Source organism: Dipodomys spectabilis, unplaced genomic scaffold (assembly GCF_019054845.1).
Source record: "Dipodomys spectabilis isolate Male_0828 unplaced genomic scaffold, ASM1905484v1 ptg000004l, whole genome shotgun sequence".
In the NCBI taxonomy this organism is placed as follows: domain Eukaryota; kingdom Metazoa; phylum Chordata; class Mammalia; order Rodentia; family Heteromyidae; genus Dipodomys; species Dipodomys spectabilis.
Window position 1 is genome coordinate 15,320,373 of NW_024870681.1, and position 144,179 is coordinate 15,464,551.

Below are 144,179 nucleotides of genomic sequence, written 5' to 3' on the forward strand. Positions count from 1 at the left end.
TCAAGGGTGAGAAGCAAGACATGGGAAGCCAGGTATGTCTCTGCCCGGCGGCATCCCCATCTTGTCTGTGAACGTGTCTCATCTTTGATCATCTGTTTCATCCATCTTCCTTCAGAGCCTTCTTCCCCTAAAGAAAACACTCCTGGGGGAAAGTTAGATCTATTTGATCTGTGTGTCAGCCTCTACCTGAGGCAAAGACGCAATATTCCAATAGCATGTCTTAGAGCTGAGAGCACTTGTCCAGGGAGTCTTTCACAGGAAGCAAGCATCGTTAAGAGTGGTAGATGGGAACAGAGGAAAGAATTTAGGGCAGTGATTCGGGGCAGTGAGTGGCAACAGAAGGTACCTAAAAGTGGAGACAGTGTGTAGAGAGAAGTGGGAGGCAAAAGGAGACATCAGTCCATTTGCAATCCAGGCAAGACCTTCAGGGTTGCCGAACACGCTGGCTTTACAATAAACTGATACTCATAGAGACAGAGTGTCTGGACCACCGTTTGCCAACCTGTGGACTGTAGTGATAGTACAGGTTAGCACGGAACTAAAAATCAAGTCCACTCAAGTTTCACCCAGGAGAGCTAACAATGGACCAATTACATTCCCACCAAATGCTTAAAATAGATCCAAAACACCTCACCCAGACATCGGGGAAGAAGGACTCACCACAGATGATTGTCACCATGTCGTGTGACAATAATACGAAGAGAGTAAGCTGTGTGGCATATATCTATTGTCAGAATACCACATTGGAAATTAACTTTAAAAAAATAATCAGGTTATAGCCTGAAATAGATAATCATCTTCTAATACTCCACAGTGGATCCAGATATTAGAAGGCAATTTGTACTTTCCATTTTCTTTCCTCCTGGCGTAACAAAACTGTCATTTTATAACTGTGTATCATGTTATACTTGCCTCAGTTTCTCTAATGCATCCTTTCCAAGTTTCTGCTATGTAGCAAGCAGATTTATCATTCCCATTATCCAGGTCACTGAGAGTGAATACAGACCTGTTTGCAAGCTGATGAAGGTATTTCAGGGGACACCAATTCTCCAGTAACACTCATGCTTCTCTAGCTGGGCTTGAGGTGTGAGATTTAAAAGCCCCCCTCCTCAGCAAGGGCTGCAGGATTCTGCTTTATTTTTACATCGGGCTTTGCATTGGGCAGGTATTTCAATGACTTTCTCTATACTTGGGAATGATCACCTCCTCTCTTCCTTGATTGGCAAAACTTTGGTGCAAAGGTCTGGGGTTTCTAGGCTATGAGGAATCAGGAATATGCTTTTCCTGGCTATTTCTTAGCAACCCAGAGACACTGGTAACCAGAGTGCATCTGTGTGAACTTTGCTATTTCACAGAAAGGAGGATCTTTACTTCTCTCTCAGCATGTCGGAGTTGTCAGGTGATAAGAAATATTGTCATCTCCCTGTCATCCTGGCAAACGGAAACTACAAGATTTGAACGTGAAAGAGCTTTAAGAAATGTTTTATTGCAATGTTATTTTTTTTCCACCTGAAGCCGACTGATCCCACGCCACAGAAATGCAATTATCGGTGTGTTACAAGTTGCTCTTCTTATCTTCATTGTGAGCACGTCACTCGGTTCAGCTCCCTTAATGCCCCTCATGGCAAAGTATAACATTAAATGTTGATCTCTTCATTATGATTTCCAAGAAAAGAACTAGCGTGGCCGCCAAGATTCTTTGTGAAGCTGGCTTGGCACACACATGCTGTGTGACTAATTTGCTTCATTTCTAGCCAGGAACCTCAACAAAGACGGACACTTTGCTTGAGATGATTCTTTGTTGGGCGGGGGGGTCTCACGTGTGCCTTACGGGTGTTTAAGTAGTATTCCTGAGACACCAGTGGCAACTTTGAGGCAACTCTGTGACAAAAAGCCTCCCAATACTGTTCTGGGTACAAAAAAATCACCTTTTTGTTTAAAAAAGAAAACATGGTCTTTATCAGTTGCTAATACCTGTAATCCCTGCTACTGAAGGGACTTAGATGAAATGATTGTGGTTCCAAGCAAGCCCAGGTAGACGAATCCAAGAGAGTCTGATTTTCAGCTAACCAATACAGAGCTGGAAGTGCAGGTGTGGTTCAAGTGGTAGAGTACCACCTTGAGTGAAAAGGCTGAGTGAGAATGCAAGGCCCCGAGTTCAAGCCTCACTATCAGCAGGTGCACAAAAAAGAACCCATCTTAACCCTTGGTCTCAACTGTGTAGCTTCCCCTGTGAAAGTGGGGAACTACTGTTTTTTGTTTGTAGGGATTTTGGGGGGGTTGTGGGGAGGCTCAGTACTGGAGTTTAAACTCAAAGCCTTGTGCTTGCTAGGCAGGTCTCTTATCATCATGCCTCTGATGCCTCCAGTCTTCTTCGCATGGTTATTTCTAAGACAGGGTCTCCTCTTTAGGCCCATTTGGGTCTAGAATATGAGCCTCCTGTGTGTACTTCTCTTGGTTGCTAGGAGAACAGGAGACAGCTCTATGCCCAGCCATTCTGCTCCCTCCATAATTGAAGATGACACATGTGCACCACTGACCCACTCCTGGAGTCTCATCAACTCCCCTACATCTCAGGCTGGCCTGAACCCCCATACTTCATCTCTACCCTCTAAGTACCCAGGATTACAGGCTTGAGCTGCCCTGTCTGAGTAGAGCTAGTTTGTTTCAGATGAAATGATGCATCTGAAAGAGTGATCATCTATGTGCACCTAAGGTACTATATTATTCCATAGAGCTGTTGATTCCTGCAATGCATTGGGGATCTCTTTATGGCACTTGGCAGGTCTCAGCTGGCAGAACACGATGAGGGCATTTAGGAGAAATTTATCCTGCTCGCAACGGAAAACCCAGAAGTTAAGCACTTCAAAACACATTTATATGTTTTTAAAACCTGTGCTTGAGTGCCAAATGGGAAGTCAATCCACCCTCCTATTGTAGTCATTTGTTGTAACTTTGAAAGTCCTCAGAAAAGAAGACAATGAGAGTGGGCTTAATTCTACTAGAATAATCAATATCCATTAAGATTCGATATTCATATCAAGTTTATTTGCCTTGCAAGTGCGCATCTGGAGAAAGCGTATGCTGTAGCCACTACCTCAGAAGCAAAGGGCTTCTAAATGTTCTCCTCCAAAGACAAGGTTCTGCAGAAGGCAAGCATGCTTGGCAGGCACCTTTGGAGAAATCAGCTTAGAGGAAAGATATCTAAGTTGTTCTCTTCAATATAAAAACCTATTACTTGGTACAGCTAATTGAATTGACTCAGAGCCCACCAGGAATAAATGGCACACTGCAGACAGAACTGGACTGTTCCTGTTCTGGGCAAAACGTAGGGCATACCAAACCTAGATCTTTCTATAGTCTGCTGAGATCTATAACTTCAAGTGCTGTTGGGGATTGTTAGAAGTTTCAAGGTTTCCTGGGGGGTTCTGTAGTCATTCATTCTTCAGATGACAAGAACAAAAAATGCTGTGTGCAACAGATCTTTTGCACTCAATTTTGTTCTTTTATTTCTTCCACACAAAAAGAGGAAGGTTAACTGAATGCAATTGTTAGGTGCGATTGTTTCTTTGTGCCAGGCAACTTTTGCATAATGCTAAGCAACCAAGTTCTTACAAAAGATTCAGAGACACAAACAAAATGAGTTCCAAAATGGGGAGAGTTAAAATGAGTATCTTGTTGCTGCTGGTGATGAATCATGTAGAAGGAAGATAGTGTACAGAATTAGAAATTGAGGGCACAGAAGTAAAGGACAGCAACTGGAAAAGGCTGCCTGATTCAGGGTCTAACTGACCCCCCACAAATGGATACTAACAAGAAACCCAAAAGTTTGGAGCAATGACAAAATATCTAGGAACTCAAGAGCTTGTTTTCCTCACCCTTTCCTTCATTTCAATCCTGTGTTAGTCTTCTCCAGAAATATTTACATCCCCAATGTGGCATGCAATATAAATGTACAGTGACATTGCATATTTTAAACCAACTACAGTTTCTTTTGATTGACAGCATTGGAAAAGAAGCAGAATATCATATCGATGCAGTAGAGAGTCTGGTCCTTTAAGTTTTGGTAGATAAAGAAAGGTTCATGGAATAAGAAGAGACATTTTCCTTTTGGGTTTAAACCTGTAATAAAATGTTGCTGACAGACTAATTATAAATGTTTTATATATTTTGTGCAGATGGGTTCCTTGCTAAACCAATTTAATTCCCATTAATGCTAATCTCAGAGAGCAAAGGAACACTCTTAATAAACTATTGATTTATTTAGACCATTGAAATAGGGGGATGTGTGGGAGTTGATAGAAAAGGAAAAACCACCATTTTACCACCACTGTATGTCTTACAATATTTTCCAACTATTAATGAGTATTCAGTAGTTGATGTGAGTGAGGGATGGGAGGAGGGGAGGTGTAAAGTGGCAAGTGACCATGTTCTACCCATAAAAATGAAGGTATTTCAAGTGAGTTGTCAAGTGACAAGGTTTTAGTCCTAGCTGCAGACAAGTACAGTATTACAATCAATGTAGCCATTCTTTCTTCACAAAGAGGTTAAGGAAAAGTAAGGTGCACACTTGCAAACTAATTTATTGGGTTTCTCCTTACTCTATTTGTTGTGTCTATCCTGGGGCTTGAACTCAAGGCCTTGGGCTCTCACTTGGTTTTTTCATTTAAGTTATACACCTCCACTTCCGGCTTTTTGGTGCTTAATTGGAGGTAAGAGTGTCACAGACTTTTCTGTCCTAGCTAGCTTTTAACCACAATCCTCAGATCTCAACTTCCTGAGTAGCTAGGATTACAGATGTGAGCCACCAGCACCCAGTTGGGTTTTTCCTTAAAACACAAGAATAAAATAGTCATATCAACCAACATGTAATATTCCCACATTCTGAGTGTAGCTGTCTACTTTGCTCTCAGCAGAAGAATTCAGTAATTTTCTTTTAAGCTTAAATCAACCATCAGCCTGTTAAATTTCCCGTTCTCAGAGTAAATGGCTAAGAGCCAAGGTAGGCTCTTACAAGACACTATGTCCAGGTCTTAATGGTTTTCTTGAACACAATTATGGAATAAGAACTGGAGCTTAGACATTAGTCACCACCCTGTCTCTTCTCAGATACTGGATTCCGAAGCCCCTATCTTATTTCCCATCTTTCCTTGCAAAAAAGTATGAAATAAAATAGTGGAAGATGGGGGATTTTTGTCCAGGATCCACATCTTGCTTTAAGGTATGTCATGGAACTTCCCTGAGACTGTTATTTCCTCATCTGTGAAATGGAAATAATCATTTTTATGTACTCTGGTAGCATGTGTTAGCATAAGGATCAAAAACAGATCAGAAAGCAGTGTGAAAATGGGTGTGCAAATGTACAGGAGTAACTGGAAAATATGTTTAATTTAACGAAGTGACATGAGTCCAAGGGAAGGAGACATAAGAATAGACATGAGGATTGGATAGCTTGTCAAATAGAAAGAGAACAGAGCAATGTTTACCCTTAAGATTCTATCTGTTGTTTGTTGTTGTTTTGGGCCTATACTGGGTCTTGAACTAAGAATTTAGGTGTCCTCCTTTAACATTTTTGCTCAAGGCTGGCACTTGTGGCCATTCCTCTAATTCTGCCTTTTTTTGGTGGCTAAGTGGAGATAGGAACCACATGACTTTTCCTGCCAGGGCTGGCTTCAAACCTCTATCCTTAGATCTCAGTCTACTGAGCAGGTAGGATTACAGGTGTGAGCCAAGACACCTATTTGGCATTCTAAAATGCTTAATAATACTTATCCTTTATGACAGGGTATATGGAAAATAAAAATAAGAACTGACAGGTGAGCGTATTTAATTGAGTGCAGTTTTCTTGTTGTGTTCATCCCAAATGTGGTGCATTGGTTACACATGAAGATGGAACAGGGGGAGCCTTCATTCTTTGAAGGAAGAAAATACTGAAACAAATATTTCCAGCTCAAACATTACACTGCCTTTTCTGTACCGATTGATAAAAAAATATATTATATTTTAGATTTTTTTTTTTTAAATTATATTTGCTATCCATCCCAGCCAAAGTCCTGGCCGGTCATCTGGTAGAACTTGAGGTTGAAGGGCCGGTAGAAGTCGCGCAGCCTCTTCACCACGCCGGGGTCGATATCGGGGTGGGTCCTGCCTTTGGTCTTGCCCAGGCAGTGCGGCTTGCTGCTGCCCTCTGCCTTCTTGAGGCAGGGGAAGCCCTTGGTCTTGTTGAAGTAGAAATGCTTGTCGGTGATGATGCGCTTGAGGCCCAGGAAGTCCTGCACGCGGCCCAGCTCGCCCGCAGGGTCGCGGATGAGGCGCTCGCCGCTCACGAAGAGCATCTGGCCGAGCGGGAAGTGGCGCAGCCAGTGCTCCAGGTGCTTGGCGTAGATGCCGATCTGGATGGCGCTCCACGACGTGTCGATGAGCCCCGCGCTGCGGTTGCGGAACGTCAGGCTCTCGAAGCTGGGGATGTCGGGCCGCTTGGACAGCGTCTGCGTGTAGTCGGAGATGGCCCTGGTCACCGGGTCGCGCACCACCACGATCAGCTTCGTGTCCTTGGACATGGCCGAGATGCGCGCGGGCGCCTCCCGCGTCACGAAGTAGCTGGGCGTCTTCTCCATGGTGATCTGCCCGTCCAGGGTCCTGGGCATCAGCTCCCTGGAAAGACAGGCAGGAATAACAAGGCTTGTGAGAGTCGGAGGAGGGAGGAGGGCCTGGCCCTGAGGGGCACAGTCTGGTTCTGGGGCACAAAAGATCCAGGACCATGTCCTGCAGGGACATGCTGTGATGGTTACTATTAATATTTAATATAATTAATATAATATTATATAATTAATTATATATTAATTAATATAACTAATTATATTGTTTATATGTTAATTAATATAATATTAATGATATATACTTTTTTCTTTTTTTGGAAGGACTGGGATTTGAACTCAAGTGCTTCTTTGCCTGCATCCTTTGCTCAGCTGGTGCTATACCAGTTGAGCCATGCCTCCAGCTCAGCTTTTTTGCTAGTTATTTTGGAGATGGAATCTCACAGACTTTTCTATCCAGGCTGGCCTTGAAACACCATCTTTTCAATCCAAACCTCCCGCATAGCTACCAGCAGCTTGGAGATTATAGTTAACATAATATCATCATGCACAGTTGTCCTTCCTTAGCTCTGGTTTGACTTTGCCTGGTTTTAGTTACCTACCTTCAACTGTGGTCCAAAACTATTAAAGGGATATTCTAGAAATAAGCCATTTGTAAGTCTAAGATCATGTGCCATTTTGAGTAGATGAATTGTTTCACTATGTCAATTTATCCTGCTCAGTGTCAATCATTTTTCATCCAATGTATTCACATTGTATAATGTTACCCATCTCTTAGTCCTCTCCCCTCCAGTGACTACACTGAATACACTACCTGCCCGTTAAGACAGTGACTTGTCTTCATAATTCCTGAGGGAAGTTTTTGTGTGTGGGACCAACAGAATATTAAATAATCTATCTTTTATTTGATATTTGAAATGCCCTCATTATCATATTATAAATATCTTAGTTCCTTTTTCCACTAGCCTTCTTATAAATTATTATCACACTGCAATTTATTCTTTCTAATTCTGATGATTGATTTGTTTCAATAAACTCTGCAGTTAATTTTTCTTTTGAATTTGTAATAAAATACTTCGTTGAATGAGATTCCCTCTGTTGATATATTCAGTTTTGTCATTTATTCTGTTTGCGTATACATAGTGTCAAATATGAAAATAAATAAAATTGCAAAAATGAATCTTAAGTTCTCACATTCACCTTCAAAATCTCAGGCACTGGTACCTCACACCCTGTCATTGTAGTGATCCAAGGGGCTGTGATCTGAGAATCATGGTTCAAAACCAGCCTGGGCAGGAAAGTCCATAAGACTCTTATCTCCAATTAGCCACCAAAAATCTGTAAGTGGAGGTGTTGCTCAAGTGGTAAAGTGCCAGTCTTGAGCAAGAAAGCTAAGTGAGAATGTGACGGCTGAGTTCAAAATTCATAACTAATGACCAGTTTCATTCATAAATCCCTTCATCTGCACCCTCAACATGGCAAATAAATAAACTTACAGTTAATCACAGACATCATGTCTATTAGTTTGCAGGTTAAATATTCAACACCAATTCCTCACCCAACAAAGTATTTCTGTGGTATTGATGTATTCTAATTTAATGACAGAGGTTTTACCCTAGGTTTTGTTTTCTGTGATCATTTCAACAAAATGTTCTTCTGTTATTTTTTGAAGGGAGAATAAAAGTTATATATATATATATATATATATATATATATATATATATATACATACATATATATGATTTCTGTTGCTGATTTTTTTTTATTTTAAAAGAAATTTGTAATTTGTTTTTGAAAAGCATTTCTGATGTACCTCACTAAAACTGAGCCTTTACATATACTTTAAGTGCCAGCGATAGCCAGCCTAGCGAAGAGGAGATATCAAGGAGATGTGTATTGTTCCTCGCTATCCCTTCCAACTTCACAGTGTCAATTTCACAGTGCGACTCCCTTCAGAGAACTCAGAGGTGACCAGGCCAACAAGCTCTGGGAGGGAGCTCAGGTTAGTTACTTGTGTATGAGATAAGCTGGGAGATCTACTCAGAGATGGTTCGAATTTCTCAGTGAAAGAAATTTGATCAAATGTGTGGGAATGGTTCAGTCTGTAAAAGCAAACACCAAATGCACCACAGTGATAAGAAAAAGTATTTGTTGATTTAAATACAAAAGGTCAACATTCCTGTCTCCTTTCCTATAAGCTTTGGCTTTTAACTACTTTAAGTTTTGGCCTGCCTCTCACACACAGGTATCAGGCTTCGGTGGGGAGCTTCTGGTTTGGCTTGTGAAGGTCTGGGGGGCGGGGGAGGGAGATACCCAAGAGCTTTTCTCCAAGACTGAAGCTATAGACTGTGAAAACACTACTAACACAACTGAAGAAGAAACTGTTGTCTAAAATTACTTGAATAGAGTGGGGTAAAGAACTATCCAAACGAGGAGCTTAAAAAGGAAACTGCTGAAATAGGATTTTGAAAGAAAAGGACACATTAATTACAGACAGTTGTCGGCAGGATGAAAACTGACTGGGTGGTATGAAGGAAGGGTGTCAGGCTTAACCCATGTTTGCTTTTTGGGAAAAAAAAGAAACCCAAACCCAAAAAGTGGTAGCCTAAATAAATTCTAATTTAAGTTTGGATTGTAAAGAACAAGTTACTTTGTAAAAGGCCTCACCTGAGACATTAACTTGCACTACCCTTTTTAATTGTTTAAGTCATTTTCCTATTGCAGACTGGACTTGAATGTTTAAAATGGGGCTAACAGAAATGGTGGGACAAAGGGTGAACCGATTCACCAGTTAGAAATGAACTATACAATTTGGGTGGGGGGGAAGTTGGGAGGGAAAATACTGGGAGGGAATGAGGGAGAGGGTGACACTATTCAAAAGGAAATGTATTCATTACCTGAATCATGTAACTGCAACCCCTCTATACATCACCTTTCCAATAAAATTTAAAAACAAAAAATGGTGCTGAGGGAGGAGGTGGGGGAGGTGGGGAGGAAAGGAATGGTAGGGGGAAAACAAAGGAGGGGATAACAATGCTGGATTGGAAATGGACTCATGCATGACCTTACTCATCTAACTGTAACCCTTCTGTACAATATCTCTACAAACTTTAAAAGTTTCATGGAGTTTCCTGTCTGGGCTGGCTTTTGTTAGTCTATTCTTATATCCACCTGATATTTGATCCTAACTATATAACACATTTTAATAAATTCAGTATAAGTTTAAAAAATGGTGCTGATATTCTTATGAAATGAAATGTACCTGTAAGGCAGAATACTGGATTCCCAGGGTTTGAGAGGACCTGGGAATTATCCTTCCTTAACCCCTGTAAGGCATATGCTGGGTCTTTACTCTATGTAAGCAGATGGGCCATGTATGGACAGTGAAAGCCCTAACATCATGAAGGGTGTGAAGAAAACCCAGCCAGGTTCTGGGAAGCCCAGGGGATTTCCTTAAAGATGGAGCTGATAGAAGTGGGTCGGAAGACATTCGGTTGAATGGTGGGAGGGAAAGGTCCCAGAGGACTTTATACTTCCAGGCTGCATGGTATGCATGGCACCAACTTCATCTCTACATTGTGAAGAAGATTTGGAAACTTTTCTAGTAGGTGTTGAGAATGGGGTAGAGACCAAATGGTAAGAAGAAATTAAAGTGTCCTAAAGGATACAAAGGTGAGAAAGGTGTTCACAAGCCAGTTACTATTACCAGGTTCTTTCTCTAAAGGACTAGGTGAGAATTCACAATAACTAAAAAGTGGAAGCAGTTAAACTGCTCACCAATGAACTGGATGTGGTATAGACATGCAAAGCAATATTATGGGGCTATAGAAAGGAAAGAAATTCTGTCATGTGATAGAATATGACATTATGCTAAATTATATAATCCAAGCCCAAAAGAAAACTACTGCCTGATCCCATTTTAGTGAGGTTATCTCAAGTCGTTAAATCATAAAGACAGAAAGCAAACTGGTTTCTAAGACTTGTGGGGAAAAGGAATGGAGAGAGTAGTACATGCTGAGTTAGAGTTTTCCAAGATTAAGAGTTTTAAATACTGATTGCATAGCCATGTGTAACTATTTAACACTATACTAAACCTATAGACAGGTAAGAACATAAACTTGGTTATGTATATTTTACAATAATTCTTTTCTATAGAAGCATGCAGGAGAGAGCAAAGGCATGAATGGATAGAAGAGCATTTAGTGAAGACAAAGGAGTCAGTTGGCTTTGCAATTAATTAAGTATTGAAGCCAGGTATTGAAAGAGCTGTGGTTTTGTTTTCCTTCTGCTGGACCAAAGGGGCATGAAATAATTTATGACATTCTGAGGAGCTGATCTGAAAGCAGGAAAATGATCTCTTCTCACTGCTTGGCTGGGTGACCTCAAGCCACTCATTTAATTTCACTCAGCTCAGTTTCTTCATCTCACCACGAAAATCAGTCCCAACATTGAGGAAATCTGGACCACAATGGTTGTGGTCATCATTACCGGGCACCTACCAAGCATTGTTTGCAGTGGTTATTGCTTGTTTTGTTAGCAGTCCTGTGGTTTGAACTCAGTGGCTTGCACTTGCCCAGCAGGTGCTCTATTACTCGAGCTACAACTTTAGTCATGTTTGCTTTTGCTAACTGGTAGCTAGCATCTTACACTTTTTTCCCTAGGCTAGGCTCCAGCTATGATCTTCCTACTAACATGTCTCGTGTAGCTGGGATGACAGGCATTTCCCACCATGTCTGGCCTGCCAATGATTGATTTTAAGGAAGTGAAGCCCAAGGTTCTGTCTTCTCAACTTCCAAATGACCCTCATTTGGTCCAGGTAAGAGGGGTTCAGAGAAGACCAGAGGCAGGCCTCTCTGTCATGTTTCTCCTGTATCCAAGCATCTGACCACTTGATTCTGAGACAGTGAAGAGACGTACTCTGAAGACCATAAAAGGGCTGTTGTCTTTTGAAGAGCAGAAATTGACATGTTAGGGTATCAGAACTGAGCTTGGGGCTTAAGGGGATTCCCTCTTCTTCCATGGTATGTGAGGAATTATGACAAGAAAGAGCCGTTAGGCAATGCTTCCTCTCATCCAGATATTGTGCCACCTCATGGTGTTGGACATCTCAGGTTTGATCTGGTCAGTCTACCCTGGATAAACTCCGTCTGCTCACAGTGTGAATGTTTTCCTGCTGTCACACCAGCGATGGCTCAGATCTGCCTGTGTGGCTGGTTTCCATGACCATCAGAGAAGCAGGACTTCCTTGTGAGAAAACAGCCAGTTCCCTGGGTCTGCTCTGATCACAGCTCCATTCAGGGAGAGTCTGCCATGACACTGAGCACGCATGTAATGTGCACAAGGAAAGGCAAATGAGGAACCACCTCTCCTTTCTTCTCAGCTTGGGCCATTTCCTCTCAATTCTCAGAGTCTTTCTGTAGTCCTCACTTCCTTTAGTATTGCTACTGGAAGTAGCTCCTCCTAATAAATCTGTAACTACACCTGCCCCTGTATGTTTTGAATAGTTTTTGGTTAGTTATTTGTAAGGAAAGGTTAATCTTGCCTCTGACCTCTGACCCTACATAAAACCAATGACAGGTTGCTCGCAGATATAAACAGAAAGAGTAAAACAAATTAAACATTTTAAAGGAACCTTAGGAAAGCATTTTAATGGTTTTGAGGGAGGCCAAGATTGTGATATCGTATTAAGGAAATAATGATAAGAAAAGACTGAATTGGGCTGGGAAAGTGGCTCAGTGGTAGAGCACTTGCCTTGCATGCATGAGGCCCTGAGTTCGATTCCTCAGCACCACATAAGCAAAAAAAGCAGAAGTGGCATTGTGGCTCAAGTGGTAGAGGGCTAGCCTTGAGCTGAAGAGCTGAGGGACAGTGCCCAGGCCCAGAATTCAGGCCCCACAACTGACAAAAAAAAAGAAAGAAGAAAGGAAGGAGGGAAGGAAGGAAGAAAGGAAGGAAGGAAGGAGGACTGAATTAAACTACACTAACAAAAATAAGGATTTTTTTTTTATTGAATAACACCATTGAGTAAAAGGCAAACAGGAATGGAAGAAAATATTTAAAATAAAGGCATCTGACAAAAAAGTCATATCTATCATATATAAAGAGCCATTATGAATCAATAGATTCAAGAGAAACTAACAGTCTAAAAGAAAATGAGTCAAAAGCTTGGACAAACACAATATACTTAAGACAGTATTCAAGTACTTAATAAATTTATGAAAGTCATCAGAATTCTTTCATCTTCAGAAAAACAGTGATTTAAACCCAATATCAGCCAGGCATTGGTAGCTCACACCTGTAATTCTAGCAATTCAGGGGGTTGAGATCTGGAGGATTGAGGTTTGAAGCCATCCCAGGCAGAGGCATCTATAAGACTCCATCAAGCCAGGCTGTAGATATGAATCAAATGGTAAAGTGCCAACTGAGCAAGCAAGTTGAGCAAGTGACAGGCTATGAGTTAAACCCTGGTACTAGCAAAAGGAAGGAAGCAAAGAAGGAAGCAAGGAAGGAAGGAAGCAAGGAAGGAAGGAAGGAAGAGAGGAAGGAGGAAGGGAGGGAGGGAGGGAGGAAGGGAGGATGGGAGGGAGGGAGGGAGGGAGGAAGGGGAGGGAGGGAGAAGAAAGGAAAAGAAAAAATAAAACTTCAGTTTCATGCGATGACACGTGTAATTGCTTCCCTGATGACTGATTAATTAGTTCTACTAATGTTTTATGCATTTATAGACCAACTAGAATAAAAATCATTGAGAATTCTGGATGTGGGTGAGGATAAAGTATCTCTGGCACTTCCTGTATTGGAGAGCAAGCTGGCACAATGAAACTAGGAAACTGCTTTGCACTCTGCTAAAGCTGAGCATGTGCACACATGGTGCCCCTGAACTTCACTCTCAGTATTGCACTCAGTAGGTATCCCAGACCTGTTCTAAAAGGCATGATCAATGGAGATCATAGACAATCATCACGGTCCTGAACTCAAAGTACACAAATGTCACATAAATCAGAAGTGTGTATACACACACACACACACACACACACACACACACACACACACACACACACACACACATGTAATACCATGCAGCCATCAAACTGAGAGGTGCTGTCATTTGTGCCTGTTGGTACAGATTCATCTTGCAATGTTAACAAACATAGCTAGTGACAAGAATAGACATGCATTCATTTATAAAAAGGTCAAAGACAGATAAACTCACCTGTTGCCTCCTGCATTTGATATCCAACAGTGTTTTCCCTTAAGGGGAGTCAGTAATTAGGGAGGGGCATAAGAGGCTCTGGAAATGGGCGGAGCACACGGTTGCTGCTTGTTACATAAGTACATGCTCTTTGTGAAAGCTCATTGGGCTGTAATCTTGGATATGTGTCCTTTATTTGTAGACTAAAGTTATACATGAATAAATATTTTACTAGGCTTATAAAAAAACAGATGCCTCCCCCCTAAGAAAACATGAATTTTGTAAAACCCAAACAAAATAAGACAACCCCAAAAGGCATTTGCTAAACCAATTATATCTCTAGTCTATGGAAAAGCAATCACAAAGGAAGAGGCATGGAGCTGACACCCACACATAAGAATCAGGGTTCTGTCCGTGTCCTCCATCCCCAGGCAAATTTCCAGATCAGGAGCTGCTGAAACACCTGGTCACCCACCTTCCTGACCAACACACACCGCTCTATCATACAGAAGGGGGTCTCAGACTGTGGCACAAATAGGTAACCTGACAAGCAAGCTGTGTTTGCAAAACATTTCAGCAATTGCTTTCTGATGTAACCTTTTCATGGCTGTAAGAGAAATAAGGTGGGTAATATGATTGCCCTCAACTTCTTTCCTGATGAAGACACAGACATGCAAAGATGCCCAGGCAGCACGCTTCAGTTTTTTACAACAGGAAGGAAGTGGGGTGGTGTTTCCAATGCAACTATTTGGTAAGTCAGAAAAATCCATACTTAATCCCACCAACAAGTAGTACCAGAAAATTCAGAACAGCTAAACAACCTCCATCCTTTCATCTGGCAAGAAAAGAGTTTAGGCAAGACAGGAACATAAGTAAAAACAATAGGAGAGTTCATTAGAAGAGAAATATGACAGAGAAAGAAAGCAACAGTAGTATCTCAGCTTAACTCTCCCATCTTGGGTCATCTTCCTCCTTCCAGAGCTAGGCCTCTAGTTCAATGGTGAGGGGAAAAAAATGGCTTTCTGATTAGTGAATTGCTTTTCTGTTTCCTGTAAGGGTGAGATGTCAAAAATGTACTGTCCTGTCCTCGGCTCTTCCTCATTCCTTTATCCTTTTAACTTCCTCCTGCCCCCATTTGATTGTCTAGAAGGTGGTGGTTTACAAGTTTATCCTTCCATCTGTGAGCTGAAGTTCCCTGACTAACAGCTTTTCTATTAACCCCTTACCAATTCCTGGTTCCTTGCACAGCTTCAGATAAGAAGCAGCACAAGCCTCTAATCCTAGCTCCTTGAGAAGCTGAGATTCTAGGATCTAGGTTCAAAGCCAAGAAACCCCCTGGGATTCTTATCTCCAATTAACTACCTAAAAGCAGGAAATAGAGATGTGGTTCAAGGGGTAGAGCACTAGCCTTGAACAACAACAACAACAACAAAAACCTCAGAAATAGTGCTCAGGCCCTGAGTCCAAGCCTCAGGACCAACCAGTTCATGCGTGTGCGCACACGCCCGCGCACACATACACACATACAGTCATACTAATGAGATTGGTAAAAGAATATATCAACACCAGCTTGGTTAGAAACATTCAACAGATGTTAACTACAAGGCCCTGAAGCTATTCAGAAAGTATTTGGGAGATCCTAGAAGACAGGATTCTGAGTTGAATGTAGTCAAGATGAAGGGATTGGTCTGCTAGAATTGGGAGCTGGGTCTAGTCAGACTGAAATATGACAGTATGATTAATGTCATGGATGTAGGAAACTGAAGCCAGTGTGCAAGAAAACAATCAAAGTAGCTACATACTCTCAAGGGCTCTTTGAACATAATCCAAATTGGAGAAAATAAAACCCTCAATTAGATGCTGATAATGGCAACCTGAGATGGAGGGTAATATATTTAGGAGAGAGATATATCTAGGGGAGAACTGAGGATTCTAGACAGCTGTTTGTAAACTTTTCAAAGATCTCAGAGAGGACTGAGGTTCAAAGCCACTGTGGGAAGGAAAATCTGTGAGCCTCTGTCTCCAATTAGCAATGCTAGAGGTGTGGCTCAGGTAGTAGGGCACCAGCCAAGTATGAGTGAGGCCTTGGAACCAGCAAAAACGAAAATAAGAAGAAAAAAAAAAAGAAGTCCTTTCTGCACCGCCAGTTAGAAATAAGTATATAATTTTCACTTCATTGAAGTTGAAACAAACTGCTTTTTAAAAGTTAGTATTTATGCCTTAGAACAGAGACAGAATATTCTTGGTCTTACTCTAAAAGAGTCTTAGATGATTCCCACAGCCCCATGAGGGCAGTGTGGCTTTATGGAGAACTCAGAACTGGGGAAAGGAATGTGATTTCCATCTTTCCATTGCTGTGAATAAGCTGTGAGATTTCAGGTTCCTCAGTCCCATTCTCTGGGCCACAGTTTCTTCACAAGCAAAACAAAGCTATGGTTTTCAATGTCTCCATGACCTTTTATCTCAGAGATTCCATGTATGGCTTGGAGACTTTAATTCCTTATCAACTTGTCTTAATATAAAGCTTTGCCCGACTTTCTCTAAGACTCCCCCTATTCTGAAGTGTGACTGGGTCACCTGAATCAAGAGTTTTGTCTAACTAGGCCAAGCAATTCTGCATCAACAGGACTGATTTCAAAATCGATGAAGCCTCAAAGAATAGGATTCAAGTAACTGATGTGCAGAGAAGGTACTGAGGTTGGTCCTTAGGAAAGCTAAGCTTTTGTTTCTCTGTTGCTTTGGGGGCAGCAGAGAGACCTGAGAGTTCATAAGCCAACTGGTCTCATTGCATTGGATGGACTGTGACAATGGTGACCCATATCTGTTCCTTTCTTCCTTTGTGTCTGAAACATCAAAATAAAATGTCTCAACTAGAAAATGATTGAAGTTCAGGGATTGGGCTACATTAAAATAACAGATCAGATACCTTAGCAAGAATAAGACAGAAGAAAATGAACACTCAAGAGAGATTTACCATAGTCCAAGTCCTGATGCTTTGTTCCCCAAGTCTTGCAACAAGGAAAAGCTAGAATTATTATCCTAATTTCACAGATGAGAACATAGTCTCAGAGAGATAATGTGGCTTGTCCAAAGACAAATGGCTATGAATAAAAAGGACCGAATGAAATTCCAGCCTCTTTCTAGTTTTGAAGTATGTGTTCTTTCAAGTTTCCCAAACACAAGATCCGTCTCTGACATCCTGAAAAATATATGTGGATACAAATGCATTCCTTTCCTATTCATCTCAGAGTGCAACTCAAACCTTATCTAGCAGAGTTCAGATACACTGAATCTTGCAAATAGGCAATCTATATGACATGTTATTCAGAAGCCATCTTCTAGGATATTGTGCAACGGGAAGTCTCAGGTTGTCAAGAAAAGGCAATTTACCTTGAGGAATAAATAAATCTGGCCCATAGCTACACCGCTTATTTTTAGGTCTGTATAATCAAATAGGATCTGTTTTTGCAAGCCTCTAGCAGCAGAAAATTCTAGAAAGAACATGTCATTTTCATGGCCACAGTGTGAGAGGGTAGTTGTTCCTCCAGGTCCCTTCTGGCGTGTGTCTGGGAGCAGAGAAAACTGCTGTAAACTCAGGGCTGTCAACGGGCTGTCCCTCAGGCCAAGCCCAACTTACATGAATAATTCTTTCCCTGCTGCTGTTACAAGAAACTCCACTCAAAACGTGACTTGTACGCCTGGAAAGGAGACTCCCTTTAGATAATGTTTGAGTTGGCTTCTGAGCCAGAGCAAGACTGATGTTTCCGCTCTGCATCCCCCACTGACCCAATCTGGATATGTAATTCTGAGCAATCAAACCATCAGCAAGACATTGAAAATATCAGACTTTGAGGCTGGGATACGTACTAGTCTTTGTGAATCACAGACTCCTTCCTCCAGTCTCAGAATGATGAAGTCACGGAAGAGAGCCCAAACCATTCTGATGGTTTGTCCTGATCTCCCCAGAATTTATGATACAATATGCACCAATGTTTATTTCAAGGAAGCCTAACATGGCCATTCCTGAAGCTTCAGGGAAGGACAGAAAAGTCAAGGATTTTTGATTGCTAATGTGGGGAAACTTTGCCAACAGGACAGAAAATATATTTGTAATCAGATCAGATGGAAAAGCCATTCTGAAAGAGAAGGACGAGATTTTTCTTGGATCACAGATGCGAGGTGTGATTGTGTGTGTGTGTGTGTGTGTGTGTGTGTGTGTGTGTGTGTGTGTGTGTGTGTGTGTGTGTGTGTGTGTGTGTGTGTTGATTCTTGGCTTTCCCAAACAATACCTCACAATACTTCATTATCTCATTCACTGACTCTGAGGTATAAGTAATTACGGAGACATGAGTATTTTCCAAGGCTCAGAGTGTCACCTCCTCCCTCCCATCTAATTTTACATCATTGAGGAACTCAGTTATTTACAAATTTTAAATGGCATCTTAACTCATTTACATTTTCCTAAATTCCATTCAATATGATAGCTGAGTCATGAGAACTGACATTTTTCTGTCAATTGGTAAGGCAATCAGAGCCCAAGAAACCATTAGAAGGATAGGAACACTTCCTTAAGCTCTCCCCCAGCAGGAAGGTCTTTGGATTGATCCTTGTGTCCCAAATGAACACGAACAATGTTTTTGCTTTTGCCCCCTTGCCCAATTGTGAGAATTTCTCACATCTTTTTTCTTAAGCAAGTCTTCACTTACTTATTCAGATCACTGGCACTGATCCACACTGTAAAAGAGAAGTAAATGTTTCAGCATTTGAGAATAGAGAATTTCAAGGGCATACACAGAAAAGGGGAAACAAAATAACGCAACCAGTTTACAGAAGTAAAAAAGGGGAGGAATGTGGTCCTAGATTTCACTCTGAGTGCCAAAGGTAGCCAACATTTAAGTACGGGGTGGGGGGAGCCTTTATATGTAGCAAAGTTGGATTTGATATGAAGTAGTATCAGAATGGCATTTTCAGATATGCAAGTTAAAAGAAGAATAACACCTGTGTAAACTTTAGAACTGAACAAACACATTTGTGTGTCCATTTTTAGCTGATGAACAGGGGAATAAAAAAGTGCAAAGTTCCACCATGAAGGAAGTCTGTGTATTTAAAAGTAAAAGGAGGAGCCATCTAAAACCAGTAGGAGACTTTTAAAAAATCATTCTCAAGGTAGCTAGGAAACGACAATGAACAGTAGAAACAAAATCTAACTGTAATCTAGAATCCAAGGGCTGTAATTAATTAGCTCTTAGAAGTGTGTGTGTGTGTGTGTGTGTGTGTGTGTGTGCGTGCAGGTGTGGTGTAATGCTTCTAAACCCAGACAGTTAGATTACACAGGGATGCTCATTAAAGGGAGATGGGTTTTCTTCAGCCTATCTGTTACCTTCAACCATCTACCTTATAGTCAGTCAGCTAGAAGAGGAAGGTAGAATTCTTAATGTAAGTGCAGATACCACAGGTCAGTGGGGACGGGTGTACGTGCTTCAGGGATGGCTGCCACAGCAAACCACTCCCCACCCCCCTCCCCTCACCCCGTCTAGACTCATCATGGCTCCTGACAGGAGTTTATAAATGATGAGTTTGAGAGCCCTGCTATCAGCTGTTTGTGTTACTGTGGACAGCTGCTTCAGAACAGCGCTCTCTCATCAGCCCAGAATTATCAGGTCTTTGCATATGGGTGGTTGCAGATAAGAGGGGAGACGTGCTTGCTTGGCCTGGCTTAGAAATCAACAATCGAAGGACATCAGGGTTGGGAGGCTGAGAGAGGAACACCATGAAGACCCCGGGAGGATAAACATGCAATTTCAGAAACGGTCTTTGTTATACTTTGGCAATGGGGGCGGGGGACAGGAAGGGCTTTGATTTGTTCATTCCTCCTCTCCCATCACCTTCACCCCCTTTTTTTCTGTTTGTTTTAGATTCTAATTATTAAGTTCTGGATACTGAGCAGAGGGTAAATAAATAGATCTTTTTAGCATAGAACAGGAAAAGCAGCGGAGGCTCTGATGTTGGCAAACTACCTCAGGCTGAGAGACTGGCTGAATATTCTTTCAAAAGGAAGTCATCAACACCCTGAGCTAATGCCTTGCTTCCTCAATTCTGAATAAAGGAAACGGACATACCTTTTGTCACACTGGATCAGAACAGAACTTCTAGCATCACCCCACGGTACGATATAAAAGATACACACAAAATAATGATATCATGGTGTCAGAGAATGTAAGCTGACAGAGCAATAGGGCAAGCCCTATACCAACAGTCCATGTGACAACCATCCCAGAAGCCACTGCAAAGGTTCAAGCCATCTATTTGACGGCACACAAAAAGACAGGCTCTGGCTTTGAAAGATGCCACCCTCCACATACAATAGTCACAAATATGTGACATAAATTGTCTTAGAAAATGTGTGTGTGTGTGTGTGTGTGAGTGTGTGTGTGTGTGTGTGTGTGTGTGTGTGTGTGTGCACATGTTGTTATTTGAGCTTGAACTCAAGGACCAGGCGCTGTCCATTACTTTTTTGCTCAAGAGTAGCATTCTATCAGCTGAACTACAGCTCCACTTCTGGAATTAGCTCCCACTTCTGATAGTTAACTGTAGATATGAGTCTTATAGACTTTCCTGCCTGGGCTGACTCTGAACTAGGATCCTCAGATCTCAGGCTCCTAAGTAGCTAGAATTACAGGGCATGAGACACAATCTGTCACACACACACACACACACACACACACACACACACACACACACGCACGGACACCTGTAATTTATACCCCTGAACCATAAGGGCGCATGGGAGGGGTCACTGAAATATGACCCACAGGTTAAATCTAGCTCGTTTTCTTTCATTTTGTGATTCTATTTATATGAAATATTTAGCATAGGCCAGCCCTTACTGACAGTAAGCAGGTAGACTTGCCAGAGTCTGAGAAGAGGAAGGAGTATGGAGGGGCTGCTTAGCACCTGTAGGGTACTTTCTTTGGAAATGAGAAGAATGTTCTAGAATTAGGTAACGCTCATGATCAGCTATTTTTAGCAATAAAGTGTTATTGAAACAAAGTCATACTTATTTGTTTATGAATTATGTACATGGCTTTGGAACGGCAGCAGCCGCAGCAGCCAGGCTGAGGAGTCATGACAGAAAACATACGGCCTGTAGAGTCTAAAATATTTATTGTCTGAATCTATGCAGAAAAGAATTCTCTACCCTTAATGCAGACCATTACTGTCAAGCTTAAAATTAACATGAACGTCTTGACTGTCACATAATCGGTTATTTTGTTGAAACTAAGGAATGAAAAATAAATTGTATTGTATAAGTATATCATAGTTGATGATTTGTGTACATCTTGATGACTCATCCAAACATCTCTGGCCCATCACAAGATTACCCAAATGACCAATAATAATTAAATTGAGTCATCTTTGGGATTTTGCCAACCTCCAGACATACAAAAACAATACACATAAACCTTTTTTTTCTGTTTTGTGGTTACAAAAGAGTGTATGTCAAAAAAGGAGACTAAAACATATTTCACCGAATAGTTTATTAGCTTGATTTATAACTTTTTAAATGTTTAGACATATGGTATCCAAGCCCTCATTTGTATTCTTGTCTAGGGACTTGAAAATACTAAGGATGTGCCTGAAAAAGTGCACCACGATTCAGCAACATCATTATAAAGAAAAGCAAGGCAGACAGACAGGACTCTTGATTCCAAATAAGCCTGGGGCTGTCAAGATCTGAACCTTCCAGAGAAGCAATTCCCATATACTAGGTGTTTCTACCACAGTGGAGATGCTACTGCTGTCTCACATCTGTATGACTGAACAAGGGTCCCCTTCTTTCAACACAAGAAAATAAAGCAGTCTAGGTTCTAGGGGAGACCAGGGAGAACATAGCTGTTTGCCAGATGGGCTATCTATCTATCTATCTACCCATCCATCCATCCACTCATCCATCTGTTTTGCAATATTGGGGATTGAACTCAAGCTTGCTACTAGCTGGTGTTCTGCCACTAGAAACATGCCTGTAGCCCAGACTTTTGCTGGTTAATTAGCAATAGAGTCTTACAGTCTATTTCTGTCCAGGCTGGCTTTGAGCTCTGATTCTCCAGATCTCAGTATCTTGAGAAGCTAGAATTACAAGCATAGGCCATTAGCACCTGCCTAATTATCAAAAAAAAAAAAAAAAAAAAAAAAACATAAAAGCTTTGGTTGTTGCAATAGAAGAGGGTTGGAAATCCTCTTGTCCCCTCATGGGAAGATTGTGGGAAGCTATGTGGACAATCCTTTTGGAGGGTGAAAGACAGATGAAGCAAAAGTATCTCACTTCTGTCATCCCAGCAGAAGTGTCTGTAGACCTGCTTTCAGTAGCATATTCCCCAGACAATCAAGCAACCCAGCCAAGATCAGCAGAGACACCTGGTTGACCCACAGCTGCATACATGACTCAGAGCAGCCTATTTGAATTCAACCTTGCAGACTTGCAGAACAAGGCATTGTTGAATGTCTCTGAGGTTTTCTGATAATGTTATGAAGCATTCTTCTAGCCATCCATAACTGATATCCATATGATAAAAGCTTACCAAAATGTAGACAATTGCATACCAGGCTATTAACAACGGTTACCTATAGGGAATGGAATTACTACCCAACATTGACATGTACAAGGAAAGCATTGATGTACTCCAAGAAACAAAACCATTCCTTCTGATTTGATTCATTTTCTTTCCTTAACTTGTTTTTAAAATGCCAAAAAAAATAGATTCTATAAGAAAGGCATAATCCTGGTAGCTCCTTAGGGCTTTAAGATTGAATGAACAGAGTTCTGACATTGTCCACTGTTTTAGAATAATCAGCTTTTGTTTCTGTTTACAACACGGATAGATGGAACAGCAGTGCATGAGCCCGGTAAACTCTCTTTTTGCCCATTTTTCCTTTGTAAAGAGGAAAGTGGTTCCTACTGGGTATGGGGGGAGGTCACTGAATTCATGATTGTGTTTACCATGAATAGGAAAAGTCATGGGCAGAAAGAATTGAGAGAACCTGAAATGCTGTCAATTGTAGGGGACAATGAAAGTTCTTAGGAAAGTGATGGTGGTGATGGCAATGATGGAGAAGATGACTATACTCACAGCAGACAGCCCCATAATCTGTCAAATACCTCCAGGTTGACCAAATTGGGCCTTTAAATGGTGAAGATACCTGAATTATTCCACCCAAAACTAGATACCAGTGTTTACAGTAATTTTGTCCATTCATGCCAACTACATCAGAGGTGGCATGGGTACTGCCTAAACTTTACCAAACTTAGCAGAGAAAAAATGAATAGTTATGAAGCATTATTGATTTGATTGTTCTTTTCACCCTACATGAAATTTCAATAACTACTGTTAACTACCTAAAAGGCACTGAAAATAATGGTAGATGCTAAATACCAGAGAATCATCTCCTTGTGTGACTCATAGCATCCATGAGAGAGAGAGAGAGGGAGTGAGTGAGTGAGTGAGAGAGAGAGAGAGAGAGAGTAGAATGGGAAGATGGCATGGAAGTAGCTCTGCTTGACCTACATGGGGTAGGCAGAGAGTTGGAAAAACTGATGGCAGAAAGCTACGGCTTGGATGTTGATAAAGAATGGCATTCTGGACTGCTGACATTAACATTGTGTGGCTTGTGCCACACAACAAGTGTTGCTCACCCACAGTCCCTGGAGCCCATAGAAAATAAGAGTCCCAGTCTGACCATCTAAAGACAAAAACTCCCCCTGCCTGACCTGTGCTCACGTGTTATGACACATTGCATCTTCTCTGGAAGTTAATAATGCATATCCCCATTTTCTAGGACTACCCACCTCTATCTACATAGGGCCCAATAAAATCGTGAAGCACTGTGCTGCCGCTGGAATCTCTCACCCTCCCATTCAGAGGGTTCACTTTTCTTTGCATTCAGAAACATGCTCCTACTGAAGTCTTCTCTGTGTCTAGTCTGAAATTCTTTCTCCTAGAGATAAAATAAACAACTTCCTGGCCTTGGCACCTAGTAATCATACTCAGGGCTACATTTTGTCAAGACAAACCAAGGAGACAAGTACTCAGCCACAGGTGACTGATTCTCTGATTGTAATAAGACGGCTGAGCCCTTATTAATAAGGGTGACTTTTTCACTACTGCTCTCTCATTCTGGATTAGTATGCTGCAAGATGTGCATAGCACTCTTCTATGTCTGGAAAGACCCTCAGATTGCCTTTTGAATCTTACATTGTAACTATAGGGTTAACATGGAAAGATTGGGGTCTCTCTGTATTTAATTCTCTTCCCTTTTCTCCTTTACACTATGATAGTTTCGCTGTTCAAGGTCATTTGGCAATTTGATATATCTTAGCCAGCCCTACAATGTAACATTTTGTAACTTTTAAGTCTCAGGTGAGACAAAACGGGGGGGGGGGGGGACACTGTTTAAAAAGACCTTTTAGAAAATTCAAGCCATGATAAAGTTTGCATAATAAGTGCAGTTATTATGTAATCAGAGGGCAGGACAAAAAGGAACTAGTGAGCAGGAGAGGACAGATGTGAAAAAGAAAAATGGGACAAGAGCATTTTGGGAATAAAAATGGATTGTACATATAAATAAGGTTTTGTCTAAAAGCAAAGGATTATTACAAAATAAAACAAGCAGGTAAGAACAAAATTAAAAGGCTAAAAGTGAATCACAGAAGGTTAAAACTGCTAAGACTCAATGCTGTCTTGATAAACTGATGAAAGACTCTCTCAAATCTTCCTCTTAACACCCTGTAAAGCTGACACACAAAGATATGGGTGATGGGTCACTTCTCTAAGATGACCTGCTTTCCTCCATACAAGTTGTAACACTCCTAGTCTTAATAAACTTTGCTGTTGCTTTTATTATAACTTTTGTCTTGCTTCAAATCTCTCCAAGGAATGAAAGGACTGAGGATCTTAACCGAAACTCCTGGTCACAAGTTTTGAGGATCACAAATATCTCACTTAATAACTATATGACTCATAGTGTCTTAGTTTCTCTGTGTCTAACTCTCCTTAGTTATTCGATGAACATAAAAGAAAGCATTTTTGCTACACAAATCAAATTCAGTCATGTGCCTCCTCCTCCCTAACTCTGCACTCAAATTAGTTAATAATCTGGCAATAGACATTTGGTATTCAATTGCTATGAACACTGTATCTTTTGGACCCAAAAAGTTATGACCCACTATTAATTTCCTTCTCCTTAACTTGCTTTAGTTCTTTTCTAAAACCTGTCTAAGCAGTGATAGAAGATTTACTTCATTGGGAAATTCCATTATCAACCAGTCCTCTGAAATCTGTAATATGTTTGAAGGCCAACAAAATTTTAGCAATTATAACAGACCTACCACATACTTATAAAAAAGAAAAAACAACCCTCCAGGAAAATTGAAGTAACTTATCCTCAATGACACCCACAAAATAGGAACAAAAACATCTAAGACCCTTCATTCCAGGAAAGATTAATATCTAAAATTCTTTCCCAACCAGTACATGACAGAAAAGTCAAACCCTCCATGGTGAATTTGTCACACGATGCTGAAAAAAAATATGCAGGTATTTCCATTTGGAGTCTAAAGAAATACACACTGCCTTCTCATAAGAACACTAGAATTGCATTCCACCTTGTCAAGGCTGGTTTGCACTTTCTATGACAACTTCACACCTTTCCAACCACCAGACCTTTCATCTGTGCTATTCAAAGCTTCTCTTCCTTTATGAGGGTTCTATTGGGCTTCCTGGACCCGCTGTGGCCCTTCCTTCCTGGATGGCAGCAGCTGTCTCTGATGGCCCACATCCTACCTTCCTAACTTCCTGCTTTGGTCATCACTTGCTTCTTGGCTGGTGGTTGACAGGCCACATGAGTGAAGTCCCTTCACTTTGTGTTCTGCTTTTAGATTTTATTTTATTTTATTTTTTTGCTAACAACCCATTTCTTTGAAGGGACACAAAAACTGCCTGAACTTTGCTGCCCCAGTAAACAGGACGTCATTCTTTTCAAATGGCTCAGCCCTTCCCAATATAGTCTCGATCTTGGGAAAAGAAGTAATTAGCCTGATGGGGAATAAATGGCCATTTCAGCAGTTTTCTCACCACTGGGTTTTGAAGTCGCAGAGGCTCACGAGGTCAGAAAGAAGTTGAGTGCTCTCAAGTCTCAATGCCCCACTAAGCTCAAATACCAACTACTGGCACTGGAAGCTCATTAGCTCTAACCCAGCACAGCTAATCACCCAAGTGATAAATCAGCTTTCATGGACACTTAGAGAAGCATTCACTGATGTTTTAACCTCCAAGTGCCCTGGATGGCCTTGAAGACCTCAGCCTCACACGTTGACATAAACTAGAAGAAAATAAAACAATTCCCTGGAATAAGGGGGAAATGGACTTACCTGGTGAGATCCTCACAAAGACAGAAATAGCTCTAATGAGACACCTTGGAAGAACCTTGAAATACCATGATGGGTAATGTTCTCCTCCTTCTTGGTAAGTCTAGCCCTGAGGGAACTGTTTTAGGTCTATGCAACTCATCATTTATATCTGGGTTTCTCAACTTTAGCCCTGCTGGTATTATAGGATGGATCATTCTTGGTTGTGAGATTGTCGTAAGTACTATAGGATTTGCACATCCCTGGATTTGCTCAATAGATGCTAACAGTACTCTTGATCATCCTCCATTTGCCCTCAAAGAAAAAAAGAACCAGAAATGTCTCCAATCATAACTGAATGTCTCCTAGGGGAAGGGGAAATTATGCCTTTGGTTGACAAACACTACTTTAAAAGGTTGCAACAAACATTAAACATGGAACAAAACTGCTAGGTACCCAGTGGCTCATGCCTGTAATCCTAGCTACTTGGGAGGCTGAGATCTAAGGACTATGGTTCAAAGCTATCTGGGTTAGGAATGTTCCTGAGACTCTTATCTCAAATAATTGCCAAAAGCCAGACTTAGAGCATGGCTCAAGTGGTGAAATGCTAGCCTTGAATTAAAAAGCTTAGGGACAGCACCCAAACTCTAAATTGAAGTCCTCAGACTGGCACAAAAAGAACAATAGAATAAAACAAAATATGACAGGATAAAAATACTAGATGTATTGTACATAAAGAAAATAATCCTGGGGCTGGGAAGGTGGCTCAGTGGTAGAGTGCTTGCCTGGCATGCTCAAGGCCCTGGGTTCGATTCCTCAGCACCACATAAGCAAAAAGAAAAAAGCTGGAAGTGGCACTGTGGCTCAAAGTGGTAGAGCGCTAGCCTTAAGCTGAAGAGCTGAGGGACAGCGCCCAAGCCCAGAGTTCAGGCCCCAAGACTGGACCCAAAAAAAGTAAAAAGAGAAAAGAATCCTTCTAAACATGAATTTCATATCTTTTTGGATATACTTCCATGTAAATAATATGGATCATAGTAAAAATAAAGACCAAACTGCTGAAGAGAGTATCTTGAGTTCCCTGTGCTATTGCTCAGAGGCAGATTTTTCTGTCAGTCCTAGGGCTTGAACTCTGGGCCTGTGTGCAATCCCTGGGCTCCTTCTGCTAAGGCTAGCACTCTATCACTTGAGCCACAGCACTATTTCCAGCTTTTTCTGTGATTAATTAGAGGTAAGAGTCTCAGGGATATTCCTGCTGGGGCTGTAATCCTCAGATCACAACCTCCTGAGAAGCTAGGATTACAGGTGTGAGCCACTGGCACCCAGCTTAGGAGGTAGATTTTATTTTCCACTTCCAAATTTCTCTTTGCCCTCAGTAGTAACATATGGCATTTTATTTTTTTTGGTTGTTTGTAATTTAATATAATTTTCTTTTAATATGTCCAACAAATGGGCACTTTGTTGTTGTTGTTGTTGTTGTTTTTTAAAAAAAACCTCAGTAAGACAAGTTTAGAATTTATTTTTATCTTAATAATAAATTATCAGTGTAATAAGAGTAATTACTATTATCATCATCATAATAAAACAAGACATTGTGGGTCATGCAGGAAACTGGTTACTATTTACTATATGCTGAGAAGAAGAACAGAAATGTGTGAAGCCATACAACCTTCCATCTCTTAGGACTTACTATCTCCGAGACAGTAAGAGCCCATTAGACAATGTCTACTCAAATTTTATTTTGTGGACCAACGACACATTGCTAGTTGAATATCAATTATATGAGATATGGCATCTGCAATCAACTGGGCATATGTGACATGAGCTCATAAAAACTTAAATAGATGGCTGCAAAATAGTGAGTTAGTTTTCTATCGCTGTGACAAGTTACTTTTAGATAATAAGTTACTTTTAGCTCACCATTTCAGAGATGTCGATCTATCATTTCATCACTTTGTGGCCTAGGTCAAGGCAAACTAATCGTGGTGGTGCAGCCACACCAACTGCCTCATGGTGGCCAGGAAGTGAAAGAGAAAAAGAGGAAATACTGGGATCCCAAACTCCCCTTTAAGTCCATATCCCTAATAACCCAAGCCCCTCCCTCTTGGCCTACCTCCTAGAGTTTCCTTAGCCTTAGCACCATGTTGAACAAGATCAACATTATTTTAGATCACACTTTAAAACAAGCCAGGACAACAATCAAGAAGCAAGTGCAGAAGAAGAGGAGGCTCTTAGTTTTGGTCTACACTGCCCTAAGTTTGGGGCTACACATCTACTGCATGCTTGCTGGTGATCATGCACCATAATGTAGCTTCATAGGCTGTGGCAGATCAGATACTCAAGCTAAAACAGACAACCACAGTGAGTTAACTAGACATTCTAAATACTCTGAAATGAAATGAAAATGGGTCAATCAGACCAGGGGGGAATAATCAAAAGTGAGAAGTCATGTAAGCCAGAAAAGTTACAAAAGAGAGAGAGAGAAAAAAAAACAAGCTCTCAAGGAGTTCACTATCCAAAGCTCAAAAGTCCATCAGAAGATCAGGTGAAGTTGTGTTCATCATTGTCTTACCTATTTACTTTCTAGAAATAATGTAAAATAGGCAGACGATTTTCTCATGCCTTTGTGTGGAACATGGGTGAAATGGAAAAGAAGATAGAGAATGTGATGGGTAGGGTTTATTTCTTCTGAAAGAAACTGGATCAGTTAAGAGATGCAAAGGACACTACACTAGAAAGGGGAAAAAAAACCACATTCTTGGGAACCCTCGTAGGAGGGAAACTTGGGAAGAATAGGCAGAGAAGAAATAAGAGTACTGTGGCAATGACAAACAAAATGAATTCAGGAAAGGACTTCAAGAACTGCTAGAATTACAGGCATGAACCACTAAAGCCCAGTTGTTTTTCTTCTTTTAATTCATCCCCCTTTGGTCACCTAGCTAATTGTCAGGTTTGGAAGATTTTCTTGTTTGGGGTTTATTTTTATTTCCATATATATGAAATAAGGATACTTTTAGGCACTTTGTATCTTTTTTTTGCATGATACTCAGTGAACCTTTTAAAACTGTAGGGTGAAATCTTGAGGCAAACAATGTATTTTCTCAAATGGGGAAGGAGGGCATTCACTCTGTTTCATACAATTGGCTCTGTGTTCTCTTAAATATCTCAGACTTGTGCTTGACCATGTTTCTCCCTGACAACCTGATACACAACACCAGAGGTGAATGTCTATGTGTCCATATTTAGAACTGAAACAAATGTATTTGTTTCTGAACTTGTGGGGAAATCTATCAGCAATATGGAAGAGAAAAGAGAAATGCTACTTCTTTTTTTTCCCCTTCCTACTCTGATTCCCTTTGTCAAATTAGAAGTCAAATAAATATCCCATGGAAAGGATAGCAGGAGATGTACAGAGGGACGCTAAGCCCAGGTGAAGACTAGATGGAGCTGTCCTGATTCTCAGATTTCCCTCACATGAACCTCTGATGGAGAGGATGCTCAAGGTCAGACAACAGGCCCTGACCTTGCTATCTGTAGACTGGAATACCCTCATCCTGGCTCTTTCTGGCTCTCTAGGGAGGCCTCTGGCCCTGGTGTCTGAGCTTCTGCTGGGTCCTCCACCTTCTTCCTAACGGGTCTGTCTTGAGTACTCACCTCTCCAACCCACACTTCCCTTGCATCCTATCTCAGAGAAGCTTATCAATTTTTGAGCAGGTAAAGGGTGATTGTTCATAGCCTAATACCAAAGTGCTTTTCTTCTTGCTGTGACTATTTCTGTGACCATATACACAAAAATTCATATTACCAGATGGATCTATAATGCACCTTTATGTTTCTTAATTATCTTCTTTCCAGGTTGGCCTGTGTTGGGTTGGGAGGCAGTATGCTCAAAAGGGTGCAGGGGCTAGAGTCTTGGACCTCCAGGTGGTGGACTTATTTAAGAAGTGTGTAGTGAAAAAGTCATTAAAAGTCAGTGGATTAGGGCTGGTCACACAGAGTAGGCTAGCTCTTGCAGGAGTGAATCAATTCTCCCTAAGAGGAGTTATTACAACGCAAAGCCATATCACATACTTGGTTTCTTCAGCGTGGGGCAATTTCTCTTCCTACTTCCCTGCTGTGCTATGAAGGAGCCAGGCTGCCATGGGTCTCGACCATCAGACCACTAGAATCTCCAGCTTATATCCAGCCTGGGGGACTGGGTTATAGCAACACAAAATCATGCAACACAGCCCATGATTACTTTCTCTAGCTCTTTCCTTGAGGTAGAAAAAGAACACTGGGTTCTTCCTTCACTGCAAATACCACACAGTGGATGGGAGACAAAAAGGGCGGGAGAATCTTGCAGCAGACCCTGTCCTGGGAAGTGAACTACACAATACTTCAGCCTGCTTTCATTCTGGGAGTGGAAACCCTGTGCCAGAGACCCTAGGCCAGCCACTCCCCATGCCCAACTGGCAGGCACGGCCTCCTCACTGGCCCTCACCAGGTCTTAGGAGTTCAGACAATCAGAATGTCAGAAACAACAAGCCCCAGGATAGAAACCAGACAAGCTGAATCTGTGCTTACTTACCTTCCACTCCTCACATTCATCCATTCACATTGAATTTTCCCCCCCACTCTTTTCCTGCCTGGGCTTTAAAAAAACAGAACAGAGGCTTGCTGTATTCACCAAATATACTTTAGGGAAAGAGGAAGGAGGAGGTAGAGCATAAAGAAGAAAAAAGATATAGAAAGCTCAAGGGACGCAGAGTTGATTCTGTCTAATTATACTTTTTAAATTCCCCTAATTGCTCTGTTTAATTATTGATGTGGAAAGTGTTTCCTTTTAGGGAGGGGGTGGAGTAATCAAGAGCCCTCAGGAGCAAACAGACAGACATCACCTGCTTCGGGTTTGGTAATTAGGGCAGTGTCAGTTGGAGCTGCAGTGGCACAGACCCCTGCGGGGGGAGGGGAGGAGAGTCTACATCCATTCCAGCCACACCCCACCACCACCACCACACAGCCAGACAGAGATGGAGATGGCTCACCACACAGCACCCAGAAACAATGGCCAGCGTCTTCAGAAAGGTATCTAAAATGACCATGCAGCCAAGCTTCCTCTCTGAGGAACAGTTGATTCACATAAACACAAATTCGGCTGTGATGTACTTCCATTCTGCTTACTGACTTTCTTCCTTGTGTAAACAATACATTTGTCATTCTTGCTGCAGCTGATCTGACTTGATGGGTTTCAATTCTCTTTCACTATCTGTAATTGTTTGGGGACTTCAAATCACAAAAGCCTAATATTTAGTGTCAATAAATACTGTAGTTGTTTTTTAAATGTATAACTGAACTACAATGGCATGTGCAAGATACCACTATGAGTTTTTTCATTTTCTTAACCTACATCTATCAGCACTTATTGCTATCGGTCACTGGGTGACAGATACCCATGTTCAGGGGCCTGGTATTGGAAGAGGCAGCAGAGAAAGTGGTAGAAATGGCCTTCTACATTCTGACATGGGGTCCACTTCACACTGACTGCACAATCAAGATAATCATTCTCCAGCAGGTACAATAAATGTCTGTTTCCCTCATCTATAACCTATGGAGCCTGGGCTTTATGACACTCCATGTCCTTCTACATCTAATATTCTGGATCTAAAGGTAAAGAAATGAAAGCTCTGACAGAACTCTGGAAGGAAAGGTGACAGACAACGAGACAACACCTCCCTTAAGGGCCTGCCATCTTGCTGTAGGAAAAGTCACTGGCTGTTGGGATCCATCTGTTATTAGAACCATTCGTTTCCATCGTAGCCTGTGCTTTGCTCCAACCAGAACTTAGTCAGTGAGTGAAGAAAGTGGTGACATGAAGACTTAACGCAGGATTGAGATTCCAAGAACGACCCATCTCTTACTCTAGAGCAATCCTCTGGATTGGTAGAGACTGCCAGGTCGACCAGGGGTCTGTCTGGCAAGCCTGCTCCCTTTCTCCCTTATTGAGATGCCTCCCCAAGTGACCAGCTGTCCTTCTAGCTCCTAAGAGTCCTTTTAAGTCTCCTGGAAAACTCAACTGATGACAGACAAGGAAGCGCACATGAGAGACACATAACTAAGACCGCTTGATAACTCCAAACCCTGGGGAACTGAGAAATGCCAAGGGACCAAATAAGTGGACACTGAGTAAATAAAGAGGAACACAGATATTTCAAGCAAGTGGATGAGCACATGAAGGAAGAAACGATGATGTAATGGGCAGGATGTGGGCCCTGGGTAGAGGATAGAAATGGAGTGTGGCTATAAGCAGGGCTGGAAGGGAGCGCTGGGCAGTATGGGATTTAAAGTAAACACTTGTCATAAATGGCTGATATATACACTCCCATTGGCTTGTAGACGCTGATAAAGGAAATTGGTAATCCTGGGAGAATGATGATCTACCCAAAGCAATAAAACACAGAGAATTCCACAGCATCTCACTTTTTGACAGGCCTAAGATATTTTACTTCTATGTAGGTGGTTTCCTTGAACAAATAGCACCTGCTATTTGTTAAGGAGAGAATGAATTGCTTGTCCCATGGTACAGTAAAATCAATCATATCATAATCTCAATCTATCACATAGTACTTCACTCTCCAGACTCACATTTTCAAAAAAAAGAGAAAGAAATTGGCAAACTACTTATTCAGGATAAGAAAAGATCTGCTCTTAGGGTGCAAAAACTAACTTCCTTAAGATCTAATTATGACAATAAAGACCATCTATCCTATATGAGATTACATTTTATAAAAAAAATAATTTGCTTCAAAACCTATGACCAACAATAAAAAACATGCTTTATGAAAACCAAGCATCCTTTCCCAAACTGTGTGTCAAGGAACACAGAGACTATGAGATTTTAATGCTACATACTCTTTGGTCACTGTAATGTGAGAAACATGGTTTATGACAAATCCCATTCTACCTCTCATAGTAAATACTAGAAACATGCCCCCCCAATCCAAATGAAAATCCATTTACAATGGATGAATTCATTTCCCTATGTATAGTTAATCACATTCTCCTACTTTCCCCACTGCCATTTCTTATAGCAACAACAATACAAGGAATGCATTTTGTGGGATGATTTTGAGGAATTAAAAGCATTTCCTTCCTGGGCTGGGAAGGTGGCTCAGTGGTAGAGCGCTTGCCTTGCATGCCTGAGCCCTGGGTTTGATTCCTCAGCACCACATAAGCAAAAAGAAAAAAGCCAGAAGTGGCGCTGTGGCTCAAGTGGTAGAGCACTAGCCTTGAGCTGAAGAGCTGAGGGACAGCACCCAGGCCCAGAGTACAGGCCCTACGACCGGACGCCCCCCCCCCCAAAAAAAAAGCATTTCCTTCCTAATAAGGTATATGAATAGTCCTTCCAAACTGATCACTCATTGGGAATTCTCATTAACAGTGGGATCCAAGATATTCAACATGTTGTTTGTGAAGGGAACATACTTTTGAATATATAAGTAAGAATTTCAAGGCTCATGGTTTGCTGGATTAGCAACCAATTTGCCTAGGGAAGATCTTCCTTTTGCAAGAGGAAGAAATATTAATAGAAAATTGTCTTACTGTTTGTGATCATAGTGTGACATTCTTATGTTCCTTTTACATTTTAGTGATGAGGTAGAAATTCATTTTACTAAATCAACGATTCAAACCCATTCAATATAGCTAGAGAAAACACAGCCCAATAGTGTCCACATTCAAACTAGGATGGACACAACCTAGAGATCCTTTGGGAATGGTTGAGGTTACCTTACAAGGTGAGTGGATGGTTAAACTGGTGGTCATCATGGATTATGTTATACGTCAAGAGTTAGCAATATGCTCCAGGCCTGGAGGCTCAGGCCTATAATTCTGGCTATTCAGGAGGCTGAGATCTGAAGATCATGGTTCAAAGCCAGCCTGGGCAGGAAACTCCGTGAGACTCTGATCTCCACTAAACCACTAGAAAACCGGAAGTGGTGCTTTGGCTCAAGCGGTAGAGTGCTTGCCTTGAGCTGAAGAGCTGAGGGACAGCGCCCAGGCACAGAATTCAAGCCCCATGACCGGCAAAAAAAAAAATATTTAAAAAAGAGGATGAATTCTAATAGTACAAACATTTGAAATTGTACCTGTTATTTGTCTGGCTCTGTTTTCTGCTCTTCAGCCCTCATCCAGCCATCAACCCACCATCCATCTACTATCAAATTGTCTACCCATCCATAAACAATGGATCATCATTATTTGACTGCAAATACCATATACCCATTCACAGAGGGAGGTCAATCAGGCATCAGCAAAAACAACATGACCAGAAACTTGACCTCAGGAAAGAAATACTGTTCTTTTCATTGTTCAAAATAGATACAACATTCAGTTCCCTGAAGATTTAGACATACAAAATCCCATCTGACATCTAATTCTTAATTTTAGCTCTGAAAGTATCAAGAAGAAGTTGCAGGGCTCAATATCTCGGGTTTTTTTGTTTGTTTTATTTTGTTGTTGTTGTTGTTGTTTTTGTCGGTCCTGGGGCTTGAACTCTGAGCCTGATTACTGTCCCTCAGCTCTTCAGCTCAAGGCTAGCTCTCTATCACTTGAGCTACGGTGCCACTTCCGGTTTTCTGGTGGTTTATTGGAGATAAGAGTTTCATAGACTTTCCTGCCCAGGCTGGCTTTGAACCATGATCCTCAGATCTCAGCCTCCTGCATAGCTAGGATTATAGGCATGAGCCACAGGCACCCTGCTTCTAGTTATTTTTTTAAGGTCTAAAAAGGATAAGACATGTGGTCAAGAATTCATAAAAGTGATAAAAATCCCAAGAAGATAACTGACATCATCTCTAATTCTCACAAAAACCAAACAAGGTAAGCATTATTATCTCTACTTTGTAGATGACAAAAGTATCTCATCCAAAATTACCTAGGCAATTAGGAAGACGGTTGGACCTTAAACCAAAATAGGTAGATAACAAAGGCAACCCTGCCTTAGAGGCAGAGGGTCATACTAACTTTAAAAAAAAAAAAAAAGTTTGCAAACAAACTTTTGGATTAGGTGACAAAATAGATTATTCTCAATGCTCTTCAGAGTTAGGTCTTTGTGGGAATTGAGGGAACCTGTCAGCACCCAAAATTCAAGTCAAATTGCATTAATGACTTGATGAAGCCATTCTGTGTTTCATTCTCCTGGGAGCCCCAATCAGTACAACATCAATTAGAACAAGTGCAAACAACTAAGTATTTCCATTTCTGTATGTGGCTTTTCATTCTGTGATTGACAAACAAGCATGAAGCTAGAACTTCCTCTTTTCCACCCAGTGGTTTAGAGGGATTGACTCAACGCTCTCCTTCTTTCCCTCGAGACTTCCTCTTTGGGCTGGTCCATCTAGGGCTCTGATTACGCTAGAAACAGTCCCCTTCTGACAACAAAATCAAGGTGTTTCCAACTGATCAGGGTCACCTTCATATCCTCTAGAATCAAGAGAATTCATCTAATAAACTGGATCAATTCAACCCAACAATCAAGAGACCAAAATACAATAAAGGGGGCTATGTAAATGTATCACAAAACTCCTCCTAGCAGTAAATTTACAGCAAAGCATGCATTGAGTTGTGTGTGTGTGTGTGTGTTTCAGAGAATGGCCAACTCCTTGAACATGTTCATTTATAAAGAGCTTGCTCTTCAATATCCAGAAACCAGGGTCAGAGTTTCATCCATGTTTAGATAGATACAATTCCAGAATGCCTGTATTACCTCCTCTCTCTTCAGCACAGAGGTTGTAATGGCAGCTGTATTTGCTGGGGGTGGTTGGAAACTTATCCAAACCACATCCCAGAATCTGAGAGTAGAAAACTAAGTAGGTTTTTGTCCCCTTTAAAAGTGTCTCAGACAGGAAAGACCTCAGTGAATGTTATAAAGTTGAATAGGAAAAATGTTCATTCCTCCCACCCCAAGCCCAGCCTCGTTCCCAGCATCTTTGTTTGAACCAAGTCTCCAAAACCATGTAAATCTTGGCCTAGACTAAGCAAATCACCTTAAAAAGGAAGGTTAGAGAACTGTTTATTATTTGTGTCTCTCCCCAGACCTTATTTTTGATAAATTGGCTTCAGCTTCATTACTTCATGATATATCTCCCTTGACATTTAATTATACTTACTCCAAACACATTAAGCGAATCAGTCTGAACAGCTTCTTATTAATATGCAAATTTCTCCTTTGAAAACCCATGAATCTGTGAAAAATCTCTTTAGGCTTCCCATTAAACCCACTCAGGAAGTTGTATACCTCACACAGACTTTGCCTCATTCACAGACTCAATGATTCAGCATTTACTAATTGTCCGTTCGCTATGCTGGCCACATCAAGGGGAGGAGGTAGGGAACGAGAAGGAGGACAGGGTAGCAAATGGAATTCAGCAGCCCAACACTTAAAAGATGAATGATCGGGAGGCCAGGCTTGAATTAGTGGCTGGTAATTAGAGTTGAAAATCAAGCTGCCTTCGAAACACAATCAGCAAGATGAGTTAAATCAGCCTACTCCCAGGCGGAAAAGCTGAGGACTGGGGCTCACCAATGACTTCTTGGGTAATTACTAGCACAGACGCAAAAGGGGCTGCTCAACTCGAACTTAGGGTCTCCTGCACACAGAGCTCATTTATTCATTTACAGTCCCATTTGTAACCAATCAGAAGGCCATCATGCCACAGGAGAGAATGCTGAGTTGTTCCAGTTAGTAAAAGAATACAAGGAAGACCCAGAGATGCCCAGGAAGGAGCTCCTAATTCATACTGCCAAAGGGTAGTCTGAAGCCTGGAGAAGACGAAAGGCAAGTTCTAAAGAGAAAAGTCAAAGTTCCAGAAACTATGCAACCAAGCCTTTAACATTTCAAGCTGAAGACTCAAGTCACAAAAGGAGATGGAATCGGTAGACTGAGGAGTTGAGTTTTCTCCTGGAGAATTCAAAGTGTGAGGGACTCAGAAAGAAAACAAAACAGAAATCCACACAGATAAGGACTCAGAGTATCTGGAGTCTGGGAGATAGTGAAGCAGTCTGTTAGTACCTGTTGACAGGATGTCAGAGGTGAGGGAGGATGATCAGTCTCAACTTGGGGACTTCCAAGGACAGCAGAGGCAACCAAAAGCAGCATGGAGCCGTCAGGCCCTGAAATTTTGGGTTTAGTGGTTTGGGGGTTGTTTAATTGTTGTGGTTGTTGTTGTTTGTTTTGTCATCTCTGCTAAATATTTCCAAGAAATATTTCTAACTAGTAAGCGGGATGTTGTTCTACATGCACACGTGCACACATACCCAACATATGCTTGATATAATATAGAATTTCAACATGTTATTAGGTCACTGCTAATAGCCGGCTATGTTTCTTCCATTTTTGTCACGAGTCAAAACACACTGTTGTTTTATGTGGTGTGTTTTATTGGTGACTTATGCCAGTAATCATAGCTACTCAAGAGGCTGAGATCTGAGGATTGTGGTTGGTCTACAAGACTCTTTTCTCCAATTAATTACAAAAACAAAAACAAAGGCAAAAAAAAAAAAAACCCTGAAAGTGGAGCTATGACTCAAGTAGTAGAGCACAAAGGCTCAGGGACAGTATCCAGGCCCTGAGTTCAAGCCTACGACCAGCACAAAAAGAAAATAAAAACTATAAAAAATTATCTATTTTGTTAACTTTCTTTTTCAATCAGAACTCATAAGTATTAATTTTTTGAAAAAGAAAATGGCAGCATGTAAATTTCCTTCTAGGCTACCTAAATAGGAGATTATGATAGGAGTCTAGTTCAGATTCCCCTATGCTACTTACAAGCTATGTGAAAGTGAGCCTTTGTTTCTGTAAGTGGGGTAAATGTCTTATGTATAGAATTAGCGAATTAGAGCAGATAGACTCTTTGAAGTGCCTAGAATAAGTTCAACAGTATCATGTACTGACACTAACACTTTGATGATAGGATACATTGTATCCTCTTTTGAGACTTTCAAGGTACTTTGAGCAGTGGGGCTCTCAACCTTTACAATCAGGGCTTGTTATTCTAAGTAGCTAAGCTCTCTAAAGCCATCACAAATATTTACTTATTGAATATTGAACCACAGTTGTTTCTGGAAGAAATATAGGGCTAGGTCCCTGACAGGTCTGGTTCATACATGTTTGGTAAATGTTCAGTTCATAATTTCATTGATTCACCACCACAACGCATGCCTTTAGCTATTTATTGAACACCTATTTTCTCCATAAACACACATCATGGCTTTCTAGTGCTCAGACACCAGCCAGCATTTCAGGACCATGCTTGGGTCTATTTCGGACAATGAAAGCAATAGAAGATATAAAAATATGAAGAGCAAGTAACTGCAGAGATCTCTTAAGGAGACAGTTTATAATGTCAGATCTGCAAAAAGAGAAGGCAGAGTTGTCAACTTTGTTCAACCCTGACTGTGAATGTCAACTTTTTCACAGCTCTGTGGACATTCACAGAGCACTGCTATGGTATTGATTCTGGGATCTCAATGACACTTCAGTGTTTAGACAAATTTGCAAATCCGCGAATAACAAGAATAGACTGTATATGTTAAATGCATGAATAAAAAAAGTGAAATATGAAACTCATAAATGCTAGCCAAATGCTATGGGGTATATGTCTATGGTCCCAGATTAGCTTTCTCTCCCTCTTACAAAAGAAAACAACGTATCTGCAGGTCAGAAGCATGCACAGTTCAATGAAACATGTCAAGTTGATATGAGATTGCTTTTTCTATGTTAACAGATGGGTTCTAGAGTTTTCCTGACACTAAATCATAAAGGGGGAATGGGAGAACAAATCCACAGGATTATCCCAGATTCTCTCATTTGGACCGAAAACTGAGGGATGAATTTGATTAGAGCAAACTCTATGAATGTAGGGACATAAAACAATGGAAACAATTGTTGTTGAGTTAATATATATTTTTTTTAAAGTCTAGGAAATGAAATATCAGCAATGTTTCTGGCAATTCCAGAACTTTCCCTGAGTAAGATATGGAGCCACTGAGGGAAGCATTTTTCACATTTTCACCATATAAACAGAGTGAAATTCTTTAGTACTCCCAAGGTCTGGATGATAGAATTCCGTGGTACATTTATGGTTCTCGTGAGGAAAATTAGACTCACTACATTCTCACTGGTTCTCCCAAAAGTTCAACTTCTGAGCCCAGTGTTAACAGGCATTTAACTTTCAAGATCTCTCCTCAAGCATATACACCTGCCAATTTTGTTGGCAATGCTAGGTCAAAGATAAATGAGCTTATATTATTTTAAAAAAATTCTACTTGGGGACAAAAAGTATATGTTGTTTTAAAAGTACAGCAAGTACTCATGTTTTTTTTGTACTCAGAGCTTCAAAGCTCACTGACTTGATTGTTTGGCTGGTGTTCGACTACTTAAGCCATGCCTTCCACCCAGCTAATTGCTGGTTATTTTTAAGATGAAGTTATTTTGGACCTTTTTTGCTAAGGCTGAATTCAAACTGTGATCTTCACCAGAGTTCAGCCTCTTCAGTAGCCAGGATTAGAGGCATGAACTATTATCACCCAGCTAGTGATTAATTTTAAATGCGTATTTTAGAAGTAAGGACAAATACATTCTCTTTGTTAAACTTTTTCTTTTGTTCCATGAAACAATGCCCACCAGTTTTCTGCTCCTCACATTCTTGATCCAAAAGAAGATCCTTGACTCATGATATACAGATGCATGGTTCTCAACACAGGAAGGGGAGATATTCTTTGGAATTAAGACTCGTCCAAATGTACCAATAATATTCTTCATGGGTCCACCCATGAATTATACTGATCTCTTCTCTTTGCATGATTTTTAACACATGGGCAGTTTTTTGTTAGGAAACAGTTGAGTCAGAATGGTCTATAAGGACAAACTTGTGCAGTTGGAAGGGCCCTATGCATAGAAGGGCCCTTGGTTTAATGTTAGATATCCCAAACATTTCTTTTTTTGGGGGGGGGGGGTCCGGTCGTGGGGCCTGAACTCTGGGCCTGGGCGCTGTCCCTCAGCTCTTCAGCTCAAGGCTAGTGCTCTACCATTTGAGCCACAGCGCCACTTCCGGCTTTCTTCTTTTTGCTTATGTGGTGCTGAGGAATCGAACCCAGGGCCTCGAGCATGCAAGGCAAGCGCTCTACCACTGAGCCACCTTCCCAGCCCCATCCCAGTCATTTCTTAACAAACATCCCTGCTATTTCCTTTTTGTAAAAGAAAAAAAAAACACATTTGATTAGCACATATTAGTTGTGCAAGAAGTTTCATTGTGACATTTCTATTGATTATATACAATATACTCTGATTTAATTCACCCCTTCCTTCTCTCCTCCTCATCCTCTTCCCCCCGATTAAAACAATTTCAACAGGTTTCACAGTTCTAGTTTCAAATATGAAAATACAGTACTTTAACCATATTCACCCTCATTCACCCTCTATGCTACCCTCTCCATTCACACAGATACTGTTGTAAGGTGAATCATCCCAGAAGCCACATTTTGGAATATGGAATATTGGAGTCTTTATTATACAGTTAACAGGTTGCAGGCAGCCAGTTGTTACAAAAGCTGTTGTTATAAATACACATATCACAGCTAGGAAAAAGAAAGAAAGGAAGAAAGAAAGAAAGAATACCAACAAAACCAATTCAGCTCTGATGGAGAACTGAATTGGGACACCATGGTGACCAGCGATGAACCTGGAGACAGGACACAGTAAACACATATGTCATGGCATTATGCCAGCTGGGCTGGTCTAGATCTAAATAGGGTCCACAGGAAATTCCCAGTCCCAGGCATGGGACTGACAGATTCAGCCACCTATTATTAACCTTGCACAAGGGTGTTACATGCACACATGGTATATGGTACAGCAGTGGATTTTATATGTGTGTGTGTGTGCTATATATAATAGTAGATATAGTAATATATAATATATATTACGTGCATACATACATATAGTAGATTAATCCTTCTATTGTTCTTTCCTCCTCCATCACCCCTTCCTTATCAACAGCTTTCAACACATTTCCTTAAACCATCTTGAGAAACAGACACAAAGTATTTCAATGTAATTCATCCTCCATCTTTCTCTTCTTCCTCCTCGGCAATTTCCCAGACAAACTCATATGAAAAGAGCATGTATCTATGTATGTATGTATGTATGTATGCATGTATGTATGTATGTATGATCTGTATGTATGCACTTATACATGCATATCATTTAAGTCTATAGTTTACCAATGAGTGAAAAGCTGTGGTATTTGGTTTTTTGACCTTGGCTTATCTCCATTTGACGTAATAATCTCCAGCTCCACCCATGTTCTAACAAATGATGTAATTTCATTCTTCTTTATGATAGAATAATATTCCATGATATGCATGTGCCACATTTTTGTTATCCATTCATCAGGTGTTGGGCACCTCAGCAGATTTATAAACTTTGGCTGTTGTAAATGAATCACTGCAGTAAACAAAGGTATGCAGATATCTTTCTTGTATACTGGTTTATTCTTCTAATGGTGGTGTAGCAGAGTCATACAGTAGGTCTACTTTTAGTTTCTTGAGAACCCTCCATACTGACTTCCATTGTGTTGCACTAGTTTACACTGACAGTGTATGACTGTTCCTTTCTGCCCACATCTTCACCAGTATTTGTTGTTGGTTGTAATTTTGATGGTCACTCCTCCCTAACTGGGGTGAGATGGAATCTTAGTATGGTTTTTCATTTTTATTTCCTTGTGGCTAAGAAAGTGAAATATCTCTCCATGTATCTACTGGTCATGTGTACTTCTTTGGAGAGCAGTCTGTTTAATTCACTTGTCCATTCATTGAGTTATTTGTCCCTTTACTATTTGATTTTGTGGGTTCTTTATATAGTGTATATATTAATTCTTTACCTTTCCAAGAGTTGGTGAAATTTCTTTCTGCCCTTCTGTGGACTGTTTCTTGGTTCTGCTATTGCTTTATTTGCTTTCTATACAGAAACTTTTTAATTCTATACAGTCACACTTGTGAATTACTGCACTCATTTTCTTAACAAGTGGACTTTTAGTCATGTCATAATTACCTATGCCTGTTATCTGCCAGGATTTTCCTCATGTTTCTCTGTAGTCATTTCAAAGTTTCAGATCATACATTAAGATCGCTGGTACATTTGGAGTTGATTTTTACATAAGGTGAGAGTTAGGAGTCCAGTTTCAGTGGCCAGCATGTCAACAGCCAGTTTTCCAAGCACCATTTGCTGAAGAGCTTGTCCTTTTCCCACTGTATGTTTTTAAAGCATCCCATATGTTCAGATTGTACTGGGACTTAGTAATTATGACCTTGGTCCCGCTAGGATCTCATTAATTATTGTCTGAGAGAAGACTATACAAGTTCCTGGTCTTCTGCCTTTCCCACACACACTAACTGATCTGACACCACGTCTGCAAGAGACAAGACCTCCCTTGGAACTAGGACAGCTCACACACACAGACTTCTGTGTGGCACAAACACTGTGCTTCTGGACTCATCCATCTGTCTAGGTGGGCTACAAGCCAATCTCTCACGCACTACCAGAACCCAACACAGTGAAATCACAGCTCTCTACACACAAGCTCAGTTTATCATTAAGTAAGGCATGAGCTCACAGACAAGCCGGTTAGAAATACAAACCTCTCCTAGATAAACAGAACAGAGGTCTTCACTAACTCCAGCTGCATCATCAGGCAGATTTTATGCCTATGTATTTTTATAAAGCAGCTAGAGAAATAAAGCAAGCTTATATCATCTAAGAACAACAATCTGACTTTGCATCTGGCAAGCTGCCCTGTGATCCTTCCTCCTGTAGCTCCCCATCACTCTCCCAGGCTCCTGAGGCCGTCTCCCTGCTGTCTCTGATACTTAACACAAAGGTGAATAAATCAACATGAAGCGCTTATTATCTTATTTTCCCCTCTGCTCCCTCCTACTCTGTCCTCCCAATCTTGAGTGGTTTGAGAAAAATTAATGCTTGTGTCTCTGGCAAATGGATTGCACCTATAATTCAGTTTTCAAACAAGCACCCTAAAGGTGGCCACACGTTGGATCGGAGGTTCATTTTTCACACTGAGTAATTGAGTCCTTCCATTCAATTTTCCTTCAGGCATTAGAAACAACTGGTGTCATACTGAGAGCTCTTAGGAGATATTTGTCAGTGGAGGGCAGAGCTACTTCTGGAATGGGGTAAGGAGCAATGGCAAAATATTTCCCTATAACTCACAGGTAGAAAGCTATGCCAAGGTACCAGCAATCTCTGCCCCATTCACTAATACTTGGTGCCATCAAGTGGGAGTAAAGTTAAAATCTGAGATTAGATGAATTTACTTGGGTTTTCTATTTACACAATAGCCTCTAGCAATTACTGCATTTTGCCAGTGTCTTAAAAAAAAAAAAGGTTTTCTATTAAGAAACATCTAAGCATATCATTCTCATAATTCTACTCAGGAGAGTAAAAGCTAAGGATCGCTGTTTGAAGCCAGACTGGTCAGAAAAGTCTGTGACACTTTTACCTCTAATTGAACAGCAAAAAGCCAGAAGAGATGTGACTCAAAAGGTAGAGTGTCAGCCTTGAGATGGAAAAGCCAAGCTCGTGTAGGAGGCCCTGACTTCAAACCTCTGTACATGGTACAAAAAAGAAAAAGAAAAAAAGGAAGGAACAGAAACATGTATTTTCTGTCCATGAGTGCTACACTGTATTATAAATAATAAAAGTAGATCTTATTACTTAATAGTCATAGCTTAACCCAGCCACTCCATTTTAGGGAATGAATGTCATCAAGGTACAGGGTGGATACGATGCTCTTGGTGTTTATACATAATTATTTGAATTTTTCCCAGAGAAATTTATTTTGCAAGTTGGAGAAAACTCAGTTTAATTCAATGACTGAAATGGATCAATGACTGTCTGCAAGCCGTCCATCCAAATCTGCTTCAGCAACATACTCACGTAGAAACTGCATCTTGCTATTTTCTCTATGGTAGCATTTTCTTTTCCCAGATTAACCTATAATTGTCTCATTTCCCACTTTGGATCCTTATCACTACCCATTCTCTCTGCTATTTTGAAACCTTTTGAACGTAATTGCCACCTGCCACTGTCTGCTTAATGATGAACCCAAAACCCAAGCATCAGTAAAATAATCACAATGTGAAATGTATGACTTTACCCCCTGCATTGGTGATCACTCACACAAAGCCAAGAACTACATCAGGGGACTCTAGGCTAGATCTTACAGTCCCATCATCTGTTCTGGGTGAGAATGATGGGGAAGGTTTTACTCACATGTCAGGGTCCTGTGCAGTGGCAGAAGAGCTGGGGACCGGATGGGACTTTCTCCTGCAGGATTGTTGCACTCCTTATCTGGAGGCCTAAGGCCCCAAGGGAGCCTAAGCAGAAGCTGTCAGGCTTCTGAACAACTAGATCTAGAACTGTTACCAGCTCATGTCAGCCACATGCTGCTGGCCAATGAGAGTCATCAGATCAGCTTGAGAGGAAGTAAGCAGGTCTCGAATCTTGATAGGAGAAGTGAAATGAACAATGTGGATGAGAGGAACGGTTGGAAGACAATCACTCAAAACACCCCCCTCCATTGTTCCTCTAAATTCATATTCCCATCTATTGCAAATTTATTTGAGTCTCAAGTCCCGTGAGACTGGAATATCCTGGAACAGGGTATCTGATGACATGCAATGCCTCAAGAGACTAAACTCCAAAGAAGACAATCTGACAACCTCTCCTTTACTTATGCATCTTCCCTGGATTCAGAAGAGTCTGTGGCTTCTAAAACCACAGGAAAAGGAAAATGTCAGTTAAATTTCCATAGACAACAATATATACTATTCTTCATTGAGCTTCTAGGAATCTGGAGTCTTCTCAGGGCCAATTCTGATTTAGTACAGTCTTTAGCATCTACCCTCATTATAAGAGCTAACTATCCCAGATGTCAATGGCTCACTCCTGTGATGCTAGCTACTCAGAAGGCTGAGATCTGAAAATCATGGTTCAAATCCAGCCCAGCCAGGAAAGCCTGTAAGATTTTTCTCTCCAATTAACTACCAAAAAAAAAAAAAAAAGCCAAAAGTGTAGCTGTGGCTCGAGTGGTAGAGCCCTCGCCTTGAACAAAAAAAGCTCAAGGAATATCAGCCAGGCCTGAGTTCAAGCCCCAGGTCTGGAAAACAACAACAACAAAAACTACGTAAGATAAAATTCTATTCTAGAATGTTCTACATTTTCCAATGTAGAATAATAAAGAGAGAATGCCCTGCTTTCCAGTATGGGCTTGGTAATTAAACCAAAATTTTCTCCATGTGAAATGTTTTCAAGTTGCAGACTGAGACTTAGAAACTCATTCTTTGTTTTCCCACCAGAAGTAATTCCATGGGTATATAGCTTAGGTATATCTGAAATATGCTGTTGAACAAGGGAGTGTACCTATTTCTTCTTGGCTTCTAGTTGACAGGTGATTACTAAAGCTTCTATGATTGGCCACAATCTCTTTGAGAAACAAGCTATAATGTTCTGATGTGGTATGGGTCACTAACTAATGGCTTATGCTAAGCACAAAAGTTTTTCCTTTCTCATGTCCCATCGATGGGTTCCAGGTTGACCAGTAGAGGCAAATTAAGAAGCAGTTGAACAATGCCACCATCAACAGTCATCCTTGCAAAATGTTTCATAAGTTGGGAAGTGTTTTTAGGTAATTATCTCCCTTGATGACAGAACTTTCCTTCCATCTTTCATATTTTCTAGCTTGATGGATTAATTGATTTGTTTAAATTAATCATTTGGGGCAACCTCCTTTACATAGTCATAGAGTTTTGAATGTTCCTGCTGATGGAAAAACCTCTGTATTTATGTTAGAAAACAATCTAGAATTTTCAAAATACTTTCTAAAACTTATGGAAAGGGTGTCTTTCTACTTGTGATCATTTTTCCTTCCTATATGTTTTAGGGCTCATAGGGAGAAGGTTCACTCACTCTAGATGGACACCACAGTATAGAAAAAGGCATCCAGTGAATGGTCTTAGATAGTTCTAGCATTCACCCTAAATAGCTACTCAAAGGATCAAAGAGACCCACCCACATTCATATTTAAACAGAGAATTTTTTTTCTAAGTCAGTTTTGCTCATTTTCTCTAGTGTAAAACTTCATTTGAGCCAATAGTTCTAACGAACAGCCTCACATGTTTGAAATACATTGTGGAAGGGAATGAATGAGGATTTGGAAATCCTGCTAAACTGATTTGTATATTGTTCTCCAAAAGCATTTTTTTGTCAGTCATGGGGCCTGAACTCTGGGCCTGGGCGCTGTCCCTCAGCTCTTCAGCTCAAGAGTAGCACTCTACAAGGGTAGCACTCTACCACTTGAGCCACAGCGCCACTTCCAACTTTTTCTGCTTATGTGGTGCTGAGTAACTGAAACCAAGACCTTGTGCATGCAAGGCAAGCATTCTACCACTGAGCCACCTTCCCAGCCCTTCCAAAAGCATTTTTTAAACTGAAAGCTATGATAAAAGCTATTCGCATCTGACCCATTGATCCTCCAAGACCAGCTGCAAGGACCTACCCTGTGGTTTCAATGAGTTTTGAATGGCTGCCAAAGATTGTCTATCTCCTATGCTAAGAGATGCTACAAAAGCCAAGTCAGGGGAGTGGAAAATCCCAGCCATAAAGTTTCAAAGACTTCTCAGATGTTAATTCCGACCCAAATGCCAGAATGATTCACTGTAGGTAATGCTGAGTAATTTTATTTTGGACTTCTTAATCCGTGTTCTATTAATGGATTTTAGCCTCAGCTCCAAAGGTTAGGACTTAAAGACCCCATTTCCACCTCTTTTTTTATTAAATTATTCTAACCTCATCCTGGGTAATTCATCACTGTCTCACTCACTCCCACTATGCATGTTGGGAATGGAAGGGCCAGCTTATATAATCACACACTCCACCTTCCCAATATATTCTAAGAAAACAATCTCCCAGTCGTGTTGGTCTGAGATGTGAAAGGGCAGTTATGCAGATCTTACATCTCAGGCAGCAACAAAGTCTGCTCCACGAGGCCCACTTCCCCTGGAGAATTGTTCTTCTGTGAATCTTAGCCTTCGTGTTTGTCTTGACAACTTTCAGTGTTCGAGGTTTGAGTGTTTGGACCTCTTGGCCCGAAGACCATCTTCTGGTCATTTATACAGCATTCATTCTGTGCACACAAATTCTGAGGGGTCACTTGGAGAAAGGAAATGGAAGTCAGAGCTTACACAGTCCCCTTCTCCACCTTCAGCAACCCGTTGCCTGTGAAGGCACCTGGCTTTCTCTGGTTCAAATGTAAATATGGACATTTTCTCTAGTATACCAAAGAAATGGAGATTTTGCTTCACTGGTATCATCCACAGTCTCTGCTATAGCCCCTACACTGTGAAACATTCCAAGTGCAACTCCCAAAGTGAATCTATCTGACATAAAGTTTCAAAAGAAGTGAGGGTATAAATGAAAACCTAAGAGTAAAGTCTCGATCCAATAGATCTGACAAACTTACACAGCTAGAAGAGATTCCAGGAGCATGCTTATATAGGGAAAAGGCCTAGGATGACAGTGTAGTAAGATGGTCATCTGTACACAAAGTAGAAAGGTAGCCTCAGGAGAAATTGGCCCTTCCAATTTCTCCATCTTGGACCTCCCATACTCAGAATGGTGACAACATAAATTCCTGTTACTTAAGGTATCCAGCCTATGATAGTCTGTTATCGGAACACGGATGTGGTGTTCTTCCCGGAATACAGTTCTTAAAACACTGGGCATATTATTAAGTGCTGTGTCTTTTTATAATATCTGAGGGCTGGTGCTTCCAGATAACCTCTGGATGAGTCTGACTGACAGTCAGGGCAACCAATCATGGGATCCCAGGGCTGGAATTTCTGCCCTCTTGTCACACACTTCCACCAAGAAGGGGAGAAGTGTTGAAAGGCGAATTGATCTTTACTGGTCAATGTTGTAAACAATCATGCCCGTGTGATAAGGCCTCTATCAAAACCCAGAAAGACTGGGTTTGGGGAACTGTTGAGTTAACTGAGCAAATGGAGCTGCCTGGAGAAGGGATGGAAGCTTCAAATCCCTTCCCACAGGCCATGGCCCATGCATCTTTTCTGACTGTTTGCTTTGTCCTCTGTAATATCCTTTGTAATAATGGGTCAAGGGTAAGGCTGTGGGAACCTCTATGTACAAGCCATTTGGTCAGAGGTATAGGTGCCAACCTCTCCACGTAGACAGTGTCAGAATTGAATTGGGTAAGAAAACATTCAGTTAGGGTCTGCAAGAGAGCCTACTGTAGGAAATGCTCTATTGAGTCATATATGGATTGAATAGATAGAAAAAAAAGTTTGTTTTCCCCTCTAGCTTAGTTGGTATCAACTAGCTTAAGACACTTGAAATTAGCCTCCAGGAGATATGATGGCTATCTTTAACTATCTGAAGATGAGGGTTACAAAATGGAGAAGGAAATTTATTCTCTCTGTACTTGGATGGTGTTTGGAAATGATCACGATTTGAGGTCAACTATAAAATCAGAACTCGTAACTGTGAAAAGTTACTCACAAGGAGAATAAGAATGAACTATAGTACTCAAAGGAATTAAGCTTTGGCAAGGCTTCCAGTCCTCACATAGGATGTTAGACTGTTATGGTTTGATGCTGATTTAAGGTGGGAAAAGCAGATTAAGGAGACATCTCAAAGGGTGGCACAAACTAGCTCCTGATCTTGACTAATTCACACAGAGTCTTCCACTTTCTCAAATCTTTTTTTTATAAAAGCTTGTTTAAATTTTGTGAATATCAGAAGTGAATACAGTAGTGATATATATGAATAAAAAGTATATTTATCACCACGACCAACAGTATAGCATTATTGCCAACACTACCATCACGGCCCTCATATCCATCATCACTACATCAGCACATCACCATTCTTATTACCATCATCATCATCATCATCATCACCACCATTACCACATCACCATCATCACTACCACTGTCATCATCACCATCATTACCCCATCACCATTATTATCACCATCACCATCATCATCACCACTATCATCATCATCATAACCATTACCATCACCATCACCATTACCATGACCATTACCATCACCATCACCATCACCATTACCATCACCATTACCATGACATTACAAGCGCTGTCAAATGAAAATATTTCAGGTACAGGAAAACATTGTCAAAAGTATAATGCTTTCCATTCGGATAATTAGAAAATATAAACAATACTTTTATTACTTGTGCCTGATTGTGACAAGATAAAAATCAGTGTCACTAAAAAGGCAGTAGCACAGAATTAGTAAAAATCCAAACCCTTGGAGATGTCAGCAGCACAATGAAAAAAGTCAAAGCAAAGTTTGACAGCAGCATCTCTTTTCCAAAATGAGCTGAGGTGGAGGGATGGTCTCAGGAACACTGATGAGTGTAAAAAGACACACACTAGTCCTACACTTGGAAGGTCCTGGGGTGCCCTTGACAACTAAGGTAAAACTTCCTCGTCTGTGAGTCACCATTTGGAGAGAGGGCTGTCTGCCCAAGAGCAGGATTTGCTTGTTTTTGTTTTGGTGCTTCTCATTTTTTTTTTATTGTGAAAACACTGTACAGAGGGGTTACAATTACACGAGCAAAGTAATGAATACATTTCTTATCAAGCATTGTTGCCTCCTCCTTTGTTTCCCCTTCCCATTCCTTCCCATCTCCTCCCCTCTCTCCCCCCACCCCCCACACTAAAGTTAAAAAATTTGTTTTTTGACATAACGAGTTGTACGTCTCATTGTTGCAATGGGTCCACCTGTATCCTTATTTAAACAATTTGTTTTTCCCTTCCTCTCCACAAATTATACCAACATCAAATGCAATGAAAACGGGTTATATCATGGGGGAGGGACATACAAAGCAACAAAGAAATCATCTTATAAATATGTTAGAAACAATAGCAAGAAAGAAAAACCATTTGAGTCCTTATCTTGGGGTTCATTTCGCCTAACATCAACTTATCTGACCATTTTTGTTTGTCTCAGACATATACCAGTTATTGCAAATAAGGGAAACTATAGGACCTATGTTTCTTTGGGCCTGGCTTACTTCACTCAATATAATTTTTTCCAAGCCTTTCCATTTCCTAACAAATGGGGCAATGCCATTCTTTCTGATGGAGGCATAGAATTCCATTGTGTATATATACATTTTCTTGATCCATTCATCTACTGAGGGGCATCTGGGTTGGTTCCATATCTTAGCTATGGTAAATAAGGCTGCAATAAACATAGCTGTACTGGTAGCTTTAGTATGGTCTTGTTTGTGAACATTTGGGTAAAAGCCCAAAATTGGGATTGCTGGGTCATAGGGGAGCTCTATGTGGAGTCTTTTGAGGAACCTCCATACTACTTTCCAAAGTGGTTCTCATTTCTTTCATGCCTCACTTTCCAGGCCCCGTAGTGTGATTCAGACCAGCATCTCTGTGTACTCCATTTGGCTCACATAGCTGCAAAGAAGTAACATCAGAGAGAAGGCTGAGACTCAGGTGAGCAATGAGGAGCAGATGGTGCTTCTGCCAATGCAGAGCCTCTGCCACTCTCTGCTCGTTGGCACAGGAGTAATTATTATAAATGGGTCGGGTGATAGAATAAGCCGAGACCCAGGTTTTCTGAAGGGAGCTGCAAAGCAGCATCCTATAAAAAGACAGGCAGCCATGGCCACCGACAACACAAAGGCACCTGATAGGTTATTGTTGATGAACATGGTGCTCGCTCCATGGGTCATTGTCCAGGTCTGATTAATGAAATGATGATGCTTACATGAGTGTTCTGCTTGCTGTACCCTGTGACCGACTCGAGTTAGGCAATTCCCCCCAGGACATCAATTCTCAATGCGCTGTCACATGATTGTTTATGGAAAGATGAATGCATGTGGCAATCTCGAGTGAAGGAGGTTGATGTATGTGTTCTTAATGATTGAAATAATCAGGTTGGGAATAACGGGCATGTGTGCTGGGTCGACTGGCAGGCTAGGGAGCATTAGCATTCTTTGGGCGCTGTGTCTTCATCTCCAGGATGGTGTTTGACAACTACCAAAGATCACCCATGAATAAATACCTAGCCCTACCCAGACATAATTAAACTGCAATGCAGATATCCTAAGTGAAATTGATATCTTAATGACATCAGATAGTGTGCAAGTAATGAACCTTGTGAGAGGACATGCACAATGCTGGGACATCAGGGTGCACTCCAGAGGGAACGTCCTCCCCAAATAACTCCTGCAGAATTTACTTCTCATCATGGTAGAGATTTAACTTCTGCTTCCTCTTCTGTTGAGCAGCCCTTGCCATCTGGGAAGACTCTTCTTTCTCCCTAGCTATACACTCTCTGAGGGGGGAAGAGTTTTTTGTTTTTGTTAACTTTTGTCCTACTCCATTGGACTACACCTTGGTCCTGTGATCTCTTGAAATAACTCCCTTGAGCTTGAGGAAATGAACAACTGCAGTGCTACAGCTTAGATGCCATCAACTCTTCCAATGAGGTCTTGAAGACCTTCCATTACTTGTGCCTTCATCTCCTGGAGCAGCCAGCCTCAAATTCAAGACTAGCAGGTGAATCCAATCTCTCCAGCATCTTGCTAGTTTCAGGGGTTGCTTGAGTATGGGAGATGCATGTTCATTTCTCTGTGTCATCTCCACCAATCTTATCTCTCCAACTTCACCACATTAAGGAGAGACTAAGGAGAGACTCTTCATCACCCAGGAGGTGTGTGCATATGCATCTTGTCTGGACTTCCATCTTTACATGACTCTCCTAAAAGAAACACTCCACATGTCATTACAGTCAGCTCTATCTGGTGCTTCACTCCCATCCACCTGCAGTGAGGTTTTGCTAACTGATCTTTCTCAGAAGGTAGCACCTCCTTTCTAAACTCTTTCTTGGACTTCCACCTTTTACTCTATTGATTCATAAGCTTCATCTCCTCACTTGCAAAGAAGAAGTTGAAAAAGGCCAGCATTTCTCAAACTGTTTTCTCTAAAATACCAGCCTTTCTTCTCACATGTGCCCCAAAATGAATATCCAGTAAGTATCTGTTGAATAAGTCAGACACTCATATCTGGAATCCTCGCTACTCAGGAGGCCAAGACTTAGAGGACTGTGGTTCAAAGCCAACCCAGGCAGAAAAGTCTCTGAGACTCAGTCTCCAATGAACCAAGAAAATATCAGACAGGAGGCCTGGCTCAAATGGTAGAGCACAAGCCACAAGCAAGGAAGGTAATTATAAACTCCAGAGTTCAAGCCCCAGAACTGGCACACACACACACACACACACACACACACACACACACACACACAAACACACACACAAAGATGTTTGATGAATTAATAAAATATATGGACCATAAAAATAGATTTTGTAGACCAATAACTTTGAGGAGAGTTGAGACAAATATGCTTAGTCTTTTCTCTGGGACTATGGTATGGTATGCAACACTAACCAGACTCACTTAACATGGAACGTATGTTTTGCAGGTTGCCTAGGAACCTCTACGAGACATACATTAGATGTAATGATTTCCAAATTTCCTCCTGGTTATTAAATTATGTGACCACATTGTTTATACAGACAGAGATCCACCCCACATCACTCCTCTTCATTTCAGGGAAAGAAAAGGAATCTTCAATTTGATATTGGCCCCAGTATCTAACATGGTGTCTTGCCTTTTAAAGCATAATGACCATGAATGAAAGAAAGAAAAGAAGGAAAGAAGGAAGGAAGGAACAAAGGAATAGTATGTCTTTATGCTTTTGTTCCTGGCATATGGCTAAAAGCCTTTGGGATTTCTGAAGTAATGGAAGTGTATTTCCTGCACTCAGGAGATGATTGGGGCTGTGACCTCCTGGATGACTTCAGAATGACAGGGAGACTAGAGAGGGTGAAGCTTAAATCAGAATTAGGGGGTTGAAATAGTCAGCCCCACCCTTCAACCTCTGGGTGGAGGAACAAGAATGCTGGAGAGTTAAACACCAATTGAGCTATACATCATTAAAAAAATAAGACCAACTGGGTGCTAGTGGCCCACATCTATAATCCTAGCTACTCCATAAGCTGAGATCTAGGGATAGCAGTTCAAAGCCAACCCTGAGTCCCTGAGGCTCTTATCTCCAATTAACTACCAGAAACATGGAAGTAGAGGTGTGGCTCAAAGTGGTAGGCACTAGCCTTGAGCAAAATAGCTCCGGGACAGTACCCAGGCCTTGAGTCCAAGCCCAACAACTGATTAAAAAAAGAAAAAGAAGGCCAGGCACCAGTGGCTCACGCCTGTAATCCTAGCTACTCAGGAGGCTGAGATCTGAGGATCGAGGTTCAAAATTAGGCTGGGCAGGAATGTCAGTGAGACTCTTATCACCAATTAACCACCAGAAAACCAGAAGTGGTGCTGTGGCTCAAGTGGTAGAGTACTAGCCTTGAGCTGAAGAGCTGAGGGACAGCATCCAGGCCTAGAGTTCAAGCCCCATGACCGACAAAAGAAAAAGAAAGAAAGAAAAGAAAAACAAAAAACAAAAACCCTAGCTCAGGGTCTCAGAGCAGGGTAGTGCACCCCAAGAAGAGATGGCATTCCTCTCCTTCTGTACCTCGTGGGACGTATCTCTTCCCTGGCTATTTCTGAGTCACAACCTTTCAGATAAGGCTTTCTTGAGTGCTGAGAGCTGCTCGGGCATGTTGCTAAGCCTGAGGATGATGTCACAGGCACTGCATTACATGTGAGCACACTGCTCTGCACATGTAACAAGCAAGCAATGCATGTGGAAGACTAGGAGTGGTGGGTGGCATGGGAGGCACATGTGATCCTGGACTGAGCCTTCATACCTGGCATCTGCCACCAACTTCAGTTGGGAAATATCAAAGCAGAATTAAATGGTAGGATACTGAAGGGGACCTGGAGGGGGGCGGGGGGGGGGTCCAGAAAGTAGGACAATTGATTGCTGTGAAATGCCAGAGGTGATGTTGGTAAACACATCCATGTTGGGGATTGGCTGGGATAAAAGTGCAAGATCCTAAACCAAACTCAAAAAAAAAAAAAAAAAAAAGAAAAAAGAAATCAAACACAATGAACAAAGCTAGAAGAAAAAAAAAAAAAAAAACAGAGCTAGGGGCATGACTCCGGGTAGTAGAATACTTGTCTAGGAAGTAGAAGGCCCTGAGATTATACCCATCTGCCAACAGATAAAAATACAAAGATGTTTCTTTACTCTGAGGGTCTTCAACAGCAAGTGCAGATCAGATTAGACCATAAATTTAAAAGTCCATACGCTAAAACTCTTAAGTGGTACTTCAAGTCCCCTGTGATTTCTTGAATGTGATTTCTTACCTGTCAAATACTTATATCCCACATTTTATGTAAAGGCTTTTCTTCTGAGATGCCCTTAACTAGCTAACTGACTCCTTTCTGCCTACTCTGAAGAGTTCTTCCTGAAATAAAACTAATCTCTCAGACTATCTCTTTCCAAAGGATTCATGTTTAACTCCCATTTCCTCACTCTTTTTCCCTCCCAGATACTTCCTTTAAAAATTGTAAGTAGCTGGGTACAGTGGCACAACCCTGTAATATTAGCTACTTGGGAGGCAGAGATCAATGAATGCATGATGGCCCTAGGGCAGCCTGATCAGAAATAAGCACCTGATTCTATCACATCCAATGACTGGGTGCCATGGTGATAAACACCATCCATCCCAGCAACACAGGAATGCACAAACAGGCGGATGGCAGTCCAGCCTGGCCCAGGCACAAAACAAGACAAAGCAAGTGGACCAGTGTTTGCTTAGCAAAGCCTGAGGCTCTGAATTCAAGTCTCAATAGCATGCACGCACGCACGCATACACACACACACACAGTAGGATCATGGCTGAATTATGCCTATCTTTTTATCAAACTTCCCCTCAAATAATATCCAGAAATAATTCCATGCTTTTTGATAACCCTTACAGATAGGGGCTTTAGGGAAATGGATGATGTAATAATATTACTATATAAATTCTGGTAAATTTAGACACTAAGATAAAGGGAACTGGACCATCATTCTTGCCAGAATTCATGGAAGTTCAAACAAATGTCACAGATATAAAAGGTAAAAGGACATTCCTGGGGACTTACTGTCTCATAAACAAGACATTGTGCATAAACATCAGATTGTAAGACTGATTTTTTTCTGGTACTTTTTTTTTCCTTCTGAGTGGTCAGCCACCATTCCCAGAATGACAGAGGCTGCTCAACTCAATCAGTCCCATGACAAAGCCTAAAGCCAGTCTGGTTATATTAGGCAGTTCTGAGCCTTCTACTTGTTCCAGAAAAGTAGCAGGGAGAAAAAAAAATCACAGCACGAGGGAGGTAATTGCGGGTTATTGCTCTACTGGTTCCAATTTTAGTAGCAAATGAGCAATGTATAATATATTGAGCTTATTAAAAATTTTGAAGAAAAAAAATAAAGAGTGCTCACAAGGGGGATTGGAAAAGTTTGTGAGGTTTTTGCAAGATATCATAGTTACCAAAGCTGCCATCTGACAGCCACTAGCCCCTGTGTGGTGCTGGGACCTCTGGAACACTATTGTGGGCAAGAGGCTCACGGGGACAAATTCTGCCTTCCTTGCCTTCCTGAGGGGAGGGGGAAAGGGGAAACAGGAGAGGTGCCTTAGGACTGTCTCTGAACCTTCCAGAGCATTCTTCTAAGAAGCAAACCAAGACTTCCTAAAAGCAAACCAAGACTTCCTCTGAAATACAGATAAGGTTTGTGTTTTTTGCTTTGTTTTTGCTTTGTATGCAGGAAAACTGTCTTATTCAGATGTTCACAACCTGCTAAGATAATATAAAATGCTGCCTCTGAACTTCTTTTTAAGATAAAGTCAAAGCTGGGTACTGGTGGCTCACACCTGTAATCTCAGCTACTTAGGAAGCTGAGATATGAGGCTCTCAGTTCAAAGCCAGCCCAGCCAGGAAAGTCTGTGAGACTCTTATCTCCAATAAACCAACAGAAAACTGGTAGTGGCACTGTGGCTCAAGTGGTGGAGTGCTCGCCTTGAGCTAAAGAGTGCAGGGACAATGCCCAGGCCCAGAGTTCAAACCCCATGACCCAAAAAAAAGAAAAGTCACTTGCCTTCCTGCCAACCATCCCTTCAACAGCCACCTCTATACTTTGTTGTCTTAGACTTCCTTTCTTTCTTTACATAGTATTGGAGTCTTAACTCAGGGCCTGTGTTTGCTAGGGAAGTATTCTACCACTTGAACCATGCCTCCAGTCCATATTGCCTTAGTTTACTTTTCAGATGAGCTCTTGTGCTTTGTGCTTGGGGACAAATTTGGACTGTCATCCTCTTACCTCTACGTCCCACCTAGTTAAGATTAAAAGTATGCTCTACCTCACCCAGCCCAACTTCTATTCTGTGTAAATGGTCTAGCCTCACACAGTTATAACCACAGAAAACAGAGTAAGTCATAGAATTTAACATTTATATCTAAAAAAGACATGATTTCCTTACAAAATATTCCCTTACAAATATTTTGTTGGAATGTCAAGTCACATATAAAAGTCAATCCCAGGTATGTTAATTGCCCATCCATATATGGTATATACCATGTTAGAATTTAAAAATGTAGACAAACACACAGTCATTCTTTGAGAGATGCTTTCTAAGCATAAAGTCCAAGAGTCAAATTTTGAAGTAGAAGATTCCTATTTCTGGGGCTGGGAATGTGGCTTAGTGGTCAAGTGTTTGCCTAGCATGCATGAAGCCCTGGGTTCAATTCCTCAGTACAACATAAACAGAAAAAATCAGAAGCGGTGCTGTGGTTCAAGTGGTAGAGTGCTAGTAGCTTTGAGTAAAAGAAACTCAGGGACATGGTTCAAGTGGTAGAGTGCTAGTAGCCTTGAGTAAAAGAAACTCAGGGACAGTGCCAGGCCCTGAGTTCAAGCCCCAGGACTGGCAAAAAAAAAAAAAAAAAAAGATTCTTCTTCCTTTTGCTTTGTTGAACTTGCTGCCTCTCAACTACTCTCAGCCCTCTCAAGCAAAATGACTGAATGAGAATGCAAACCAGGGAAGCATTGCTCAGGACTGAACCAGAGTTGACAGGAAGCATTTAATACACACTTGCCAGGCACAGGTAGAGATAAGGCATGATATCTGTGGCCCTGGGCCCAAGTATCTTTGCTAAAACAACATAATGAGCATAATAAGATGAAAAGTGAGCCGGAACTAAATCAGGAAAATGCCAATCTCTCCAGATCCAGGGAGAGTTGTAAAGCAAGGAGAAATCCTAAAACCAACACTTAGAAACTTAGAAATGAAATGGCAGCAATGCTTAAACCTGTCAGGAAACCCTTGGGTCAGAGAGAAAATATTCTTAAGAGAAGTTGCAGGTCGTAGCCTGGACCTTCTATCAGATCATACACCCAGACAGGGCACGGCTTGCCCCAAATGGAAAGAAAAAGCAATAAACTCCCAACAAACAGACCCACCTGGCAGAACGCCTCCACCCAGTCCAGTAGACTAGCTAGCATGAGCTGGGGTAGGAGGTGACCTTGCAGGACCTCTCACCCCCCATCCCCAGCTGGCAGTTATTCAAACACTTAATTAGAATGGATTTTTCATTAGCTGGATCTCCTGTTTGTCCAAAATGAATCATGCGCTCTATTTTTGGAACAAATTAAAAGCTGGAATAAAACCTTGATTATTCAAGCATGAGTCAACAGGTAACAAACCCACATCAGGTATAGAATCAGAAGCCACAAAATTAGAGGACAGGAACCACCTCTAAGTAGGAAGAGAAGACAAAGGAGAATAAATAGGACAAGCAAATCCTAAGTAAGTTTTAAGTCATACTTTTCTACTACTCTCACAAAACTAGAATTGGAAATACTAAGAGTAAGACTAGGAAATGAGAAGCGAACAGGGGAAATCTGGAAAAGAAACTAGAAATGCAGAAGCAAAAAGGTTCATTAGCTTGAAGGACTTTCAGTCTGCAAAGAAAAGCTAGCAAGGAAGAAGGACAAGAAGGAAGTAGGCAGAAAATCAAGATGTGTGTTCTGGAGCAAGATCTCAAGAAAGGGAGGGAGGGAAGAAGGAAGAAAGAAGGAAAAAGGGAAGGGAGGAGAAAGCAAGGGAGGGAGAGGTAAGAAGGAAAGGGGAAGGGAGGGAGGAAGGGGGGAGAAGGGAGGGAGGGACTGAGGAAGGGAGGGAGGGAGGGAGGAAGGGGGGAGGAGGGAGGGAGGGACTGAGGAAGGGAGAGAGGGAGGGAGGAAGGAAGGAAGGAAGGAAGGAAGGAAGGAAGGAAGGAAGGAAGGAAGGAAGGAAATACTTCTTTCAGGACCCTCAGTATCTCTTGTCCCTAAGCCCTTGGCTGGACATGGCCAGCAGGACAAATCCCAATATGTCATTCTTTCTATTCTTTCTATTAAAGAATATCACCTCCTCATGTACTCTACTGAAATTCTTAACCACACAGCTCAAGATCCTATTTTAAAAACTGTATGTAGAATTGTATTATATATTTAATTATATATATCTGTATTATATAAAATATATGCAAATACATAAATAACTTCATGCTACACCTACTTTTAAGTTGTATTATGCAATTTATTCATTATTAAGGTTGTAAGCAGAAGCTATCTAGATATTTTCAAGGAATCCTTTCATAAAATTCTAGAAATGAGCTGGGTGCCTATGAATCATAATTCTAACCCTAACTATTCAGGAGGCTGATATCTGAGGATCACAGTTTGAAGAGCCAACCTAAGCAGAAAAGTCCCCATGAGACTCTTAATCTCCAATTAACCACTCAAACACTAGAAATGGAGCTGTGGCTCAAAGTGGTAGAGCATTAGCCTTGAGTAAAAGAGCTCAGTCAGATACAGTGTCCAGGCTGTTCAAGCCCCACAACCTAAACAAAAGCAAAAAATTCTAGAAATGAACTTATTGTAGGAGTTTCAGTGAAGAGCTCACAGCTGTTAGCATTTTCTTCCCCAGACATGAAAACTTTCTTAAAATAATTAAAGAGACTGAACATTAATATGCAAGCTTGCATTCTTTGTTAATTTCATTTTTAAGTTTTTATTGTAAAAATACTGTACAGAGGGGTTACAGTAACATGAGCAAGGTAATGAGTACATTTCCTATCAAGCATTGTTGTTGCCTCTTCCTTTGTTTTTCCCCTACCATCCCTTCCCTCCCTCCTTCACAACTATACCCACCCCCACCCCTACTCCCTCACTTTCCCACTCCCATCCCCCCTCCCCGCCAAAATTGTAAAGTTCATTTTTCAACATAGTCTTGTACATCTCATTGTTACATAGTATCTTGTATATCTCATTGTTATAGTGGGTCAACCTGTATCCCTATTTAAACATTTTGTTTTTTCCTTTCCCCTCCCCAAATTAGAGAAGTGTATATACAAGATGCAGGGCACCGACATCAAATACAGTGAAAACAGGGGTTATACTACGGGGGAGAAACATACAAAGAAACAAAAAAATCACATGGTACATTATAAATACATTAGAAACAATAGCAAGAAAGAAAAAAAAACCACTTATGTTCCTATCTTGGGGTTGATTTTGCTTAGCATCATCTTATCTGGTCATATGTACATAGCTTTTGAGCTTTTCTGCTTGTCCCAGACATATACTAGTTATTGCAAATAAGGGGAACTATGTTTCTTTGGGCCTGGCTTACTTCACTTAATATAACTTTTTAAATTTCATTTTTATGTTGCATCATTCAGAATACTCTTTTTTAAATAGCTAATTTAGGTTACAACTTTTTTTTTTACAGCGAAGGCCACTAACTTTTGCCCTGAACGATGCTGTTTGTCCATTTTTATTTTGAGATTTTTTTTTTTTCAGTTGCTGGGCAGTACCATTAGTAACAGCAAAGTCTTTACCCAGAATCACCCAGAATACTTGTGCTGGGTCCCATTCCTCTCCATGCATTTGGATGAACACCTCCCTCCTCTGGCTGAATGTAATAATGGGGAAAGGGGTTTCATGATATTTCACTGTAGACACTTCCACATGTATTTCCTGAAAACAAGCACGCCCTTCTAAGTAGTCATTCCGCCATTATCACACTTGGGGTATTTCACATTGAGATTTTGTTTCATTCTTTTTATAACCTGTGTCTGGATTCTTGGTTTGGAGTCCAGGACTTCCCTTCTTCTGTCTGCTCTCCCTGCACATGGCCACGATAAATGAGCTCACATCTCCCCTGGCAAAGCCATGACACTCCGTCACTAAACATACAGTCTATGGACCACCACAACATCCAGCATTAGAATTCTGTTTTACTCAGAATATAAATGCAACACGAGGGCCTAAATACAGAATCCAGTTTTGTACCTCCACCCTCCCAAAAAAAGTATTCCAGGAAAATCTTTTTTAAAAATAAAAAAGAAGTTTCTCAGCCTGGCACCTACCATTGGATCTAAGGATCCAATTAATGACAGAAAGGAGTCAGAAATAACACTATGGCTCAAGTGATAGAGTGCTAAAGGAGCAAAAGGAGCTCAAGGACAGAGCCCAGGCCAGGCCCAGCATGCAAGCCGGGGACAGACAAAAAAAAAAAAAAAAGTTATTTTAAAAAGGTACAGAAGTCAAAAGGGGGAAAAAAATGTGGGAAAAGTTGAAGAAACTGGAAGTTCAGTTCCTGCCACACAGCCCAGCAAAATCACAAAACCTTAAAATGCTTAATGCCTGGGGAAATGTATTAAAAACAAAAAGCCAGAGAGAAAGACTAGAAGCCAACAGCCTCCCTCCCCCTGGTTCTGTCTATAACACATATTGGGCAGAGGTCTCTGGTCCTCTAAGCACCATACCAATCATCTTGGGAGCTTTTAAATAATGCACAGATGCCTTGAAACCCACCTTAGGCCAATAAAAGCCGAAGGCTCTCGGGACCAAATGGGGATGATGGTATTTACAAGCTCCCCAGGGGATTCTAGCAAGCAGCCAGCAACTGGGACCCTCGGCCCTTATGCAAAGGACACTCCAACCTTGGTTACAGCTGTGTATTTTGCTCTCTGCCACCTTGTGAGTTTTAGTCTTGGGAAGGGACAGGAACTGTCATCTTATCTCTTGGTGAGACACTGCCAGGCCAGAACTATTCATAAATGCATTGCTAGATAGTATCAAGTCTCTTTGTAGACTGGAGATACTTGGGCGATTCCAACAGCAGAAAAAAGTCACCCCCAGATGGCAGACAATTGAGGCATCAAAGTTTTGCCAATGCCACTGTCCCAGTACAAAGGCACTAAGATCCGCTTTCCCTGGCTTCCCAGGGGCCCAAAGCAGCTTCCTGAAAAGTACTCAGGACAAGCTTCCAGGAAGCTCAGCTGCAGGACAGACCCAGCTAACAAAGTCATTCTGCAAACATCCCTTACACATTCCCTAAGCAGAGCTTAGCATTTGAACCCTACAGATGGTAGATTGGTTTATGCCCTTTCTTTTCCATCTCTCATTCTTCCTACTCTGTATTTTTTGGGGGAAGGGGGGGAATAGGCTAGAGGTAACTTTAGCTCTGTCTCCAAAGTTGCTGGGGCAGACTGCGAGAGTTTATGAAGTGCCTACCAAGTGCCAGGAGATGGGAAAGACACCACAGGATTGACTGCGACAAGCCAAGAGAGGTAAGGACAAATGCATCAGCAAGGACACACATCCCAGACCACTGAGCAAACATTCCACATCCTGTCACCAGTGTGGCTGCCAGGGCACACAGGAGGGAAGGGCCCGGTGGGTGGAGGGGGACCGCAACCCTATCCAATTCCTGACATGGCAGCCCCCTCCCTCCCAGCTCTGATCTCCATTACATCCTGGGATTGAATGGCCCAATAAAAATGTCCAGTGTGAAAGACAGATTCAAAAACTGAAGAAACATTATCCTGATGGAAGGCCCTTCACATCCTCTACCCTCTGTCTTCTAGCCCTCCCCCCCCCAGCCATGTTTCTCTTCCCCTCCCCCTCCTCCCAACCCACTCACCCCCCTCCCTCCATCCCCACCTCTGACCAGGCAGAGAATTTACGGGCTGTAAGTCCTGTTTTTCTACACTGATGGAAACCACTGGCAAACATTTCTACCAGGCCAAGAGTCAAATACCCAGGCACCCAACAGAGCTTTAGCAGCCTGCATTTATGAAGCCAATGGAAGTGCACTGTGACTATAAACCATCTTATATTTACTATGACAGAACTGTATTTGAGTTCATAAAAAAAAGATTGCTTTTGCTTAACTTCACTTGCCTGCAAGATCCTTGTTCTTTTTTTTTTTTTAAAGGGGGGGATTGTGTATCAGATGCAGAAGACACAGCCTGAAATGCTAAGTCAGTTAGATCACTCTTTGTAGGGGTAAAGAAATTAAGTTAGACCTATAGGGATCCTAAGCAAGATTCCATAAGCTCTAATTGCCCCTTCTTGGTACCTTCTGGGATAAATGGATCCCATGATTTATTTTGGTGTGTGTATGTGTGTAAAGGTATTAAAGCTCTTGGCTTTTTTTTTTTTTTTTTTGCTCAAAGCTGATATTCTACCATTTGAGCCACTGCTTTACTTCCAGCTTTGTGCTAATGAATTGGAGAAAAGAGTCTTACACACTTTGCTTCCCTAAACTGGCTTGGAACCATTCTTCTCCAACCTCAGCCTCTTGAGCGGCTACAATGACAGGTATGAGCAGCCGCCACCTGGCTGTGGATCTCATCAGAAAGGAGGGAAAGTGTTGGGTCTCACAAATATCCCAGAAGAACCCTGGGGAAGGACAGGATCACATCTCCTTCATAGCTTGAAGGAGAGTGAAGTTGGAGTGCCAGAGGCCTACCAATCACAAAGTCCAGGGGGAGGGACATGCCTCTTTTCTTTCAAGTACTAGTAGAGTGCCTGGGTGGGCTGATATCCAAGTTTCCTTTCATTCAAATCATCACACACACAGACTTTTAGTCAGCTGGAGCAAGAAGCAACAGGACTAGGACTTTTTTGAGTTAATCTAAGAATAGGATTATTGGAAAATAAAACGTGGGTCACATCCAGCTACTGTGAAATGCTAACACCCCACCCCACCTCCTCCTCCCCCTAGCCAGATGTGTCTGGAACATTTAAGTGGTTTTATCTCATCTCTCCAGCAATTTGAGGGGCTGGAAATCCAACAGATTCTTTCAGTTCTAACCCTTCCTGACTCTAAGAATCACTAAGTCAATGGAGTGCAGAACAGAGAGAAAAGCCCAGCAGCATATCACATCACTGCCTGCCTGAGCCACATTGATCTCCATGGTTGGGATGAAGGCTGCTGTTCCCTTCCTTTCTAGCTATGGGGATTTGTCCCTGGAGGAGAACATGGTGCAGCTCCTCTCTTTCTTGAATATGGTTATGAATCTTTTTTCTTGAGAGATGGTCTCACTATGTACTAAACTACCCAAGCTAGTACTAAACTTCTAAGCTAAAGCAATCCTCCTGTTGCTTCTACAGTAGGTAAAACCACAAGCACTGAGTTCAGCACTCTGCACTTTTTCAGTGCTATTACATAACTGAGAGGGTGAGTTAAACCACAAAACTAACACTGTGAGAACTGATACAAAGCATATCATTTTCTTTTCCTTCTTTCTCTTTCTTTCTTTCTTTCTTTCTCTTTCTTTCTTGCTTGCTTGCTTGCTTGCTTTCTTTCATGCCATACTAGGCTTGAACTCAGGAACAGAGCACTGTCCCTTTGCATTTTTACTCAAGGCTAGCACTCTACCACTGAGCCACAGTTCCACTTCTGGCTTTAATTGGACATAAGAGTCTTTTAGGCTTCTCCACCTATGCTGGCTTCGGGTGGCAATCCTCGAATGTCAATCTCCTGAGTAACTAGGGTTATAGGCCTGAGCCACTGGCACCCAGCTCAGTTTTCTTTCACTATTTATTGTTGAATAAGTAGACCCATCTTCTACTCCACAGTAAAGCATCTAGATTTGTCCTGTGAACTGAAGAACTCAATTACCATTGCTCTTCAGAAAGCTAAAGATCTCATATCACTTTTAGGGAGCTTTTACTACAACTCCAAAAGAAGCAATGCTGCTTTCCATCAGTAGAACTCCATGACAACAGTTTAGTATACTTTTTTCCTGGTATGGGGGCATGAACTCAGGGCAATGATCTTGCTCTGCTTGCTTTCTAGCATTCTATCATTCTGGCCTGGCTTTTTGTTGGTTAACTGAAGAAGGAATCTCATAAACTTTTCTGCCAGGGCTAGCTTTGTGCCATGAACATCTAGATCTCATCCTACTGAGTAACTAGGATTGCAGATATGAACATCTGGCATCCAGAATGCTAATGATATTTTTAAATTATTTTTAAATGAATTCTTTTTATTGCAAACACAAGTCTGCATTAATTTTCCCACCTAATTTTTGTAGAAAGAAGAAGAACTCAGCAGGCTAAGGTGATATCCATTCAATAACTGACATGATTAGAAATTAGAAACATGTAAGTTGGTGACTCACAATTCCATTAGACTACAAAGATGGTGGAGTTAACGCCTACAAGCACACTGATTATACAGTATTTTCTGGAGAAGGTCATACAGACATAGCTAACTTCACACAGATCCCATTAGACAACTGGATTTACAGCCACGTTTTTAAGTAAGAAATGGGCAAAGCCAGCTTTCTTCCAGACTCAAAATACAGGAAAAATGGAAGAAACTATGACATTTAACCTTTCTCGATTTGAGCCTCCACAAGTAGTGTAACCAACTTTTCCACTGTTTTCACGGCTCCTCTACATTCATTCCATCCATCTTCTCCACCTTGCTTCCAATCTTCACCTTCATTCCCAATTACATCAATTCCCTTATTATTTAAACAGAAAAGGCCTTCCCTGTTTTTGTCAGAATTTACTATTTACCAGCCAGCAAACTAGAGAGAGGATGGAGTAGAATATGAGCATTACAGTGTCTTACGAAATACATGAGGACAACTAATGCGAACATTTCTATTATGTACCAATTTTCTTCTGCCTGGTGGATAGCCCTGATGTAGAAGATACCAGAATTCAAGTGTTTTGAAAAGATTTGAAAGCAGGTTCTCAAAATGTTCAAGATCTTTGGGGCCGAGATTTATTTTCAGAGGAACACATCTATCAGAGAATACTTTAATATTTTATTTCAATCCATTTGCGTTTGTTTTGATTACTCACAATTTTGGACGCACTGTCTTAACACCTCAATCACTGCTTCCTATTTATGTTTCCTTTCTTCTCTTGGAGTGGTTAACTTTTTTTCTCGCATTTCAAGCTACCTTCTCCTCCAGTTAAGAAGTTATTTGATTCGTGCTAACATTTACATGTCTTTTGCAAAGTAATTCATTTGAACAAGTCAAATGTTAATGCTGCAATCCTTCTATTAATGTAAAGGTTAAAATATTTCAACCTTGCCCTCTGTTTCACCTTTCTCTCCTAATTTTCACCACCAGTAAAACTGGTGTTAATCCAGCTAATGTACTACTTTTATTAATTTGATAGTCATTGCTCATTGAGATGTCTGAGTGTGTTTACCCCTTGCTTGGCTCAACATATGTTTTTTTTTTTTCATAGTGCTTTTCTTCTGGATCATTTCTTCTACTCCAGTGTGGCATTTTATAGTTGTTTTGGCAATGGTCTGTTCACATTTAATTATTTTTTTCTAAAGTAACTTCCCATTCTGTCCTCTAAGTCTTATTAAATGGATCTGACACTCAGCCAGCTCATTCTCTGTGTCTCCAAACCACAATTTCAATGCCTACCTCTTTTAAGTTTTTCGGTTTTACCCATTATGAATATGTCTGCTGTTGGAAAAGTTCATCCTTTACCTTTCAGTTCTCCATAGGTTTTTCTGGGTTAACTTGTGTTTTACTATAGCCATTCAGTTTTTTTAACATTCTGTTTTTCACTTTCTTAAACTTCTGCCAGCCAGCAAGAACTTCAGAGGGACAGAGAACAGTTCTTCCAGCCCTTGCTCAGCTCCTAGTTCTCAGACTCTAGAGGAAACAGGAATGTACAGCATATGCAAACCGAAGCCCGGGACCTGTGGTTTTAATTCCTCGTGAGGGATTTCTGTTTTGTGTTGCTCAAAAGCCCACAGAAAGGCAAGCTTCCTTGCAACTTCTTTCTTCTTCTTTGGTAATACTGTACTTTGTGCTTGCTACACAGATACAGTACCACGTGAGCAGCCCTGCAAACTTTTGTGCTCTAGTTATTTCTCACACAAGATTGTGTTTTTGCCCAGTCTGGACTGAACCATCATCTCCTATTTATAACTTCCCATGTAGCTGAGGCAAGAGGCACACATCACCATGCCCAGCTTTTTAATCTTTTTTTAAAAATTAAGATAGGGGTTTCATGAACCTTTCTGCCTGGACTAACTCAACACTTAGACCCAGTCTGTCACCTGCATACCTGGGAAGTGAGGTATAAACCATCGCTCCATACCACCAGTGAGGATTTTTTTTTTTTGGGGTCCGGTCATGGGGCTTGAACTCTGAGCCTGGGCACTGTCCCTCAGCTCTTCAGCTCAAGGCTAGCGCTCTACCACTTGAGCCACAGCGCCACTTCCGGCTTTTTTCTTTTTGCTTATGTGGTGCTGAGGAATCGAACCCAGGGCCTCAGGCATGCAAGGCAAGCGCTCTACCACTGAGCCACCTTCCCAGCCCCACCAGTGAGGATTTTTAAGATGTTCGTTTTCCACAGCAATCAACCTCTGAAACTTTAATGTAAGAGACGGAGCCCAGAAGTCAGATTCTGATGTGAATTTAATCCATTTGGGAAAGATAGTGTGGTGTGCGTGCGTGCGTGTCTGTGTGTGCGTGCACATTTGCACATGTGTGTGAGTGTAGGGACTAAGGGGGCCAAAGGTAACAAATGTGTATTAGGAACAAATAACACAGCCAAATAATCCCAAAGTTATGTCCTCTTTGGAGCTGACTGTAACCTCTGCCACATTCCCATTCATCTCCATCTAAAATGGGTCTTCAGTCATTCCACACGCCGCCCACCTTCCTGCTCCCAGAAGCTGTGTCCTAGATGTGTAAACGGCAAAGTTCTATTCTGGGAGTCACCATTAATCCCACTTGGCGAGTGTGTCACCATGCGGAAGACTGGAGTCACAGGTTAACAGTTATCTTCATCCCTTCCTCCTTCTCTCCCCTCAAAGACCAAAATCCTCTTATAGCTCAGATGTGATAAGATCTTCAAGAACCACTGATGTTCAGATGTTCTCGCCCCATCTGAGAAACTCCAGCTGTTCGCCTGGATTGCAAAGGAAGGCTCTGAGGATGTGGAGGAAATAAATCAGCCATGAGGGCTACTGTTAGACATGACGCCTCCTCTTTATGACTGTTCAGTTTCTCTTCTCAGTGGCTGGCTGTGTCCTTTGGCTTTTTGTCCTAAGATGTTAAGAATGCTAAGGTGTCTGGTTCTGATTCTGGCTGATTGCTTTTTTCATGACAAAGATTATCTTGTTCCACTGACTTTGGAAACAGGAAAAAGAAAGAATCGTTCATCTACAGTGTCATCATGTGACAACTGTATACATTTAGTTCAGTTTCCATTCTTGCCTTATAACTTAAACACAATAAGGCCCCTGTATATTACAAATTTTTTAGGGGTACTAGTTTTCTAAATACCTTTTTCTCTCTCTTTTTTTTTTAACCGATTCTAGGGTTTGAATTCTGGGCCTAGGTGCTGTTTCTGAGTTTCTTTGGCTCAAGGCTAGTGCTCTTCCACTTGAACCACAGTGCCACTTCTGGCTTTTTCTGAATAGTTTATTGGAGATAAGCTTTCCTGCCTGGGCTAGCTTTGAACTGCAATCCTCAGACCTCAGCCTCTTGAGTACCTAAGATTACAGGCATGAGCCACCAGCGCTGGCTTCTTTCTTTTCTTTCTTATGATGAAAGTGATACTGGAATTTGACTCGTAATCCTTGCTGGGCTGGCACTCTACCACCTGAACCATGCCTCTAGCCTAGCTCTTAGCTGATTATTTTGGAGCTAAGAGTCACTCAGACTTTTCTCCCAGGCTGGCTTTGAATCCCATTCCTTTGGATCTCAGTCCACTGAGAAGCTAGAGCCACTAGCACCTGGCAGAGCATCATTAAAAGCAAACAAACAAAAGCAAGCAAACATAAAACACCTCTAACTGGAACAAGGTAGAATGCTTAGCCATAATCTACAGAAGAGGAAACTAAGTCATCTGATCTGAGAATGAGATGCCCCACACCACAGAAAGATAGGGAAAAGCTTCTTGTTACTTGCAATTCCTTCTTACATGTTTCTGAAGCCTGGGGAATCCACACCTGCTACTCCAGCCCACACAAGCTCCGAGGTGTTGAAATTAGACCCACAGATGGAGCTAAAGGCAGAAAGGGTATGGGGGAGTCTGGGGTGGCTCAGAGAAGTAGTGATTCTGAGGCCGATCTGTGTGCAGCTTATACAGAAACAGTAAGTCTGTTTTTTGCTACATGTGGTTCTGAGAGGGAATTCCAGAAAAAATACCTTGTGATGGCAGTAGTGAAGAGAATTTACAAGCCTTGCTGGAAGCTGCATGGATGAACACTGTTTATTGGCATCTCCAAATTCTAGGAGTGTGAGTGGTTGTTTTATGAGACAACTCCATCTTCTTAACATAGTATTCCATACTGCTCAGTTGATTTCTTTTTTTGTGTGCTGGTACTGGGGCTTGAATTTAGGGCTTTGGCCCTATCCCAGAGTTGTGTTATTGTTGTTGTTGTTGTTGTTTGCTCAGCTGGTACACCTGGTGCTGTACCACTTGAGCCACAGCTCCACTTCCACCTTGATACATTCTTTGAATGAGTGTTGGGCTTGCAAGACTCCAGGGAAAAAACCTTTCTCAGAAAGCATCCCAAAAATGGTATGGGTTACTAATTTGCTACCTCCAGTTTAGGTGAATGGCTGGCTGACAATGTCTCCTGACTTTCTTACAGACAACCTACCCAGAGGGACAAATTAAAGAGAGGAGGATCCACAGCACACAGAAAATAAGGTGATGGGAAAGTATGTGGTAAAACAGATAAAACGATAGGAATAGGATCTAGGCAGTGTAGTATTCACATAAAACTCCTTTAGCTCAGAGAGAAAATTAAAGAGAAAGACAGACAGAGACAGACAGACAGATAGGCAGGCAGACAGGCAGGGAGACAGACAGACAGATAGATTAGATCAATAGATAGAGATGATAGATTAGATCAAGATAGAAATAGAGACAGAAACCAAAACAGAGACAGACAGAAACAGAAACAGAGGAAAAGGCAGGAAACGAAAATGCCTTTCCAAAAACCAAACTGATGCCAGACTCTATTCCCCACATCTTTTTTCATTCTATTCCTTGTAGAGTCTTTTTTACCTCTGTGAATTCATTCCTTGGGAACATTTCTCTAAAGGCACCCAAATATAGTCAAAAGGTATGTCAAACCTTTCTTTTTCCCAGTCCTGGGGCTTGAATTCTGGGCCTGGGCACTGTCCCTGAGCCTCTTTATGATCAAAGCTAGCATTCTACTACTCGAGCACAATACCACTTCTGGCTTTTTTTGAATAATTTGTTGGAGATAAGAGTCTCATAGGGATTTTTCTGCCCAGACTGGCTTTGAACCATGATCCTCAGATCTCAGCCTCCTGAGATCTGTGTATTCTCCCAAACCAACCAGACCCAAAAATCTGATGATTCTTCCTCTCCAAACATACCTGGTCAAGGTCTTCATCACTTTTAGCCAAAAGCATTAGTCATCTCCTTGATGGAGTGCCCACCTTCATAGTACCCTCTGCCTTAATTACTAACACCTACCCAGTCACTACAAACTAACGTTCTGTGTTCCTCCAAGGTTCCTAAGGGTACAACTGTCATCTCTAGCGTGACTGTGTTAGGAGGTCTGGCCTTTGGTTATTCATGAGATTTGGATAAGGACACTTGGTGAGGAATATGATAGAATTAGTGCCCTTTAAGAGATACAAAAGACCTTATTTCCTGCCCTGCTCCCTCTATATGTTAAGAAGACATGGGAACAATTGTGTGTAAGAAAGAGTGTCCTTTATGAGACATCAGATCTGTGGTGCTTCTCTGGACCTTCTCAGGCTCTACTACTCTAACAGTTTCCTACAAAACCCAGGTCAAAGGTATTTTTGTTACAGCAGCTCAAATGTTCTAACACAACCTCCTGGATGGAATAGTCACCCCCATTTCTCATCCAACAACTTCCCAATGAATTTGTTCTATCCCCAGAACTGTGTCAACCCTCTAGAAGTAAAGGACATGTAAAATCTCAAAAACTTTCCCTCAGTTCTACAGACAGCAATCTAAAAATTTTTAGACTGACTTCCATCACATTCGTCTTTCTCGTGTCATCTTGAAATATGCTTCAAGTCAAAATATCTACTCCTCAAATTAATCTCCTTCCCACTCACCCACATTTGATGGTTACTCCTAGCTGTGATTTCCACCCATTGTTTCATTATTTATATGATTCTCACCCATTTTGTACAGATCCATCTCTCTTGAGAAGTATTTCCCCCCAAATACTACAACACTCTCCTTCTCCCTCATGATAAATTATATTCTTCCTGTCATTATGCACACTACCCGAACACTGAGAGTCTTTCCTGATTCTTCCCTAAATTTCATTTTCCTGTACTATGAAAAAAAAACCATTCACAATATAAATACGTATATATGTATGTATATATATACATATATGTATATATATATGTATGTATATATATGTATGTATATATATGTATGTATGTATATATATGTATGTATATATGTATGTATGTGTATATATATGTATGTATATATATATATATATATATATATATATTACATATGTTTGTTTATTTTGTCAGTTGTAAACTCAGGGCCTGGGTGCTATCCCTGAGCTTTCTTTGCTCAAGGCTAGCACTCCACCATTTTGAGCTCTACTTCTGATTTCTTGGAGGTAAGTGTCCCATGCATGTTCCTACTGAGCTGCCTTTGAACTGGGATTCTCAAATCTCAGCCTCCTAAGTAGCTAGGACTATAGGTGTGAGCCACCAGCACCCAGCATCATTCATGGTGCTTTGATTTTGTAATCTCCTAGTTGTATAAGACATTTTGCATGAAACTGCACTGCTCATATTAGTGCAGAGTCTAACAAAGGAGCCACCAATGGGCCTCTGGGCTCGCAGATCTGTATCATTTCATTCCTAGTTCCAACTAGGATTTTTTGCTCTTCCAATAATAGTTACTTGTGTCAGAGAGGAAACAAACAATGGAAAAAGCTTATCAGCTTATAGCTCTTACATGACAGCTCATTCAGAAATTTTAGTCCCCTCCACCTGTGTCTAAAAGGTTCCCAGAAAGCATGAGACCACACAAAGAGGTTAGCCAAGAGTCCACCAACAGAAGCAAAGGAAGGGATGGAAACTGTGCAGGGAAAGAATGAAATGGGAAAGGATTAGCTGCTGAGATGATTATGGAGAGCCCAGTGGGCTTAGAAGTGCCAAGTGTTCAGTGTCAACATTGACCCATTCCCCTCTGAGATGGAGTGCAAGCAGAAATTCCATGTGAATTGGGACAATTTGGAAACTTTCTCAGGAAAGTAGGTGGAGAATGTTGACCCTGCAGCGAGTAACCTATAACATACAACAAGACTTTCTAGAAAGCAAATAGAGGCCTTGCCTCAAAGGAGCAACGTCAGCATCACTTGGTATTTTTGTTAGGGATGCAGATATGTGCGGCTGTCCCCTTGAGTCTACCATATGAGCGCTCCCAGCCCCAAACTTAGGAGCTTCCCTTCTACGGAGTTCTCCAGTGAAAGTGGTACCCAGCACTGGTGATGCAGTTCTAATAATTGATGCCCAGGAAGGAACACTAGGTCTTCGTAACTTAAAGCAATAAGCACTGATTTTCTCACATCATTTAGAAGGTCAGGGATCCTGCAGCTGCTGCTGTGGGTAGTTCTGGCTCAGGTGAGGAGATTTCCACTCCAGCTCACACACATGGCTTTGCAGGGAGGGTCATGTGGCCCTCTCCATCACAGGGCTGTTCATAAAACAGGGCAGCTACTTCCCCTACCCCCGCCAGACAAACACACACACCAGCTTCAATCATCTAAGACAGAAACATACCCAAATCCCAAAGCACAGTCCTTTGGATCCCAAGCTAGAAGTAAACTCCACGTCACTCCTGCTATATTCTGTTTGTTCTAAGTGTGTCACTAGCTCCAGGACACTTAAGCTCCACCTCTTGAAGGAAAGACTATCGGAGAATTTAGACACATCACAAAAACCCCGCAACAGTGTCACAGGTTTCCAAACACCTTGCATGTCACCTAGCACTGACATCTCCTCCATAGGAAATCCAATGACATCTCAAGAAGTTCACTGCTCCTAGAATAGGAAACAACTCTAAATGATTTTTTCTTAGCAAATTGATTGGTGCAATTATAACCACTTCCCTGCATAATGCTGGTAGCAGAACTGGTGTTTGTTTTGTGGGATGACTGATCCGGCATATTTCTCATTCATAAATTGTGGTTCTGCCTGGCCAGTGTGGGTGAAGACCTCACCAGTTCCAGGCCCTCCTAACCTGTCTTCCCCCTGACTATCATCCTCCTCTCCTTACTAGAGATGGCTGCCTCCCTCAATGCCTTGAGTATGGTGAGGAAACCAGCAAAGCTAACTGTCCCTCAGGGGAAGAGGAAAAATGAGAGATGGGGAACTCAGAAGCCATCCCCCCCACACACACACACACATTAGGCCACAGCTTTCTAAGACGCAACATGACAATTTCACACTTGGAGAAAACCAACAGGCACTGTAAGAAGATACAAAACCTTCCTCCCAGAGAAACCAAGTCATCTCAGCAATTTATAGGAAACCCAGGCTAGATCCTTTCTAGAAAGTATCTTGTTACGTTTATAATCAGTGCAACTGCCATTTGTGTCATGTTTCAGGTGTGTCTTTTATGTCTAATGACCAGCCTGGGGGCTTAAACTAGGACTTCAAACATTTTCCTTTTTTTCCCTCATAACCACTTGAGGCATGCCTCCAGTCCAACATTTTGCTGGTTAGTTGGAAATAAAGAATATCACGGAGTTTGTCTCAGCCACCTGACAGAGAAGAGATTCCATCTCCAAAATAACCAGCAAAGAGCCAGCTGAAGGCATGGTGTAAGAGGTAAAGTACCAGTCATGAACAAGAAAGCTGAGCTAGAAGAGCTCAAGGCCCTGAGTTTAAGGCCTGGTACCAACACACACACACACACCACACACACACACACACACACACACACACACACACACACCCCACATAATGTATATAAATACATGCATATGTGTATGTGTGTATTCACCTTACTCTCCAGTGGTTACCTAACATACTAATCTCAATGGAAAAAATGAACAATTTCCGAGAAAGTGTTACAGGAGACTTGCATTACTATCTTCCTAATAAATAAAGTCTAATATGAGCTAATAAAATAACACTCCTAAAGTTGTCTACACATGCTATGCTATCAAAACCACTAGTCACATGAGTAAAAAAATCTGCTTGACAAGAATCAGGTAAGACAAGCAAAGGACTAACTAAATATTTTACACTCCAAAAAAACTTGCATTATATCAGTATTTTGACAACTTATCTCAAAAACTTTATCGATGGCTAGAATAGCTGCAGAACTGTTTTAATAAACTCAAGTCCATCAGATAAATACGAGACTATAGAACCCCAAGGTCACTTCAAATGCAAATAATAAGATTTAGTGATAGTGTCCTTTTTTCTTCATAATGAGGCATTTCATTTTTAGATAAGAATAAATGAGCTTAGTTCCCAAAGGGTCAAGGTTTAGTACAAACTGTTTGATTTTCGAATAGGAATTGACTTGAAATCCAATCACATTCTTCTGAGCCTACGTAGTTCTAATTCACATGAAAAAGGTCAAAATATACTTTACAATCCATTGTAGTCGTTTAAAAAATTATTCCCACTATTTTTAATGAGACTAAATTAGTAATTACTCTCTTTGGGGGTATGGAAGACACCTACTTCTTTTTCTTTAATCTTTTTTAATAGTTTGTTATCTTCAAACAGTTGGAAAAGGGATTTCAATTTAACCTTCCCATTTGTGACACCTATTTTCTTGAACTTTTAGCTTGGCATGACTGTGCCAGGAAACACAGCCAGCCCACAGTCTTGTGTTTTGCTGTGGTCTCAATGTTACCTGAGAACAGTGTGAAATTTTCTTCTCATTTAAAAAATTATCTTGCCTTAAAATAAACAAATACCCAAAGGACCTTCTCTGGGAAACAGTTTGTCCAACTAAACACTTCCTTTTTTTTTTCCTGATGGATGTTATAAAGGGGAAACAACTCACTTGGCAAAGTATCATACATCATCGCTCAAATCTGAGTTCAATAGTTCACATATCTTACAGCCCTTGGGGAGGAAGAAAAAGAACTTTCTGTTTTCAAGGAAAATGGTTTTGCCTGAGCTTTCAAAACGGAGCCGGCCTGTTCTATAAAATCCTGATAATAGGCATATATAAAAGTCAGATGTCTGAATCAATATATTGAAGTTGCTTAAATAGCCAACTGTTAATTTGTTTTTTACAACTTCCTGCCTTGAAGGGCAATGATTTTTGCCTGAACCTTCAATAAAATTCTGTAAGTATATTAGGATAATAAGTATATTTTATATTTTATTTTCTATATTTTTATACAAGGTATCTAAATGTGCAAATAATGATCTGTAGATGAACTATTGTTTATTTGCTTTTTTCCCCCCTGGTACCAGGGTTTGAACTCAGGGCCTCCCACATGCTTAGCTTAGTTGCTAACTCAGCCAGCACTCTATCAATTAAGCCACACCTCCAGCAGCTTTTTGCTGGTTAACTGGAGATGGAACCCCTTAGTCCTTTGCAGCCAGACTGCCTCTGACTCTTGATCCTCTAGGTTGCAGCCTCCTAGGTAGTTAGAATTACAAGCATAATTTTTACTTTTTAAAAAAACATTAACTTTTTTTTTAGCCGGGCACCGGTGGCTCACATCTGTAATCCTAGCTATTCAGGAGGCTGAGATTTAAGGCTCATGGTTCAAAGCCAGCCCGGGCAGGAAAGTCCGTGAGACTCTTATCTCCAATAAACCACTAGAAAACCGGAAGTGGCGTTGTGGCTCAAGCGGTAGCGCTGGCCTTGAGCTGAAGAGCAGAGGGACAGCGCCCAAGCCAAGAGTTCAAGCCCCACGAGCGACAAAATAAATAAACAAACAAAAAGCATTAACTCTTTTTTAAATAAAGAAGAAACATGCTTGCAAGAAAGTCAATGTCTATCTACTGATACAATTTGATAAATTGCTAAAGAGAGAAAAGTATACTTTATATACAGGTTTCTAAGCTTTTCATAATAACCAACCATTTTACACTTGTATAGCAATGGTCTCTCCTTTGATGTAATGCGCATCATGTTGTTCATGCTTCCTCCCCTTAACAAAGCAAGCTACTGGAAATTGTATTTGAAGTACACAGGGTCATGTCCTCAATGTTCAGCCTCAGTATACCACAGGTTCAAACTTCTACTTTGATGGTGTGTAAGGAGCCTGCTTAGTTCATGAGATTCGGCCCCTTGTTTCTTGGATAGGGAGGATGGCTTAATGTCTGTGGAGATAGTGCTGTGGGCGGCTCACTCTTCAGAAGTGAGAGCAAGTGCTAAGCGACCAAAATGATGGATCAACTTGGAAAGTCAATCAATGGGGTTATTTATGAATAAGGAAGATTCTTACGAGTACACTGGGTTTTCTTTTCACCTATGCAGTGGTATCTTAGCTCAGGCTGGTACCTTGCTGCTCTGGAAAAGACTCCACCCTTCTCCCAAAATATTCAAGGAAATTATCAGGCCTGTCAGATGCAATGCATGCTCAGTGATGCTGAAAGCCCATATGCATCAATCCAAAGATCACAGCACCCACTTACAACCCCGTGATAAGGACAACATCAATGACATCATTTATAAGTTAACAGGTTAGAAAGAAGCACAATAATAACAGACACATCTCATTTATTTTTTACAGGAGAATGCAAAATTTGGATTTCATTTAACTCAATAAGATGTGGTACCTTTGGGTTTGGAAAACAAGGTTCTGAGTGTTTATGTAAACCAAAGTAGTACATAGAAACAGGATTCAAACCCTGTGTTTACACGATGTTGAACACGATTGTAAGACCAAACCAAGCCTTGTCCTGACTCTGGTTGTGCCATCATTCTGTAAGTAGGCAACCTGGAACAAATTGAATAAACTTAAACATGGTATACCCTGCTGCATCATGGGAGATTTATTTAAAGGAAGGATTTGCCACAAGTATTTAACAGTAAACCCAAGTAGGGAAGATGTCTTAGCAGGTGGAGTTCATCCCATCCCTTGTCTCTTCCAATGAACTCCTACTTACTCAACTTGCTACTGTCCGGCTTTTGTATATCACCAAAGCTGACCTGGTCTCCAGGTCACAAATATATCTCTCTACCCCAAGACAAATACAAACATCTACTCAACTTTTCCAGAGCTTCTGGTGCTGAAAAACTTGAAACTATCCCTCCTCCAGACATCCACATTCTTACGAAATATGTCAGTGTAGCAAAAAAATTGAGACAATTGCACAATTAACACTCATCTATAGGCCAAATCAATTCTAAACACACCTTCTATACCTCTATTGAAATATAGCTGTTATCTTTCTTATTAAAATGTTTAAGAAATCCATCTATCCATCCACCTACTTTTTAAAGCAGGCTTCAAAGTAAATCACAGACATCATAGCAGCATCTTCTAAATGTGTGTATACCTGTCATGAACTAAAGAAATGATCTTTTGAGGTGAGCATTGGAGCAACTCCCTTTGGGTTGTGGCCCACATCTCTGCATCTTACCTGAGCTGATGACTAGCATGATCTTAACTAATGATATGCACAATGGATGGTTTCCAAGTTTGACCTTACTCATGAGCACCAAGGTACCTGGAGCATTTTCCATTCCCCGTGTCTAAATAAAGCTTCTCATTCCTGTTGGAACTTGCTATTCCTCCACTGTGTACCCAGGCTACAAATCTTCCAATGCTCTCTATTTCTCTCCTTGATCTCCTTGCAAAGTTTTGCAATTTCTGTTAATAAAACAACTTAGATGATCATTCTCCTTTTCCTATGCCTGTGACATGGCTCTAGACCATACCTCCATCTCAGGTTCCAGATTCCCCGACAGCTGCCTACCTTAAGCTAACCCTGTGAGAATCAGGCAGGCTTCCACAGCAGAGCCAGAGGTGGCTGCAAAATCAGTCCCCTTTCTCCTTGTAAAGACAGCCTTCCATTCCCCCTCCCCCAACCCTGGCTCTACAGTGGCAGGTACCCAACATAACAGCCACCAGCTTTCTGGTACTACTCAACTCTGGAAATGCAGCTAAGAAGAATTGGAAGTGTGCTGCAAGTACTCAGTGCACATCGACTCTCTCATTAACTGTGTTTTATCTTGATTACATGCTAAATTAGATGTTAGCTATATGGGAGGAAGGAAGGAAAGAAAGGAGGGAAGGAGTAAAGAAGGGAGGGAGGAGGGAGGGGAAGGAGGGAGGGAGGGAGAGAAGGGATGGAGGGAGGGAGGGAGGAAGGAATAGAGGGAGGGAGGGAGGGAGGGAGGAAGGAAGGAAGGAAAGAAAGAAGGTAGGTCATATTACTTAGCTCTGGTCTTCACCAGAGGTCAGAACTCTGAAGTTCTTGTGGTCACTCATAGGACACGGAAGTGAATCTACTTTTCTACATAGCAATCATCAGCAGGGGCTTCGAAGTGTTTCCTGCACATGTGCTATTGCTCCCCTTCATTACAGGGCCAAGGCACCTGAAAATTGCAAGCATCAGTTCATAACAAGTATTGACTGTGCATAGCCTTCTCCCATACAAACAGAAAACAGATCCAATTTGTTTCCTTTCCATCATTAAACCACCACAGGCCATTCTAGCAGACCCTCTGGCTTCACAGGAAGCCTTTTCAACAGATACTGTTGGAATTTCAAGGCCTCCTACACCAAGAAGAATGCTTAAGGCCCCATTAGAAAAGAAAAATAAATTGCCTTTTTCTTAAAAAAAAAAGAAAGAAAGAAAGAAAGCAAACCCACAACATATGATGAAAGAAACTACAAGAATAATTAGTCTACCCTCAACCAGGAAATTGAGAGGGAGGGGAGGTAACGAAGGAGAGAAAGAGAGGGGGGGAGGAGGAAGGGAAGGAGAATGTGAGGGGGGAGGGGGAAGAAGGGAAGGGAAGGGAAACAGAAAAAAAAAGAAAAAGAAAAAACTGCAAGCTTTGTTTCTTGCACAAAATCACTGCCCCACAGCTCCATTTCCCTCCTTACTCTCCCACAAGAACTCTTCTAAACACCAGGTTCCAGCAAAAACAGGGCTTCAGTTAAGAAAGGTGATGAGGGGTGTGGTTAACTGTGGGAATGTAACTCTGGTTGCAGTTTAATCTGGGTCGCTTTGTTAAATACCTGAACATAATGAGAATCTGCAAAGATTTATGACCGTAACCAACATATCATTTTGACTCTGCCATTCAACCCAGCCTGGCAACTTTGATATTTCCTAGTGAAAGGAGAGATCTAAATCCAGTAAGAACTCTTAAAAGGAGGGCAGGAAATTTTATTCCCATAATTTGATTGATTACTTCCTACTCTGAACACTCATGAGAGAAAAAGGCATGCTTTTTTTTTTTTTTGCCTGTCTGGGCTAGAATTTTCCCCCACTCATCTTTTACAAGCAGGCAACAACCATAAAACACAGATTACTTAGCAAAGATCCAAAGGCCAATCATGCTAATGGATTCCAAAACCTGGGTGCATCAAAATAATGAACAAAACATCTGAGAGGAAACACAATGATGTCAAAGATAATCAGCCCCCCCAGGCTCAACGGAACTGATTCCATTTAATGTGTCAGTTAACCAGTTCTGGAAGGGAAAAAGGTAACCTTCTAACTGGTCCAATACATGGAAGTTGTCACTGTTGCAAATCCTCTAAAATCAAGTGCATGTAACTCAGGACACTGCATCCTCTGGAGTTGGTCTCTTAGTAGAAAGTGTGTGTGTGTGTGTGTGTGTGTGTGTGTGTGTGTGTCTGTCTGTCTGTCTGTCTGTGTCTGTGTGTCTGTGTCTGTGTCTATCTGTCTGTCTCTGTCTGTTTATGCCAGTATTGGAGATTGAACTCAGAGCCTAGGTGCTGTCCCTTAACTCCTTTGCTCAAGGCTGGAGCTCTACCACTTGAGCCACAGCACCATTTCTGGGTTTTGGATGGTTAACTGGAGGTAAGAGTCTCACAGACTTTCCTGCCAGTGCTGGCTTCAAGCTGAGATCTGACTAGCCAGGATTATAGGAATGAGCCACTGAGGTCTGTGAAGCTGGGCTTTGATTCTTGGGCAAGGCACCTCTGCTTCTTTATATGCAAGTCAATCTTCATCTAGAAGATATTTACTCCTTCCAACAATCATATCTGTCCATATTTCTGCCTCACTGGATTTAAAGAAAGCCCAAACCGACAGCCATGTGTTTAAGGGTCTAAGCACTCCTGCTAAAGGCTTAATGCTGATGACGGCCAGCTGGAAGAAAATCACTTCGATAAACCTTATTTTTTTTTCTTCTTCTCTTCTTTTTATTAGCTTACATTCGTTATGCACAGGGGGATTTCACTGTTACATTTCAGCACATGTGCTGTATCTCCCATCAGTCTCAACTTTTCCATCACTCTCCAGTCCCCCCTTCCCAAAACAATTCCAACAGGTTTCCCTCTTCTATCTTTATGGTGCAGTCTATGTGTTCATCTTCTTTCAAAACGTATTTTGAAATTATTCACCCTCTACTTTTCTTTTTCCCTTCCCTGTCTCTAAGCAGTTAGTCCCCTTGTTAGATCTGTTCTGAGTTCACTCACATATACATTATGCATATGGATACAGGTAGGTATTTGCACATGGATATGGATGTCTTTTATGTCTAGCTTCCACAAATGAGCAGTGTTTTTTTGTGTTTGGTTTCTCTCCGTGGCTATATACTCCAGTTACATCCTTTCTCCTGCAAAAGAGATTTCATTTTTCTTTAAGGCCATGTAATATTCCATTGTGTGTGTACATGCGCGTTACCACATTTTCATCACATTGTGTTTATTCCTTCATCTGCTGTTGGGCTCCTTTGGCCACCCATCACTTAGGCCTTGTGAATGCCATTACAATAAGCATGGGTCTACGATGTCTTTCTGCTACATCGATTTTCTCTTCTTTGGATATATGTCCAATAATGGTAATATATTGGTCATAACAAAACTCTATTTCTAGCTTTTTGAAGAACCTCTGGGCAGATTTCCTTAGTGGCTGCACAAGTTTATATTACCACCAGTCATAATATGAGGGCTCTTCTCCGCTGCCCTCCCATCCTCACCAGTATTTGGTTTGTTTGTTTGTTTTGCCAGTCCTGGGGCTTGAACTCAGGGCATTGTCCCTGAGCTCTTTTTTGCTCAAGGCTAGCATTTTACCACTTGAGCCATAGCACCACTTCTGGCCTTTTCTGTTTGTGTGATACTGAGGAATCGAACCCAGGGCTTCATGCATGGTAGGCAAGGCACTCTACCACTAAGCCACATTCCCAGCCCTGTTGTTATTTTCTTAATAGCTGACACATTCAATAGAGTGAGTTAGAATTTAGGGTGGTTTTGATTTGCATTTCCTTTATGGCTGAAGACATTGAAAAATTCTTCATCTATCTATAACCATTTGTATTTATTCTTGTGAGAGTTGTCTGTTCTGTTCATTTGCCCATTAATTAACTGAGTTACTGGATCTCTTGCTATTTAATGTTTTGAGTTCTTGGTATATTCTGGATATTATTCCCTTTTTTTTTGGGGGGGGGGTCCAGTCATGCGGCCTGAACTCTGGGTCTGGGCGCTGTCCCTCAGCTCTTCAGCTCAAGGCTAGCACTCTACCACTTGAGTCACAGCGCCACTTCCGGCTTCTTTCTTTTTGCTTATGTGGTGCTGAGGAATCGAACCCAGGGCCTCAGGCATGCAAAGCAAGTGCTCTACCACTGAGCCACCTTCCCAGCCCTCTGGATATTATTCTTTTTATCTGTTGAACACCTGCTGAAGATTTTTTCTCCCATCCGGTAGAAAGTCTCCGGATGCTAGTGATTGTTCCTTTCCCTGTCCAGAAACTTTTTCTTCAATTTGATTTAGTCTTGTCAATTTTTTGATGACATCTTATTAGCAAAAATAATGAAGATAAAATAGTGCCTGGCTTCACCATCAGGCCATGCTTTGATTTGGTGGTACTAACATAACTGGAAAATTAAAAATTAATATGCCAATCCAAGGGTGGAAGTACAGAAAAGCAAGGAAGACATTGTAAACACTGATGCAGCAATGTGTCTGCAAAGTGCTTGGCTGGAGTCCATTGCTCAGGGCCCTCAGGAGCACAGGAATGCCTGGTCCTCCCAGACACCAGTCACAGGCCACCAACACACCTGCCGTTAACGGCATGAGCCAGGAGCCTCCTTGCAATGTATTCCTGATGAGATTTAGGCTTTTCTATGAAGGGATTTAGAAGTCATTCACTTGGTCTCCTTAAGATTTTTTTAAGTTTTATTAAGAATTTTTCTTAAATGGTTATTTTTTTTTTGTAACCAATAGGGGGAAAAATCAGTTGAATGGCTCAGATTTCTGATATACTCATGACAATGAATTCTGTCATATTCCAGAGAGAAAATGAGTGGGAGGACTAGAACAAAGGGGGGGAGAGGGGGAGAGAGAGACAGAGAAAGACAGAGAGGACAAAAAGAGAGGCAGCTCTAGTTACCCCATCATAGGCCAACACGAATAGACTAACATCATTACTTAAATGTTGTTTAATTCTTTTTTCAACTGGATTTTCATGTTTCACTTCATTTTCTCACTAAAGATCCAACACCAGAACCAAATAGGTCCAAGTCACCTCCCTACACACCATCTTGGGAACTACGAGTGGACGATTGGGTCAGATAGCATCTTTGATAGTTTTTTTTTGTTTTTCTCAGTCATTGAGCTTGAACTCTGGGCCTGGGCACTGTCCTTCAGCTCTTCAGCTCAAGGCTAGCACTCTACCACTTCAGCCACAGTGCCCTTTTGGTTTTTTTAGTGGTTTATTGGAGGTAAGACTTTCTTGCCTGGGTTGGCTTTGAACCACGATCTTCAGATCTCAGCCTCCTGTGTAGCTAGGATTCCAGGCATGAGCCACCAGTGCCCAGCTATCTTTGATACATTTAAGGGAAGTACTCCTGTGCTAGACCCGGTGAGTCTAGGGTCAACACTGCATCACTTCTAATGTTTGCTTAGTTCTACAACTAAGGCATATCCTTCTACCTTTCCAAGCCTCTGTTTTCTGATATGTACAATGTAGGAAATAACAGCACCTTCGTTAAGTAATAAGGCCTATGTTACAAACGACCATGACCATTCAGGTCACCATGTGCCCCGGGTCATTTAGTATTTGATAGAGTTTCCCGCAAAGGTTCCACACATTAGTTATTGTCACTTTCCCTCTAAAATGATGGCCTCCATCATTTCAAATAGTTCAAATAGTCAGCCATTTTAACGTGGCTCAAAAAAAACACAAGGTGAGGTGCGTACCTACTAAAATGGACGCGACACCAACAAATGGAGAATTTGTATTTAATCACAGACATTATTCTTTTCTCTACATACACATTCACAGTCTATGCCTTGCAGGAAGAAGGGTTTTTTTTTTTCACACAGATTCCACAAATATAAAAAAACTAACAAATCAAAGGAAATACAGTTCACTCCAGGGAATCTTAGGATGGAGTGAGTTTTGTGTTGTTTTAAGTAAAAGTGAACTAGGGATAAATCCCTATTTTTATAGTTGCTTTAAATAACAAAGAGAAGTTTTTTTATTATGCTTAAGTAATTGAAACACAGGAGTTGCCATTCCACAAAGCTGTTTATGAACACAATGTGTCTTGATCAATATCCCTTCCAAACCGCCCCTCCTTTCCCTTTTTTCATTTTGCAGCATATACTTTGAATTCTTGACTGCGTGCTCACCCTCTATCCCTCTCAAAAGGCAAATATTTTTATTTTTTTTCAGTTTTGAATCTACTTTTTTAAAATTAGTTTTATTTGTTTTTGGTATATATGATACCAAGGACTCGAATCCAGGGCCTCATGCAAGCTAGGCGAGCACTCTACCACTAAGCCACATTCCTAACCCTCAAAGGGGAAATATTTTTTTTTGAAAGATTTTTTTTTTGCAGTCCAGATACACAATTATGTGTTTAAAAACGGAGGGAGAAAATGCCAGCACACTGTCTAGATAGGAACTTGGACTCTGCTAATACTGGTAGTGAGGACTAGGTAGATACTATAAGCCTAATCACTAAGAGTTGGGAGTATGCACACATCCTGACTCTCTGATCTCAGTTGGGTATTCTCTCTTCTTCCCTCCACATCTGCTTCAGTCCCATAAGCAGCGTCTATACCGTAGGTATAGTGTGCATGAAGCCCTCGATTCCTCAGTACTATATACACAGAAAAAGCTAGAACTGGTGCTGTGGCTCTAGTGGTAGAGCACTAGCCTTGAGCCAAAGAAGCTCAGGGACAGTACCCAGGCTCTGAGTTCAAGCCCCAGAACTGGAAGGAAAAAAAATTCTCTTTGTCCTTGTTTTAGGGACTGAGTGAGTAGGTGGCGAAGCAGGAATCATTTGTGCTCTGGAATAAGTGAAAGGAGGATTCATGTATGGAAGCAATGGGTGTTATAGGACAGAGAATCTGGAAGGCCCACCACGGGCTACCCAAAGTAAAAGATACTAGTGTGGGGCTGAGAATGTGGCTCAGTGGTAGAGTGCTTGCCTAGCATGCATGAAGCCCTGGATTCCATTCCTCAGTATACCACACACAGAAAAAGCTAGAAGTGGTGCTGTGGATCCATGTAGAGTACTACATTGATTTTCTCTTCTTTGGATATATGCCCAATAATGGTAATATATTGGTCATAACAAAACTCTACTTATAGTTTTTTGAAGAACCTCCAGGCAGATTTCCTTAGTGGCTGCACAAGTTTATATTACCACCAGCCATAATATGAGGGCTCTTCTCCGCTGCCCTCCCATCCTCACCAGCATTTGTTTTTGTTTGTTTGTTTGTTTTGCCAGTCCTGGGGCTTGAACTCAGGGCATTGCCCCTGAACTCTTTTTTGCTCAAGGCTAGCGTTTTACCACTTGAGCCATAGCACCACTTCTGGCCTTTTCTGTTTATGTGATACTGAGGAATTGAACCCAGGGCTTTATGCATGGTAGGCAAGGCCCTCCACTACTAAGCCACATTCCCAGCCCTGTTGTTATTTTTTTAATAGCTGACACATTCAATAGAGTGAGTTAGAATTTAGGGTGGTTTTGATTTGCATTTCCTTTGTGGCTGAAGACATTGAAAAATTCTTCATCTATCTATAACCATTTGTATTTCTTCTTGTGAGAATTGTCTGTTCTGTTCATTTGCCCATTAATTAACTGAGTTACTGGATCTCTTGCTATTTAATTTTTTGAGTTCAAGCCCCAGGAATAAGGGGGAAAAATAAAACAACATGAAAAGAGAATGGCACTGCACTGATGGAACATTCTAGCAAAAATCCTTTCTTTGACTCCTTTAGGTTCTTCCAGCCTGCTTAGCTCTTTTCACATATGTAATCAGGAGGCTGAGATCTGAGGATCATGGTTCAAGGCCAGCCTGGGCAGGAATGTCCTTGAAACTCTTATCTCCAATTAACCACCAGAAAACCGGAAGTGGTGCTGAGGCTCAAGTGTTAGAGCTCTAGCCTTCAGCAAAAGAGATCAGGGATAGTGCCTAGGCCCTGAGTTCAAATCTCACAACCTACCAAGAATAAGAAAGAAAAAAAAAAGTGTGGCCTTTATGGCATCACTGACAGGGTCAAACTTAATTGAAAGCTTGTGATGAATCAGGCCTTTCTTCCTCCCCTCACTGTTAACCTCCCCAGTATAATCACAGAATATGTACACTCCCATAGTACTCAGGGCCTCTTGCTTGCTAAGTAGTTACTCTACCACCAAGCCATGCCTGTACCCCATGGCATTGTGTGTGTGTGTGTGTGTGTGTGTGTGTGTGTGTGTGTGTGTTGTGCCAGAAGCTGGCCTTGAACTCAGGGCCTGGGTGCTGTTGCTTAGCATTTTCAGCTCAAAGCTGAAAGTGCTCCATCACTTTAGCCACATCTCTGCTTATGGTTCTTTGATGGCTAAATTGGAGATAGAGTCTCTTGGACTATCCCTGCTGGCTTCAAACTGAGATCCTCAGATCTCAGCCAGATGTGAGCCATGGGCACCTCACATATATTGCATTCATGACCCCTTAGAGCCTGACTCTTACTAGGTCAAGTTCCTTGGCAGGAAGGCTTAAGGGAAAGGTAGCTGTGGGTAGATAGGGTATAAAAGCAAACTCTTGCTTTTATATCCTAAGTCCAACCAGCAAGGGCTAGAGACAGAGGGTTTCAGAATGAGTAAATGGAGATCTATTTTTGCAAACATGTGAGGTGAGTTACTCTTGCTCTGAGGAAGGAAAAAAGGAAGGCTCTTGGGCTTTACTCTGTGTTACCCAGAGACTTAGATGTTTAGATTGGAAGAGGAGCCGGGCACCGGTGGCTCATGCTTGTAATCCCAGTTACTTGGGAGGTTGAAGGATCAAGATTTGAAGCCAGTCCAGGCAGGAAAGTCTGTGAGACTCCTATCTACAATAAACGACTCAGAAAAAGCTGGAAGTAGGGCTGTGGCTCAAGTGGTAGAATGCTAGCCTTGAGCCAAAGAAGCTCAGGGACAGCACCTAGGCCTAGAGATCAAACCCCACACAACCAACAACAATAACAAAAATAAAACTTGAACATAAGCACTGGGATACTGAAGCAGTGGATCCAAGAAGCACAGTTAGTGCTAAGTGAGTGTTAGGTGATTAGTGGTTTCCCCCTTCGGTGTGTGGAGCATACAGGGGGGTAAGGTCGGCACAAGGTGATGATTTCCATTCTGCACAGAACAACGTCACATTCCCTCATGCTCCTCAGAAAGACACGAGATTTAAAACTTACAAAATGTTTACCGATGAACCTCTTCCTCTACTATTTTCAGACTGGGATTGTCCCAAGTAACGGGAACCTCAGAAAATCAAGCTTCAGCTGAGAAGAGACTGCCCTACAGTACTATTAACTCAATGACACGCAGTCTTCTCCTTTCCCCGTCTTCCCACAAATGCCTTTTCTTCTGTTCCAGTGGAGGCCACACCTTGTCTTTCTTCCCTCATTAGCAATGAACCCAAATCGAATCCGAGTTGATCAGTCTAGCTGTGCTCCATGCCACCTTGACCTTCTTGGTGCTGCACAAGTCCTCTCAACTGTAGACTGTCTCCTAATGTTCACTCCTGCTAGACTGGCCAACGAACAGGATCACCCACAAATGGCCATTTTCACTGCCACAAGTGAGGGAAACAAGAGCTCAGGACAGCACGGGGACATTAACGCTGGTTATGTGGGAAAGGTGCTTTGGTCAGGGTCTCCCCAATGAAATGCCCCTCCCTTCCTTCCTGCCTTTGTTTTAACCCGTTTTAACCACCCAGTTCCCTAGACTGCCACCTCTGGGATGCAATCTCACATCTCTAGAATCCCAGTTTCCTAGGAGGCACACACATGAATCCCCAGACCCTAGGCTGTCGACACAGGAGCCCCCAGGCCCTGGGATAGACACAGAAGGGCTCCTCCAACTAAGTTTTCAGTACCTTGCTGTGTCATCCTGCATGCACATGGGGGCTAATCCATAGGAGGGCTCCTGTGTGTGCAAAGGGTTAAATGGCTTCTGTGGGGGTGCTTGTTCAGGACACAAGGCCTTCTTCCAGAGCCTGTACCACACAGGGGAAAGAAAAAGGCTGCACTGCTCCTGCTGGAATAAAATCATCTGGAAGTATTTTCATCTGAAGCCAGCTTTCAGACACAGAGGCAAAACACACTAACAAAAGTAATCCGGGGCATATGGCATTCCTTTCAGTCATATACATTTCTAATATAAATCCTCTGATCGTTTATAGCCAGCTCTTTGGGTTTATTGTCGAGTTTCTCTCCTTTCTCTTCACAAAACCAATTCCTGCACAGAGGAAGTGAACTATCCTTATCTCAGCTGTGGTAGGCAGATAGCATTGGCTGTCCGTGCTGCCTAGTTTGTCATCCCTGTATTCACTTTTTCTTTCTTTCTTTCTTTCTTCTTTCTTTCTTTCTTTCTTTTCTTTCTTTCAAAACTACAGATATACGTTGATAATGATTGGGTTGAAGTTTCCATCTGAGGTGGAGAGGCCATTTCCCCGTTACTGCGCCTGCCACTAGGTGGCGTTGCACATCACATTCAGAGTGGGCTGCTCTACCTTGAGTGCAAGACATCTTTGCACTCCTCACAGTAAATTCTCTAACTGCATTCTGAATAAATATCCCTACCACCAGTTACATCTTTAAAAAAAAATTCACAGCTATCAGACAACTTCTGAAACAGGTCAAATATGAACTCTGGATTGCAGCACTCAAATGATCTGAAGATAATTGTAAATGCTCAGGTTCATGAACAGTCATGAATAATGCAGAAGATTCAAGGTCTGCGTCATGGGAAGAATGAGATTTATTAATTTACTGAATGCAGCATTGCATGAATTGCTAAATTCTGGCTTTACATAGGTGTATAAGCTATATTAATATTCCACTCAGAGACTTTCGAATTGTATTCCCTAGTAGAGATCTTAAAGTACAACTATTTTAAGAACAATATTATCAAACTCAAAACTGAGGAATGAAGGTATTATTTTGGCCTAAATTCCTGTTTATCTATAAAAGGCATATTTAATAATAATAATTTTATTCTCCTTATTGTAACTTACAATTGAACAGAAACTAACTTTCTCAAAGCTTCAGGCTCTTAAAACTATTAGGAAACAAAGACCAAGAGAGGGTGTCTCTTGCTAACTTGGTGTCTGCTAACTTGGTGGAGAAAGATCTGTCCTCGAGGAAAAGAACTGGATATTATCAAGTTGGATCCAACACTTTGGCTGATAGTAACTGCAATTTCCAATTTTTCAAAATGGTTGTTCCCATAGGAATATGAGGCTCATTTTTTAGTTGTTTGTTCATATCAAGGAAGTTTGTTTGTTCTGAGAGAAACACACTTCTCTCGGTGATGTGAGCAGCTGGCCTATGTAAAGTTAACCCCTGTTGTCATTAATTGCACAGGCGTTATTTTATTCCCATGACCCCTGCAAAATACAGAGCTGGCACATACTCTTCCCTGGACAATCAACAGATCATTTATTTGCAGGAGACACATATTCTGGCCAGGGTGTTAGTTTTCTCTTCTCTTCTTTCTTTCCTTCCTCCCCTCTCCCCTCCTTCCTTCCTTCCTTCCCTCCCTTCCTTTTCTTTTGTCCTTCCCTCCCTCTCTCCCTTCCTTCCTTCCTTTCCTTCCTTCCATCCTTCTTTCCTTCCTTCTTTCCTTCCTTCCTTCCTCTCCTTCCCTCTTTCTCCATTTTCTTTCTTCTTTTCTTCTTCCTTCCCCCCTCTTTCTTTCTTGTGACTGAGATTTAAACTCAAGGCCTTTGCCTTTGCTATGCTCATACTATGCCATTTGAGCCATGTCTCCAGCCCAGCTTTGTACTGGCTATTTTGGACTATGCCATTTGAGCCATGTCTCCAGCCCAGCTTTGTACTGGCTATTTTGGAAATGAGTCTCATGGAATTTTCTGCCTGGCCTGGCTTTGAACTGTGATCCTCAGTTCTCAGCCTCCCAAGGGGGGTTGTTTTTAAAGAAGTAGACAGGAAGTCATGATGCTGTGGTAAACTCACCCCTCCTGCAGGTACCTACCCATTTTTATTCAAGGTCTATCTACACATTGCAGTCTTCATCACTATGAAGGAGTGAGTGCTCACTTACACAAAGTGTTCCAATTTCAAGATTCACCAAAAATGCTGCTCTTTAATGCCTGCCTGCTTCATACCATAGCATGTCCATGATTGCTCAGATGCTCCTCTACCACTTGATAACTTTCCTCTTATGAATTCCAACACTTTTTACCCATACTTGTGTAAGAGGGGACACATACACACACACACACAAACACACACACACACACACACACACACACACACACACACACACACACAATGGATTGATTGATCAGCAATTGCTGATATGCTCTCCTGCGGACAAACCCAGAGTTCGGATATGGAGCAAACAAAATGACAGCAATGTTGGCTCAACCTTTACTTGGTGGAGAGTTCAGGCACTCAAATCTCCTGGTAACTAGATGCACGGAGACAATTACTCTCTCTCCCTCCACAGATACTCATGGTGGACTCTAGTTCCAGCCCCTTCATCCCCTCCCGATGGCCTCCCTGCACTGTGCGGACAGAGCCTTGGACTTCAGTGCATATGACCTTGGATTATATCTGTATTGAACACGTACAACGCATGGGACTTCAGTCCCTAGGACCTTGCATGGGTGGCGAGACTCTGCATCTCTCTTGGCTCGAATTTCATGTCAAACGCTTCATGCAAAAGAGGCTCTCGGAGTAGGAGGGTGGGAAACTGTTCATGAAGGTTCTGCGCAGCTGCTCCCAGCTGCTACAAAATTCTCCTCTCAGGAACTGAAAGTACCTCTGCTTGATTCGCCTCTCCAGTGGCCTCAAGCAGACAAGGCCCCAATCGTTAGAACATAACGTTTTGAATATTGATGGAAGGAAAGAACACTAACTCCAAGCTCAGTGACCTCTGATTTGCTCTGTGCCAGGCCACAAAGCCCTATAGTAGGGCTGGTGTTCTCTCTGATACTTCCTGGTACTAAAGCAAAAAAAAGTAAAACACAGGAAGGAGGTGTGATCAGCTAAAAGACTGGAGCAATGTGGGCTTCCTACTCTATGCCAAATAAGACCGAAATGCTTGTGTGTACATGTGGATAGACAGATAGACAGACACATAGTAGGGCTTCTGTAGCCACAACATTTGCATTCATGGAATCAACCAACTATAGGTCGTAACAATCTAGAAAAACTCCATCTGAATTAAATGTGTACGGACTTCCTTATCTTTTCATTATTCCCTAAATGACTCTGTATAATAAGTACGTACATAGTAGTAGGTATTTAATGTACTCTGGATATGCTATAAAGTGCACAGAAGGATGTATGTGGGTTATATATGGTGTAATAGAAATATTACACCCATTTTAATGAAAGACTTGAGCATCTACGGAGGTAGGAATGTACTGGGAGTCCTGGGACAATTCTCCACATTATTTTCAGAGATTACATATAAGAATAATATAACATAGTTATATATTATGTATCATATATGTTATATATTATATGTTACGTTACATACATATTATATTGTTATATATTACATGTGTTATATTATTTAATATTCCTTCTAAGATGAGACAGCTATTTATAATATCTTTAAAGGCATTAAATATTTTACCAATTGGTATCGTTCTTAGAAGTGAAAATACAGCATACCTTCATTAGTGAAGGTCTGATAGATAGGGAGGCCTCATTAAATTCTGGGCTCACCTGCTCAGAAACCCCAGTCGAGACAATTCGGTCTTGGCTTCCAGTAAAGATCTCAATATTCCAGAGCAACCACAATGACTTCCTCAGTTCCTTTATGAACTCACCACACGCACAATGGAGACAGACTATGCATCACAGCAGATTGCTTTCCCAGGACACACAAGCGGCAGACATTTGTTGCGCTGATATCATTGTCTGCTAAATTAAGTAGGGAGGAATGTTTTTGAAACCCATCAGGGTGAAGTTTCATACCCAGGAAACTCCACAGACCTGTCCTCAATTATTAGAACAAATCTGCACACCTAGAGAAATTTGGTGGGGGAATTTGTTGAGGATATTAAAACAGTTTAAACAAGAGGAGCAACAGCCTTTCTCCAAAAGTGTTTTTGAAGAACAAATTTGTGTCTTATCTTTTATTATACATTTTCTGCAATCAAGGGTTTATTACTCTACTCTCCAGACATCATTTATAAGACATTTCAGTTTCTTTCAAGTGAAGGAAAGGAGTAGAAATATCTTAATCTTAGCAGCAAGCTTTTCTCTGAAACTCTCAAAGAGATTTTCTTCAAACTTCACAGCAACTTTTCTCCCTTTGTGCGGACAGTAGGGGGCACTACCACAGCAAACTATTATGCATTATGGGAAATAGATTCCACTAAGAGTAGAAACAAGAAAAAAAAAGAAGAAAAAAAGAAAGAAAAAAAGCTAGATACTTGGGGGGCTCCTCCCATGTCAACACATCTACAAATATTATACAGATTTTTACCTTTTGTAATCCACATTGGGGTGTGAATATCAGGGTGTGTGTGTGTGTGTGTGTGTGTGTGTGTGTGTGTGTGTGTGTGTGTGTGTGTGTGTGTGTGTGTGTGGACAAACCTTACATTGTAAAATTTGGGAAACTCAGGAGGATCTAATCAGATCCTCTGTTCTAGAATGTTAACTAAGTGTAAGTAGCTAAAATGGACTTAGTAGTTAAGAGACTGTGTGAGATGTATACATACACACAGTTAAATCTTCAGTCTGTTCTGCAAACATCAAACTCTGACTTCAGAGCCAAGATAAAAAAAAGAAAAAATGTGGGAAAATTTCATTGAATAATCATATAATAATCCAGACTCCATAGGTTGGAGTTTTAAAATAAGAGTTCCCTGTGTAATTGAGTTCAGCTTAAATTTATGCATTCAATTAAAAGAAAAACCAAAACATTGGGAATGGTAAAAACAAAGACATTTTCTCCAACACTTGGAAAATTAGATTCAGCAAACCATGAAGTCTACTGTGCAGTTATTTTTGTAACCATCATAAATTGCTTTATAGAACTCCTCTGCCCGAGTAAACAATCTAAGCAGAGATTTACTTTATAGCATGCATTCAGTTTCCAAAGGACAGAGCGGCCTCAAAGTTTATGGGTCCTTTTCTTTCCTTTTTTTTTTCCCCTCCCCAACTACTTGTGTTTCCAGTTACCTTGAAACCTTTCTACTCTTAGAGGAGTTTAGAAAGTTCTACACAAAATATAATCCAGGTCTGCAGATCCACTATAGTCTCAGATACTCATTGCTGGGAGAAGAAGAAACAATTCTACCTTGTGGAAATAAAAGTTTATATGACAAAGTGACAACAAAAGGTTTTAGTACTAAATATGTCACCCTATTTCATGGCATCTCCAGACCCTGTTTGGGCTGGGATGGTTCAGCCAGCCCAGTTCACTTAAGATGTGTTCATTTCTGGTCCTATATAAGGCCAAATACGAGGCAGGCTGCTGTAGATAAGAGTTTTAGGGGTGTTTAAACACTTCTTTCTTCTATCGCTTATTGGGGGGGGGGGGGGAACAAAGCTGTCTTTGTGCTAAAAAGAAAGACCTGTTGTTTCCAGATTCAACAGGTCATTTTTATAAGAACTTCCCAGAGGATATAACATAAATGACAGAAACACAAGGGGATATTTTAAGTGGCTGATGATTTTAAATGATATATAATCTGTATTAAGGGCAAGTTGTTTGCTTTTCTTTCCAGCAAATGGAAAGTTAACTGTTTTAGAAGTGTTTAATGTTAGAATTGAATTTTTTTAAGGGACTAAACCTTCTCTCATGAGTTGAACTACTATAATTTCAGCTCCTGAAATCAATCTGAGGGGTGTGCTTGACCTCTGGAGTCAATAAACTTGTCAAATCGTGTCCTTTTCTGTTTCGGGGATGAATGGTTAATTTAGTGGGCTCTTGAAGAGTGTATCTAAATCGTGTGTAACTATTCTAATACTGTTTCAGTTAAAATAAGGAGAATGAATATTTTATGAACTAAACTTTATAAAATGGAAAATTCTAGCCACATGACTTTTCCTTGAACTTGGAGGAATTTTTTTTTAAAAAGCTTACTATGTTGTGGCAAAAAATATAATCTAAACAATAATAGAATTAATGAGTTTACACCAGCCTTGTATGTATTGAAGGTAACCTGATTATGAGAAGATTGGCAACTTTAAGATTTAAATAATATTTACATACGATCTAAATAAGATTTACTGCCTCAACTGTATCCAAAGAGTTTCAGCAGTGTATTCGTCTCTACTTTTCTTTCTTTAAAAAAAAAAAAAGTTTGTAAAGTTAGATTATTTGAAGATCTTTAGAAAAGTCTACCAGAGGCAAACTCATTTCTCTCGATAAAGAGCAAGATCACATTTACCAAATTCATTCCTTACCCCCACAAAAGTTGTTACTAGGGAAGCCGTTGTTTAAAACACGAAGAACCAAAGGGAGCCCGTACTGGCTGAAACATAGATTATCCAAACTACCTGGGCTCTCAGGAGCTTGACACTTTTACTAAGTCTCTATATTACACTCTACCTAGTACAACTATCTGGCAAAGGGTCAAGGTAAATAAATTCGTGATGCAAACACCATGTGGACCACAGGGAATTGCTCCAGAGATAAAGAGAAGAAGAAGAAAAAAAAAATCCCAGCAGACTTTCTGCAGAGTGGTAACTTGGTAAGAAGAAACGGATTTTTTTTAATTTATTTTGGAAAAGACTTTTAAAAAATAGTTCCCCTCTAGCTAAATCCATGGGTACTTTCTCATAGGGGAGGAAAAATAGGTCTGTCTGAAAAAAAGGGACTTTCACGAATTAAAATCCCCAAGACATAAATTTCCCTCCCTCCACCCCCTCTTCCTCCCTCCCTCCCTCTCTCCCTCCTTCCTCTCATCCTCCACTGCCCTCCCTCAATGGAGAATGGCAGTCTCAACTTGGGAATGGTTTATGGGGACCCTAGGTCTTCTGAAGTGGGGTCGGAGGCAAACTGGAGGGGTCCCCAAGGCCTCTCCCAAGTGGGCCTCCCCTCTGCCCCGACCCATTCCCTCAACCCTACACCTCAGCCCGGCGCGCTCGCTCACCGGTACCAAGCGAGGCCCTTGTCGTAGCTGCGATCGAAGAAGTGGGGTTCGGCGCCCACGGCGCGCACGTCGGGGTGCACGCGCAGGAACTCCAGCAGCGCCCGCGTGCCGCCCTTCTTCACGCCGATGATGATGGCCTGCGGCAGCTGCTTGCTGCCTTCGTCCAAGAGTAGGGCCAGGGTTCCCGGCGGGGCCTCGGCCACGCTGCTTCCAGCCCCGGACCCTCCGGGACCCACCGCCAGCCCGGGGGTCTCCTCTTCCCAGACCGTCTGGTCGCTGTCGTCGCGCGGGGCCGGAGGCCGGCGCTGCTGCTGCTGCTGCCGCCGCCGCCGCCGCTGCAGTTGCAGGAGGCGTTTTCTGTGCGTCGCCGCGGGCCACACCGCCAGCTCCCGCGGGCCTCCGGCCAGGACCCCGCGATCGGGGTCCCCCGCCTCCTCGCCGCCGCCCGACAAGCCCACGATGGGGCCGGACAGGGTCTGGCCGCGCTCGGCCAGGCAGTAGAAGACGTAGAGGGACGTGAGCAGGGAGCAGAGCATGAGCAAGAACTTGCGGAAGATGCGGCGGGACAGCGGCTCGGCCGAGTTGGGGTGCGCGCCGGCGGGGCCCGGAGGGGCCATCCTAGCCGGAGGCGACGGCGGGCAGCGCGCCTGCCATGCTAGGCCGGGGCTCCGCCAGGTGCCATCGCATCCCCCCGGCAGGCCCGGTCGCCGGACCGAGGCCACATCGCCCGTGCGTCCCTGTGGCGGTGCCAACTGCCCTGGGGAGGCAGCGGCCGGGGCGCCTCCGGGGAACCAAGTCCGAAATGGGGAGGGGGGAGTATGGGAAGGGGGAAGGGGAGCTCAGTGCTTAGGAAACCATCGTCTTAGGTTCAGATCCTGCGCCTAAGGGGGCAGCGCTCGGCACCCGGGTCCCTGGGAGTCGCTGCCGTTGGGATCTCGGCGGCGGCGGTGGCGAAGGCGCGCGGCTCGGGCCGGCCCCGCGCAGCCTCTCCCGGTGCGGATCTCCACTCAGCGATCGCGCATCCCCGGCTCCGTCCCGGTGGAGGGGACACGCGGCTCCGGACGCCCCCACGCGCTGCGTGCGCTCCGGACCGAGGCGAGCGAGAGACCGTGTTTCCCCAACTCCTGCTTGCTCTGGTCTCCTCGATCGCCGGGGCACCCCCCGCCCCTCTCCGTCCGGGCTCAGATCTTCTTCTCCACCCAATGCCAGCTCCCCCGTTCGTCTCTCGGAGTGTCCCAGTGGGACGCAGCAGGCCTGCACCCCTTCTTCGTGCGCACCCAGAGGTTCCAAACTGCACTCGGGGGGTCCCCCCCACCTGTGAGTGACGCGGCGGAGAGCCCGGTTGTCTGGGATGGAGCGGGCAGGCGCTCCCCGCCGCCGCCGGGCCCCCGCGCGTGGGGCGCACAGGGCAGCAAAGTTGTCGGTTACGTCAGCGGCCCGGGTCGAACCAGTCCCAGGGCTCTCGCCGCGGGGCGCGGACCCAGGGCGCAGGGGGGCCGGGCGGGCTGGGATGGAGAGAAGGTGGCGCGAGCGCCCGCCGCGGCCGCCCAATGGCACTGGGAGGGCGGGGGGAGGCTGGGGCGACGCCCCTTCCCCTCTGTTCTCCCGCCCCCCCCCTCCTCCCTCCGGATCGCTGCTCCCCTTTGGAGCAGAGCGGTGCTTTGCAGTGGCTGCGAGTTTGTCTGAGAGTTAAAAGGTGCTGAATCCCCCCCCCCCCCACACACACACACTCGGAACCTGATTTTCACCCCGGGAGCCCCTGGCTAGATTAGAGGTGATCAGACCTCTCCAACTCGGTGCAGCACTTTGCAGGCCGTGATCCCCGTTTCCAGCACCCCAGGGCTCTGCTTCCCTCCCAAGTCTCTTCCACATCCTCTCCTTCCTTTTCCCCTTCCAATCCTCGCTCCCGCTCCCTCATTGCCTTGAACCTCCTCCACCGGATCCCACACCTTCAGAAGTTTCTTTCGGGATAGTTTTCAGCCTTCTCGGTACACCACGATCCCATCAGGATCGGGGGCGGGGGGGGGGGGGAGTGCAATGGAATTTTTCCCAGCACCAACTTTGCTTCTTCCCTCTCTATGGCGCGCTCTTGAGTCTAACTCTTCGGTTTCAGTGTGTGTGTGTGTGTGTGTGTGTGTGTGTGTGATTTTTTTCCCTGCTTCTTTTGATTTTTTTTTCCTCCTTGGATTTATTGAAACTGATCGAAGGTCTCCCAGGACTTCGAAAGGAACAAGTTCTTAGGAAATAAGTCAATAACTAAATCAAAGACGGGAATTAGTATTGGGCGGGGGGGGGGGGGGGTCTCTTAAATCAGCCCCCAATTCCAAAGCCCAGACTCAGTTTTGTGTGTGTGATGTGTACTTGAATATTGTTTGTACTGGTATATGTCTGTCTGTGTGTATGTCTCTGTGTGTGTGTGTGCGCGCGCGCGCGCGTGCTTGCACGCACGCCTGCAATCGGGGTTAAATGCCTTTTCCATAACCAAGCGGTTTCCTTTTTCTCTGGCCTTCCCTGACCCTATATCCTCTTCCGGTGCTCCCCGGAGAGCAGGTCAGGAAAGGATACCAACTGCCCGGCTAGTTAATGGAGGGAGGCGGCCCGTGGAGCCTGCAGGGGGTGGTTTTTGTTCAAGTCCTATTTGTTCCTTATTGCTGGGCTTCCTTGCTTTCCCCGGGCAATGTGGGTGGTGGCCTGGCAGCTGCTTCATACCAACTCGGTGCCACAAGCCTTGGAGTCTATTTTCTGGACTCACTGAGGGTGCTCACAAAGGTCCTGGAAATTTTGCTTGCCCAACCTCATGTCACCACTCCATCTCATCACCTGGATGTTTTGTCTTCACCTTGTGTCTATCTAGCCAAGAAAGCCGAAGTCAGGGAGATCTTTTCTTTAACTTTCTTCTTTCTTTTCTTCTTTCTTTCCTTCCTTCCTTCCTTTCTCTTCCCTTCCCTTCCCTTCCCTTCCCCTTCCTTCCTTCCTTCCTTTCTTCCTTTCTTTCTTGCTTTTTTCTCACTTCCTTCCTTCCTTCCTTTCTTTCTTTCTTTCTTTCTTTCTTTCTTTCTTTCTTTCTTTCTCTCTCTCTCTCTTCCTTCCTTCCTTCCTTCCTTCCTTCCTTTCTTTCTTTTCTTCTCTCTCTTCCTTCCTTCCTTCCTTCCTTTCTTTCTTTCTTTCTTTCTCTCTCTCTCTTCCTTCCTTCCTTCCTTCCTTCCTTTCTTTCTTTCTTTCTCTCTCTCTCTCTCTTTCTTTCTTTCTTTCTTTCTTTCTTTCTTTCTTTCTTTCTTTCTTTTCTTTCTTTCTTTCTTTCTTTCTTTCTTTCTTTCTTTCTTTCTTTCTTTCTTTCCTTTCCCAAACGGAGACCTCTTGGTTTGAATAGAGTTCATGTTACCTGTGCTCTGCTGCATGCTTATTGGCTACTACTATTGGTTTATGGTTACAAACTATCAATCGCACAGGCAACCCAGTCTACATACAACCACTGGTGATGAGCTGTTTTGGTTCTGCTGCTGGAAAGCTCTGGATGTTTACCAGCGTGAGTAAGCAGCAAGTGCTCCCAAGCTTCACAGTTCTCCCTCCCCCACTCCTCAAATGGGATATTGACAAGCCATGGAAATTTAATGCTGACTTGGCATTGACTGTGTCTCAAAGTTGTTCTGGGGAGGGGGCTGTAATCCTAGCTACTCAGGAGGCTGAGATCTGCAGATGGAGGTTTGAAGCCAGCCTGGACAGAAAAGTTGGGGAGATTCTCATTTCCAGGTGATAGTGGGAAAAAAAGGCTAAGGACAGTGCCCAGAACTTGAGTTCAAGCCCAAGTGCACACTTTTGGGCACACACACACACACATCTTACATGCCCTTGTGATGCTATGAACACCCAGTGGGACCTTTAAGGGGGTGTTTAGCTCCTGTGGGCTCTACTTTCCTGAGAGAATAAAGCCATCTATGAAATGTGTTAGTCATAGAAGGAGGAAACTTAGCTCTTCTTCTCTGTCCTAAGACCTCACTTGCCCTTCTGATTTCTCAAATGGGATGAAATGTACGGAACCATCCAGAAACCTGCTATCTGGCTTCTCAGTCAGCATCCTGCACCTCATACCCACATGACTCCCAATTAGTTAGAATTTACCAAGTCTCTGATAGTAGCAGAAGTAGATGAAGATGCCTTCATTCTTTTCATTCCAGGTCTTCAGACTCCAGGGTATAGTTTGCAACTGGGTTGGGTCTAGCCACATTTCTTTTTTTTTTTTTTTTACTGGAGAAATTTCCCATTTCAGTTTGTTGGGTGGAAAACTCACATGCCAAAATTACTGTTACTACAAACTGACAGTATATTCTGTAGGCAAAAATGAGATTTGCAACAAAAATTAGTTAATTAAGAAGGCTGACCTAATATCCATTTAACATTATATATATATGATATTTATTTCTAAATTTTTAATTTTTATTTGAAAATGCTAAAAATAGAGGGGTTATAGTTACTTAGGCCAGGCAAAGAGTACATTTCCTTCCTTTCTCCCAGTTTTTCTCTCCCATCCACCCACAAGTTGTATAGTTCATTTTACTATTATTATTATCTTTAAGTAGTTGTACAAAAAAGTTCCCATTCTACAAAACAGTATATGAGTACAAAGTGTCTGACAACATTGTCACCCATCTCTCCTAACCCATCCAGTCTCTCATTTTATTTCTTTAACTGAGATTAGGTGATTACATAAATTTCACATATTTCACAGTATTGTGGAATAATGATACTTAGTTAAAGTTACAAACACACTTTAATCTTCACAAAGCAAATTGTCATTATCATGTTCTATACAGTCTGTGAATTCTATGAGCTTTGACAATTCAAATTACTTTTTCCACATCAGGTGATGCTTACATTTCTTTCCTTTTGCTTAGTGTAGGCTGTTCCCGCTTATTCTGTTCCTCCTCCTGGCTTCCATCCATTGCGTGCATATGCATATCACATTTCAAATGCTCAATACCACCGAGGGACTAGTGGTTGCCCCACTGGACAGCTTAGAAGGTGATATTATTCTCATAGGAGACGTATGTGTCTTGGGTGGTAGCGGTGGTCTCATTAGGAGACAACGCATTCCAATTAGGGTAATTCATAGAGTTCATTTACAAAACATGTGCTTTTCAAAAGAGTAGCAAAGAGAAAGCCTAGATATTGTGCAATAGTTCTGGATGAACGGCATTGGAGCAATTACCATCCATACATCTAAAGAGGTGAGGACCACCCCAGTTAGAATGACTAAAATCAAGAACTCTAACAACAACAGATGCTGGAGGGGATGTGGACAGAAGGGAACCTTACTGGATTGTTGGCGGGAGTGTAAACTTGTTCAACCACTTTGGAAAGTAGTATGGAGGTTCCTCAAAAGACTCCACATAGAACTCCCCTATGACCCAGCAATCCCACTTTGGGGCATTTACTCAAATGTTTACAAACAAGACCACTCTAAAGCTACCAGCATGACTATGTTTATTGCAGCACTATTTACTATAGCTAAGATATGGAACCAACCCAGATGCCCCTCAGTAGATGACTGGATCAAGAAAATGTGGTATATATACACAATGGAATTCTATGCCTCCATCAGAAAAAATGACATTGCCCCATTTGTTAAGAAATGGACAGACTTGGAAAAAATTATATTAAGTGAAGTAAGCCAGGCCCAAAGAAACATAGGTCCCATGGTTTCCCTTATTTGCAATATCTAGTATATGTCTGAGTCAAGCAGAAAAGGTCAGATAAGGTGATGTTAGGGAAATGAACCCTAAGATATGTATTCAGATGTTTTTTTTTCTTTCATGCGATTGTTTCTAACACATAAGATTATTTCTTTGTTGCTTTGTATGTCCCTCCCCCACAGTATAACCTCTGCTTTCACTGTATTTGATGTCGGTATAATTTGTGGAGAGGAAGAGGAAAAACAAATCGTTTAAATAGGGATACAGGTGGACCCATTGCAACAATGAGATGTACAAGTTGTTATGGTGAAAAATGAACTTTACAACTTTGGTGAGGGTGGGGGAAAGGAGGAGGAGGATTCAGTGGGGGGGGGGTAGGGGAGGTTGAGAAGGGATGGGAAGGGGAAACAAAGGAGGAGGCTACAATGCTTGATAAGAAGTGTACTCATTATCTTGCCCATGTAATTGTAACCCCTCTGTACAGTATTTTCACAATAAAAAAAATAAAGAGGTGAGGACAAGGAGAGAGAAGCAGCAATGGCATAGATGAGGCCCTTAGGAGATGTCAATTTAGTGGAGAGATGATCAGGCCAAGTCAACCTCTTCTCCAGTTCACCCGAGATGTAAGAAACAAGGAAATAGCCAACATGAGGCCATAGTTAGATTAGCCTTGTACAGTTTGTAGCATCCCAACTTCTGGGGCTGGTGAGACTCAAACCTATGATGAGGAAAGGAGTCACCAGCACTCAGTCAAACAGGCTAGGAATCTTTATGAGCCATGGTAACTGACCTCCACTATCAAGAGACAGCGAAGACCAGCCCCAAAGTCATATAGCTCAGGGAATATAAAGGCAAAAACCACAGAGGCCCCTCTCAGGTGGTCAGTGGTAATTTTGCAATCAGTAAGAAAGCAAGTCACAGAAGCAGAGCTATAATTATAAATGGCGATTACAGTTTCAATAATCAATCAAGACGAAGTTCTCATCCTTGCTCTTCCCTGTGTTCCCAGTTTTGGGTTTTCTTCTAAAAGGAGATCCCATCTTTCAAGTTTGGCCTTCTTCTAGTAATCAATAAAAGTTAACTGCAAAGGGTCATGTTCCCCATTTTGGTACATTCGCTGAGCAAACATAATCACCAAAAACAGACAATGAGACATTGGTGGTTAGCCTTGTAGACTATTGGCCTTATTTTTACCTGCTCTGCAATTCTTGGTAAATGTCAAGCCACAGTTTTGCTCCCCTTTCTTATTATTTTTAGGTCCTGGGACTTAATTATCCGAGTTAAATTCTTTCTTCCTTGGTGTAATTAATACTCTATTGGTTTAATTTAACCTGGTCCTAACATAGTTAGGTTAGAATCCATTCACTGCAAGGAGAATCCTATACCTCGTAGTTGTCTTAGTCCATTCTAGGTTGCTATAAGTAAACATCTGAGCCTGGGTAATTTATAAAGACAAGAAATTTAGTTCTTACAGTTCTGGAGGCCAAGAAACCCAACCTGCAAGAACCATGAGGTGTTTTTTTTCTAGTTAAGAATTCCTACTGCGTCCTGAAGCTGCTCCTGACATATCAGCACAGGGGAAGCTCAGGAGAGCTGAACAAAGTGGCTTTTATAATAGACACACTCTTAATAACTCACCCTCTCCAGTGGTACCCTATTGCCCCTGAATGAGTTAATCCACTCATCCAGCAGAGTCTTCAAGAGCCAATCACCTGACAGTTTCCCACTTTGAATAACCTGCCATTGGAGGTTTTGTTTCTACAGCGTGAGTTCCAGGAGGAAAATTTTCAAGCCACTGCATTACAGATCGTGATCTATGATGACAGTATTCTGTCATCTGACATCAGATATGCTGAAGGACATCACCTCAATCTTAACTTGCACAGGGCTGTCAGGTGTGGCCACATGAATTCCAGCACTCTCCTGGATGGGTTTGCCCTTGACATGTGTGAGACTCATTCTTCCCATCTGTATGTATTCAGAGGAAGACTAGACATAGGAACCCATTCCAACAAATACCTCTGTTTCTCTTCCTTTTTCCTGATACTAGCACCTAGATTTTCTTTAAGGCAAACACTTCTTATGTCGTCATGCCACCAGCCTTCAAATTCCTAATAAAGCTAGTCTCACCCCTCGGCTTTAAGTGTTAAAATAGTTCAGCTTCACATCCAAAAGGTTTGGTTGAGAAAATGCAAGTACATCAAGGGAGGCCGGTGTTCAATTCCAGGACGTTACTGAAATTGCTGATAAAGATGTGTCCATTTCCCTCCACTGGCCAGCCTTGTAGGATATATGTGTCTGAGTCGTTGGAGTTCCTGTTTTCCTCTGTGATAGAGCTCACATAAGGATTCATGGGAGGTGAGCAACAGGAAGGAGAGAAGGCCAGAGAAGGGGAGAGCCCAGCAAACTTTGGGACTCTGGATTCCCATCTCCGCCCAACAACTTTTACTTATAAACCCTGTTGTTGTTATTCATTGTTGTTTTTAGAGTTTACTGGAAGATTCCAGCGTTCCGTATCTGTCAATTGTATCCAGTTTGCTTTTCTCTCCACCTTATAGGTTTCCTCAGTTTCTTAGACAGGTGTGCACAGCAGTAATCTTATGTTTGTCTGTTTTTAATGTTTCAATTGTTATTTTAAAGGTGATGTACAGAGAGGTAACAGTTCCGGAAGTCAGGGAAAGAGGACATTTCTTTTTGGACAATGTCACCCTTTCCCTTGCTCTCTCCCAGTTTTTCCCTCCTATCTCACCCATAAGTTGTACAGTTCATTTTCAACCTAGTCGGTGACCTTATTAATGACTCCTGTTATACTGTTTATGCTCCAACTTGAGACCCTGATCTCACCTAAGACCCTGATCTCATCCCAGCTGATGGAATCTGTCCTTCTGTCCCCAGCCTAACATGAATCGAACTATAGCCACTCAGCCTAACTCCTGCAAGCCTAACACAGGTAAAAGTAATTCTGGCATTTTAAGATGCCTTTTATTTACCTTATGAGGGGTTTAGCACATAACTAGACTATTTGCTAAACTGTAGGAGCCCTAGCTTATGAATCCAGTTAATTGTGTTTCCGTGAAGCTTATAAAAAGCTTGATCATTGCTAAATGGAGAACAATCAACTGCTTCTTTGAATTCATTTCAGACACCGGAGTAGTGAGATATCAGAAATCAGATTCAGCCATTTTTGAAACAGAAGGCTACTTGGTCTTAAAATCTCAAAATTATTGGGCATTGGTGGCTCATATCTGGAACCCTAGCTACTCAAGATGCTGAGATATGAGGATTGTTGTTCAAAGCCAGCCAGGGCAGAATTATCCCTGAGACTTAAAAAAAAAAATATCAGTTGTAGGGCTTGAACTCAGGGCCTGGGTACTGTCTTGAGATGTTTTGTTTAAGAGTCTCCAAATTTTCTTGCCTTGGGCTGGCTTTGAACCACGATCTTCAGATTTTAACCTCATGAGTAGCTAGTATTACAGGCATGGCCATCAGCACCCATCCACTGAGACTCTTATCTCCAACTAGCCACCAATAAGATGGAAGTAGAACTATGGCTCAAGTGTTAGAGGACTAGCTTTGAGCACAAAAGCTCAGGGACAGCTGAACCTTAGCACCAGTACCAAAAAAGAAAAACAAAAAACCCTCAAATATATTTAGAGTTAAATCAAACAAAAAAAGAGAGAGAAAATGAGGGTACAAGGTATCTGCAGATCTCAGACTCCAAGTGTCTGATTTCTTTAGTTCTCAGACCTAGAGTTAACTAACAAAGGAGCATTTAAAGAAAATTTACTTGAAGACCATATGCTAGATATAGTCTGGAAAAGTTTCAAAGAGACCACCCAGTGTTGAAGCTATAGTCAGAGGACAGTCATGAAAGCATATAATTCAAAACAACAATAAGTAAGAGGGAGGGACACATAGAAAAAAATTCAAACTACCTTGCAAAGGAAGACATGTAAAACCTTGGAATAGGGTAGATCTAGCAGGTACATGAAAGCAAATATCAAATTGGTTCTTTGACAGTTGGTCTGGTATATGTGCTGGTTGGTTTTGGCATCTGTCTTGATGATCTTGCCTGCTGGTTCCCTACTCTAAATTGACTTGGGGATGTGCCAATAGGACTGGACAGGTGGACTGAGTGGGCAGGAGACAAGTGGTCATGTAAGAATAGTGTCTGGGCCAAGTCACTCTCAGACGTGAGCCTGCACCCTTGTTTACAAGTTCTGTCTTTTCAAAGGACAAACCAGGATTGAACTGAAGTCCCTGTGACTATTTCAACCACTGCAGAAATCACCAACAATTCTTACTTATTTCATGGGGGTGGGGGTTGTCAGAATCGTTTTCTGAGTGTTAGTGATTAAAAATGCATTAGTTGTTAAACTGTGCATTACAGAAAATGACCAATCACCAGAAAATCCCTAAGCTCAATGCCATATCATAGTCAAGACCTTGTAGAAGTAAAATTGTTGCAGAGGGAGAAGCGTAGGTGGTGGTGCCAGATTGAGAAGTCAACAGAGAATATATTACATGACAATTACGAAGCGTGTTCTTACCATCATTAGTAAGAAATTTGTAGGGGTGGGGGAAAGGGAGGTTTGATTGGAAAAGAAGGCAAGGGCTGATATTTACAGAGAGCAAGCCTTCATTCAGCACCAAGGGCTCTTTCTTTCCTAATGCTGGAAGAGGCCAGAGGGCCTCCAAATAGAACCTTGATCATGGAAAGCATTCTATTAAAACATTCTACTAAAGCATTCTATTCTACAATGCCCTCAACTTGAGAGACCATATTCACTCCTGAATATTCCTGGTAGACATGAGCAACGTATAAGCATTGAGATGACTTTTCAGAAGAGCCATTAAAAAGTTGGTGTAATAGCCAATGTTTTCTGAACCTTTTGGACCACAGATTCCCTTTGACACCTCCCTTAGCCTGTAATGTGTGTTGTTCTGAAGAAGGCGCCATAAGGAACACAACTCTAAACTCTGTAGGGATTGCTATGTCGGAAATCTCAAAGAATAAATATTTTGTGAACTTACTGCAGCCTCAGCTGCATACGTGAGGGCTTAGTTTGGTTTAAGACCAAGTGGAGAATATGACACCAAGTATCTGGGATTTTCTTTGTTCTATTATTTCTCCTGAGGCTCCCCCCGCCCCCCCCCCCCCCCCCCGCCTTCTCAGCTTCTCTCCAGGGGATAGGGCTTTAACTAAAGTCCTGATAAATGGTGATTTTGTGAATTATTGATTTGGCCAAAAATAATTGAAAGATTGACAATTGCATAGTAATCTCATGGGTCTTGCTTTTGTTCTGAGTCAATTCTCTTGGATTCTGTGGTTTTAGGAGAGAAATGGAGCTAGGTTTCGAAAAGATTCCACATCAAGAAATGAATTCGCATTGTAATACGTTGGAGAGATCTTTTAAATAGGTTTTCAAAACTGGCTGGAATAAAAATTAAGCATCAGAAGACATAAGAAGCCTTGATTGGGAAAATAGACATGTTCAAATAAGTCATGTGTGGTGCTAAAATTGGCCCAATGAGAACGATTGGGTTTATTTTGTGTGTCTTTGCTCCATTTGCTTTCTGAAAGTTGGCGACATAGAGTTCACGGTTAGCTTTGTGTTTCTGGCATGTTGGTACTTTCTTTTAAAAAAAACATCGTAGGCTTTACATAGTCAAGATTTTTAAAAAATTGAATTAATTATGTTCATGGGCTTCAGAAAAATAGAGAATATATGAGAAGCAAGGGGACTCAGGTGAGTTTCATGCACACACATCCCCCACACCTCTTCAGGAGGCTTGAAAACATCCTTCCCTATGCTACAGGGAGGAAAGGTAAGTCTGAGGGGAAGATGTTGGGGGAAATGTTGCTGGATGCTGAGCAGGAGTCACTCCTAAGCTACAGATCTAGCAGGGGTTGGCGGAATGATAGAGACCCTATACAGGTCTAAAGGAATCTGACAAGAAACAAGGCACTGAGCCTTGTTTGTGTTATTACCAACATAGCCTTCAAAATGGAAATTCAGTTCAGTTTCCAAAAAAGTGTTAGACAGTTATCTTTTTGCACAGCTTACTGTCTGGCCTGAGATTTTGTGTTTGCAACACTCTAAAATCAGTTAATGAATGTGTTTACCAATGATAACATATGTCTGACACGTGTGAAAACATCTATCACACTTCCTCTTTCCACAAATGGTTTAAAAATTATAGTGCTCTTTTTCTCCTCACAACAGAATAGAATTTTTAATAATATTATTAAACACTTGAAGAATTAATGTTGATTTTTTTCCATACACATTGGTTAAAAGTTACAGTTTTGAAGTTTACATGGTTTAATCCCCTAAAGATCTAAACAGTTGATCAAATTGTTAAATGTTCATGAAGCTTTTAAGAATTAAGGTACTTCTAACATGAGAGAGTCTATTTCTTTGGCCAAAATAATTTCATTTCCATTGTTCTCTGGAATACTTATATAAGGCAAAAAAACCCCAGCATCCTAAGAATAAAAACACCCAGGAACACAAATGTTCATATTTACTGCAAGTGATTAGACAGACTATCCCCTTAGAATGCATTTTGCATATCCTTCTGATGATTGACTTTAAAAAAAAGAATAAAACTCTGTGAGCAAGGCCCAATGGCTCATGCCTGTAATCTCAGCTACTCAGGGGGCTGAGATTGGAAAACTTGAATTTTGAGGACCGTGTAGTCAAAAAGTTTGTAAGACCCCATGCCTACTCAAAGCTAGGTATTACAGTATATGCCATTCATCTCAGCTACATCAGAAGCATACATAGTAGGATCGTGGTTCAGATCAACCCAGGAAAGAAGAAAAACAAGTTTAGAAAACTAGAAGAAAAACTATTTAAAAATAAAAACTATTTAAAAAAAATGACAGCAAATGAGCACTGTAATCCTAGCTACTCAAGAGGCTGAAATCGAGAATTACAGTTCAAAACCAGCACAGGCAGGAAAGTCTGTGAGACTTATTCCCAATTAACTACTAGAAAACTGGAAGTGGCACTGTGGCTCAAAATGGTACAGTACCATCCTTGAGCAGAAAAACTCAGGAACAGCACCCAGGCCCTGAGTTCAAGCCCCACAACTAGCAAACAAACAGAAAGGAAAAAGCAAAAAGAGCTTGAGCCATAGCTTAAGTGGTAGATCACTTGCCTAACAAGTACAAGGCCTTGAGTATAAATCCCAGAAACCCCCATTTCAATAAGTATGTGTCTGAGCATAAATATTAACTGGAATTAGAACCATCTTTGAAGGCTCTTACAGTGCATGGGCTTTTGAGAGACAGTCATAGTAAAAACCCATAATATATCTTCAGTGGGTTAGGGTATAAAGTATACAAAATAATAAGTGGAGATGGTGGAGACTATTCCATTACCTGCAAAGCTACACATACACACACACACACACACACACACACACACACACACACACGTTTGGAGCACTGTTGGGTAACTGAAAATGAAGTGATTGGGTGGGGGGGAGGGGGGAGGCTGGGAAGGGAGGTGAAGGGTAAACAAAGGAGGAGGCTGCAATGCTTGGTAAGAAATGTATGCATTTTCCTGCCCATGTAATTGTAACCCCTCTGTACAGTATGTTTTCAAATAAAATAAAATAAAAAAAAAATCTTTAAACAGAGGGAAATAAACACAAGCTATATATTTAAAAAAAAAAAAAATGAAGTAGTCAGTAGTTACCAAAGGAGAGCTGTAATCTCCTTCCTCTGTGGGGTTTCCATTCCAGCTCAGATAGGCGTTCAGGCTTAACCCTGTTATTTCTCACACTCCCTCTTTCCGTTCTTTCTCCTCAAAGGCACTGTTTCTATCCATCAGAGATGAAGACCCAAATGGTTTACCCTGATGGCTGGAGAGAAAGACATTACCTTGCCTCCTCCAAGCTTCTAATGACATTCTGTGACGGGTCCTGGGCGCATGCATAGCTCCAACTTCTGCCATCATGTTCATGTGCTGTCTTCCCTCTGCCCCCCCTTTTTCTTTCTCGGTCGTGGGGCTTGAACTCTGGGCATGGACGCTGTCCCTGCGCTCTTCAGCTCAAGGAGAGCTCTCTATCACTTGAGCTACAATGCCATTACTGGTTTTCTAGTGGTTAATTGGAGATAAGAGTCTCATGGACTTTCTTGCCCAGGCTGGCTTTGAACCATGATCCTCAGATCTCAGCCTCCTGAGTAGCTAGGATTGCAGGTGTGCGCCACTGTTAGCCACTCCCTCTGCCCTTCTACATCTCTGGCTCTTCTCATAGAGAACCAGGGATTAGAATTTGGGCTCCTCCTATTATCCAGTCTGATCTCATTTTAACTTACATCAGAATCTGCAAAGACAGCATTCCACAGTAGATAGTCTTCGCAGGCCCAAAGGATTCAGACCTGAGCCTATCTTTAGAGGTGATGTAACTCAATCCATAATCCACCTTCATCAATTAGCGTAATCGCAGCAGCTAATACCTTTAATTTCTTGCTGAGCCACACAAAATGTGAAATGCCCTGTCACCACTGTTCTCTCGAGTCCCCTGAAAGTAGGTTTTATTATCCCATTTGACAGATGGGGAAATGGAGACTCAGTGATGAGCAATCACCCTCAAACCTGCACAGATAGGAAGTGGCAGGCACACAACCCTGTTTCAGTCAAAGCCAGGGATTACTCGAACTAGGGGTGGTGGCATCTCCCTAGTTAAGCATCTTCTTAAAAGGTGATTATAATTCAAATATATTTTTTTCAACTCAGTCTTCAGTCCTTTGCTGGGTCTTGCATTTGTACATCCCATGAGGAGGAGGAGGAGGAAAGGAGAAGGAGAGGAGGAGTATAGTGATGAGAGAAGGAGAGATGAAGGGGGAATGGAGAGAGAGACACCAAGAGACAGAGACAGAGAAGGAAGAGACAGAGTGAGACTGTGCCATTTACTTCTCAAGTGACTTTTATTCTGGATGGGAAGGAGCACGTTATCCATCCGATCGCCTCTGGTCTTTAGCAAGCTGCCCTTCCATCTGTTAGAACAGTATTAGCTGAGGATGCAGAGCCAATACTTAACTGCACTTCTGAGACCCTGGAAGCCCAAGTTCACCTCTTCAGCTTCTCATAGCTTCCAGTCTCACTGCCTGAAAACCCTCCGAATACCTCAAATCCCCCAATTAGGTAGAAATGTGGCTTTATAAGACCCATTTCACAGGGAAAAAAAATAACATTTTAGACAAGACCATATTGTGGCTTTAAAGGGAAGACACCCTACTTTACTTGAGTATTGTATAATTCTGTTTTTGCAGATAGGGAAACTAGCTCCTGCAATAAATATCCCAAGAAGAAAGGGAAACCCAGGAGATTACTAAGAAAGAAATTCTGAGTAAAGTTTCCTATATCTTAGTCTGTTTTCAGTTACTATAACAGAATGTTGAGGCCAGGAAACTTATGAATGTTTCTTACTGTTGTAGAAGTCAAGGGTGTAGTTCTGTCAACCTCATGTTGCTCGCCTGAGAATCTTACATCTTGGCAGCCAGGTGCCAGTGGCTCTTGCCTGTAATCCTAGCTACTCAGGAGGCTGAGATAGGAGGATCACCTCAGGCAGGAAAGGCTGTGAGACTCATTTCTAATAAACTATTCAGAAAAAGCTGACAGTGGCACTGTGGCTCAAGTGGTATAGAGTCAGCCTGAATAAAAGAAGCTCAGGGACAGCACCTAGGCCCTAAATTCAAGCCCCAGGACTGGCAGAGAGAGAGGGGGGGGGGAGGAGGAGAGAGATTTACTAAGGTTATTATGTTCTTTTTTTCTGATCTAGAAGCAAGTTGATAACATATATGTGCCTATGTGTATATGTGTTAGTTGCCATCTTTTTCATGTACTTTAATTAGTTTTATTGCTTTTCAGTAAACACTTGCCTAATATATATAGTTAAAATTGGAGTGGCATAGTGGTAGAATACCAAAGGCAATTAAACTTTAAAATTATTTTTTCAAAAAAGTCAAAATCGTTCATGTTTCTTATTACTTGCACTGGTTAAGACAGCCAGAGTAAGGCAAAACAAAGTAATACTAAGATAGTAGATATTCTTCCAGTGGTGCTACTACTGAGGATCCTGCCATAGGTTGGTCTTTTGAGTGTGACATCCATTCGTTTAGTCTACTAATGGAGTATTTTTTTAAATTTAATTTAATTTTTTTTTGTGAACATACTGTACAGAGGGGTTACAATTACATGAGTAGGATAATGCGAACATTTCTTATCAAGCATTGCAGCCTCCTCTTTTGTTTACCCTTCACATCCCTTCCCATCCTCCCCCCCCACCCAAACCTCCCCCCCCCCCAACGTTGTAAAGCTCGTTTTCGACATGACAACTTGTACTTCTCATTGTTGCAACAGGTCCACCTGTATCCTTGAACGACTTGTTTTTCCCCATCTCCTCCACAAGTTATACTGACATCAAATATAGTGAAAGCAGGGGTTATACTGTAGGGGAGAGACATAAAAAGCAACAAAGAGATAATCTTATAAATGCGTTAGAAACAAATGCGTGAAAGAAAAAAACATTAAAATACATATCTAAGGGTTTTTTTTCCTAACATCACATTATCTGACCTTTTCTGCTTGACTCATACATATACTAGATAATGCAAATAAGGGAAACCATGGGACCTATGTTTCTTTGGGCCTGGCTTACTTCACTTAATATAATTTTTTCCATTTCCTAACAAATGGGGCAATGTCATTCTTTCTGATGGAGGCATAGAATTCCATTGTGTATATATACCACATTTTCTTGATCCAGTCATCTACTGAGGGGCATCTGGGTTGGTTCCATATCTTAGCTATGGTAAATAATGCTCCAATAAACATAGTTGTGCTGGTAGCTTTAGTGTGGTCTTGTTTGTAAACATTGGGGTAAATGCCCAAAAGTGGGATTGCTGGGCCATAGGGGAGCTCTATGTGAAGTCTTTTGAGGAACCTCCTAATGGAGTATTTTTATCTAATATTACTTCTGATGTTAAAAGCATGCAACTGTTGTTAATGGCTTTTTAAAATTACATTTACCAACTTTGTACAAATACTGAAATAGTTCCTTCTTTTTTGTTTACTCTCTGTAATATATAAACACTTTATGTTATATCAATTTGTTTTACTCAGTTCATCCACTTGGAAATTAGTATTTCTTATACTATTGTATGAGTTTTACTAAGATGGAGGGGGCTTGTACCTGTGGAGATTCATAATTCAAAGGTGAGCTTTTAGTTGTATGCTATTTTATAAGGTTTGTTATTGCACTTAAGCTAGGATTCTGAAATGACATAAAATGGCTTAATTTTTAAATATTGTTTACTTTTTGTGGTTGGTCTTTATATTTTTCTCTCCTCTGAAAGAGTGCAATCACAGATTATACATTTCTTGAGAAAATATTTTTAAAATTAGCCAAAAGAAATTCAAATATGGTGTAGCTTTGTTGAGGAAGAGCACCTACTGGTAATGAAAAATTGCTTTCTGTGGTTGTTGAATTCTGATTTTCCACAATTTGTTAGACCAGTGATAATTTATTTTTAATTAAATTTAATTTTTTATGCATGCCACTACAAGGGCTTAAACTCACATAGCTAGCTTGTTTGTCTGGTGCTCTACTGTTTAAACCATGCCCCTAGTCTGGTTTTTGCCATTTAATTGAGAGCTTCAAGTATGTTTTTGCTCTGACTGGATTCAAACTGCAGTCTTCCATGTCTCAGCCTCCTGAGTAAGTAGGATTCTAGGACAGAGACACTGATGCCTGGCTTATGGTACTGGTTTCTTAAAACCACTCATGAGAAGTCAAAACGAGATGGTTAAGCAAACACTCTCATCCATATTCTTCCTATTCAAAATAAACCCCCATGCATTTAAGGGAATAAAAATTAAACAATAGGAACAAGTAGACCCAAAATGATGCGAGATGAATGATGTCAAGAAAGAAGAATGAATTTTGCAAATGGAGACGTCTGATTTGTAAATGGAGGAGAAAACCATTGCAGAGTTATGTGCACGTGCATGTCTCTGATGCTATAGGCACCAGAAGGAACCATTGGAAAAGAGAAGGGGCAGCTCTTCCAGGTGGTAAAATAGGAAATGATGCTCAACTCTCGTCCTGCCTCTTTTGCCCACATAGCTTGCTTGTATGGAATGGTCATATGTAGTCAGACTTCCGGTCCACAGAAGCCTGGCTGATGTCAGCTCCCTTGCCTTTCATAGTGACCAAATTCCATGGAAAAATAGTGGCAGGGAAATGGAGACTCATACCAGACTTGCCAAATATTAGATGAGTATATGGAAAGGCTGGGAGTTCATTAGTTACAAACTGTCATCCATGACAGTTGGTTCCACCTAATTGGAAACATCAGAAGATGGAAATCGTTGGATTAAGAGAAGAAAGAACGCTGGAAGATAAAATAGCTAGCAGAGGAAACAGCTACAAAATCCTTTTGAATAAAATCAGTATCAATGAAGATCCGGAGAAGATTGCATTCTTCAAAAAGACATTGGTCTTTTAGACATTGGTCACACAATTACAATTTCTTCATAGAAAACATCTTTTCCAGTATGAGCAAACATGATAAATTGATCTACCTAGGCTCTATTCCAAAATTCATATACTTAAAAAGGTAAGACTAGAAAGTGAATTCAGAGAGAAATCAGAACAGAGTAGAGGAATAAGGTTTGATTAGGCTCCAAAACCTCCCTTCAGCCATCAAAAGCCTTCTGGAATGTTTTCTTTTAAAGAAATTGTATTAATTCAGTAAAGAGAGAAGAAAATGGAATGAGGGAGTTTGTTTTGACTCTTCAAACCACTGAGTTGTAGAACTTGCTGCTGAGGAGGTGTGAATGTGAGAAATGAATTCCCCAAACTGCAGAACACAAACCCTAAAGATAGTAAATATTTTCAAGAGCAAGCAGAAAAATAAAAAGCCAAAGACTTACTGGGGCAAAGAATTATCTTGACTTTTAGGAAAGCAAGTTGGCATTTTCTATCAAAACAGAAATGAAAATCCTTCCAAGAATTATTGCCAAGGAAATACCAGTAGTACTTGTGCCTCAAAATGTGTATACAGAAGTGTTTGATTTCTATGTTGCTTGTAGTAGCGAAATCAGTGACATCCTAAATGTCCATCAATACAGTAATTAAATAGTTAGGAAGCTAACCTCCCTGGGGCATACTCTGAGGCCATAAAATTGGATGGCAAATGGCATATATCACTTTCTAGGTTTATCACCTCCTTAATTGTTTAAATGGAAAAGCACATTCCAGGGCAGTATGGGCAAAAAATGATGTTACATGTGTGACAGAGAAAATAGAATTATACTCACAGGTAAAGGCATCAATGTAGGGAAATAACAACACCTAACTTTTATTTCCCAATGGTGAGGATCAAACTTCATGCATGGTAGGTTAAACATTCTACCACTGATGCACGGACCCCAGCTATTGACAAGTACTAGTGAAGAGAGATAGAAAAGAGAGCATAACTTGTTTTGTCAAAGTTGGTTGTTTTCCTTCTGTGATAATATGCTTACATCTAATGTGCCTAATTATTATTAAATGAGTGTTTAAAGTAGGCTAAAATCATAATATTCATCAAATAGGTCACATACTTCAACTATAATTCTAGAAAGATGATCTCTATATAATAATTCTAGTATTTATTTAATACACTTTCTTTAATCTTCCTATTTGTGCTTTTTTTGGGGGGGAGTCCGGTCGTGGGGCCTGAACTCTGGGCCTGGGAGCTGTCCCTCAGCTCTTCAGCTCAAGGCTAGCGCTCTACCATTGAGCCACAGCACCACTTCTGGCTTTTTTCTTTTTGCTTATGTGGTGCTGAGGAATCGAACCCAGGGCCTCATGCATACAAGGCAAGCGCTCTACCACTGAGCCACCTTCACAGCCCCTATTTGTGCATTTTTATTATTATTATAAAGGTGATTGTCCAGAGGGGTTACAGTAGCATAAGTCAGAGAAAGAGTACATTTTTTTTTTAACAATGTCACCCCTTCCTTCACTCTCCCTGTTTTTTTGCCTCCCACCCACAAGATGCATAGTTCATTTTCAACATAGTGTCTAGAGAGTATCACTGCTATATTTGTTCACCCTTTGTACCTCCATTTCTGTGTCTCCTCTTAGGTTCCTAAAGACAGATAAATGAACAAATAAGACAGAAGGTACAAAACCAAAACAGTAATAAAGGAGAAAAAAACAAAAAGCAAAATAACAAAAGTCTCTTGATTCTATTTCTTGGTATTCATTTTGATAAACATCATTTTATATGATCATATGCACACAGCTGTCGAGAGTTTGTGATCCTCTCCTAAGAATATCCTCCTTAACCAAAGATGTTAAAGACCTCTTTTATGAAAACACCAAAAATCTTTTAAAAAAAGAAATTAAAAGCAGATGAAAGGAAATGGAAAAATCTTCTATGTTCCTGGATTGGAAGGATTAACATTGTGAAAAATGGCAATGCTGTCCAAAGCTATTTACAAATTCAATTCAATACCCATCAAAATCCCAACAACATTCTTGATGATAAAGATGTGAAATAATAATAAAAAACCTCAAATAGGAAAAATAATCCTTAGCAGGAAGAACAGCTCTGGAGGAATATAAAAACCAAACTTAAAACTCGATTGCAAAACCATAGTAATAAAAACAGCTTGGTACTGGCGCAAGAATAGACCCGAGGACCAGTGGCACAGAATAGAAGAGCCAGAAATGACCCCACAGACCCATGGCCATCTAATATTTGATAAGGGAACCATAAAAACTGGATGGAAGAAAGATAACCTCTTCAACAAACGGTGCTGGCAGAATTGGTTATAGACATGCAGAAAACTGAAGCTAGATCTTTGTTTATGTATCTCCCTCCCTGACCCAGAATCAATTCTAAGTGGATCAAAGACCTCAATGTAAGGCTAGATACCACGAAAAAGGGTAGAGGAAACACTAAGGCTCCTAGGCATGGGTTGAAACTTTCTAAGATTCAGAATTAGAATAAATCAGAGAAAGGATGGATAAATGAGATTGCATCAAACTGAAGAGCTTCTGTATGGCAAAGGACACAGCTAGCAAGATAAATAGAAAGCCCACAGAATGGGAGAAAAAATTTACTAGCTATGCATCAGACAAGGGCCTCATACCTAAAATAAACTTAGAGCTCATAAAAATTGGCACGACCATATTCATTGCAGCACTGTTTTCTGTAGCCAAGATATGGAATCAACCCAGAAGGATTTCAGCAGACAAATGGAAACGTGGTATATAAACACAATGGAATTCTGTGCTTCCATCAGAAAGAATAATATTGTACCGTTTGTAAGGAAATGGAGGGACTTGGAAAAAATTATATTAAGCCAACTAAGTCAGAGCCAAAGAAACGTAGGTTATATGATTTCCTTCATTTGTAGTAATAAGAATGTGCCTATAAGCCTACAATGAAATACACTGGATGGTAAAAGACAAAAAAAAAATACACTTGGGCATGATAAATTCTATAGGGCTCAAGACATTCATACAGCATAATATTCCTTTATTAAAGGTTGCTCATGTCATGCCTAATTTATTTTGATCAGAAGAGCAACTGAGAGATACAGTTATCATTTCCTATTTTCCAATTTGTTGATTGTTTTTGCTAGTAACTTTATTGGTTCCTTTATTCTTTTTTCGGATGCCTCTTATTGTGCATCTCTAGGATCTTGAGCAAGAAGACAGAGTGTATTTATTTTCCTTTTTAAAAAAATTCAATGATGGAAGTGTTTAGGGTTTTAAGTTTTTTTTTTAATCTATGTAGAACTTTGTCCACCTTCTACAATGTTCTTTGTGCTGCTTTTATCCAGCTAACACTAATGAGTGACTTTCTGTGTGCTAACATCTACTATTTACCAACCCATTCTGGCATTGCAACAACCCTAAAAAGGTAGGAACATTTGTCTCATTTACAAATGAAGGGACAGAGGTTCCTCTTTGAGGAGCCAGCAAATCCCCATGAGAATCACAGATCTAGGGTGTCTAGAGGAACAAGTAGACATGTGGCCAAGGAGTAGCTATACCTTGGTCACAATTCAAGACTAGGCAACTGACCCCAAACCAGTCAACTGGAGTCCTCCAGGAAAATGTGCTGGAAGTTGCAGGGAGAAAGCAAACACAAAAAAACAAATGAAAAACCTCTTTCCCATGGAATTGTTATCTCTAAAATGAAACGAAAGCAGGAAGTTTCTTGCTTCATTCTGGGTAGGGCTATTCTGAGATCAAAGACAAACACAGGAGTACCTGTGGTGATTTAAAGGAAAAATGAGACAAGATTGTAATGAGGTCATCTGAACACCGACAACCAAATGTACTTAAACCAGAATCATCACCTGGGTTCCTTGGTCGTATAGTATTCTCTTTCTGGATCTGGTAAGTTGAAGTGATTTCTATCTATTAGAATCTAAACAGTTGTTAGAGAGTTAAATCTCTAGATCGCATAACTATTAGTAGTAAAAAATACATGCACAGGCGATCTATTACCAGAGCTTCTACTCACAAATATTAAGCTCTATGGCCTTTATTCATTATTAATTTATTCATTGAACATATATGGAAAAGATAAAGAGTACATGGTTTAGATCTCAAAAGTTAGGAAAGGGAATATAAAGATGCTTTAGCTATGATGGAATTTGAAATGAGAGTAATGTGACATGACTTACTTTTATGAAAGGCTGTTCCAGGTTGCATGGTAAATAAAGTCAATGGAGCAGTGAAGGAGCAGATACACCAGTACAGAGATTGGAGTGGTGTTCCCCAGGAAAAGCCTTGATCTCTTGCATGGGGTGCTGCTGTTGAAGGTCTGATAGACAGAGGTCCTCAAGATGGATTCTGGAAGAAGAGCCAATAGATCTGCTGACAGAAGGCAAGGGGAGTTGTCAAGGGTGTCAACTCAGATAATGCTGGTGCCATTCACACGAATATACAGGGAAACAAAGACGGCTCACAATGACTAATGCATAAATGACCTGGAGTAGAGTAGCCCCAGTACAGAAGCAAAAAGTTAGACTTTTTGGTCATGTTAAGTATGAGATGCTTAGCAGACTTTATGGAGATGTCAGAGAGATGTTAAGTCTGGTCATCAGTGGAGAAATCAGAGTTAAAGATATAACTGTGGAGCTGCCATGGTTACTGAATGTATTTAAAGCTGTGGGAATAAACTGAACCTTGTCTTGAGGAGAGAGTATAAAACAGTGTCATAGAAGAGTGACTAAGACCAAGCTCTGAGATGGAAGATCAGAGCAAGAACTGTCTTGTTTGATTAGTGAGATATTGGAATATATGGGATATATATTGTCTATATAAATTGCTCATCTGTGGCATATTTGTTTCCTGATGGAAATAATAGAGAGGAAGGTAAGTACAGGTAACTTTTGAGCAAGGCTTAGCAAAAAAGGGGAGCAGAGCAATGGATTGGAGACTGGAGAGGACGATGGGAAAGATTTGTATTTCTATGACATATATTCTATGAGAAGGAGTCTATAAGGGAGAGAAAGTATGAGGTAGGTGAGTCGTGAGGGAGTCTTGTTCCCAGGTGGAGAAAACGGACAGGTGCAGGAGTTCAGGCAGAGTATCTAAGTCTAGATATTCTCTGGGAGAGTTGCACATTTGGTGGTGTGAGGATTAAATCCAAAATATTTCCAGATTGGACCACCCGCCTCTTCCTGTTGTTACAGCTGGCTTACTCAGGTAATCTCATTTCAGCCTCCCAAGAGGGCTTCCTGTGCACTTTTCACTTAGCCATTTGACATTGTTCATTTCTGTTTTCCCAGGACAGAAGCAGAGAGTTGGTGCAGGAGAAGGAGGAGAGATGGTGTGAAATTGTGTTTCCTACAGGCAAGAGGGTCAATTTGCCAGGAAAGGCAGTGGGGACAGCCCACTTGGTATTTGTGGTCATGAACTCAAAATACAAGTCAGCACAGGTGCATTTTTTTGAGTCTTACTGAGATGTCTGACTGCATGCTGAAACAGTGGGATTCATCAAAGAGGAATTTAAAAATGCACTGTGAAGTAAAGAAGAAAAGGGAATTTAAAGAGGATGGATACAAAATGGAAATTGTATGAAAGTCCATGGAATCTAAACAGGGTAGGAAAATAATCCATAACAGTGGAAAATGGGAAATGAATAGATACATAGTAAGTGACATAAAAAACAGGAGGTGATGGCTTCAGGCTATTGGAATTGGTATGATTCTGGGTAATGAGAAGATCTAAGACAATAGTTTATAGGTGTCTGACCTTGGCCTACAGTGTACAATATTGTAGCTCAGTACACGTATACAAACATGTATTTCACATATACATCATTGGTAAAGTTTTGCAATCCATACTTGGTATTGAAATGCAGTAAGATGGTGCTGGAAAAATTCTGGTCTTTTAGAGTGCCTTCTGTTTTATAAAAAGTTGTGGTTGCGTCTCCCACGTTCAATTCACATCACAGACATGGTATGGTTTATAGTTTGGGAAGCACTGGTGCTGGGTGTAACTGTAAAATTAGGTGGAAGGGATGGTGGGAATGAGAATCTCAAGCAATAGGAAACTACAGTTTGGAATGAGTCATTGACATGGATGTGGAGGTCAACCACAACTGATGATGGATTGATCATCTTTTTCTTTTTCCTTTTTTCTTGCACTAGGTCTAGGGCTTATACTCAGATGGGCACTGTCCCTGAACTTTTTTGCTCAAGGCTACTGCTCTCACACTTGAGCCACAACTCTACTTCCTGCTTTTTGGTGGTTTGTTGGAGATAAGAGTATCATAGACTTTTCTACTAGGACTAGCTTCAAACCATGGTTCTCACTTCCTGAGTAGCTAGAATTAGTCGTGAGCCACTGGTGCCTGACAGGTTATAGTTTTATAATTTAGGCTGTAGCCCCAGTCATACTCACACTTTGTTGTTTAAATGGAAAAATCGTGTAGAGCACTCTTGAGGCATAATTAACGCACATATTTAAATTACAAAATTGTCTAAAATGATTTAACATGTAGATCTCATCATACTTAAAATCAAGATACTAAACATATTCATTACCCATTTCTCACACCTTCCTGAATTTTCTCCCAATAGGGTGATCTATTTTGTGACCTCTATCTATAGTCTTGACTTCTTTCAACAAAGCGACTTTGAGAGTGACCTTCATCCATGTTGTCGTAAATGTCGATAGTTTGATGTTTTTATTGTTGAGTGTTACTCTATTATATAGATGTACTACAGTCTTTGGTTGTTTTATCTTTACCTGCTCACTTGTTAGGGACATAGGTTATTTCCAGTTGTTAAAAATAAGATGCTATTCTGGCACCAGTGACTCACAATTACTACTAAGGAGGCTGAGGAATGAGGGTCAAAGTTACCAGCCTAAGCAGACAAATTCTGAAGATTCTTACCTCCAAGTAACCAGTAAAAAGCTGGAAGTGGAGGTGTGGCTCAGTAGTAAAACATCAACCTTGAGTGGGAGAAGTTAAGCAAGAGAATGAGGTACTAGCACACATGCACACAAATAAATGTTGCTGGGAGCATTTGTACATAAGACTTTTTTTTTTTTTTTTGCTTGTCCTAGGGCTTGCACTCTGGGCCTGGGTGCTGTCCTTTTGCTCAAGGCAAGCACTCTACCACTTGAGCCACAGCACCACTTCCTGCTTTTTAGAGTAGCTTATTGGAGATAAGAGTCTCATAGAGTTTCCTGCCTGGGCTGACTTCCAAGTGCGATCTTCAGATCTCAGCCCCCTGAGTAGCTAGGATTACAGGGGTAAGCCACCAGCGCCATAAGACTTTTAATGTATATGTGCTTACATATCTCCTGGTAACTATTAAAAGATTTCTTGTGATGGTTTTTGTTTAACTCATATTATCTATTGCAAACATAAATGAACATCCAAAGAAGAACCAGTACCCACATGAGCTGATTTTCTTCCTAGATTGTGTTTACCAACATTGGAATCTTTATAATTGCATCTGCAACTATTTGCATCTATAAATGAGAGTTTAATGTGCTCCTTTCCAATGCCACAGATAAATATTTGCCCACGATCTGCAATTAAAATCCACACAATTCCAAATTGAATACCTTAGGAATTCTATTTTAAAAGGCCTAACTGCCTCTAAAGAAGGGAGTTAGTACTTTTCTTTCCGCACGTTTGTAATGAATACTTTAGTGCTTCATTTCTTAGTATGGTAAACTCTGTGATTTATACACACTGGGCTGAGTTTGATCCAAGTGTGAACTCTGATTTGAAAAGATAAGGAAAATATCAAGCTATTAGTCAATAATTAGCAAGGATACATTCTAATTGCACATATTTCCAGGGAAGGACAGCATAGCAGTTGTTCTTCAAATATTATTCTTAGAAATGAGTACAATACAGATACTGACCCAACCCACAGGGTTACCAACTTGTAAATCTAAGGTAAAGAGTCACATCTGTGTGCTCACTTGTGTTCAAATCATAGTCTGATTATTTAGCACCCGTAAGACTCTAAGCCTCCATATCTCCAACACAGACAAGATAACACTAACATCTCAGAAGGCTGCGGCCCATAAAAATAATTTACGCTGGGCACTTTACGCGGAGAACACATTTAAAATTAGAATCTCTTCTGTGTGTTTTCCAACGTTGCTGTCTCCTTTCCCCAGCCCTCATTACCTCTTGGTGAGCACAGTAGAGATGGAGGAAGTTAAGAAACGTTTAGAAATCCTTCTGTTTAATTCTTTTGGTACCTATGACAATGCAGTCAGTAATCCCCTGAAAGCAATGCTGGATGTTTGTGTTTAGTCTGGAATCTGTCTGTGACCATCACTAACTATACTTGCATGGGCCCCACGCTCATTAATGCTTAGAAATCAAAGCAGAGAGAAGACCAAGAAAAATCAAAGCCTAGTGTGTGCTCCTGAGGCCTATTTATAGCCTACTTCATCATTGGCAATGGTTGAACCTTAGGAAAAAGGGCAGGGAAATATTTGGTGCCTGTGAGAAACCTTCAGGACTGTAATCCTTGTGAAAGGGTTGGAAAATCCTTTTAATTCAGAAGATGAAAATACTTTAAAAACTGGGGAGTTTCCTTTGATTCAAGATGGTATATCATGTCAATAATCATCATCATGATAATTCTTTGTGTTCATTTAGCAAACATTTAAGAAAATACAGGAGCTTGCTATGGAGCCCAGGCTACTCTTCAACTCTCCATCCTAGTGTTTCAGTCGCTCAAGTGTTGGAATTACAATTGTGACACACAAGGCCCATCCTAACAAATATTAATCCCATGTCTTAACACACGCAAAATATTGAGGGTTTACAACACTGGGACCAATTCTATCTCTCACTAATGAAGGAATCTATAGAAGAATATGAAATCAGACATGAAGTAAATAATCCCAAACATCCAATAAGTGCTATGATAAAGAAAATAAACCAATATGGACAAGTAAGATGAGCAAGCAAGAAATGGAAAAGAAGAAAACCATATTAGATAGAGTGATCAAGGAAGAATTTTTTATTGAATGGGCACTATTTCACACATTTAGTCATTCACACCACATGTATTAGCTTTTCCATACACAACTTCTCATGACATAATCCCCAAATCGTAGAATGTAAAACTGAAGATTATACATTTAAAATCCAGTACGCAACGTCATCCATCTAGAAAATGGCAGAAATGGATCATTTCTAATATCGTATAGCTCCAAAGCCAGGTCTGCACAATTCCTTCCCCATGCTGTCATAGCATTTTTCACCCTTCTACATGAATTAATTTTCAGCCACTACTTACTGAACTTGTGGTAGATAGTATCTCAATGCTGGCTGTTTAGCCATTTGAACTCTAAACTTTCCAACCCTGCTCTAGGATCTTAGAAATGTTGGACCATGTTCAAAAAGTTGAGCATCTTGGATCTATCTATCTGGGATCTTCCCATTCTTGGGTACTTGTGGTGGTCCAAGGGTCAAAGATCTGTTTAAGAAGACTCTTTAAGGGCTGGGAAGGTGGCTTGCCTTGCATAATGAAGCCCTGGGTTTGACTCCTCAGTACCACATAAACAGAAAAAGCTGGAAGTGGCACTGTGGCTCAAGTGGTAGAGTACTAGCCTTGAGCAAAAGAAGTTCAGAGACAGTGCCCAGGCCCCTCTGGGGATTCACACCTGTCACCTCAGGAGAATCTCAAGTTTGAGGCCAGCCTGGGCTTCATCGTGAAACCTTATCTTACAACACAAATAAAAAGGTTTTTTGGCAAGTTCTCTTTCTCAGTTTGGACCATCAGCAAGACTTCTCAGGGAAGCAAGCACTTGCTAATAGCCTAGGCCTTCTGGTGCATTGCTTGCCAGGTGTTCTGTTCCAATGCTTGGATCAAGTAGCAATTAGAATTGAAGCACACTGCCATCATTTATACAATTCTGAGCTGTCGAAGTTTAACTCCATTCAATTTACATCACTAGACCGACATATTGAAAGATTACCAAGAAAAGGAAAATGGGGATAAATTACACTTTTATGCACACTTGAATCATGGTTGAGTCATAATCTAACACTTAATCACTAACAGAAGACACCCAATCCAATACAATTATCATTTTTTTAAAAAAAATGCTTGGAACTCTTAGCGGATGTAGTTCTCATCATATACTCCTTGTAGAAATAAATGTGGATGTTCAGACTCTCCTGAGTTTATGACAATGGAGTAACATTCCAATAAACCACTGTAAGTCAAAAAACATGCCAAGTGAAAATGTGTACCACCACAACTTGACTACTGGACAAGCCAATCAGTCACACAGTACACTTAAAATGTTGAATTCAATGTTTGTCCTATGAAATTAAGAAGAGTAAAGGGAGAGGTGGGTGGGGAAAAGATGGGTAAGAATATTGAAAGTGGTGAAATTGTTCAAGATGCATTGTATTGGGCTGGGAAGCTGGCTCAGTGGTAGAGTGCTTGCCTTGCATGCATGAGGCCCTGGGTTCGATTCCTCAGCACCACATAAGCAGAAAAAAAAAAACCAAGATGCATTGTATTCATAAGCTGCTTTGTTAAACGCTTTGTGCAACTACTTAAAGACAATAATAAGATATCTGTCAAAAAATAGTATCACTTTTCCAGCTAAGTGGTAGGTGTGAAACAGAGGCTTACAGAAGAGGAGACCTACCATTACTAAAGAATTTTGGACCACTTATTGTTAACCTGAAAATAAAACCAAAGTACAGTTTCTATTGGATGGGTATTGCTTTTTTATCATAGCAAAGTGAAAAAATGACAAACCACAGTAAATCAGGGGTTATCGATATCTAACCTAATATCCTTTTACAAATAAGGAACTAAGGGGTTTAAAGCAGCTAGCACTTATAGACAGATGTAGTGTTTTCACACACAGGAAGTCTGAACCTTCATGAATAACTCTACAGGGTAATTTTCCCATATTAAGATGAAGAGACTGAGGTGTAAAATGAAAGTGGCCAGGATTTGAACCTCATAGGAAGGTTCATGCCCTGAGCACTACAGAATTTTCCGCACTTCTGTGAACAAACCTGCAAATGTTGGAGATTCTCAGCTTGGGAAGCTATCTGTCTTCCCACTTTTCCTCTTCTTCCATTCGCTCTAAACTTCCTTGCATGTGCCCCTCTCCAAACGAAGAAGAGAAAAAGGTGTTGTCACATTGCTGAATTAGAAAGTCACTTAATGAATAATTGCCTTTCAAATTTAAGCATCTTTTGTCTCTTGTGATTCCTTTTCCTGTATTTGTTGGAGGGAAAAGGTATTTTTAAATTAATGCACCAAACACTTTAAAAAAAGAATAGGGCAGAAGGGTGCCAGGGGCAACAAGACTGTAATCCTAGCTACTTGGGAAATAGATCTGAGAATCATGGTTTGAAGTCAGCACAGACAGAAAAGGTTCATGAAACTCTTATCTCCAATTATCCACCAGAGCTGTGGCTCAAATGGTAGAGTGCTAGCCCTAAGTACAAAAACTCAGGGACAGCACCTAGGCCCCAGGAGATATGTGCAAACATGTACACACACACACACACACACACACAGAGAATAGGACAAATTCTTTTTTTTTCATTTTAAAGAGAAAAAAATCATGTTAATCTATTTTTTCCTTTAGCTTTCCATGGTTACTTATTTATTTATTTTTTATTGTGAAAATACTGTACAGAGGGGTTACAATTACATGGGCAAGATAATGAGTACATTTCTTATCAAGCATTGTAGCCTCCTCCTTTGTTTCCCCTTCCCATCCCTTCCCATCCCTTCCCATCTTCCCTCTGCCCCCCCATCCAATCCTCCTCCCCTCCCCACCAAAGTTGTAAAGTTCATTTTCGACATAACAACTTGTACATCTCATTGTTGCAATGGGTCCACCTGTATCCCAATTTAAACAATTTGTTTTTTCCCTTCCCCTCCACAAATTATACCAACATCAAATACAGTGAAAGCAGGGGTTATACCATAGGGGAGGGACATACAAAGCAACAAAGAAATAATCTTATAAATGTGTTAGAAACAATTGCATGAAAGAAAAAAACATTTGAATACATATCTTAGGGTTCATTTCCCTAACATCAACTTATCTGACCTTTTCTGCTTGTCTCAGACATATACTAGTTATTGCAAATAAGGGAAACCATGGGACCTATGTTTCTTTGGGCCTGGCTTACTTCACTTAAAATAATTTTTTCCAAGTCTTTCCATTTCCTAACAAATGGGGCAATGTCATTCTTTCTGATAGAGGCATAGAATTCCATTATGCATATATACTACATTTTCTTGATCCAGTCATCTACTGAGGGGCATCTGGGTTGGTTCCATATCTTAGCTATGGTAAATAAGGCTGCAATAAACATAGTCGTGTTGGTAGCTTTAGTGTGGCCTTGTTTGTGATCATTTGGGTAAATGCCCAAAAGTGGGATTGCTGGGTCATAGTGGAGCTCTATGTAGAGTCTTTTGAGGAACCTACATACTGCTTTCCAAAGTGGTTGAACAAGTTTACACTAGCACCAACAGTGCAGTAAGGTTCCCTTCTGTCCACATCCCCTCCAGCATCTGTTGTTATTAGATTTCTTGATTATAGCCATTCTAACTGGGGTGAGGTGGTATCTCAATGTTGTTTTGATTTGCACTTCTTTTATGGCTAGGGAGGTTGAGCAATTCTTCATGTGTTTATTGGCCATCCTTCTTTCCTCTTCAGAGAAGTTTCTCTTTAAGTCTTTAGTCCACTTATTTATTGGACAGTTGTTTCTTTGAAGATTTGTTGTTGAGGGATTTAATTTTTTGAGTTCCAGGTATATTTTAGATATGGACCCTTGTCTATTGTATGGTTAGTGAAGATCTTCTCCCAATCCGTGGGCTTTCTATTGATCTTGCTAGCTATGTCCTTTGCCATGCAGAAGCTCTGCAATTTCATGCAATCCCATTTGTCCAACCTTTCTTTGACTTGTTGTATTTCTGGGTCTCTATTAAGAAAATTTCAGCCTGTGCCAAGGAGACCTAGGGTTTCTCCTATTCCATCCTGTAATGTTTTCATGGTGTCTGCTTTGACTTTGAGGTCTTTGATTCATTTGGAGTTGATTCTGGTGCAGGATGGATCTAGAAGGATCTAGCTTTAGTTTTCTACAAGTAGTTAACCAATTTTGCCAGCACCATTTACTGAAGAGACTGTCTTTCTTCCATTCTATTTTTTTAGCTCCCTTATCAAAGATTAGATGGCTATAGGTCTGTAGGTTCATTTCTGGGTTTTCAACTCTATTCCATTGGTCCTGAGATCTGTTCTTGTTCCAGTACCAAGCTGTTTTGATTACTATGGCTTTATAGTAGAGTTTGAAATTTGGTATTGATATTCCTCCAGCACTGTTCTTTCTGTTGAGGATAGTTTTTGCTATTCGGAGTCTTTTATTGTTCCATATGAATTTTTGGATTGCCTCTTGTATTTCCTTGAAGAATGAGGTTGGAATATTGATAGGTATCTCATTGCATTTGTAGATAGCCTTGGGAAGTATTGCCATTTTCACGATGTTGATCTTTCCAATCCAGGAGCATGGGAGTTGTTTTGTTTTTTTTTTTTTTGCCACTTTCTAAGCTCTGTTTTGATTTCCTTTTTAGGACAAATTCTTATGGAGACAAATATAAAGAAGAATTTTACATCTATCAAGAATTCAAGGTTTATCCTATAAAATTAAGAAGAGTAGGGGAAGATGTTGGTAGGGAAGGGATAGATAAGAATGTTGAACAAGAAAAACCACAAAAATCCTAAAGTATTAATTGAACAAGAGAAAAGGGGGAAAGGTATATTATTGTATCCCTGTGAGCACTTCTTGGAAATAGATACTTTAAAATTTGAAGTGTTAAATACTGTGAAAGCATTGAAATATATGAATTAATTAGGCCAGTGCTACAATCTAGGACAAGATTCCCAGAGGGTGCCTGAAACTTCAGATGGGACTATACCCCATCTGTGAATGTAAATAACTTCTCATTGTACCATATCTATCTTCCTTTCTTGTAATGACAGAAGATGAGGCTTCTCTCGGCATACATACTTGCCTGCATCTCTACTCTTGGGCCTGGGTGCCGTTATTCAGGTAAGAATTGGCCAATTGGATACAATACTGCAATACTGTGACAGTTAACCTAATAAACAAGATGGCTACTAAGTGACTCATGGGTAGCATTTACTGCATGGATACACTGAATAAAGGAATGCCTCATGTCCTCAAGATCAGCATGGTACAAGATTTAGTCACAGCAGCTCCTCACACAAACAAAGCAGCAAAAACTTATGAATTGATCATTTCTAGAACTTGCCATTGAATAGTTGAAAACTGAGGTTGAACATTGGTAGCTAAAAGTCCTGAAAAGGGAAACCCCAGGTAAGGATAACTACTGGAGTCTATGCTAACTATAATGATTGAGATATGGAAAAAAATTAATGCAACCAGAGAAAATGACTAGTGAAATTGGCTTGTTGAGATAACTGCAGAGATGAAGCTACTATTTCGACTTAGGCTGCTTGTCACCACCTACCTTCTGATGAATCAGTGCAATTCTTATCTCCTCTGAGAAGCTCCCAGAAGGGGAGTGTTTACAGGGACTTGGGGAGTTGTTGAAAGGAGTAATTCGCAGTTCGGTTTTTCAGCCTCTTTTAATATGAAAACATAAAATAGAAAAGCTCCTGGCTGTATTTTCCATTGTCCATCAAAGAATTGGGGAAGAATTGGGATGTATCCATGAATGCCACTTTTTACATAGCCAAAATCTTGACAGCAGAATAATCTCCCATACTATTTGAATGTTCTGGATAGTAAGTATATCCTTTAATCAATACTAACAAGAGTAATATTTGATAAGTATGTCCCAGGTGGTGTATTAGACAAGTCAGTTCAATTACTCTTTCAACATTTCAAGTGATGAATAGGTTAATATCTCCTTTAAATATATGGAAAAAGGGAATTTAAATTTTTTTTCCCACCGAGTTATTCTTTTTTTTTTGGCCTAAAATATTTTTTTTAATTTAATTTCTTTGTGAACATACTGTACAGAGGGGTTACAATTACATGGGCAGAATAATGCGTACATTTCTTATCAAGCATTGCAGCCTCCTCCTTTGTTTACCCTTCACATCCCTTCCTTACCTCCCCCCTACCCCCCCCCACCCAATCCACCCCCCCCCCTTGCACCAACGTTGTAAAGCTCGTTTTCAACATGACCTTGCACTTCTCATTGTTGCAACAGGTCCACCTGTATCCTTAAAGACTTGTTTTTCCCCATCTCCTGCACAAGTTATACTGACATCAAATATACTGTGGGGGAGGGACATACAAAGCAACAAAGAGATAATCTTATAAATGCCTTAGAAACAAATGCATGAAATAGAAAAGCATTAAAATACATATCTAAGGGTTCATTTTCCTAACATCACATTATCTGACCTTTTGCGCTTAACTCATACATATACTAGATGTTGCAAATAAGGGAAACCATGGGACCTATGTTTCTTTGGGCCTGGCTTACTTCACTTAATATAATTTTTTCCAAGTTTTTCCATTTCTTAACAAATGGGGCAATATCATTTTTTCTGATGGAGGCATAGAATTCCATTGTGTATATATACCACATTTTCTTGATCCATTCATCTACTAAGGGGCATCTGGGTTGGTTCCATATCTTAGCTATGGTAAATAATGCTGCAATAAACATAGTTGTGCTGGTAGCTTTAGTGTGGTCTTGTTTGTAAACATTTGGGTAAATGCCCAAAAGTGGGATTGCTGCCACCCAGTTATTCTTTATGTGACAGAACTCTTTTTCACTTTTCCTATACTTATCATTTATGAGGTCATTGAAATTGTAATTGAACATACAAAGTTCAAAGGAATACAAAAAAATCAGCCCTATTGGAAATCAAATAACATTCCTAGGTCTGACTGAATAAAGGGAAGAAATTCAAGGATGTCAAACATCGTGAGAAATAAAAATTTCAAGATAGCACCCTTTATTCTAGAGTGAATTTGATGAACTTTCAATAAAAGAGAAAATAAAACAAAATACACATTGGTTCATTGAAATGAGACAAACATAGTATGGAAATGGAGGGGGAAAGACTGTCAGATAAACAAATCAAAAGAGAAGATTGATGATATCACAAAAAGTGGTAAGTATACCAATTGATTACAGTATGAACAATATTTATCTCCAAAAGATAAAGTTAGGAAATGAAGAGTAACTTACAAAAACTATACATTATCCTAGGATGGCAAGAAAGAGAAATGTTAGTTTAAAAAAATGATGACAAAAATGGAGAACAAAGAAATACTGAGCGTGCAAATCAATGTTTGGTGTTCCTGAGTTCTGTTCCAGAACAAATGTAACAAAAACAAGAATCAATTTAAACTCCAGGAAAACTTGCTTGAGTTGAACAGAGCAAAATTAACACATAAAATCTTCACATTACAAGAAGTAGACGTACAGAAGACAATATTAATAAGCAGAAGGTACTCACAAACATCAGGTAGAGGAAAGGCTGCTTAAATAGGATGAAAAGTCAGTTTAATTATTTTTCAGACTGGTTATTGCACTGTTTGCCCAGGCTGGTTTTGAACCTTTATCCCCTGCATCTACCTTTCAAGTAGCAAGGATTACAGGCATGTGCTACCACACCCAGGTTGTTTGTGAGATAGTCTTGCTAACTTGTGTCCAGGCTGGCTACAAGCCAAAATTCTTTGGGTAGCTGGGATTACAGGTTAGTGCTATCACGTCTAGCCACAAAAGACTGAATGAACTTTTGCCAGGAATGGTGTTTCATCCTGTAGTCTTAGCTACTTGGGAAGTGGAAACAGGAAGATTGTAGTTTGAGACAAGCCTGGGAAAAGTTAGTGCAAAGGCCTGAGTTCAAACTCTAGTATCACACAGGGGGGGAGGGGAGAAACAGAAGAAAAAGGAGGAAGAAAAGAAGCACCAGAGAACACAAATTAAAATGCTTAAGGTTGAATCAAACATAGCAGTTACATCTTAATATAAAAGAAACATGCTCATTTATTCTTAAATACATACAATGTGGTAAAAAAAAAAAACCTAATCTATCATTGAACTATCATCTATTCTATACCCTATTAACCAATATACATTTATAGAAATGAGCAAATTATAAAAAATCTCAATATTTTCACAAAAGCATAAATTTAATAAATCTTATTTTCTGGCTATAATGTAGTAAGGCAATGAAAACTAAAAATGATTAGCTTTGTAAATGGTGAACTTCATTGGACAAAGACCAAGCTAAGTTATAGAATTAACAATGGATGGCCACTATTTGTTTATTTTATACTTTCAAGACTTTAGGTATGCCCCCAGGGAACACGAGCTGGGGTGAGCCAGGGGCTTGAGCCTGGCTCTACCCTCCTTGTTTCTGCTTTATCTGTACACATTATTTCTCTGTCTTCTATTCAGTGTCCTCATCTGTAACATGGGGACAGTAGCAGTGGTCATAATTTCACGAGATGATGGCAACTGAGCTGTGATGGATGCATGAGTTAATATTGTATGAGAGGCTTAATAAAGTATCTGGCTCTTAAAACATGCTCAGCAAATGGTAAATATTGTCGTTATCTTTGTCTCAGTTCATTAACTGTCTCTCTTTAGACCTAACTATGGAAAAATTGCATAGCCAAACATCCAGACTGTGTATTTTGTATTTTGTTTTGAAAGTCTCCTAGCAATTGTAAGAGAAGTTTTAGCATACGCAATCATCTTTGAGGAAATAAACACAGATTCTAGCTGGAGAAAACTGGCAGCCCATCAGAGCCAGGAGAACAACTAGCACTCCCTGGGACACAGTTGGTACCTTTAGTGCCTAACTACGAATTTACAATCTACTTTGGGATATAGCATAGACACTGAAAAAGTTTTTAAAGAAAGAACTATAAAAGAAAGAAAGGATCTATTCTGTTGTAGACATAGAATTTGGTGGAAGGAATGCCAACATGGAGTCCACAGATGGAACAGAAAATGTATAAACAGATGATGTGGAATGACACAAAAAGTATGTAACACAGTATAAGGTCAGATGGCAGGTAGTAAACAGCCCTAGAAATGTACAAAAGAAAAAACCAGCTTAAGATGGAAGAATCAGAGGCTGGGTGGGAGGTTCTTTTTGTAGTAAGTAGTTAGGGCTGGGATAGGTGGAAAGAGAGAACTTCCAAGCAAGAGCCAAAAGAAAACAAACAAATAACAACAACAAAAAAAACAACTCCATCTCTAATGTACTAGAAGCTCCCCCCTCCTCCCTGCCCCTGAGCTAAAAATTAAAATGCTGATGTCTGAATGTTAAAACAATACTGATTTCTGCCATGTTAAAACTGGAAAGTTCTTCTCCTTGCTATAATAAGATTGTATGACTTGCTTGACCATTTGTATTATGAAATGTAACAGACCAGCTTGTTCCTGGGAAGGACATCCTCTATTTGGGAAGACTTATGGGAAGACAACCCCCTCCCCATTTGCCCCCCCCCCAGACTTATGGGGAGACCCCTGCTGTTTGCCTGCCAATTATGTAATCTTTCTATGTGTCAAAAATGCCATTGCCACCTGCGTGTGGCCAGGCTCAACCTCAGGGTTCTGTGGTTTTTGCTTTTAAAAACCCCAGGTTGAGGATGGCTCGAGGTTGCAGTGTCAGCTCCCCAGTCTGTGTTGCATCCCTGGCCGGTCAGCTTTCCACTTCCCCAATAAATCCATCTTTTGTTGTTGTTGTTGTTTTTTGTTTTTGTTTTGTCGGTCATGGGGCTTGAACTCTGAGCCTGAGAGCTGTCCCTCAGCTCTTCAGCTCAAGGGGAGCACCCTACCACTTGCGCCACAGCACCACTTCTGGTTTTCTAGTGGTTTATTAGAGAAAAGAGTCTGGTGGACTTTCCTGTCCAGGCTGGCTTTGAACAGTGATCCTCAGATCTCAGCCTCCTGAATTGCTAGGATTACACGTGTGAGCTACCGGCGCCGGGCTAAGTCTATCTTTTTATATGAGACTGTCTCTGTGTGGTGGACTCTTTTCCCTGTAAGAGGATAAAACATAAATAGCTTGAATGGGACAGGGAAAAAGTGACAATGATCTGTACAACTTGGGGGTAGGGGAGGGAAAGAGGGACAAAAATGAGGGAAGAGGTAACAAGTTCGACAAGAAATGTACTTATTACCTTATTTATGTAACTGTAATCCCTTTGTATGCCACCTTGACAATAAAAAAGGACAAAAGAAAGTTATTCGTAAATTGAGCCAAAAAAAAAAAAAAAAAGGCAATCCTTTTCAAAGGCACAAAGCAAGCCAGGCACTGGAAGTTCACATATATAATCTTAGCTGCTCAGGAGGCTGAGATCTGCGGATCATGGTTTAAAACCATCCTGGGCAGGAAAATCCATGAGACTCTATCGTCAATTAACCAGCCAAAAAATGGGAAGTAGAGCTGTGGCTCCAGTGGTAGAGCACTAGCCTTTTGGTAAAGCTCAAGGACAGTGCTCAGACCATGAGCTCAAGCTCCAGGACCAGCACACATGCATGTGCCCATGTGTGCATATGTGTACACACACACACACACACACACACACACACACAGTATAAGCCAAGTATCATAGCTGACCTGCCTATAGCAACCTGTGAATCGTTTTGGATTCAGGTTATAGAAAAGGTTTCCTTATGTATATATGGATGCTTATATGATCACCTGTCTAGGTGGCTCATTGAAAACTCTTATTCAGATGAACCTAGTTGCCCCCTGAGAAAACATGTGAACGTTATCCATAGGCAGAGCTAGACATTTAAAACTATTATTGTGTCCATGCATGCTATTAGGCATTTGAACAACTATATGTGTCTTTTTGTACATAGATGTGTTATATGTTGCTTGTGGTGGGGAAAAGGAGACTAATGAGAAAATGTCACCAAAAAAGAACTTTGGTGTGGGTTCAACTCAAAACAGGACAATCATGAGGTGGTGTCTTCCAGATCAGTGATTGAACTACCACCTTTCCTTCTCTGAGTCTCTCTAGGTGTCAAAATTAAAAATAACAGTTTTAACCAGGATCTCGGGTCACTCTTTTATTTATTTATTTATTTATTTATTTATTTATTTATTTATTTATTATTGTGAAAATACTGTACAGAGGGGTTACAATTACATGGGCAAGATAATGAGTACATTTCTTTTTTTTTTTTTTTTTCATTTTGCTTAACATCATTTTTTTTTTTTAATTTTATTTTATTTTATTTGAGAACATACTGTACAGAGGGGTTACAATTACATGGGCAGGAAAATGCATACATTTCTTACCAAGCATTGCAGCCTCCTCCTTTGTTTACCCTTCACCTCCCTTCCCAGCCTCCCCCCTCCCCCCCACCCAATCATACCCCCCCCCCCCCCGACATTGTAAAGCTGGTTTTGACATGACATTTTGTACTTCTCATTGTTGCAACAGGTCAACCTGAATCCTTAAACGACTTGTTAGTCCCCGTCTCCTCCACATGTTATACTGACATCAAATATAGTGAAAGCGGGGGTTACACTGTGGGGGAGGGACATACAAAGCAACCAAGAAATAATCTTATAAATGCGTTAGAAACACATGCATGAAAGAAACAAAAACATTAAAATACACATTTGAGGGTTCGTTTTCCTAACATCACATTCTCTGACTTTTTCTGCTTGACTCATACCTATACTAGATATTGCAAATAAGGGAAACCATGGGACCTATGTTTCTTTGGGCCTGGCTTACTTCACTTAATATAATTTTTTCCAAGCCTTTCCATTTCCTAACAAATGGGGCAATGTCATTCTTTCTGATGGAGGCATAGAATTCCATTGTGTATATATACCACATCTTCTTGATCCATTCATCTACTGAGGGGCATCTGGGTTGGTTCCATATCTTAGCTATGGTAAATAATGCTGCAATAAACATAGTTGTGCTGGTAGCTTTAGCGTGGCCTTGTTTGTGATCATTTGGGTAAATGTCCAAAAGTGGGATTGCTGGGTCATTGGGGAGCTCTATGTGGAGTCTTTTGAGGAACCTCCATACTGCTTTCCAAAGTGGTTGAACAAGTTTACATTCCCACCAACAATGAAGTAAGGTTCCTTTCTGTCCACATCCCCTCCAGCATCTGTTGTTGTTAGAGTTCTTGATTTTTGCTGTTCTAACTGGAGTGAGGTGATATCTCAATGTTGTTTTGATTTGCATTTCTTTTATGGCTAGGGATGTTGAACATTTCTTCATGTGTCTATTGGCCATCCTTCTTTCTTCTTCAGAGAAGCTTCTCTTTAAGTCTTTCGCCCACTTACTTATTGGGCAGTTGTTTCTTTGAGGATTTGTTGTTGGGTGGTTTAATTTTTTGAGTTCCAAGTATATTTTAGATATGAGACCCTTGTCCGTTGTATGGCTAGTAAAGATCTTCTCCCAATCCGTGGGCTTTCTATTGATCTTGCTAGCTATGTCATTTGCCCTGCAGAAGCTCTGCAACCTTATACAATCCCATTTGTCCAACCTTTCTTTGATTTGTTGTGTTTCCAGGTCTCTATTCAGAAAATTTCGGCCTGAACCGAGGAGACCCAGGGTTTCTCCTATTCCATCCTGTAATGTTTTCAGAGTGTCTGCTTTGAGTTCAAGGTCTTTGATCCATTTGGAGTTGATTCTGGTGCAGGGTGATATATAAGGATCTAGCTTTAGTTTTCTACATGTAGTTAACCAGTTTTGCCAGCACCATTTACTGAAGAGGCTGTCTGTCTTCCATTCTATTGTTTTAGCTCCCTTATCGAAGATTAGATGGCTATAGGTCTGTAGGTTCATTTCTGGGTTTTCAATTCTATTCCATTGGTCCTGAGGTCTGTTCTTATATGAGTACATTTCTTATCAAGCATTGTTGCCTCCTCCTTTGTTTCCCCTTCCCATCCCATGCTCCCCCATCCCCCTACCCAACCCTCCTCCCCCCCCTACCAAAATTGTAAAGTTCGTTTTGACATAATGACCTGTACATCTCATTGTTGCAATGGGTCCACCTGTATCCCTATTTAAATGATTTGTTTTTTCCCTTCCCCAGTAAGCCAGGCCCAAAGAAATATATTTTCCATGGTTTCCCTTATTCGCAATAACTAGTATATGTCTGAGTCAAGCAGAAAAGGTCAGTTAAGTTGATGTTAGGGAAATGAACCCTAAGATATGTATTCAAATGTTTTTTTTTACTTTCATGCGATTGTTTCTAACACATTTATAAGATTATTTCTTTGTTGCTTTGTATGTTCCTCCCCCATGGTATTGGCTCACTCTTTTGGAGAGCATTGTTTTCTCTGTGATGATTGTTCAAAGCTAAAGAGTTTCTTCTCAGCCTCCTCTTGCCTCTACTCCGACACATGGAATGATAACAAGAAACAATCACTTCCTGAAGAGCAGAATCTGTGAGATTACAGCAGAGACATGGCCAGAAATACCAGGACAAGGAAGCCAGGGGGAAAGGAGCATCCTAAGGTATCAAAGGTCAAAATAGCCCTCCAAATACCTGCCCTGCAAAAGCAGACAAGGCAGTATTGTTGAGCTGAGGAGAAACAGTGACACCAGAGGGCACCTGCATCTGTTTATATGTCGGGACCGTATCATCCTATGGACAACTGGAAAACACACTTTTGGACAGTGTGTCCCAGACTGCTTTGTGGAACAGGCTTACCTATGATAGCCAATAGACCGGCCCTGTCTATTGAAAGAGACTCTCTAGGGGAGTGCCCAGGAAGTTGTAAGTTTAATAAGCTTTCCAGATAATTCTTACCACTAGGGAAATGTAGGCAGAATTAATTGAAGAAAGTGGAAGGTGGAAGTCTGACCACTTAGCATGCACTGACTATTGACAGAGCAGGACTGTTAAAGTGAGTGATGTTAGCTGGTGGTGGAATGTAGAGGACATTTGGGTGAGAGCTGTAAACAATCCCGAGCTGGCAGGCTGTGCAGATGTCAGCCTGTATCTGTAGTGTGTATTAAATCAACCACCAATCCTGGATAAGAGGGACAGTCTGCCATCAGCAAATGTATCATAAGTCTTTCTCCCTGAGAATTTTCTCGATGACAGGGTAGGAAACAAATCTAGGTATTCTACTCAATCATTGTTGTCATTAGCAAATTTACAATTTCATCAATAACACAGGTACTTTAGTCAAATGAACCAAATAGGAATAATAGTCTTGAATGTCTGACAGCTTTGGAAATTTATCTGCTCATCTGTCTACCTATCTTTTCTATCTATCTATCTATCTATCTATCTATCTATCTATCTATCTATCTATCTATCTATCTATCCATCCATCCATCTATCTCTACTATAATAATAAAGGAAATATATATAGAAACATCCTTTGAATAATTACCAACTTCTGGTGAAGATATTCTCAATTTTGAATGTCATTCTAAATATAAAATTATTAAACTCATAAATTGGTTGAGCAAACCTTTGTGCAACTGATAAAACTTCTGCACAGGGCAGAAAAGAAATTCATAAGACCTCACTGGAGTGAACCTTCTATATCTTTCTGTCTTCACACTATTCAAATACTGTCTGTATTAAAAATTGGACATAACTCACAATATTAATTTGCATTTCCTGCCTTCTATTGGTATGGCTGAAGTTCACATAAACTTTACCACTGGGTCCCATCAAGACAGAAAGTCATTCAAGTAAACTTTTATTTCTTTCTGGAATTTACCCCACGCCCCTTCCTTGCCTCCCTCCTCCTTCACCTTCGCCCCTCTCTCAGCCCAACTCTGCCCTTCCCTTTAAAAGAAGTTGCATTAGTTCTTTACAAGTGAGCAAGAACAGAACCAAATGTTTCACATCTGCTCTCTGAGTTCACGGATTAGCATGAGAATGAGTGGCCAGTGTTTCAATGATGCACAGTCCAGTGGACCAGAATGGGGGCTCAAGCCCAGTATCAGAGAGCCCCCCGTCTCCTGCCAGATGTCCAAGATCCAGGACACAAAAGCATGAACCCAGGGTCTTAACAAATCACCTTTCTCTGGGGCTAATCACTCAAGAAAAGGTTTTGTTATGGGCTGGAGAGGGTCAGGTTGGTATTTCTCCAGTGATCTGTATCCTTGCACAACCCCTCTAGCCTTCGCCCTTCAAGGCTTTCTAAAGAGACCTCTTATTTCTTTTCTCGAAATTCAGGGCTCTGAGGGCAAAAGCTGCATGCCAGAGTGTCCCCAAGGCACAAGGCAGCAGGGGGCTCATTAATCAATGGTGATCGTGTTGCTGGTCTATCATTCACCCTCTCTCTCGAAACAATAAAGACTTTAGCAAGGATAAAATGGCTCAGTGGGCATGTACAAGGTCAGGCTTAGTGGCAAGATGGATCTGGCTTCCTGCAGGGGAAGCAATCCTGCACTTAGGGCAGAAAAGAGGTCCATCCGTGGTGGGGCAGAGCTCCTCAAAGTGTGGTCCCTGGCAAGCCATCAGCAGCAGCATCCGCATGCAGATTCTCCATGCCGGGCTGACCTACTGAGTCAGGAGCTCTGGATGGAGTCTCTGTTTCCCATGCCCCCTCCAGGGAACTCTAATCTGTAGAAGGCTCCTTCATTCCAAAACACAGCAACTCTGAACAACTACCTGTGGGTATTTTAGGCTGATTTTATATCCACACCTTTTTTAAATCCCCGTCCTATTAGGATGGGGTAACCAACTACACTGAGCTGTCTAAAATGGGGAGTAGAGGTGGTACCCCAGGATGCAGGACTTTGAGCCCTGAAGTGAGAATGTTAGAGAGGAAGCAGAAACAAATGGATCACTCTACTGAGGTTCAAGGGTCATTTGTGCATCCCTAAATTCACCTGCATATCCACCCTCCTATTGCATCCCTGTCCCAGGTGAGGCAAAATGAAGAGACGGAGCTGGGAGATAAACATCAGACAAGAAAAGCATCTTAATAATACATGCACAATAGGATTCAAAATAAGATGAAACAAAAACCAAATCAATAAAAGATTTATAAAAAACAGCTACAACGAGGCCGTAGATTTTGCAATACATAAGTGATTTCTATTGTTAGAGAAAAGGCCCAGGAGATTCTGGTGTGTGTTTAGGAGGGAGGTATCCAAGAACCAATCCCCCATGATACCGAGGGACAACTTTTTACATACAAATATATCCTAAGGTCAAAACTGAGATCTCATTTGGAGAGTTCCTGGAATTAAGACCATCTAAGGAAGGAAAAACATGTAGGATCTCTGAGATCTCATGACATCTAGGATCAACCTGAGAGAAGACTTAGTCCACCTCAGTCTGGGTTAGGGGAGTGCTTACCGGAAGAGTTCACAGGGTCACCATCATAGGTGTCTTCGATGTCCTATGTGACAAGGCCATCAAATACCACTGCAGAACTAGACAGGAAGGATTTTTATCCCTAAGATTTTTTTTAAAAAGGAAGCCTTGATAGTAACAATAAGGAATATCAACATTTACATAGTATTAAATATGCATTACTAAATTCAAGATTGAATTTGGGAGTGTTTAACATGATAGGGGGAAATAAAAGGAAATCTATACTACTGTAAAAAAGAGCATAGATCATGGAGGTAGGCAATGTCCGCTTCACAGCTCCCTCTTTTTCTTATTCCATGACATTGGCCAAGTTTCTTAAGCATCTTCTTTTTTTAACAGGAAGGAAAAATAACATCTATTCCAAGAGAATTCTTTGAAGGCTCAGAAAGGTAAGGTATGCAGTGTGCACTGAATAGTGCCTGGTACCCAGTAAGTGCTCCATAAATGCTAAGAAGCAATGCAGTATAGTAGAGGACTTCTGCTTGAAAACAGATGCAGGTTTCACAAACATCTGGTACTTGTGAAGAGCAAGATTAATTTAGTTCTATAGTCTAGGGTCTGGAAAAGGAAGATCCACGAACATCTAAGATGCTTTCCTATCTCTCTGATCTCAGTGGATGGGGCAGGACTCTGGCATTTGCCTTCTGGTGAACAATCTTCCTAGGATTACTCATTTTATATCTGTGGGGATTTGGGATGGAGGACAGAACTCTACATGCAGAATAGAATCTGTATTGGACATTGTCATGCAAACCTCTGTGTGTGTGTGTGTGTGTGTGTGTGTGTGTGTGTGTGTGTGTTTATGCATCTTCAGGCAGCAAGCAGTGGAAAGAGGTATGGAACTAGACTCAGATTTGGGCATCAGACCTTTGGGCTCTCCTGCTTCAGCTACATGAGTTATCTAAGCACAAGAAGAGTGACCATTGCCACCATTCAAGAAGCACTGGTTATGCCCAAGCCTCAGCCCAAGTGGTTCTCACCACAGACTGGCAAGTCAGGTGTTGACAAGTTGACACACTGGATATGGGATCTCTTAGAAAAGCTAAGTGAGCTAGTAGGTGTGGCTCAATAAAAACTAGAAGCAAATTTCCTGATTCAAAACCTCCATAACACCTTGCTCATTTGAGCCACAGCCTCCTCTTCCGCAGAGTGGAAGAGTTCAGTTCCTGGGTAGGAGCTAGGCCATGCACGGCCTTCAGATGAGATCTCTCTATAGTTCTGAGGGATAGATGCTGGCAAGATTGAGAGTATGTTGTGTTAGTCAGCTTTCCATCTCTGTGACAAAGTGCCTGCCACAATCAACATAATGAGAAAAGAGTTTTTTTTTGTGGGGGGAACTCATTTTTCAGGGTTTCAGTCCACAGTCAGTTGGGCATGGGGTTGAGACAGTACATTATGATAGGTAGTGTGAGTTGGAACAAATCTGACCACATTGTGGCAGCTGAGACACAAAAAGAGAGGAAGGAAGAGGCTGGGTCCTCCTATCCTCTTCAATGACCTAACTTCTTTTTTTTTTCTTTTTGCTTATGTGGTGCTGGGGAATCGAACCCAGGGCCTCATGCATGCAAGGCAAGCGCTCTACCACTGAGCCACCTTCCCAGCCCCAATGACCTAACTTCTATTACATGTCATCTTATAAAGGTTACTTCCCATTTCCATGCCTCACGTTTTTCATTTAGGAAATAGAGATAACTAAAAACAGTAACAGCTCCTAGAAGATGTTGTGATCTTTGCAAGGAGTTAATATACAGAAGGAACATACAATGGCACCTAGAGGGTAGGGCTACTAAGTGTGACCTGTCATCCTTGTCTCAGGCAATGGATACATTTCAAGCTCTGGAAAACAGAGATCTGATTTAAGTCCTGCTCAGGGCTCTGTGTGCTTGATTTCTCCCTTTCATGTGGTGTGGGGTGAGTGAAATACAGTGTGGTAAGGGCCAGCCACATTCACTAAGATTTACTCTGTGCTAGGTACAGCCCAAAGCCTTTGCCTCACACTTCAACAGCCCTAGTGTGCAGATGAGAAACAGGGATAAATGATAAGTCACCCAGTGTGACTCACCAGTGGCTAAGCCTGATGTGAGACCACAGGTGCACAGGAGTCTCTGGAAGGTGATTGATAGAAGTGAATGAAACCCATTGACTTGGTTTCTTAGTGAGTGAGGTCCTGCTGTGCCCAGTGGGCTGCCCACAGCCAGTAAGGAAAAGAAAACCTGAGAGCTACAGATTTCTGATTTCTTAGCAGTTACCAAACAACCTCCTATCTGTAAATCCTAAATGGAAGAGGGTATTTCTGTCATCCTAGTTAGGAATGGCCTTGGGTGCCGGGTGCCTCCCGTTTGGGGTGCATCTAGCGAGCCTGAAACCTCTTTGGCTTGATCATGATTTCCAGGCCAAGAAGATACATCCAGCTGCCTCAGGGAGGGAGACAAACACAAGCACTTTCCTTGTGGGTTTCTATTTCAGCCTGGCTTGCAGATGGCAGCCTGAACCATGCTGCAATTGGAACAAATTAAACAAGTATCAGGCACCAACTTACAGAGTTTTCCTTCTTGCAGGACACAAAACATCCTAGAGGCCCCCAAAGCTAAATGAGGCCAGTCTCATCACTGATCCAATTGCCCACAAGCACAGAGCCCAGAGGAACAGGGACAAAATGCAGGCCCTTTACAGAATGGCGCCATGCGGGAATGCCCAGGCCGGCTTCCACAGGCTGTTCTAACTCTAACCATGAATCAGGATTCAAGAGCTCTTCAGAATTGGTGAATTGGGACTTGAAACAGAATTAATTGCTTCCAAATTGTCTCTCTCCTCCCAGCCATCCATTAGTTTGCTGTGGCAGAAGGATAATGACATCTCATGAAAGAGAGCTGACAAATGGAGCCTGGTTCATCACAGCCCCAGAAAGAGTTCTCCAGAAAGTAAAAAAAACAACAACAACAACAAAAACTGCACATGATATAGACTCCTTGCCCCCAGGTGAGAGTGAATATAAACATCAGATCACCATAGTTGTCCTGCAAAAGAAGAATGCATTTGTTTGTTTTTAACACAATGGGATTTCAGAACCTTTTCAGGAAAATCCTATGGGTTTTAGTTTTTTGTTTAAATCAGAATAAGGGGATGAGTCTCTTTTAAAAATATTTCTTTTGGCAATCTGGCAATTTTCTATTATAGGTTAGCTTGTTGTTAAGTTGGACTGTTTTTACCCAAGTTGTAGCCCTTCCTGGTGAAGGTCACAGCTCTCCAACTGGGGCACTTGAGGCAGAGACAGATTCTTAAAGGTTTCCCTTTAAGAGTCTGTTCAGTTTCTTTGGAAATTCAGTAGAAAAATTCATGGCTGAGACAAGGATTCCAATATTGAGATGGCCCCAGAAAGTCATTGGGTCCTTTAGAGAAATAAATCTCTCCAGGTAGTTTGACATCCCACTGAAGTCACTTTATATTCAGAACTCATACCAAGCAGGCAGCAATGAGGCATTTCATGTTTATATCCCAACTAACAGCCAATAGGATAGAAATAAATGTTCCAGGATCCACAACACCAACTTACTTGTGGTGGGAGCTGGAAAGGCCTAACCATGTGTATCAGTAGCTTGAGTTGCTGGGACAAACGGTCACAATGAAGAGGTGTAAGATGGAAACTTAGTTCTTCACATTTCTGAGAGCTGTGAGGATGCCAGTGGGGTTGGGTTCTGGGAGGTCTCCCTTGCTGGGTTCCAGACATTGCATTCTATGTGGCCCTTGTTTTTTACTGATGCCTACCTGTGGGAAGACTGTGAGCTCTCTTATTTCTCCTCGTATAAAGCTGTTAAACCTACAAGATCATTATGGTATTGGTTGACTTAATTAGTGCTCTAGGGGCTTTGCCTCCAAATATAGAAATCTAAATCAAGCATAGAAATCTAGGAGGGCACAGTTCAATCCTTAGCTCTCTTGCTATCTATCATCTAGCAATCTATCTATCTGTCTGTCTATCTATCTATCTATCTATCTATCTATCTATCTATCTATCTATCTATCTATCTATCTATCTGTCTGTCTGTCTGTCTGTCTGTCTGTCTGTCTGTCTGTCTGTCTGCCTATTTTTCTATCATTTATCTATAATATATCTGCAGCCATTCATCCATCTGTCTATATCTCTGTACTATATTAATACATGTATATATGCATTGACTATTGGCCAATAGAATAGTATAGGCATACACAAACATATAAATGCAGGTAAAAATACATATATAATTTTGTGTGTATATATATATATATATATATATATATATATATATATATTTGTATGTGTTAAGTGCACATTTTGGTTATAAGCAGAGAACAATGTTGCCTAACTTACACTGTTAAAGCCAGGCTCCAAGCCCAATGCCCATGGAAGGAAGGTAGACAGTGTAAATGGTGAGAGGTAATGGTTGAGAGAAGGTGAGCTGGTCCGATTCCAGCACACTGTTATCAAATCAGAATGTGAGCCAGCATTATCACATAACTTATTCTTCCAGGGAATTTAGAACTTTGGTTTATTTATTCATTTTGAAGTCTTATTTTATTTTCTAAACTTCAAGATTGTACAGTCGGATTACAACTCAATGTATCCATCTAAGAGTCTGATGCTTCTTGATCAGCCTCACCAACTCCATCTTTTACCCTATCCCATCTTCCCCTACCCCTTGACTCATTGTGGATTTTTTAAATGGCCCAATTGTTAACCATATAAACATATGACCTCATTTCCCCCTTTTCCAGCCTGTGCAAGTTTCTTGGGTATAATCTCTGGTCAAAGTAAATGCTTTTTCTCAAGGGGAGCCATTTGTGGATTCTCAGTTTCCTGGGCCTGGGGTAAAAGGAGCAGGTGCACACAGGGAGGTAACATGGCTGCCTGAAAGGAATCCAAAGGCCCCTTAAAATCACCCTCCACATGCAAGCCTTTAGTGAAGACAGAGTTGCCCAAGGTCAATGTTTTTTTTTTTTAATTTTCTCCTTTCCATACCTCCTCTCCCCTCCAAGTTTATTATGCTTTAATTTCTTGCTGATTACTTCTTGGTAATGCAACAGAACGAAGTAATAAGAACAGCAGAACCCTTTTTGTTTACACATTAAATTAAAAGTGAAGCAATCTAGCAGCAGGCACTTATGTAAGTTCTATAAACACAGTGGACTTTCTAGGAGGCCCTGAAATGTGAGGCAGGGCTGTGGACTGACTGGAGGAGTTCTGTGGTTAAATCTTGGCCCTGCCACTAAGGGGGTGACTCATCTACTTCCTCCATAGAGATGCCTCCTTTCTCAGTGACCTAGAAGTACCATCTACTTCCTTCCCAGTGACCCAGAAATGTCATCTACTTCCTCTGCAGTGACCCGGAAGTGTCAGCTACTTCCTCCGCAGGGACCTGGAAGCACCATCTAGGCACCCTTTCTCTGCAGTGACCTGGGAACCTCACCTACTTCCTCTGTGTGTCTGTGACTGACTGCAGAATGATTTCTGAGGCTTTTCTAGTTCTCATCCTTCATGATGTTTATTCTTTGGTTACAGGGAAGAGGCTGTATTTTAGTAATAACTGAATTCAGCGTGTAAGTGGAAAGGAGGAGGCATTGATGTTGAACAAGACCCTGGGGTTGGCATTGGGCTAGATGAAATGACTGAGGTGGATCTTTGTCCACAGTCACAGGGATAGAGAGACACTGTTTTGATCGGTGATTTCAGGTTCCCACATTTTCTCCCTTCAAGTGAGATACTCATGTCTGCCTTTCGTGCAACTAGAAAAGAGTTCAACAGAAAAAGAGAATGGAAAAGTCCATGCTGATTGCATGGATCCTGTGGTAAAGCACCTTTCTAGCAAGTTTGAGGCCCGAATTCAAATCCCAGTACCAAAGAAGACACAATCTTGGGAAGGGTAGAAATTTCTTAAATAGGAAACAAAATATATGAGCTATAAAAAGGATATTGACAAATCAAACTTCAATGAAACAAGGCACTCTCAATCATAGAAAAATATGCTATTAAGGGAATTAAGGACAAACTACACTCAGAGAAACACTTGTAATACCTTTAACTGACTGAGGTCTTACAGCTGGGATATAACAACAACTTTTACAATAAAAACTTTATTTGCTCTGAGTGCTAGTGGTTTACACCTATAATCCTAGCTACTCAGGAGTTTGAGACCTGACAAAAGTTATTATCTGGAAAGCAAACTAAAAGCTAAGGGACCAGGAGCCAGATTCCATGTCTCAAATATCGATTGCAAGTGGTGCATGGTCCTAAGTTCAAATTAAAAAGAAAAAGTCTCCCCAAGAAGG

At 41.2% G+C, this 144,179-nt stretch overlaps 1 protein-coding gene across 1 annotated transcript; it reads right to left on the reverse strand.

Moving 5' to 3' along the window:
• Positions 1-5,672: 5,672 nt before the first annotated feature.
• Hs3st3a1 (heparan sulfate-glucosamine 3-sulfotransferase 3A1) lies at positions 5,673-95,609 on the reverse strand. The gene is made up of 2 exons (XM_042693965.1): positions 94,322-95,609; positions 5,673-6,654 (listed from the first exon to the last, which is right to left on the reverse strand). Exons 1-2 carry the CDS (start codon positions 94,936-94,938, stop codon positions 6,033-6,035), a joined length of 1,239 nt encoding a protein of 412 aa, XP_042549899.1. The 5' UTR covers positions 94,939-95,609; the 3' UTR covers positions 5,673-6,032.
• Between the last annotated feature and the right edge of the window lie 48,570 nt (positions 95,610-144,179).

Coding starts and splice junctions, on each gene's coding strand:
- Hs3st3a1 (XM_042693965.1), bottom strand. CDS start 94,938: ATGGCCCCTCCGGGCCCCGCCGGCGCGCACCCCAACTCGGCCGAGCCG. Junction 6,655..94,321: donor AAGGGCCTCGCTTGGTACCG/GTGAGCGAGCGC, acceptor CTGTCTTTCCAG/GGAGCTGATGCCCAGGACCC.